Source organism: Pseudopipra pipra, chromosome Z, assembly GCF_036250125.1.
Source record: "Pseudopipra pipra isolate bDixPip1 chromosome Z, bDixPip1.hap1, whole genome shotgun sequence".
Taxonomy (NCBI): domain Eukaryota; kingdom Metazoa; phylum Chordata; class Aves; order Passeriformes; family Pipridae; genus Pseudopipra; species Pseudopipra pipra.
In genome coordinates, this window is record NC_087581.1 from 42,877,648 (window position 1) to 43,021,826 (window position 144,179).

The 144,179-nt window shown below is 40.9% G+C and overlaps 4 protein-coding genes, 2 long non-coding RNA genes and 1 pseudogene across 10 annotated transcripts; 3 read left to right on the forward strand and 4 right to left on the reverse strand.

Moving 5' to 3' along the window:
• Positions 1-3,104: 3,104 nt before the first annotated feature.
• Positions 3,105-6,307, reverse strand: LOC135407744 (uncharacterized). Its single transcript, XR_010427003.1, has 3 exons — positions 5,987-6,307; positions 3,966-4,177; positions 3,105-3,347 (listed from the first exon to the last, which is right to left on the reverse strand). It is a non-coding gene; the product is annotated as an uncharacterized LOC135407744 (long non-coding RNA).
• An 80-nt stretch (positions 6,308-6,387) lies between these two features.
• On the forward strand, positions 6,388-53,806 carry LOC135407742 (coiled-coil domain-containing protein 171-like). Of its 5 annotated transcripts, none has more exons than XM_064643065.1 (20): positions 6,388-6,481; positions 11,305-11,422; positions 12,948-13,122; positions 15,848-16,029; positions 18,317-18,463; positions 20,297-20,389; positions 28,684-28,814; positions 31,720-31,849; positions 34,869-35,036; positions 36,907-37,095; positions 38,427-38,919; positions 39,662-39,775; positions 40,455-40,681; positions 41,324-41,503; positions 43,219-43,395; positions 45,693-45,838; positions 46,522-46,576; positions 47,876-48,007; positions 49,326-49,461; positions 50,848-53,806. In XM_064643065.1, exons 2-20 carry the CDS (start codon positions 11,339-11,341, stop codon positions 53,706-53,708), a joined length of 5,820 nt encoding a protein of 1,939 aa, XP_064499135.1. In that variant the 5' UTR covers positions 6,388-6,481; positions 11,305-11,338; the 3' UTR covers positions 53,709-53,806. The 5 variants fall into 5 exon arrangements, with proteins under 5 accessions (XP_064499135.1, XP_064499139.1, XP_064499137.1 ...); XM_064643069.1 differs by having other exon boundaries at positions 34,872-35,036; XM_064643067.1 differs by having other exon boundaries at positions 6,390-6,481; positions 11,289-11,422.
• Positions 53,807-69,902: 16,096 nt separating this feature from the next.
• On the reverse strand, positions 69,903-78,993 carry LOC135407738 (heat shock factor protein 5-like). Its single transcript, XM_064643063.1, has 6 exons — positions 78,279-78,993; positions 77,294-77,596; positions 76,230-76,417; positions 73,926-74,046; positions 71,503-72,866; positions 69,903-70,841 (listed from the first exon to the last, which is right to left on the reverse strand). The coding sequence occupies exons 1-5, from the start codon at positions 78,769-78,771 to the stop codon at positions 72,796-72,798; spliced, it is 1,176 nt and encodes a 391-aa protein (XP_064499133.1). The 5' UTR covers positions 78,772-78,993; the 3' UTR covers positions 69,903-70,841; positions 71,503-72,795.
• Positions 78,994-82,465: 3,472 nt separating this feature from the next.
• Positions 82,466-83,826, forward strand: LOC135407739 (serine/arginine repetitive matrix protein 2-like). The gene has a single exon (XM_064643064.1). The coding sequence runs from the start codon at positions 82,676-82,678 to the stop codon at positions 83,768-83,770; it is 1,095 nt and encodes a 364-aa protein (XP_064499134.1). The 5' UTR covers positions 82,466-82,675; the 3' UTR covers positions 83,771-83,826.
• A 98-nt stretch (positions 83,827-83,924) lies between these two features.
• On the forward strand, positions 83,925-87,400 carry LOC135407737 (uncharacterized; annotated as a pseudogene).
• Positions 87,401-94,239: 6,839 nt separating this feature from the next.
• Positions 94,240-95,506, reverse strand: LOC135407831 (uncharacterized). The gene is made up of 2 exons (XR_010427036.1): positions 95,385-95,506; positions 94,240-95,206 (listed from the first exon to the last, which is right to left on the reverse strand). It is a non-coding gene; the product is annotated as an uncharacterized LOC135407831 (long non-coding RNA).
• A 1,497-nt stretch (positions 95,507-97,003) lies between these two features.
• LOC135407830 (heat shock factor protein 5-like) lies at positions 97,004-103,126 on the reverse strand. Its single transcript, XM_064643212.1, has 5 exons — positions 102,625-103,126; positions 101,645-101,947; positions 100,581-100,768; positions 98,274-98,394; positions 97,004-97,213 (listed from the first exon to the last, which is right to left on the reverse strand). The coding sequence occupies exons 1-5, from the start codon at positions 103,115-103,117 to the stop codon at positions 97,143-97,145; spliced, it is 1,176 nt and encodes a 391-aa protein (XP_064499282.1). The 5' UTR covers positions 103,118-103,126; the 3' UTR covers positions 97,004-97,142.
• Between the last annotated feature and the right edge of the window lie 41,053 nt (positions 103,127-144,179).

Consider the following 144,179-nt stretch of genomic DNA (forward strand, 5'->3'; position numbering starts at 1 on the left):
TAGAAAGAACAAGAGATTTTCATACTAGTGGTACTTTATCATTGATTATTTGAAGCTTTTATCAAGTAGTGATAATCAACCTTTATTTGCTTGATAAATTCTTAGACTGAAGTGTTGATTTTATCAAAATTACCTTCTCGGTAAAAGGTGTAAAATGAAGGATGGTCTTAATACTGGTAATTGTCAATTGTCAAATTATTTGGTGGCAGGACTTGTTCCATTTAACCTCTTCTTTAATGATGCAGAAGAAGAAACAAGCAGCATGTAATGAGATTTGATTCTTGGGAGGATTAGCACTGGTGAGAGCTGCAATTTAATGCAAAACAACAGACACCAGGATCAAGGGTAGAGAACAACAAAAGGCACAAAGCACATGGGCGGAAAACAAAAGAGAAAAAAAAGAGAAACCTGAAGAACTTGCAGCCAGAGGAAATATTTCTTCAGTAAGAGGAAATCTCAGTAACATGGGAAAAACTTTCAGCAGGTGAGCAGCCAAGTGGAATGTCTTGAGCTGGTGTCAGTTAGCTGCGCTGGCTTGCCAGAGGAAAAAATACAGCAGAGAGATGCTAAATACCAGCCTGAGGATTTACATCAGCCAGAATCAAGGATTAAAGAGTTCCCGTGAGGCATTCAGCCTGCTCACCTGCCTGTGGCACCTGCAGCATCGGTGTGGTGATGGAGGTGAACTCCCCCAGAAATGGCCGTGGATTACCAGCACCCACTGAACTCACAATGTTCGCTCAAATGGGCCTGAACAAATCCCTTCCTGTTCACCAGCCAGTGTAATGCACATCTTTCTCATTTTTCTGCCTATACTTGACAGCAGCATCTTGCATGCAGCAGGACATCAGGGTGAGGCGAGGCAGCACCCCTGTCCCCAGGCAAAAAAGATCAATCTCAGGATTTAAGAGTTAACATTTTATTGAACTTCAACTGATGGTGAACAGAGGGGCAACAATGGGTTCAATCACAAAATGGGGGTGTGTCACATACAGGTGCTTAACAGATTTTGCATGGAGACAATTGAGGAAGCTATGAAATACTCTCCAAGTAAGAAAGGGGGATTCACGGCCCTGTTTTAATGTTCCCAAGTGTCCTCCCTCGGTCAATTTCATATCCTTACCCAAAAGAAGCTGTTCATACCTCTCGCCCATCACGTAAAGAAATAAATGGTAGTAAACTCAGGGAAAGAACTAGACTTCAACTTACCATAAGTCTATGCAGGAATCAGCATTTGCATCTCTAGAAAGACTGGTTATGACATTATTATTTTAAAACAAACTAACAAAGGGGGAAAGTTTCCATTGCGACACTTTAACCCAATTTCTGTTTAAAACCTGTTGAAACACCATGCCTCAACACTTGTCTATGTGTGTTACACTGTGCCTCCAACACCTGTCTATGTGTTTTACAAAACATTTTCCAGAGTTCTGAGTACTACTTGGACCACTGACAATGTGAACCTAAGACTTTAAAGCAGTCCAGTGAGCTGCTTCAACTGACAGCTGAGAGCATACCTATGAATAAAAAAAAAGCAAATATTTGGACACAGCTTTTCTCTGTCAAACCCCAGAAAGACTGGAAACCTGTCCTCCTGACCTATGTTTTCTTTCAGACAACTGCAAAGGGCTATTGTCTCCCTTTCATCCATGTTTGTTTGTTTGAGCTTTTTTGTATAGCTTGTAGAGAGATTCATGGTTTCATTTTCATTCAGGACTCAGGTCAGGCTGACACAGGGGGATACAAAAGGCTTCTCTTCCTTTTGCTGTTGAAAATTGAAATTGAAAACCACTGCACTAACCCTGGGGACCCAAGGGCAACCTGGTTTCAAGGAAGTAACACCAATGTCCCTGTCATGCAACAAGAAGGCATGCACCTTGCCTGCCCTTCCATCTTCAGGAATGCAATGCCTTTGAGCCCACAAATTTAAGGCAAAACTCCCATTGATCCCCATTACCTGAATGCATGTTTTCTTGCTAGTAAACATTTTCTGGTTTACACAACAGGTTGTTTTGATGCTGGAAAGTACTAACAATATCACCAAAATTTTGGAAAAAACCTCCAAAATCAGATTTGTAAACATAATGCTTCCCTTTTCAATTGGCAGCACTTTGAAAAGCCAGACATGGTGAGACAAGCAGAGGTGGCTCAGTCTTGACCAAATAACGTGTTTTCACAGAATAAAGTAAACAATGCTTTACATTAAAAGAAACCAAAAAACTGCACAAAATGAAAATTTATGCTATTTAGTAATCACAGTAGTTTATAGTTAAATAGAACTGTTCTTTGTTATATTCCTGGCATCCAGGAAAAAAAATCTTTCATGTAGGCAATGGCTTTTTTGCAATCCCTTCAAAAAATATTTGTTAGCATTGTAAAAATAGGTACCTACATGTTTAATTTATGATCTTGTCCCAAGACTAGATATATTTCATTTCTACAAAGTATTACTTTCCCTAATATAATTAAAGCTGAAAAATCATGCAGTGGAAATGCTCTCATCTTTCTCAACTGAAGTAACAATTTTATAGGAAAAACTGACAGCAAAACTCATCAGTGGTTTTACCCTGAATGTTTGACTTACTGAGAGTAGCAGCTTTGTTTCGTTCCCCATCACTCCTGCTCACAGCCACACATCCTCTCACACCCACAGGACCAGCACACACTTCCACCCACTGCGAGGCCACACAGCATTTCTCCAGGGCTTCAGCTAGGTGGGAAGCAGTGTTGTGAATAATTTAATGGCAGTAAATGGACACCTTAAGACAACATGTGCAGTAGGGGCTGAAGTTGCACAGGTGAGTTTCTGCCTCTTTAATCCTCCAAATCCTGTTTGGTTTTGTGCAAATTTCTACAGCTTCTACCACTTAAGGCAAAGAGTTTTCATTAATGAGAAAGGTCAGACAACAGCCTTACGCTTACCCTGAAGTATTTCAATTTGCTACAGTATTTTTTTAAAATGTAAACAACTTCATAGTAGAGGTACTGGCTTTCCAACGTCTACTGAAAAAATTATTTCAATGGACAAACCTAAGTCTTGAAGAAAGAAAAGGACCAGAAAAAAGCAGCTCCAGTTATGATATAAGCACCACCAACAAAAGAAGTTAGCATTACTGAAGCTTCTTTAATGCAAAAGTGTAATACTAACATAAATAATCTCAGAGGAACTAATGTTCAGTTTTTAATAAACAAGCAACAGTTCACAGATGTGTCCTGACCGAAGCAGAAAGCTGGTGCCAGGATACCGCCTGCTGTTTATCAAATTCCTGTATTAATCTCCTAATGTGAGACAGCTTGTTGTGGAGCTACTGACATCTGTTCTTCACTTCAGAGCAGCTGGGGATACACTATAAGAAAAGATAAAAAGAAAATTAGGGCATGCAAGCATTTTTTCAGAGTTTAGGATTTGGAACCGTAGAATCATTAAGGTTGAAAAAGACCTCCAGGATCATTGAGTCCAGCCTTTGACTGATTACCACCTTGTCAACCAGACTAGAGCACAGAGTGCCATGTCCAGTTGTTTCTTGAAAATCTCCAGGGATGGTGACTCCACCACCTCCCTGAGCAACCTGTTCCAATGCTGAACCACCCTTTCAGGGAAAGAATTTTTCTGATATCCAAGGTGAACATCCCCCAGTGCAGCTTGAGGCCATTTCCTCTTGTCCTCTAACTAGTGGCCAGGAGAAGGGGACAACCCCCACATGTCTACAACCTCCTATTAGGGAGTTGTAGAGAGCAAGAAGGTCACCCCCAAGCCTCCTCTTCTCCAGATTAAGAGTCTAGAGGGAGGTCCTGTTAGGAGAGGCTGAAGGAGCTGGGGTTGTTTAGCCTTGAGACACCTTAAAGTAGGGACAAGCGCAAAGCACATAATATATAGCAGAATCTTCATTCTAATTTCTGATTTCACTGGTCCTTTTTCACCAGGGGTACCCACAAAGGAGTTAGGAAAAGCAGCACATAAATACATCACCAAAATCCAAATGAGGGGGAAGATTCTCCCTTCAGCAGCTCTGTCAAAGGCTTCCTCAAAATGAGATGGTCAAGTCAGTTTTATTTATGTCCCAATTTCCAATTTTCTTCATGGAATGTCTTCCCAAAGAGACCTTCTTGAGATTCAGATTGGCATTTACAAATTAATGAACCAGAAGATTAGGACTATAGTTCATACTCTCCCTGCCTATGAGGCAAACAATCAAGAGGCAAAAAAAAGTCAAAGCCCTGATTTATGTATTCCAAAGAACTGTGATTGCTGTTTTGGCAGCTAAGAGACTTAAAGCTTTAGCCCAGTCTTCTAGTTCCCTCTACTCAAAGACAAATGGCTTAAAAGGAAGCATTGAAATTAGTTTGTGCAGTTTGTGTAGGAGAATCCAAACACACGTGTAATCTTTCAGGTTCTGAAGAAGAAGAAATTGACTGCTTTTATGCACTCAGCTGGTTTCCTAGTTCATGCTGCAATAATCAGTTCTATCACTGAACTGTAGGATGTTGTTAACAAGCCAGATACAAAGTCCTGGCTTTCTGGACACTTACTTGTAGGTGCAGCCAGGAACTCCTTTTCAAAACTTATAGACAAGTTGAATGTAATAATGGAGACAGTTCAGCTAGACCACAGCAACTGCATTGCTTATTTGCAGAAAGACTCCTTGGTACAGAGCCTGGCTTGTAGACTTCGTAAATTAAGTGCCCGAGTCCTGGAAGCTCAGTTTTGTGACAGACTAACCAATACAAAAAAACATAACATCCTTGCAGAAGCCAATATTAAATTTAATATTGAATTTACACGAAGACTTCATACAGCAGGGGTGAAGTGCCACTCACTACACCTACAACTTGCAGAATTCAAATGAAATTTCAGTGAGAGGAAAAAATAGCTGACAAAGCCCAGAACCTGCAGGAGCAAATAAATGTGATTCATCAAAAATTAATCACCTGTGAGATGTTTGAAAGTGTACCTGAAGTATTAAATAATGCACTACATTGGGAGCATCAGATGCAATTGCTTTTGAATGAACAGGAGCAAGAGCTAAATAAGTTAAATAGTAAAAGGCAACAGTTAAATAACAAAACAGAATTGCACTCCAGTGAAGAAGCAGATAAAAGCCAAGCCTTAAGTGAATATGTAAAGGAAGACACATAAAGAACATCTGGTTGTGGATCGGAATTGAGAGCTTCTCTTCACAAAATGAAAGAGAAAACAACTGTGATAAAGCCTGCATTCTATTACTCCATCTGTATTTCAGATATCCAAACTTAAACTTCACCTTAAATTTCACTCTTCTATGATATGTTCATGGACTTATTTTGTTCTGTTGTCTTACTGTCTACTTTTTATCTTATTTGATTTAAAATCACAAACTTGTGCATTAAAATCTTCTCCTGGAAACAATTACTAAAAAAAACCAAAACAAACCCAACAACACAAAAACCACACACACAAAAACCCCAAACCGAAAACCCTGTTTCATTTGGTACATTTAAAATACCTGCATGATGCAGAAGTAGCAAAATCATAGCTAAAAGCCAGATTTAACAGATAAGGTCACAAACGAGAAGTGAAGTTTTGAGATTTGTCTCAGAGGGTATGGACCTTTTTGTCTCTTGCAACTAAAACTTCGACCAGTACTTAGAAAGATGTATTCCTGACAACCTGATAGATGTGTGGTGTAAGACAAGACCTCGAGAGGCTCAGAATACTGTGGCTGATGCCAACAAAGACTGAAATCATCTGCATGCTAACTGTGCCGACAGAGAGACTTTAAAAGAGGCTTTAAAAATCAACCGTAGAATGTGCAGCCGTGCTGGGAGAAGGAGAAAGTGCTTTTCTAGGATTCTGCAGGATGGATTTTATTCAGTCTGTTGTGCTGTTGTTGTTTGACATCATATATGCTCACACATGGGGTTTGAAATCTCTCGGTTTGAGATGTTTCACAAGAACCTCTCCCTTTGTGCAGCGAAGTAAAAAGAAGGAGAGTGGTAACTTTGCTACCTGTCTCCCTCATCGAGGGAGAGGAGCTCCTGAAGACAATCCTGTACTCCAGAGAACACCTCGCTGTGAATTTTGTCTCGCAGTCGTCCCAAATCTTTCAGCGGTGTCTCTCCATAACTCGGGTGAAGAGTGAGCTGCCCTTAGGTCATCCATAGCTCCGTATGGCTTTCCTGTCAACCGGTCATTTTAATCTGCGCGTTGGTAACTCGGCATCCCTCAGACGAGGCTGGGATGGCGCAGGGAGCGCTGGAAGGGCGGCGGTCCCCGGTGGCAACCGCTGCGTGCTGTGGAAATTCCGCCCGGGAGCGTCCCCGGCAACCGCGGAATTTCAGCGTGTTGAGCTCGTGTCCGTCCCGTCCCGGGCTCGGCGTTCGGTCCCGCGAGCGGCAGAATTCCAGAGGTCCGGGTAGCGGCGGCTTTCCGGGAGTTCCGGCTCGTAATGCGAGCGGAGGGGCATCGACCAGATCGCGCCCCGCCGCCGCAGCGGAGCATCTGGTGAGTTTCACTGCAGGTGTGTTAGTTACGCCAGGCTTTGCATGTTTTAAGTCAGTGCGTCCTAAGATCGCTGTTAGGTTTATCTGTAAGCGGCTTCTATCATAGAACGGTTTGGGTGAGACCTTCAACGATCACCTCTTTCCAACCGCCCTGCCACGGACAGGGACACCTTCCACTATCCCAGGTTGCTCCAAGCCCCGTCCAAAACGGCCTTGGACAGTGATGGGGCAGCCACAGCTGTTCTGGATAGCCTGTTCCAGTGCTTCACCACCTTCACAAGGAAGAATTTCTTCCTCATATCCAGTCTGAATTCAATGGCCTTGCTAGTTAGTTAAATGTATATCAGAAGTTTGGCAGGAGAATATGACGCAACTTTTTTGGGTAACACACACCAAACATCTTAAATCCTCAACCAAACATCTTAAATCCTCAACCAAACATTTATTCTACTGTTTTCTTTAATTATGGGACTCCTACAAGCCACTCTTATGGCACTAGGATATTTTTTCCTAAGTGAAAAACCATGCTAATAAGCTATTGATACATATTTTAACAGATGAATATTGCATATTCAAAATCATTAGCATTCACAGGAAGCACTCTTCTGATTTAGGTGTATGGTTTCTTTGTTTGTTTTTGTGTGGTTTTGGTTTTTTCTTTTGTCTATTTGTTTTGTTTTATTTTGTTTTCCCTCTGTGTGACTTCAGAGTAATTTAAAGAAGTTTTAAAACTTCAGAATGATGTGGATGTGACAGAGAATATTTTGATTATGTTAGGAGACTAATTTGTTTTTTTTTTCACTGCAGCTGTTACTTACTGGGTAGAGTAAGTGAATTGTATTCTGGAGATGAAAAAGCAGATTTTGATGAAGTCTTTCACTTATACCTTTTTTTTTCCCCTGCTATTCATTATTATTATTTTAGTAGCTGCCAAATAAACTGAAGTATGTCTCTGCTAGAGATTTTAGTATTTTTATGATATAGAAAGGGGTAATCTTTGATTCTTCTCAAGTAAAAATATGTATGGCTAATGATGATCTTCATTTTTCCTCAGTTTATAGACTTCAAAAACTGCTTATTGGTCATCACAAGTTCGTCCAACTTACCTTCCACAGATGCTAACTGCTGAGCTCTACTTCCATATTTTTAAGTCTAGCTATAGGGTTCCTCTTTTTATGTTTTATTTATTTTCCAAATCCCTGAAATTATATAGTTCAGATCAAAGAAGAACCAAGTATGGTGTGATACATGCAATATAGTCACTAGATAAAAAGAGTTACTTGCAGGTGTGCAGACTAGCCTTCTGGCTTCTGTTCTTATAACCTGATAAGAGCTTCATCTTTGGCACAATAAAAGTAAGCTTTAATTCATTCTGTTTATCTTAGCTGTGAGAGCTATTTGTCTCCATTTAGTCTGACTATACAAAACTGCCAGTTATATAAGAACAGTGAAATTCCACGAATAAGAACATTGCTTAAGAAATCAGACTACTGACTGCTCTTTCAGCAAACTTACACTGCTAGGTAATAAAGAAAATTTCTCTCTGTTACAAAATTCCTCCACATTTTTTGTCAGTTGTGGAAGAAAAGCTAGTGAAAGCTCTTTTTCTGCAATGGCCTATGTTGACTGTGACTAGCTAACCTGTGAAGTGAAATTGAATTTATTTTTTGAGATACAAATAGTCTTTTTGAGGTATAGAACTCAAAAGCTATTTCACCCGCTCATATGCTTTCCTGAATAATCTTAAAGTCTACTAAAATTGGTGACTTAGGTAAAGGTTGTAGTTGGTAAAATACATCTTTGGGTTCAAAACAAATGATTGATGATCTAGGAATATATAAAAATGGAAGGAGAAAGCCTTCCCTGAATTCCTGTTAGACCTCAAATCATGCTTTGAGACTTCCCAAGGTTTTCTGCGGTTTTGTCTCTGATTTAAGCTTCTGAGAGCTTTGTGCTTGTAGCATTTCCGCTTGCAATATGAATAAGGAAAGAAGAATCTCCTACAATAGGTAGTATGAAGCTTTCATTTATGTTCTGGCAATGTTGTGATGATTAAAGGAAATATCACAGAAATAAGAATTCTTGAGGCTATTTTCTGTTTTATTTGAAAATGTTTGAAAAGACAAACAAAACAATGAAGTGAATAACATAGTAATATTACACCGTCTTTCCTGTGGTTTTTTTTTATTTGTTTTGTTTTGTTTGGGTTTTTGTTGTTTGTTTGTTTGTTTTGTTTTTCTTTGTTTATTTTGTTTTGTTTTTGGTTTTTGGTTTGGTTTTGGTTTTGTTTGTTTTGTTGTTGTTGTTGTTGTTTTTTAAGTAGCTGTTTTGCTTCTATACTAAGAACAAAAGAAGAGTTTTCTGCTCTATATTTTTAAGTTTCCACTAATGGCATTGTGAGTTAAGAAGCTGTGCATGAAATGTTATTTCAAAAAGGTGTTTAATGACTTTTTTTCCTGGTACTTACTCTGTTATGCTGTTCGCTGTAATGCTCTAATACATATTTTGCATTTCTATAGCTTCCTTAATTTGCTATTTTTTGTGATGTCACCTAACTTCTGTGTGGTTTTTTGTTTGTGTTTTTTTTTGTTTGTTTGTTTGGTTGGTTGCTTTTTTTTTTTTTCCTAATTTAATGCTTTATTTTGGCTTCCCCCCCTCCCTGCTGGTCCAGTGAAATTTGCCACTGAGTAAGTTTTAGTATGTAGGTATTTTGATTGTGCTTTTTTTTTTTTTTTCCAAATAGGTAATCAGAGAGTGTAAAGGAACAGCTTTCTTTAAAGCTGATTGTCATACAAACTAATGTAGCTTACTTAAAGATTTAAAGGTGTTTTTTTTATTTACTTTACAAAATGGTTTTCTCCTTGCTTTCATTCCACATGCTCTCCATGCAAGAAATATTAAATATCATCAGGTTTAAAGAAGTCAAATAACCTCCCTGCTGCCCACAAATGAATTAAATAGTTGCCCTTTCCCAGATCGTACCCAGTTTTCATTTTGGGTTCTGTTTTTCCTCCCTAACCAGTGCTTTGCTAAGCTTTTGCTGCCTAGCTTTTAGCTGCCTTGACCTGATTCTTACACTTCTTGCGTCATCTCTGAATAAGATGACTTGCCTTTCTTTCATCACTCTTTTCCCCAGCCAGGGAAAAACAAAAGTCTCTCAAACCTATAATATAATGTCCACGAACAAGCTTTTATTCAGTTTACAGATGCTCTGGCTCTTCAGGTTCTTCTTATTTCCATATCTTCTTATTGCAGTAGCTAAGAGTAACATTAAATATTTTCATTTTATGTGCCTTGTTGCTGATCTTTTACCCTTTCAGTCATGTCAGTTGTTCTGGGTATGGCTGTTGCAATAAATACTGAAAGCTAATAATGTGCTTATGTTTTTCAAGCAGTACATGCAGTTTTTAACACTCCTTATCTCCTACATTTATTAAATATATAAAATACTTTAAGTACATGGCACGCTGTGGGATAATTACTGATGACATACAGTTATTCTAGTCTCATAGATGAAGTCAGTCCTCTTTTTAAATTTCTTATTTATTCAATTATAAACTATTTATAGGCTGCAGCTAAAAAAATGAAAATTCATCCTTTATCAGTAGCAATGTCTTTGAAAGCAAGATTTAATCTAAATTACTCTTCCCCTCATTGACAGCATTTGTGTCCTTTTGGCTACTCAACCTATGTGAGAAAATATATATCATCAGAAAAAGTTCTCAGTCATGAAAAATGTTAATGCTGCCTGTATGAAAATCCGGGGGCAAAGTGATATTTTTTTATTTAGAAAGAAACAATTAATTCACTACCAGCATACTGTCACTTTTTAAATTAATATTTAAGACTTCATGTAGACAAAGATATTTTAGTATTTACAGTTCTGTATTTTTAATTAAATTTAAACGTTTCTTTTTTTATATTTCACATTTACTGCCCCTGAACTCTTGCACTTTTGTGTGGAGCAACTAATTATTGCAGTCTTATGTACCTAAAGTAATGTGAAAACTGGCATATATCAGACAATGTGAACACCGATTTTTGACTCCTGAAATAACTTTAAGTTGTCCAGTTTGAAGTTATAATTAAACTAGTTATATAAATATGTATTTTTATAATACATAATAATTTTTCACTTTAGATATAGAAGCTTGTTTGATTCTTTTATTATTGCTTTTAGTGATCAAGGGCTGATTCTCCTAGCTGCAGAGTAGATTTTCTTTTAACTGAAATAGTAGTGGAAATCAGCATACTAGGTAGTTTATAGGACTAGACCTCTAATTTTTATTGTATTTGTGATCAGTTGCTTGTCTGTAGTTGAAATGTATATATTTGTATCTTCTAAGACAAAGTGTGTAAAAGTGAGATTTGTTCCACATTTGTGCATTTATTTCATGACAGATACAGTTTTGAGATGACAATCCACGTTAAAAAATGTGCCTTACTGCAGGGACAAACAAAAACTTGCTAGTCATTTTAATTTACATGGAATGATGTCTTTCAAGCATCCTGGAAGTTCATCAAATCAATAATAAAAATAGTGAAAAGTAATAAAGAACATGTCATGCTTAAAACAACTTTGTTTATCCAAAGTGCATATCTGTTTCAAGTTCCTCCTGCTACATCTCTCCTATCTTGCACAGTATGCAATTCTGTGTGACCCTTTTTTTCAAAGAGCAATAGTATGATGACAACTGCATGGCATAATTTTACTTAAGTGAATGTTTAGAACTTTGGGCCCACAACTGAGTAACTGAAGTAAAGGAGCATTAAAACTTAAAGGGACTACTCACTTTTTTTTTCAAAAGCATTAATATTTTTCAGCTTACATGAGGCATAGAATAGAAATCCATCAGACATGGACACTGTGGATGATTTGAAAAGGAAACTCCATCAGGCGGAAAAAGAAAATGTTGAATTACTTACTCAATGCAAGCAAGAAGTAAGGACTTTCTTTATTTGCTTTATTTTATCCTTGGAATAAATGTAATTGATTTCATTAAAATAATACTCTCAAGGGTTGAATCAAAAGCACAGCCACTGGTTGGAAAATAACTAGGAAATACCACTGTACAGACTTCTCATACCTGTTCACAGGAATTGTTAGCACCTGTACTGTCACTATTAATAGTTAAAGTTAATAGTTAAAGGTGTGTGTAAGTAACTTGAGCACTTCTCAACAGCAAAATGATGCAGAAGAATCTTGTGCAACCTCAGCTTTCAAATTCTCGATGTAAATAAGAGGTGTTTGGATTGTTTGTTGGAGTGTTTTAATCCAGATAATTCCAGGGACACAATTTACAGAATCACCCCACAGTTCACGGGACAACGGAAACAGGAAAGAACAAGTCATTGTAGGAGAAGCAGGAATTTCTTAATTTGGATACACACCCCAATAATAAATGGATATGGAACATTAAACTGGGTTTATTGGCTGGATTTAACAAAAAATGGATGAATGAGCACCCACATTATCTGCCCCCTAACAGACTGCTGAGAACAGAATAGTTACCTATAGTAGTAACATTACTTCAGCAGCACAGTTTAAAACAGGATATCAGCTGCCAGTTTGACATTAGCAGGTGTGCAAAGTGTGCCAAGTAGCAACAAACCTGAAGCTGATTGCAACTAGTGCTCTACTCAGTGCTCACCTTTTCTTCTATTTGCTAGTGTGAAAGCTGATATTCAAACCAAAGAAAATATTAGTGAAGCATTTTCTTACTGCTACTTCATTTCAATACTAGTTTGCTCTGACAGCAGCAGGGAAAACCTTTGTAACAGGAGTAAATTATTTCCCATGAAAGAAGTTCCTGTTAACAAGTATGTTGCTCCTTTGTAGATGTTCTGAAGAAATGTGTTTCACTTTCCATGTTCTTGTGTTGAAATAGTTTGAATTTCACTTTTCTGGATCCAGTTTTTGGCGACAGTGACTAGACTATCTTTCTTAGTCCTTTTTTGAAGCATTTTCCATCCTTCCTTTGTTTAATATCATCCTGTTTGACAACAGAATATTATTGGACTGCAGTTTATGTTTGTACATAGTGAGTTACTAGGTGTCTGATACCCCAGTATCCCAACATGACTATTTTTTAAGTGTTAAATAAAGTTACCAGAAAACTGCCTGTGGAATATAATGTTTCTGTTGCTGCATTTTCCCCTCCAAAATCCCAGCAGATGACAGTATTATAACTTTTATTTTCTTAAGATCATGTATTTTTGGAAAAACAGAGGAGTGTGTTAAAGGTAAATGAAATTAATCTAAGAATTTGATTAGTTTGCATAACCCCCTCTGAAAATATTTAAAATGTACATAAATGTGCAGTTGCAAGACTGTATTTCAAATTCAAATGGAATAAGATGGCAGCTGTGAATACAATCCAAAATATCTTTAAAAAATACTCTGTAGGTGTATTTCTGTAACATGTTGCACTTTGTTGCCAGTTTTCTGGAACAAATTTATTTTCTAGAAGTCCCAGTATGAAAAAGAGATAATTAAATTACGTTTGGAACTTGAGAGAGGGGAGGCTATTCGTCGAGGTCTGGAGTATGAATTGTCAGTGGCCAGAAAAGAGGCTCAGATGCAAATGTATGCTGCAGAAGAGGAGCTGTGTGTTGCAAAAAGTGAACTTATGGAACTGCAAGGTAAGTTCCAAAAAAGCAAAGATGAACCAGAGGCTGTCAGCCTCAAGCTGGTAAAACAAATTTTCTAGTTCCTGCTGTTTTTCTTGGATCTCCCATGTCTTTTCCATCTGCATTTGTAAACTCACAAGAGTTTACAAAACTCTTGCTATCTCGTGTGACAGCAACATGATCTGCTAAATCTGTCAGCTCTTTTTCTGTCTTGTCCCTTACCTTCTGTTATTTCTTCCTTCAGTCCTGTCTGTTTACAAACTTATAATCACAGTGTCCATCTCCTATGTGCACATCCTATGTCCAGCAATTTTTCCTTTTCCATTTCAGGGGGAAAAGTACTACTACTACTACTACTACTACTACTACTACTACTACTACTACTACTACTACTACTACTACTACTACTACTACTACTAATCCAGTCCTGTTCTTTTTTTTCAAACTATTTCCAATAACTTTTTTTTTCCAGGAGTTCTCATCATGATGCTTTTTTCTTTTATCTTTTCCAATGCTTCTAGCTTTTTTGTTCTCATGTCTGGTTTCCACTCATCATCTTTGTTATTTACTGTTGTGACAGTAGTATATGGAAAGGAAGGTTTTTACGTAAACATTTTTTCCCTACTAGTTTTGCGTTCAGAAACTGAGATTTTCTTAATCTTTCTTAAACAGAGAGATTTCTCATTCTTTCAAGGCAGTGAGGTGCATTTTTAGTTACCTAAGTAAATATAATGTCTGAAGAGTTTGAAGCACTCCTCTTTGAGATTTTAACCTTCCAAGGATGGAAAGAGTCTCTGAAACTTGCAAGTACTTATAGTGCCAGATATTGAGACAGTTAGAAAGCTGAACTTTCACTCTTTTGGACAACACAAAAAAAAAATCTTCTAAAAAATCTTATGGATTACAAACTGGAAGAAACCATTTTTCTGTCCATTTGGAAATTTCCCTGTGGTTGCAAGCTGAAGATGTGAACAATTTTCTCATACTTGAGAAAGTCAAGTTTACTTCTATGCATGCTCACTAGCTTGTTTGCTAATTTAGAAGGCAGTAGTAAGTGTGTATTTTAAAATACTTTAAATCTGATTTTGTGATTCACTTTGCATCAGGCACAGATGGTGAGTGTCTGTGGTGAGTGTGGGTCTGCAGGGCAACCTGTGCAGAAGGATGAAGGTCTGGGTCTGTGTGGGATTGGTCCTGGTCAGCTCCACAATATCAAAACTCACTCACCACTGTGCGCCAAACTGCCCACCAGAGCATGCACAGAGCCTGTACAAAGGGTGGCAAATGCCAACGGGAAGACAAAAAAAGAAACAACAGGAGAGACAGGCAGAGCAGATGCCTGAGCAATGACTGCCCATACAGGCACCAAGAGGCAGGACTCAAAAGGGTCTGATGCTGATGGAGGAACTACAGCACAGTGACCCCAGTGTGCTGGGTTGCTATAAGGTGTGGTGAAGGGACTGGAGAACAAAAAGGGGGTAGGAGAGGTTTTGCAGAGGCAAGGTAGTGTTTCTTGAATGCATGTGTTTCTCTCAATACTGGAGTCAGTAATTAGAAGTCTGCTAAGTGATAGTAGAGATTACAGTGGTTAAAATTTCTCAAACCTTTTTTTTATTATTACAAGTGCCAAGGAAGCCAAGTTATCATTTGTCGATTCTCAGTTCTTTTTTGGTATATAACTTATTGCTTCTTTCCCCCTGATCTCTTGGAGCCTTCCTCACCTTGTGTGATACTGTGATGTGATCCCAGCTTAGCTCCTTGGACAGAGAACTCATTTGGGCTTTGTCCTCTTTAGGATTTCCTCTGAATTGTTTTTCTGCCAATCTCACTGAGGCTTGACTTTCTGACATCTGACAGTTCTTTCCCATCGCTGTATCCACTGATTCTCTGTGTTATCTTAATATGTCACTTCTGTTTATTTTATCCTTCTCCAGCTAGAAAGAAATTTCAGAAAAATGGGATGAATTTGAAATAAAAATCTGTTAGAAAGTGGTGATCATCTAAGTGTTAATGTAGCTAGTTTTACCCAAATGAAGAAAAATGAAGAGATAATACAAAATATTTTCATCCAAAAGCCAGTTTGTGAAATTTAGGAAAGTTCCAGGTAAAACTGCTTATAGGTAAGGAAGTCTTCCTTGGCATTTAAGTTTTCACAGAAGGGTATATTCAATATTTCCCTATCTTGGGGCATTTGCTGGGCTGAAGATTTACATTTCCTGCACAGCAGTAAGGTTCCTTGGAAAACCTAAGCCTTTACTCACTAGCCCAACCTGCCCTAGGTTTTCCTACATCTTTTTCATGAGGCAGGTGTCTGTCTTTACTGTCACTTAAAAGGAGCTTAAAATTAATTGAGGCAGACTAATATCTATATCAAATAGACATTTGGAAATAAGCTGGCGAAATGTTGCAGAAGTCTGAAATTAAGTTCTCCAAGTTATAGAGGCCTCACCTGGAAGAGTTAACTCAAGTTTTTACACTTTTCCAGGAGGAGAAGGATTTCAATTTGTAAAAATCACCAAAACAGCCCTATGTCCTTGTGTGAAAGATGCTATTAGAAACACAAAATTTGATTGTTTCTTTATAGTGAAGGTCATGCTCTCCAGTGCTGGAAGTGTTTATGTTCCAGTATTCCACAGGATATCAAAATACACAAAAGAACTGATGAACTCATTATCCATTTTTTCTGAACATGCTTTGCAATGCTACTTGTCTTTTATTCTTTTTCTGTAAACAATAGTACTCAGTGGCAAAAATCAGCAGAAAGTGGCAGAGGCTGAGAAATCATTTTATAAGGCTCAGCAGAAATGGGAAGAAGAACACCAAAAATGTGCAAAGGAGAAGGACGATATTCGTAGAGTTTACCACCATGAAATTCTATTCCTTGTCAAAGAAAAAAGTGAAGCAGAAAGGACTACTCAGGTATGATGTGTTCATAGTTGGAAAGTTGCATGAGATAGTGGCTGGAACGTTTTTGGTGCAAAGCATGGGGTCGTTCTGGTTTAACAAAAAAAAAAAAAAAAAAAAATCCCCCAAATAGCTGAATACTGCAGAATAGTTCTGAAGAACACTAAGGTTACACTTAGTGTGCTATAGTATTTCATGCTTTGCTGAAATGTGTTGTGGCTCTTTGTCATGGTAAACACCTAAACAAAGTTATTAGTGCACAGTGGTAGTGTTAGTGAAAAACACAGGGTGCACTCCAAAGGAAAATATGATTCACTAAGTGTCAACCCCTAACCTGCTTTCCATAGTAAAACCATCCAATTTTCCACTTTGCTTTTACTCCCTTGCCCATCGCTCTACTTACAGTTATCTACAGTTACAAAATTCCAGGAAATGAAAAAGACATACAGAAATGTTAAACTGGACTTGACTGCATTAGTTGTTGTTTAAAAGCTTAATTCATTTAAACTTGGCAGAAAAATATCAGAAATATCTGGGTCTATAAATTACTACTTTGAATGTATTCCAGTCTTTTGTGTTGTGTATTTAAGGCTTGATTTAAATTTCCTTAAAAGCTGGAGAAAGTAGATTTAATTACGGTCTTGATATGTACGGAAAAACGGGATTCTAAGCATGTATGCAAATCCTGGTTGGAAAAGCTGCACTTCATAAGCTGTAATTAAAGTTACCCTATTGAAATGTATCCCTAAAACACATTTATCATACTAGGAAATATTCAATATTTCACATACTCAGAAAAGTAATACCCTCTGCTTTCAGACGGGTTCATAGTGGGCTCTATCGGGTGTGCTTAGCACATCATCAGGTATGGGATAAAAGGTGTTGGGAGTTCGATAGTAAGGGCAATAGCATCACCTTGTGGTTAGGCAGAATATAATATTCCTTCACAAAAGCACTCAATTTTTCCTTAAAATGCATGTGAAATTGTGTCCTTTACACACAGGGTTTTTTTTGGTTGTGGTTTTTTTGTTTGTTTCTTTGTTTGTTTTTTTGGGGGTTTGTTCCTTTTTTTGTTTTGTTTTGTTCATTTCGGGGTTTTTTGTGGGTTTTTTTGTTTGGTTTGGTTTGGGTTTTTTCTTTTTTTTTTTCCCCCCCCCAAAAAAGAGTCGTGTTTTTCATGAGCAGATGTGTGCAGGTGACTACTGAGAGAGCCTTACACAGTCGTACAACATCTGAAAAGTCCAGGCTTCAAGATTCTGAAATCCTACAACTCATGCTGACTTGTTTAACAAGCTTGATGTATTCATGACAATTTTGGTCTGCTAATGTTAATTACATTTCCAGCAGAAAATGTTTCTCAGCCTTGAGTATTTTAATTACTTTACAGCAAACTATGTATTATTTATTTCACTTTTCCCAGCTCACTCTTGTTAATTTCTAGAAGATAAACCTGAAGCAATAAATATTTCTTTATCTTTCCAGTAGGGATAGAGTGGAAGTAGTTGTATATTTCTGTAAAAATGATCAAGTATTTTTTGCATGGTGGGAAGAAACTTGTTCACTGGCTTGCCAGTGGTTTGCCTCACAGGCAAAGCCAGAGGATTATCTTAAACTTAGTCTGTATGGTTATGGACTATGGGCATTTTGTCACAGTGACTCCACAGAGCTTCTGAGTCCAATAATGTTAGTAGTTATCCCATACTCTAACTTGATTCAACTTCTGAGTGCAGAAATTGAAGTGAGGACAGCTTAGTTTTATTATTCTCCTGTGAATTTCATGGTTCATGTAGATAATTTTTTAAAGTAATTCCATTTCTAAACAGAAGAAAATTCTTTTCAGAATAGCAGAAATTAAAATTATTTAGTCTGTGGGAGTAACTGTTTCTGAAAAAATGTCTAATTTTATTTGAGGTTCTAGCAATTAAAATCAGAACAAAATAGAATTTCTGTCCCTACGCATCACTTCATCAAATGCACTTAACCGTTTACATCATTGCCATCAATCTGGGAAAGGGAAGAGATTGGGGGAGCTGTCTTGTACTTTTTTAGAGAAACATTTCTTGTGGGAAATGGCTCTAATTTTAATATTATCACAGAAGGTCATATTTATCATCATTATCTGATGGTGAAAAAAGAACATGTCTGATGTTGGGTAGACAGTTCTAATGACATGTGCTAATGTATTAGATTTTAACAAGCTGTTCTGATGCAGTCTGTACTCCTCTTTTGAACTCTCTACTACACTATATTTTTTAGAAAAACTCTCTTAATGCCTTATTATTAGCATTATTTTTTTTTTTAGGACCTGAATGATGCACTGCAAAATATGCGCAGGAAATTGAGGGATGTGGAGGCAGAACACAATGGCTGCAGTGACATGCTGAGGCGCCAGGCCTTCGAGCTGGAATTCAGAGCTGACCGGCACCAGCGACTCATGAGAGAGCTTGAAGTAAGGCTTTGTCACTACTGCTATTAGTCTCAGTAAGCACTAGCACCTTGAACAACTTCATTTCTTGAGGGGTGGAACCTTCTAGTCAGGCTGTGAATGCCGTGTGCCTGATTAACAAAAAGTCAAACATCTGTTTCACATAAAAGGGATTTCACAGGTGGATGCTATTTACACTATGAATTTGACTTGAAACTGGTGTTGGAACAGAAGGTGTGGAAAGTATTTTCACATATAAAGTGAAAATACTCTCAGCAATGTGGGAATAGTGTTATTGCAAGATTTGTGAATTTTTACTACTGAGAATATTAAGCAAATAAAACTTGTGGGATGAGGCAAAGTTTAAGCCTTCTGACAGACCTTGTTGTGGAGTAGGTTTGGTAATCTCTGTACTGTTTTTGATTTTCTCTTAAGTGGGATGTCTGTTTTCAAAGTCTTTTCTTTTGTGTGTATGTCTGAGATTATAAAAAATTTAAATGTATTGCCAAGAGTTTTTATTTTAATGTGTTAATGTTTCTCTCACTTAAGTGCTTCTAATCAATGCTGTCTCACACCCTTGCTAGTTTGTTTTACTTTTCCAAAATCAATGTCTTCACTTGTATTTATGTAACACTAAATGTGCTCTTGTTAAACAACTTTTAATATTAACTTCTTTTTCTTGATCTCTGTCATGTCACTTGAAACCAAGAGTCATTTTGGGGTGAATTTTTCTTTTCAGTTCAGTCATCAGTCAAAGCGAAAAGACTTTTTTGGGTAGAAAATAGTACAGTTAAAATTACATGTGAATTTCCATTATAGCAGTTCTGTAGTTACTGCTTTTGTTAAAAATATTTTTCCAAATGAAATTCTGTGTCCAGGCCTTTATCTGGATGTGGTGATTGCTTTTGTGTTCATTGTAACTTGAAAGAAATTTTTTCAGTTTGGAGAACCTTTTTTTAAAAAAAGTTTATTAATAATACAGACAAATTCTTGAACTGTTTGTAGGCAATCCAAATTTCCAAATACATTCTTAGCATAGTCATTTGCATTTTTGTACTTTTCTAAATGTTGTAAGAATGGATAAGAAAGATGTAACAGTTTAATTCAGAGAATCTCATTTTGCTTAAACTATGTACGCATGTACAGGTTTATGTACATCTGTACAATGAGATGAAGTGACTAACTAAAGTATTCAGAATATTTGTTAAAAAAGAACTTCCTGATAATTGCTAGTCAAAAACATAACTGAACAGTTATAGGTGAAGGAACCGAGCAGTAAAAAAAAAAACCAAACTTGATTATTGCTTTAAAATATTACAGAACTTACAGATGTTCGTGGTAGGGAAACTGTAACTAGGTTAGATCTGCAAAGCAATCTGTTCTGGGCACCTAAGCTGGATATTAGGTGCCACAGCCGACATATTTTTGAGATATTCTATATTTTCTTGTCACCATATTGTAGTTGCTCTATTGATACCCATTGTATTTTGGCACTCAGAGGGTGTAGATATGTTGCCTCAGTTGACAATCTTAGCAAAAAGCAAACAGTAGGGGAGTAGATATATTCTTGATCTGGCATGTCTGCTTTCTGACTCCAGCTGCAGTTTTGATTATAAAAAATGCATCAAGAACATAATGCTACATCAATTTCTTTGAATAACAAGAAAATATTATTTTAATATTCTGGATATATTTTTATATGTATTTCTTGGTATGAACTTTCACAGTTCCAAAGTGCAAGTAGTTCAACAGTAATACAACAGGTTGCTGTATGGAGTCATAATACACTGAATGAACAGTCATCTTTGTCACTTTACCATCTGTCTGGGTTGAAATACTTTCCAAATGTACTTTTAGGCAGCTACAGAAAGAACTAGAAAACTGGAAGGAGATACTGAAGCAGCGAGAGCAGCACATTTGGAATGCAAGTACACTACACGGATGATGCAGGTAAATTTTTATTAAATATTTTGTAGAAGTTTACAGGAAAACTGTTGTTGAAGTTGTAAAGGTATGATCTTCCGAACATGTTAAGACCACTTACTTGCTTCAGTGAAAACACTGAGTAGATTTTTTGCAACAAGTGTCAAAATTGTAATAACTAGCATGGAAAAGTAGAGAATAGAAAAATGTCTTATTTTCAGGGAACTTTAAAATTAGTAAAATAGGTAAAAAAAAAAGTCACATTAATTAGTTTGAGAATTCTCAGCAACATATATTTCAGTGAGGGGAAAGGAAATGTTTCCCAGTAGTTAACATTTTATTACTGTTTAAATATTCTGCCCTGTGTCTTTTAAATGGGCACTTAGAGCAATTTGGAGATACAACCAACTTCTCTAGGAGTGAGAGCTTAATACCTACTGAAACTGCAGTTCCAAATATAACTTTTCCAAGTACATTTCAGAATCAAAGCCATGATATAAGCAGTTACCAGTAAAGTTTGATTATATGAAAAAATATAGTATATATACCTGAATATTAAATTTTTGTATTATTAAACCATATCCCTCAGGTTTGACCTGCCGAGTTATTAATATAATAAATAAGAGCAGTCCGACTCCTAGCTGGGTTGCAGCCAAAGGGGCTTTATTTCAAACGGTAGTGCCTTTTTATCCCCTTGGGAACACGTGACCAAGTAACCAATGGGAATACAGACTCCCATGCATGTTCTGGACTTCTTCTCCCGGGATGCCTCGCTCACATTCCCTGGACATGCCTTCTACATCTCCCCCTACAATTATTTAAGAGGGTCATGAAAACAGTGCAAAAACAACAGTGCAAATAACAGAACAATACATTATAAACTACCATAACATTGCAGCAACCCAGCACACCGCTTGCTTTGGCTTCTTAATAACTTGTATCTCTATAGAAAACATTTCTTTAACCTTTTTAAACTTTCTTATATTACCTTAAACCTTTATTCTCCTAAGGAATATAATGCAACCTGGAAAAACAGCTTTATTAACTTAAGGGCCTTAGCTCAACCGTGTCTTACCTATAACTTATAACCTTTATTAGTCTCAGGGTTTATATAAACTTGGGAAATTCAACTCTTATTTCAAAAACAAGGTAAACATAGCAAACTAAATTCTCTTAATGTGACCATGTGGCTAAGGTAGTGTTATTCTTGTAAAGCATTTGATGTGTAAAGCATTTGGTGATTAAGGTGCTTTACACAGTCATACAGCTCTTTTGTCCATTCAATCACACTTTCACTGATGGCCGTCATTCCACTCATCACACACACACTCATGGGTTTTGTATAGACTCTGCATTTTGCCACACTGGTCATCTTCAAATGTAAACCTGAAATGTAAACATTATTACCAAATGGTAAACATAACTGTGTTTATAAACTCTGCATTACTCTGATTCTTGCTGCTGTGATTGTGTGCCTAGATAGGGTCTGACACATCTGGAAGGAATCTATTTTAGTTCTTTTCCTGTAGATACAGGCATAACCCCTCTCCCATGGCACAAGATCCACCAGTCCTGCCCACTGCCCTGAAATTAGATCCTTTATCATGACTGGTGGTCTAGGAGAGGAGAAAGCCTGAGGTCTGTGTTGTTTTTCATGCCTACTTTTTTCAGCACTATCACAATTTAAAAAATTTATAACATATGTGGCTTTCCACAAACACTCTTGTGAACTACAGACAGATTCCCCTTTTTTCTGTTTTGTTAACATGTCTTTTAGGGTCAATGTGCCCTTTCTACAATGGCTTGTCCAGTGGGGGAGTGTGGAATGCCTGTAGTGTGAGAAATTCCCCAATTTGATAGGAAAGTTCTTACCTTTTCTGATATGAAGGCAGGTCCATTGTTGGTCTTGATTTGTTTTGGGGTTCCCAGGCTTGCAAAACAACTAAGCCAGTGTCTCATTACATCCTTGGCTTTTTCCCCAGTGTGTGCTGTGACAGTTATGTATTGTGAGTGGGTGTGAACTGTGACATGTACATATTTCAATGAACCAAATTCGGTGATGTGTGTGATATCTGTTTGCCGTATTTCATTTGCCGTTAACCCTCTGGGGTTAACGCCTTCCTGAGATGGCATGGAGGTTATCTGTTGGCAGTCTGGACATGACATGATTATGTCTCGAGCTTGACTGAGTGTTATTTCAAATTGTCTCTTCAGTGAATGCGCATTCCGGTGGAAAAATGAGTGAGACAATTTTCCTTGCTCTAAGACTCTGGGCATGGTGTTAAACATTGCTGCTGCATCAGCCTCCCAGTTCCCTTCTGCTAGGGGCCATGGCATTTCTGTGTGTGATCTTGTGTGCATAATGTACAAGTCAAACCTCCTGTGATTAACAAGAAACCATACTGAACGCATTTCAAACAACAGGTGACGGTTAGCAACATCTCGAAGGAATGAACTTTCAAGACGGGACACTAACCCTGCTGCATAACAGGAATCTGTAACAATATTAACTGGTTGTTCTGAAAACTTTCCCAAGGCAATACATATGACAGCCAGTTCCAGAACCTGTACAGAGCCTTGGTTCATGGTGTGTACCTCTCGTTCCCATTGTCCTGCATCAGGGTTTACCCATGCCACTGCAGTTTTTCAGGTCCGCCCAGATGCATCTGTAAAGACCATGAGGCCTTTTACGGGTTCATGTTTGTATCTGGTTGTGGCTTTTAAGGGTAAACTATTGATTTCTGTCCACAGTCTGTGTTTAGGGAAATGAATGGAAATGTCACCATCATAGCCTGCCAAGGCAACCTGGAATCCTGCATCTTCGGCTAGCATCCAGTCGAGGTTGTCCTTTGTAGCTGGGATGTAGATGGTTGCAGGATCCTATCCATCCAGCTCCTGCAGCCGTCCTCTGCCTTTAATGACAAGCTTGGCAAACATTTCATTAGCAAAAAAAGGCAATGCAGAAAGAATTGTGTCTTGCAGAATATACCACCTAAAGAGTCTTTCTGCTGTGCCTTTTGCAATCAGTTATGTCTATCTCGTATTGGCCTCATAAGCCACCAGCGTGCCTGTAATAAACATGGATAGAGCCTTCCTTAATCTTCGTTCGCGAAGCCTAGCCATGACTGACTGACTGATTTTCCATCCAAGGTAGGTCCAGGGCTGTGATCACTGGATTTTCTCTGGAGCGATCTGCAAACCTGCATCTTGGACAGCATTGGTTAGAGCAGTAACAGCAGATTGTAACTCAGTTTCTGTGGCCGTGGTTATCAATGTGTCATCCATGAAATGCTATATGATGACTGAGGGAAAATGCCTCCTGATGGGGTGAATAGCTTTTGCCACTACCATCTGACATATCCTTGGGCTATTTCGCATCCCCTGAGGAAGGACAACCCAGTGATACCTCTGCGTGGCTGTGCATTGTTCAGGGCAGGGATAGAAAAAGCAAACCTTGGTGCATCCTCAGGGTGTAGAAAGATGGTAAAAAAGCAGTCTTTTAAGTCAATTACCATCAAAGGCCACCCTGCTGGAAGCATAGCAGGTGAGGGGAGTCCAGGCTGCAATGCTCCCATGGGCTCTATGACTGTGCTAACTGCTCGTAAGTCCTGCAACATTCTCCACCTTCCACTTTTTTTGGAAATACAGAATACAGGTGTATTCCAGGGACTGGTTGTTGGCACAATATGACCTGCTTCAAGTTGCTCCTTTGCAAGCTCTCTTAGATGTACAAGCCGTTCCTGTTTCATGGGCCATTGATCCACCCAAACTGACTGCTCGCTTTTCCAGAACAGTTTAATCGGTCCTTGGGATGGCTTCTCAATGGCCCCTATTGAAAAACCTGGTTGTTTGCAGGAGCAATTCGCATGACTGTGCCAAACTGTCCGAGAACATCCCGTTCCCACAATGTACATGGAATGGGAGCAATAAAAGGAGCGATTTTTGCTACTTGTCCGTCAGGGCCCATCACTGTGTGTATTTGAGCACTCTGTCTGGGTCTTTGTGTGCCTCCCACCCCCTGAATGGTTGCTGCTGGGCAAACAGTAGGCCAGTCAAGGGGCCATTCAGAGTCCTTTATTACGGTGACATCAGCTCCTGTGTTCACTAAGCCTGTAAATCGGTGCCCATCAATCTGGCACGTCATGCAAGGCTGTATGGCTGTGATGGCCGTTGCCCAGAAGATTTGTGGCTGGCCTGTGCTCCCGAAAGCCCCTGAACCCTGCTCCCCCTCCCCTGCAGGAGACGTGCTGTAGAAAGGGATTAGTTGGGCAATTTTTTGGCCCTTAGGGATGAAACAAGGGGGTGCAGGAGTCCAGGCCATAATTTGAATTAGAGTCTATTACTCCAGGTAGCATGAATAAACTCATTCCAGTGGTAGAAGATCTCCCAATTAGTAGTGCATGCACCCCTGGATTAAAGGGATCCCAACACCTCGTAGGGATTAGTACTATGTCAGTGGAAGTTATGATGACTGGTTCTCGGTTGGATAAATCCAACCCAGCGCTGGCTGAGGTGGTGGGGCACAGATGGCGAGCCTGTTCCTGTGATTCGTATTTATTTGTTGTGCTGGGGCGCGCGATACTGCCCCCCACCTCCAGTTTCCCCGTTGTGAGGAGTTTCTTGGCCCCCTTCTCCTGTTTGGGTACCTGTGGGATGCTGCTGCAGAGGGTCTCCTTGGGCAATCCCTTTGAAATTCAGTGATCTCAGGGGCCCCACATCTAAAGCAACCATTTCTGGGTCTGGTTCCTTCCTGCACTTCTAGCTGGGCGCTTAAGGCTGTGGCTAAAGAGACAGTTTGGTGTTCCACGAAGCCAACACCCTGGCAGGCTCGAACTAGCTCAGCAGTGCTACAGCCCTCTGTTTTCAGAAGGGCTTGCAAAGCTCTTTTACAATCTGGGTTTGCATTTTCGTATGCCAGTTGCCTAAAAAGCATTTCTCTAGCCTCATCATGATCAATCTGCCTGTTCAAAGCAGCTTGCAGCTGATCTAGGAAGTGAGAAAATGGTTCAGTAGAACCTTGTAACACTTTTGTAAATGACAGGTTGCTATCCCGGTCTGTAGTGGGTAATTTCCTCATGGCTCTCAGGGCTAGTTTTGCAATTAACTTGTACACCTTCCGGGGGTAGCCTGACTGGGCATCTAATGTGGTGAAATTCCCCTCCCCGATTAAGTGGTTAGTTGTTATGCCTGCTTGTGGGTCGTTAGCATACACAGCACAGTTGTCCTGATAGTTAACCAGACACTATACTGAGTGTTAGTTAACACCAATTTCAGTAGCGTCTTCCAGTCATGTGGGGTGAAGACATACGTTGAACTCAGCGTCTCCAGATATGCGAACGTATTGGTTGAGGACACACCAGTCTCTCTTACCAATTGCCTCAGTTCCTTTGTCACCTCATATGGCAGAGGCTGGAACTGGGGGCCTGACGTGGGCGAAAAACCACTGGGCATGCATGGATAACCTGCAAATCTCCCACTCTGACTGCCTCCTCCCGACACTGTTCCCACCAGTCAACTGACTTTCCTCTGCTTGCCCCCTCGCTCCCTCCCAGTGTAACCATCCCTGGTCCCTCCTCCTCGTCCTCCAATGCCTCCCCCCCGTGGCCCCAGTAAAACCAGTTCCCCAAGGCAGGGTGGTGGCGGATGATGGACGGGGCGGCGGGGAGGGGCCAGAAGAGACAGGTCAGTTTCTGGTCCGTTTAGCACGCAAGATGACTGCACCCGTGCTGGTACACGTGGTCGCCAGTCATCCGCAGCATGGGGTGGCAAATAGGCTGGGTTCCCCTCCTCATCACTGCAACGGGGCCCCATACACCAATCCCATGGGCTGGATTCCTGCGTTAAAGGCTCTGTTCCCTCCCTGCGACTCGTGCTCCCGTGGCTACCAGTGCCTGACCCATGGCCTGATTTCCTCCCTTCCTCAGCAAATCCCTTGGATCTATATATATTTGGGTTATCTCTGGTGAGTTCCCCCCAGTTTGTGTATGGGATTTGGGCGGCAGCTAGCAGCCTGGTTGGGGGTCTGTGTGTTAGAGTGGGGTCAATGTCCCATTCGCTTATGGGCTCTGTGTAAGGCAGACTTTATTATTGTCCAGGCTGGAATGGCATTATTAGCTTGATGGTCTCCCGCCCGGGCTTTTAGTCTCATGCGGTTTCCGATTTTGTCCCAGATCTCTATGTGTAAGGCTTCTACAAGCAGCAGCTCTGGCGCCACAGATCTAATCCATTGCACCAGGTCTGTTAATTCAGCCCTTGTTGTCAGTATGTGATAAAGTCTCAGTAGGAGAGCTAATGCTTCTATATCCTGAGATATTTCCATAGAAACTATGTTTCCCATAAGGGATATTACCTTACTCTGGCCACTTTTCGCTCCACGTGTGTGTGGTCCTGTTCGGCTGCGGTTTTGGTTCCAGCTTGGCTGATCTTTCATGGTTCCTTTTTCAATCCGGTGCTCCCTGCGGCAGCTGCTGCTCTCTGGGTCTCTGCTACTGCTTCTCCGGCTGCTTCAGGTGACTGGGTCGCTCCTGGCGCGGCACTGAGGTCCGACGGCAGCTCCGTCGGTGGTGAAGTCTCGGCGGCGCGGCGGCATGCGGCAATTCCCGGTGGCAGTGTTCAGGCGATGCGGGGCTGCATTCGGCGGCGGCAGCAGCGGCAGTCTGTGAGGGTTCTCCGCTTGGTGGATTAGCATGGTGGTCTGGGTGGTGGTGGGATCCCGTGGCAACTGCTATGTGTCTGGCAGTGGTGTGGGCGAGGGGGCTCATGTGGTGCGCGGGAAGCGGTCGCTGCGGCGGTCCACGGCAGTGGCGGTCCGCATGGTCACGGCGCTTGGTGCTTGGCGCTTTGGCGGCAGCGGCGGTGCGGGGCTCGTGGGGTCCCGCAGCGCGCGGGGCGGGCGGCAACGACGGCTGCAGCGGTGGCGGCTGCAGTGACAGGGTCCCAGCTGAGTGGCATGGCTCCCCCGCTCGGCTTTTTGAGCGGTGGTGCCTGCAGTCGCTGCTTAGGAGCGGCCCCTGCCACGGTGCTGGCTGCTTATGCTGCCGCTCCCGGTTCCTGCTGCTCTGACCCCCACTCACGGGGTTGCCGGCTCCTCTCCACTTTTCGCCGCAGCTGCTGTCCCGGTCTCTCAGCTTCTATTCTTCTTTTTCTTCTTCTCTGTTTCCATGCACTTTTCCCTATTTTTTTTCTGAGCTCGTTGCTAATCTGCATCTCTCAGTACCAGCTGAGAACTGACACTTCTAAGACATCTAAATTTGTTTTGGTAAAAGATTCCCATGTTCTGTAACGAACATGTTCCGAAATCTACTGATTCTCTTGCTACAAGGGTTTTTTAATTTGGGTCCTAATACAGGTTCTAGCCCCTGAGTCGGAAGCCACGTGTAGGGTTATTAATACAATAAATAAGAGCAGTCCGACTCCTAGCTGGGTTGCAGCCAGTAGGGCTTTATTTCAAACGGTAGTGCCTTTTTATCCCCTTGGGAACATGTGACCAAGTAACCAATGGGAATACAGACTCCCATGCATGTCCTGGACTTCTTCTCCCGGGATGCCTTGCTCACATCCTCTGGACTTGCCTCCTATATTGACCCAGTAAAGCAATTAGGGTTTATTTAAAAAAAATTGTGAAAAAGCTTAATGTCGATTGCTTGATAATTTCATACTAACTAACAAGCACTTCACACTGGATTTTTAAAAAACTAAGCAAGAAAAAAAAGGTAATTTCAGTGGTTTTTTTCCCCCTTATTTTCTGAGGAGCAAAAATAAGTATTGCCATTCTTCTGTCAGTTATTTTCTTATTCTTATGGCCTTCTCTATGTACAGGCACTTAAATTTTTGAAATTATGAATAAACAACTAGAAATAATTTCCTGTTCTTAATTTCCTCTCTACTTTTGCAACCTACAAAGGAACTGGGATGGTAACATTCTTTGTAGTTAGAGACTTATATTTTATGGGTAAATAATTGGTAAGATTTTCTTCCTTGTTTGTATACATTAACAAGCTCCATGTGTGCTTTGTTCTGAGTGGAAGTTTAGCCTTTATTGTTAATCCCACACTTTCATGTATCTATTTTAAAAATAGAATTCCCCCAGAAAATTCAGTAATATTAATAACTGAAAACAGGAAAATCCAGACAGAATTTTTGAACTATATGCATTAACACATCCATATTAATACATGCGTTTAATGCTTTCTGTGTATATACTTCCATATAGAATTTATAGAATATAGTTGCCTGTAAAGCAGAACAGAACAGAAAACAGTATTGAAGACCTTTTTAGTTTTTCCTGACTTGCTTTAAATTGCTTTCTTATCACTTGGTAGTTAAGAATTCAAGAACTCGAAGAAGCTTTGAATTCAGAAAAGGGCAGCTCAGCAGAAGCTCTTTCAGTGTTACAAAATATGAAGAGAGATTTCAGAAAGCCAGCAAATGCAGATGAGAGGGAACGAAACGTGTAAGTTTTCCTCTGAAGCCATTGTAAAATGGCAGTAGACAGCTTGAGTACCACTTATAGTTTACATTCCCTATAATTTCATTCAGTAGAAAACAACACAATCTAATGCAATTTGCCAAACCAAGACAAAGGTTTAGAACCTGGTAATCCATTAGTAACAGGTCCATACCAGTAATCTTACAGGTCACTTGTGAAAGCAAAAATGCTGAAAATAATTATGATGGGGTTCGCCCTCTAGTGGTGTTTCGGAGAAGTGTAGGAAAACATATCCGGCAGGTTTAAAGAGATGGGTTTTCTATACCCACTTGTATTATTACGAAAACATTGTTTTCCAGTTCAGTGAGCTATATGAATATCTAAGGATACTGTAAGAAGTTATGTATCATTTATAGTGGTTAATATTTGTTTTCATCATTTGAATAAGTGTAGAAATCTTTAATCGGTTTAAAAAAAAAAAAAAAAGAAAAGAAAAGGGGATCAAGTGTGAGAGAGCAGATGAAATTACTTGGGATGCCTTTCCTGCTCAGCACAATCTGCTGTGTCTGTGGTAACAGACGATTTTTGGAACTTCTGTAGATATAGAATGTGCAGTATTGAGTCTTCTTCATTGGCTGAATCAATTATATATTGGGGTGAGAAAGTAGCACAATGAAGAATGGTGTTGGAAGACAGAGAACTGAGTAGGTGAAATAGAGGATAGTAGTTTGTGAAATTTAGGGAAAGAGGAAGTTTAAGAGGATTAAAAATGAGTGGTGCACAGTGAGGATATGGGAAGAGACTCAAGGTAATAGAAAAAGTTAGAAAACACAGACTTGGCCTCACTTTCAGTCTAGGATTATATGGATTAGTATACATAGGTATTTATGTTGACTTTCTCATGCAAGGATTAGTGGAGAACAAAAGAAACTGGTTTTCCTACAAGGAAAGAAGTTTGTGGCCTGAATAATTCCAGATTCATGGTTATGTAGATGCTTTTAGTAGGATAGTTCAAACCTGAGCTATCTAAGCACCTTAGAGCTCTTTATTAAAATTAGGCCAGAAGAAATTTGTGTGTAGACTTGTGCATTTAGGTAAACCATTTAGAGTCACCTAAAAAAAATATAAAGCTTTTTTTTCCCCTCTGAAAGAAAAGGAAATAATTTTTATGATAAAAATTTGTGAAAATGTTTAAAATACACTATGGTAGTAATCTAAGGTGGTGCTTCAGGAAGACTGTGGTCTTCACAGCTGGGAAACTGAATTAGTGTATTTCAAGATTTCCTATGGTAATAAAATAAGATCAATTAGTTAAACTGTAATCTCACTCTGTCCAGTTGTTTTTGCAGCAACATAGGCAACTCTAAACTAATACCTAGTTATTTGGTTTTTCCTTGAACTGGAGAAGACCTGTCATTGATTTGACATTTTATTAGGTTTTTGTTGTTTTGTTTTTTAAAAAGCTCCTTTCTGTTCAAAACAGCCTTGTTTGGAGGAATGACAGTTGGATCATGGATTTTACATAACAATCTAATCTGCACTTTATGAACTTTTAAAAAATGTTAGTTGGATATGAGAATAATTTTTGTCTAATATCCAAACACTACTTATCACTTATTACAATCATCTGTTGCTTTAGGCAATTACTCCTGGGAGCTTCTACCAACTGAGTTTTTTCAAAGCAAATTACCTTCTCTGATTTCAGAGAATACAAACCCTACCATGAAAGTTAACACAGTTAAGTTTTGGTGGTTTTGTTAACAGAGCTTGAGGAAACAGAAGCAGCTTATCCTTACAGTTTTGTTAGTCTGGACACACAAATTTCCAGAGGACAACAAAGATAGGTGGTGAATATCAAGATTTTTCTGAGATGGACACCAATATACTCTGTTCCCTAGAGGGAATTATGTGGGGTACTGCCTCATCTGTTTCCTGTGCCCTTTTTGTTCTTTGAAACATTGAAGTATCAGTAACATTGGTGAATATCAGTGATTGTTTTCACTAGACACCTTCAGAAACAGTAAAAGAGCCTTTGATTTATTTACCTTTGAAGGCTGTGGCCCTTGTACTCCAGAGAGGGTCAGGATCTTGGCTTTTTTTCCTAAGCCATAGTTTGGCATCCTAATTTATTTTCCCTTTTTCTAGAAGAGTCACATGAGTTCGTCTTTAAGCCTTTGTCTAATGAACCTCCAAAACTTCTTTGTTCTGAAAGGACTTGTTCCTTGACATTCCCAGGACTGAAATGAATTGCTCTATAGTTCCCTGGTTTCTTCTTTTGCCCTTTTCCAAATACAGGTGTGACATTTGCCTTTCCCAATTTGCCAGGGACCTGCCCCAATTTTTGTGACCTTCCACAATTATAACGGGAAACCTTGCTGTGCCATTGGCCAGATTTGTCAGAACCTTTGAGTGTAGGTGAGCTGGCCTCTTCAGTTTCTATGGGTTGAGCCCTTAGAAGTTATCCCAGACTCAATCTTCACCTATTGCTAGCAATGTTTCTCCTTTGTGAGCCCTTTTTCCTGATCATAGATGCTTGAGAGACCTTGTCAGAGAAGATTGAGACAAAAAAGACATTGAGTTTGGTGATCATTCTGTCTGCTGTTGATAAATTAGCTGGTTTGTGTGGAAGCCAGTCCATTTCTGTTTATTATATGTAATTTTAGAAACTGTATCCAAATAATCAGTTGAATTCATGACTGGTAATCTAACACAAGGCCTGGTAACTGAGAAGAACACAACCACTTCTTGAAAAGTCTTTCTCAGAGGGAATATATGTTTCTTCATTTCATTAAAAAAGGCAAGCAACTTCAGAAGCCATATGATATGCTAACATGATATGTGCCATATCTATTGATTATTTTTTAAAAGTACACAGTACACTTGACAAAAGTAATTTTGATAAAAATGTTCTAATGTGGAAACTTTCTAGATTACAAAGGGAGCATTTCTCCTCAAGCAAGCAACTGAAAGAGATGACTGAGGAAAGGAAGGAAAACAGAGGTCTCTCTGGGAAACTAGACCTTACCAAAAGCAGCTCCAGCATGGAGGAAGGTAAAACGGTAAGACAAAAGGCCTGTGGCACTCACTGTTTAGGCTTTTTTATACTGTGAGAATAATCTGCATTTGCTGCCCTGTTTTATGTTACTTTCCTTTTTTTTTTTTTTGGTAAAACATGAATAAATATATCCAATAACTTGAAGAAGATAATTTGAGAATGTATTTTAAGTGATATGCTGTGTATTTAACTGAAGAGTTATTTGCAGAAAACAGTTATTTTAAAAGTATGGATATGAGTAAGTTGTGTTCGCATCTTTAATCAAGAAAGCATTTTGTAGATATGGATTATGATTTCTTGTGAAGAATGTTCTATCTTTCTACCCAAACTTTTTTGTCAAGTTTTATTAGCTACCATTGTAGACTTGCTTATTTCTATTTCATGTAACTTTTTTCCCCTTTCCCTTATTTTGGTGTGGATTTGGCACATTGGATATATTTTACTGGATTATTTTCTGATATCTTTCTCCTCTTATGTGACCAGTTAGGACCTTCCCACTGTCTCTACCCAACTCGACATTGACACCCAGTTTTTCTATCCCATTGCATAGCAGCAGGAACAAAGGAAAGGTCTTAGCATATCTAGAAAATCTTCTCTCCTTTCATTGTGTGATAGCATTTGCAGTATTTCTACACTTAGGAACGTAAACTTTGTTTGGGTACTGGCTTGCAAATTTCTCCTCCTTCTCTCTCTTGGACCTCTGGGTGTGGAAGGTATATGTGGTCTGTTCCCTGCTGCTGACAGGCATTGTGATAATCATTGAGAGACCTGCAGAAGGTCTTCAGATTTGTTGGTGTCTTCTGTGCAGCCGATGGAGTTATTCCATCCATTGTCTTACTGTTATCCACTGCTCAGGAAGATTGGCTCTGGATCCCTTTCCCCACACACAACGTGGGGGAGCCCAGTTCTGGTTCCATCTCCATCTGAAGAGCCATTCTGACGTCTTGAGGGATGGGGAAAGGGAACTCCAGGGGTTTCTTCAGGGGTTTCTGACCCTGAGCCTGGAGGGGAGAGGTGCCCTCCCCTCCTCCCAGCACCCATGTGGTCCCATGGCTGGCACAGAGACAGCACACCGGCGTGGAGAGGAGGCAAGAGAGAGTTTATTGCTGGGGATGTTACATTTATAGGGTTAGGGAGAATCACAGGTTAACCAATTAGAAGTCTCAAGGGCCTTACAGGAACACCCAATCACAGGAAGGGGTTAACAAGGTCCAATGAAACACCTCAGGACATCTTCCCAGGACATTCCTGCATGGGAGATAACCGTTGTTGTGGGGGGTGTTGGGAAGAAGAAACACGTGTTTGCAAAGAGACCACAAAGAGCCATTTTAAGACGTTTAAACAAGTTTCTCATCAGATTTAGTGCTACAATTGGCAATTAATAAACTGAGGAAAAATAAAAAAAAAATCCCCTTTTACCTCTGGAAGAATAACAGCTTCTTCCATGCAAATATTAATGTGTTAAAAGACATTTGCTCTCCTAGTTAACCTAAAAAAGTCATTTTATCAGACACAAAAGAAATACAAAAAGATAAAAGCAACTATCTGCCCTAACTACAGACAGCAATTGTTGTTATTCATGACTACAAAACATGATTCCAAGCTGAAAATTATCTGCTAGAAACCTTAAGCACTTGCTAGAAATTGCTGTGATACTGTTTTCCTTTTTCTTTTGTGTTCCTTAGTAAAATGTACGTTATACTTGACAAGAATGCAGGACAAAATTCTGTTCATGGTCAAGGTTTCTAGTAGTGGAAACAGGATTAAATGGTATACTCAAAATTAGCATGTTACTGGAAGGTAAAAAACTGCCATAAAAAAGCATCTCTGTTAAAAGAACTGTCATTCACAGAGGGGATTGTTTTAATTGTTTTACTGGAACAGGACTGTCTTGAACATGTAATAAAAATAATAATTTTCTGAGGAGTTGTATTAGTGGTCCCCTATGAGATTAGATATTTCTTACCTTGGGTGGCTCTGTATTTTTCCTGAAGACTTTTGTAATCTTTTGGGAAGCAGGAGTGCCTGTATGTAGTCTTGTTTACTCAGCTTGGACAGATTTTGTTTTTCTTCTCAAAATGAAAAAGCAGAAGACTGTAGCAGAACCTGAGTACAGATAACATTAAATATACTGTTACTGGCCTTCACTACTGTGTGAAAATGTCAGTGTGTTCTCTTTCCTTAATTTCCCCCTCCTGCTTTCTTGATCTATTCACTATTTTCTTATATTTTATACTATTGTTAGACATCCCAAATAAGTCTTTTCCACTCTAGTTTGATAATCTTATGTTGGTTTCTCACTGTACTATTATAAAACAATGGTTTACGGTCTTTGTTGTTGTCGTGTTTAAGATACAGCTTTCTATTTGTTAAGTTGTGTATATTTACTAAAGATATGAAGGCTGGAATTTCTGCTACATGCTATTGTTGATGAAGTTTATTCATAACTTACATCAATTTATTATACTATGGACTAAATTTAGTGTAAATGAATGAGACATGGCTTGTGGGATTTAACTAATGAAGTCGTAAGCCTATTTTGGCTAGTTATGTAGTCAAACATAATCAAAGCAAAAGCATTTTTTAAAAGACTTTAGAGTGACAGCGTGTTGTGCTGCCAGGACAATCAGACAATTTTCTGCTTGCGGGTGTTGGAAGTGGGTACAGTTTGAATGTACCTGAAAGTATTAACATGAATGAATGAATTGCATCTACTGATAGCATGGAGGTTTTTCTCTGTAGCAGGTCATGGCTGTGACCCCTGCAGGACTGGGCTTTGTTTAAATACTTTATTTATATACTTTTTTTACAAAATGCTGTCTAATTAGAGAGTTTTCTTACCCTGGCTTCAATATGCATGACTGCAAACATTAACAAGGAATTGAGGAATTCTGTAAAGGTTTGAGAATGAATTTTGTGGGCTTTGTTTTCAGCCGCATGCAGCTCCTATTATACACCTAATGGATTTCTTTTGATTCTAACATTCCTCAGATACAACAGTTAATTTTTTCTGTTTGTTTCAGGAGGAGGTGCATGTTCTCCGTAGCTTATACCAGCATCTGGTAGAAAGCTGTGTGCTTACAAAGCAACCAGAAGTTCCCATAGACAGTTTGTCTTGGTCAGAGCTTTGTGTCCTCGTGTATGAAAATATTGATACCCTGGTCTTAGACTTCAGGAGGGCTCAAGATAAGGTAAGTGTCCTTAGGCATCAGCTACCTCTGCTAAATTCAGTGACATTTGTCCACACCACAGTCTCATTAAAAAAGAGTTATATTCATCTTCTTTCAAAAAGAATTTGGACGTTAATAATTGAATACCATTAATTATGGCTTGTCTGTATCTCAGTTTGATGACTGAAGTCTGTATGAAGTCGCTAAGCTCCACTTTCTGTGCCAGGCATGCTGATAGCACTATCCAGTATTAGCCACAGGAACTTAATTAAAAAAAATTAAATTAATCTTACTGATGAAACAATTCAAGGAACATAGTAATTTACGATCTTAAAGCAAGTCTTTATTTTTCCATAATTCAGAAGAAAAACACACTTACTCCAGGATTACTATCTTTAAATTATGTGTTTATGTTTCAGAGGTACTATTTGGAAGAATGCCAGTGTGCGGTTTTTTTGCTTAATTGTAAATTTTTGGTTATTGTGTCTGTATTCAGAAACACAATAGGAAATATCTACTTTTGTAAAACATACCAGTATTTGTTTAAGGGAGAAGCTGTAGTTTTCTGAGTGATTTTAGTATGAATGAGCTTACATGGCCTTTCCCTCCAGAAATCCCTGCATTTTTAGGACTTTAAATCAACTGGCTCCAGCGAGTAACATATGCCACTCTTTTTTTGGATTTCAGTTTGTGTTCTAGGTCCATCGATCAGCCCAGTCCTACAGTCTAATAGCATAATTTCAGGATTTAGCGCCCAGATATTTAGTTCCATAAGCATAGGAAGGGAAAAGTTCTTTCAGATATTTCTCATCCTCTGGAATTGTGACCACTCCTCTGGCCCAAGCATAGGACAGAGCTCTGGTTGCACTGAATTGTTTTAAATCTGCCCATCATTTAATAAATAGCCCAGCAGTCAAAAATTACTAAAGAGGGGTGGAATAAAATCCGGGTTATGTAGATTTGATGCACATTTCTATTTCCCTTTTGAAGCAGAGGAGTAAAGGGAAGGGAGTAAATATTGGTTTTAGTGTTTGTAGGGCTTGTGTCTTATTGTTTCTTCTTTTTTAATTAAGTGTTGTTATTGAGAGTGATTATGAGGTCTTTGAAGCTCTTCACATGTACTTAGCAGCTTTTCTGGGATTTTTGGGCTGTGTTGTTACCTGTGTTGTACCTGCTTTCTTGAGAACAAAATCTTTCTCTTGCAGTTCTGTGTGATCGATATTTTCTAGTAACAAAGTGCAGGTGTGTGCATTTAGAGACCACTGTTAGCTTGATTTATTCCTACATTTAATTTGCATGGAAGTGGCAGTGCTAAACCACATAATTAATTCCTCCATGCTTGTTGAAACATCATAAATTAATGAGCTACTTGTGAAGAAAAACACTCTATGCTGGAATTTCCTGAAGTTGTTTTAGTACTTAATTATAATCTGGAATGTCTTTGCTTTACAAGAAAACAAAACAAAAATATTAAGGACTGTTTTTTAGTTATTATTTGCAATCATCACAAACCTCTAAAGGACTGGTATACTTGGACTAATAATTTAACAGCACAAAATTTCATGCACTTTAAAAAAAAAAAAAAAAGATGGGAAGCATCCAGTTCAGATTTCCGACAAAGAAGGCAACAAATGTCTGGAAGGTGATATAAGGATGGGAAAACTGAAAGTAAATGAAATTCTTTATTCCAAAGTATCTTTCAGTTTTGTTGTAAGTTTCAACTAATTAATCTGTTGTGAAAGGATTTTACTTACTTTTAATAAATATATTGAAGAAATTAGAATTTAGACTTTATGCTGGAATAGTCTGTGCTTAACTTAATAGGTACAGTTAAAGTAGAAAGGTGCTTAGAGATAAAATAATTCCTTCTTTTTAAATGCTTGTCACATAGATATCTCACCTGGAACATGTTTGCAAGGACAAAACTGATACTATGAGGGATCTTCAGCGGAGCCAAGAAGATGCTTTTCAAAATATAGCTGAACAGTTGAAAGCACAGGACCACTGTTGGCAGAAAGAAAAAAAGCATCTTGAACTGCAATATTCAAGTCTCCTTGCTGAAGCTCACGCAAGAGCAAAGGTATGGCACTGTAAACTTCTGATTTTTTTTTCCTTGTGAATACTTAATGGGTTATTTCAGTAGTTTAAGTCCCTTAGCAATTTAAGGTTGCTTAGGAATTTTAGTTTATCTTTAAAGTAAAAAAAAACCAAAAAACCTTGTGCTACTATTAACTTCAGTTCTAATAAGAAATAAATGACTTTTTAAAAGCATTCTGAAAGGAATTTGGTCTACAGCCCTGATTCAGAAGCCTAATTTTGTCGATAGTTGCTAGTGATATTTTTTTTGAGAATATTGAAGCTATGAGGTTGAATTTGCTTATTTTAAGACTTGCATAGGGCAGCAGTTACTTTTTCAGTGTCTGCTTTGCAAAGATTGTAGAGTAACAGTAATGTGGTGTCTGGGGGTAAATGTAGGTATGTACATTCTGACCCCAAGAGCCAATTAGCAGCTACAGTGGTAGATTTCAACAGTGTCAAAGGACTCTGTTTTACAGATACTACAATAAGCAGTGGTTCAAAAGTGTACAGCTGTCATCACTGATTGTTAGACAAGTTATTTGCATTCTAAAATGTTTCCTGTTATTCTACAACCACTATTCACTGTCTTTACAGTCACATTCTTTACACCTGTTTAAATTAAAAATGTTGCGAAATAGAGGAAATAGTTATGCCTTGTTATTTGTGACTTACTACAACTTTACTTCATCAAAAAATGCTGTATTTGATACAGATTTGGGGGCTGGAAGTCTTTGCACACTGAAAAATGTATATATATATATATATATATATATATATATATATTTAATCTGTCTAATTTTATGTTCCAGAGTCTTCCTTATTCTTCTCTTGCTTACACTACCTTTGTTTCTGCTTTGTAGAGCAATGTTCTTTCTGAAATTGGAGCATGTAATTTCCTATTGTTAAGTTAACTCATAAAACTGTATTGTGGACAACCATATGCTGTTGGACCTTCTCTAAGCTATCACAGTACTAGTTGACTGTTGTCAGAAATCAGGAGTCCATTTGTTGTTGAAGACTGGAAATTTTCCTCACACTATTGATCTGGTTTCATACATCTGATTCTGTAACTGTTTACTAGAAGAAATACTTTTATTATCATTACTAATAATTTTTCTTACTTTAACGTGTCATTTGAATGTGAAAATATTATTTTCTTTTAGCTTTTTTCTAGGTGAAAATGATCAGGTTAACATTTTTTCTGTTTTTTTTTTTTTTTTTTTTTTTTTTTGTTTTTTTTTTTTTGTTTTTTTTTTTTTTTTTTGTTTTTTGTTTTTTTTTGTTTTTTTTTTGTTTTTTTGTTTTGGGTTTTTTTCTTCCCTGTTATCCCAGGAATACCAAGAAGCAGCACAGCAAAACAGGGAAAGAATGTATGCCCTTGAAAAAAACCAGGAGAAACTGACCCATGAAAATATTTCTGTGAGAAATACATTAACAAATGTTCAGAGGGAGCGTTCATCTCTCCTGGCAGCCTGTGCACTGTTATCTGGTACCCTGTGTCCCCTCTACAGCCGACTATGTGCTATGACTTCCCAAAAAGACCTTCTCCAGGATCAGGTCAACTTTTATGAACTTCTGAACCAGAGGATTGAGACTATAGTTCATAGTTTCCCTGCTGAAGAGGAAAACAATCAAGATGAAGCCAGACGAAGACAAAGGAGAGCCAAAGACCTGGTTTATGTATTCCGAAGAGCTGTGATTGTAGTTTTGGCAGCCAATAGACTCAGAGCTGCAGCCCGGTCTTCTACTTCCCTCTTCACCTGGACAAATGGCTTAGAAGGAGGCAATGGGATTCAAGTTTGTGTGGGAGAATCTGAAGGCAGACGTAATGTGTCACATAAGCTAATTATTTTCTTCTTTTGATAAATGTTCTGTTAAATTACATGGCTAGCAAATAAGAAAGAGCAATATTATTATTACTAGAGTGTAAAGACATATTTAATGATCCTTTGACAAATATAATTTCTGGATTTATGATTTTTAGATTTCTTGAGCAATCCAATTTCGCCTAGAAGTAAATACCTAGTCTGTTGAGCGTTGCAAATAAAGTTGCAACTACACACATGAACTCACACTTTTTGATATCCTTGATATTTGTGTTATGGATTTCAAAATTAGGTGCTACTGCATCTTTGCTGTGGTAAAGCATTAACACCAACATGTTTGGTGGAAGATTATTTCCTCTTCTTTTAATAATAATTTCTAAATATTTATTTCCTACTAAAAAATATACAAAAAGTTGATTTCTGATTCGTGTAGAATATTAGTATGGGATTTCTAAATTTTCTTTGGAGATCATGTAGTCTGCTTGTCTATTTCTTTTACCAGACCAGTTTATGCTTCCCCCCCACAAAGGGTAAGTGGTATCAAAAATGACTGGCAAATTAGAGATTCATCTACTTTTCTGTTTCAGTAGTTTTGAAAGCATGTTTAATACAGTCTAAATAGTCCTGGCTAGTTTGTGGCTTATATGCTTAGTTTTGGTCAATTTCTGAAAGAGCTGGAGATAGTAGTGTGCCATATCTAAGTGATCCTGTTATATTGATAGTTGCAATTCTGTTTCACAGGTTACAGAGATGGAGCTGACTGCCTTGAAGCACTTGGCTGGTTAACTAGCTCTAACCTCCATTCTGCAATAATCAGTTCCCTCTCTGAATTGCAGGATGTCCTTAGCAAACCAGGTACTTTTAAAAGTATATTCTTGTGATAGAAATATGAAAAAACCCCAAAACCAAAACCAAAAAACCCCAGGGTGATCGCATAATTTCCAGTTTCAGGATTTTAGGTAAACTATTCTGGATTATATCTCTGAAGAGCTGTATTGCTAGAATAGATTAACTTTATTTCATTGGTGATATTTTATTAAGTATACAGAGTCATGAAGGCAGAAGGCTGGAGAGTGATTCTGGAGTTTATTTGCAGTGAGAACTGATATAAGCTCCCTTAGTTCATCTGTAGTGTTGCCATCCCTGGTTCTTTGTTAACTTGTATTTTAAAGGCCTAGCATTTCTGTCACAGAGTAAAGGACATTGAAGGAGGGATACTTTATGTGAATAAAGGGAAGTAGCAGGACAGATAAGGTGACACATTTCCCAGAGGGCTAAAGAGTAAACTGGTACCAGAAGACTGCCACCTTATTTTGATTCAGTTGCAGATGCTTTCTTCTTTGATCATGTTGCTTTCAGTAACTTGAATTTATGTCCTCACAAAGCAAAGTTTGAACTGTGTTTCAGATTCAACATTCTGTGTTTCAGAATATTTACAGGGTTCATACTGTATAATTGAAAAAGAATCATGTATTACACCGATAGACACTAAAAAACCTACTTGATGTTTCTTTTTTGTTGTTGTTTCTTAAAGATCCAAACTCCTGGCTTTCTGGAAACTCACTTATAAATGCAGCCAGGAGCTCCTTTTCAAAACTTATGGACAAGCTGTGCTTAATGCTGAGGACGGTTCCACTAAATTATCCCAGGTGCATCACTTACCTGGAGAAGGACTCCTTGATACAGAGGCTGGCGTGTGGACTTCTCAGAATAAATAACCAGGCCCTGGAAGCTGGATTGCATGAGAGACTGCCCAGTGTGGTAAGCATATTTATAGTGCTACTTCATGGAAGCAGAAGGGTCACAGAGTAAGTGTTACAGTGAGTCTCTCTTTATAGTATCATTAATTGTGTTTCAGATTGTTTGAATCCATTGCAATGAAGTCAACAATAAGGACAATCAGAAGTTGATTTGTAACACCCAAAAGTGTTGGGGCATGAATAGACCTTTTTTCTTTTACTGTGAAAGGATTTTTAGAAGAGGCTTAGTGTATGCAAGTAAAAGATTTTTTGACGTTCCATCAGAACTGTATTTGCTTATAGGAACAAACTTGCTTTTGGTTTTAACTGTCAAGATTCTTTTTCTTTAAAGTATTTCCTATTTTCTTATGTCTACCATGAGAAGGTAACCTTGTTCCCTTTAATTATAATGGAAGGATAAACTCTTTCTCTCATATTCTGTCTTTTATTGTGGGCCTTACGTGAAAACAGTACTTCCTTCTAAACAGAATTTTCAGTAACCCTCAATAGGTGAAACAGGTTCATATTTTTGCACTTGTGAGTGTCTTTTAGAGGCAGAGGACAAAAAGGCTTTGTCTTAATTTTCTTGGGTGTTAGCTGTGATTTATTTTATCACTAAACCAGCACGTTTTATAGCACATTACTTTGTTTCTATTGCCAACAGAGAAATGTAACATCCTTGCAGCAGCTGGTGTTTGAATACACACGAAGACTTCATATGGCAGAGACAAAGTGCCGCTCGCTGGGCCTGCAACTTGAAGAATTCAAATGGAGTTTCAATGAGATGAAAAAGGATGCTGAAAAAGCCAGGAGCCTGCAAGAGCAATTAAATACATTACAGCATGTAAGCATATTTGATTTCAAGATTGTCTTGCTCATCAGAGAACTTCCCTTTTACACATTTTTTGCTTTGTGTTCCTTTGAAAAACAAATATAAAATCTAGTCCTGATAGAATTTTCCAGAAAACTTGCCTTGTAAATGTCACTAAACTAGAAGTCAGATGTATTTAGAAATATCTCCTTTCCATTGAAGTTTCTTTTTGATTTGTAGAAGGAGGTATTCTGTGCAAATTACATGTTTGGTCTCCAGCAACCCAGGTTTTCTTCCATTTGTTGAAAATGTTGATGTGACTTATATAACCTGAAAGAATTTATAGATTTCACTTCAGCAGAGTAAAGTCAGTTGGAATGAGGGTACTCAGTAAATGTGTTTATGAGAAGTTCATAAAGTCTAAATACAGCCATTTAAACTCTGCATGGATATTGCTGACTGTTATGATAGACATTTTACTGTGTCTTTGACTGTGAGTTATATCCTGAGATAGTTAACACAAATTTTAGTGGAGCTGTTTCCTTGAGTGAGTAAGTTTATGGCAGGGGAAAAAATACCTCTTCTACCTTCTCAGTGCACATATGCACCAAATTCCCCTGAGTCTTAACTGTCATTGGTTGCTTTACTTAAACACCATGGGTTCATTAACCTGTAAAGACCACTGTCTGATGGGAACGAGAAGAGACAACAAAAAAGTTGTTAACTAGTTGAAGCCCTCAGATAGTGAGAAACAGATGAGGTGCTTGCAGAACTGATGCCATTTGATGAACTGTCACTTTGATCCCTGTCATACTTATGGAACTGTGCCTTCAGTCCTTCTTGGAAGGGAGGAAACCTGTCTTGCTTTAGCATGCTAGAGGTTCCCTAAGCACCTTTCCTCCCATGCTTATTTTCTACGGGCTGAATTCAGAACTGAGCTCACATTTGAGCTTCCTGAGAAAGTGAATGGGTAAGGTTCCTTAGTCACGCTCTACAGGGGCACAGTGTAACTGAAACAGTTGTGTCCCAAAATAAGCAGTGTTTTCCATGGTTGTGTTGATCCTGAAGCCTAGTTGGTAAACTTTCCAGTGTGCCCCAACCTAAACACTTCCAAGCAGAGAATATTTACTAGATGATGTTACACCTGTTCTCCTTCCTGTTCCTAGCTGGGAAAATGATTTTTTTTTTTTTCTCGAATGAAGAAGGCTATATGTGATCATCGTCAGTTTTGTTCTTAATGAGTTTTATTACTGTACAATTCTGGATAGTTAGGTGAAATTGTCTCATTTTAGATTGTCAATTCAGATTTAGATTGTCATTCAAATGCAGATGATTTTACTTGAAGAACTGTTCCTTCTTTCTGGAACAGTTTTGGGAGGGGAGAAAAAGTCCAAGAAAGTGTTCACAAGGGTTAACAAGATATGCACTAAAATGTTGGACATTGTTCTGTATATATTTCCTTCTAAAAATTGATATTTTGCAAGCTAGAGTGCTAATTTGGATAGAATAATGAATGCCTAGTCTTAACAGTACTCTGCATGCTCTTTAGAAAAAACACTGTTAATAAGCTAGTCTGAGGTTTTATTGTTCAGTAACCTGTCTTCATGTTAAAAAACCTAACTATTAATCTTTAGCATGCATTTGTTTTAGAATTTGATAGGTTTGCAAGTGGAACTTAGAAATTCAGGCAGGTAAACTAGTGAATATAGTTATCAATACAATCAAATACAATTTATTTCTCTTTTCAGAGAATGATCACCCAAGACAATATACATGAAGAATTAAATAATGCATTACAGCGTGAGCATGAGGCAAGACTGCTTTTAATTAAACAGGAGCAACAGCTAAATGAGTTAAACAATAGACTACAAATACTCTCCAGTGAAACAGCAGATAAAGGCCAAGACCTAAATCTATCCGTAAGGGTAAGATTATTCTTCTGGAATAGTTACCAGAAATTTACCTCTCGTTAATATTGCATGTCTTGTGCAAATAAAATTACAGGAGAAAATGCGCATTTACTGCTGAGTCAGAATTTTTGGGTACTCAGAAAAGATTTTAAACTACTTTTTTTTCCCCCCCCTTTGAGCTCTAGGTGTTGTTTTTAAACTTGGAGGAAAAGACTTTAATGAACTTTTTTTTCTCTCTCGTAGCTTACCAAAACTCAGCTTTATTCATGCCTTTGTTAATGACAGGTAGAAAGGGTCTCTGCCTGTGCCCTGGCATGCCAACTGACAGACCCTTTTCTCTTAGATAATTGGGTTTTGTGGCTCAGAATGCTGGTTTAGTTTGTTTGTTTGGGGGTGGGGTGTCTTTTTTTGCTTGTTTAAGGGGGGTTTTTTTGGTTTTGTAGCTCTTATTTTGCAGTACAGTGGAACAATCTAATCTTTGATAATCAATCTTGATCTTGTAAAACAGTGTTCTTACAAATTCTTGCTTTGAATTCTTTATTCAGTTTTTAAACGCGTAAGAGGGGGAAAAATATAATATTAGCTACTTTTGGTTTTGATAGCTTATTTTTAAACTTATTCATGCTTAGCAGCTATCAATAAGGAGGTATTTTGGTATTCATGTACTTTCATAAAGTAGGCTTGTTAAAGCAGTAATACTTAATTTCTTCACTTTATCAGTTCAAATTTTAATCTTGCATATTTTTATCTGTTTAATGGCTTATACCATAGAAACATCCAAGGTAGCTCATCACTGTCAAGGTCAACTGGGACTAAGTAACTCTTTTATGCTACTGTTTTTTATTAGATGTGGTAAATCAGTAGCTCTGATTGCTCTGTGTTCGAAAAGATACTTTTACACAAACGCTAAATGGTTATCTATGCCAGACAGAAATTTTACTCCTGTTACAAGCTAGTCTTAATGCAGTAATTTTTTTTTCTCCCTAATGATGGTCATTGTGTGTATAGTTACTTTCTTTTAGAGATATTAGTATCTGTAATAAAACCAATCTATTTTTAAATTTGTGAAGTAAGTCATATAAATTGTTAATGAATTGCATTTCAAGTGCAATATATGTTAAATCATGTAGCTGCCACTGATATACCCCAAAATAGTCTTCAATACATGTTTTAGAAGAAGATACCCTCCGTTTTGGGCTTGTTTACTGTGCTAATTTTAGTGAAGCTGCCACTGATTTACAACATAATAAGTCAGAAAAGAATCTCATCCAAATGCTTTGATAACACTCATGGAAAAATGTTTTCTGATATGAAGGTTTGGCATGTTTATTTTCACTAGCTATTTCATTAAAATCATTATATGCACATTCTGTGTTCCGAAAACGTAGTGTCCTTTGCTAAAGACACACATCTAAATTCATTAAATTCAGGTGGAGTTTGGGATTTCTAGGCTTGTTAGAAATGAATGTTTTCCCTGAGCAGCCTCCCTATTCATGGGTGGATTTCAGGTGAAGGTGATAGACAATTTTGTGCCTTCTGTTCCTTTTCCTCTTCTTGCATTGATAGCCGCATAATGTCCCTGAAAAATAATTTCCATTATTTATACGTTTTCTTTTATTAATATTATTGCACACACTTTAAAAGTTTTGTTTAGTTTTACTTTGAAGCTGAGTGACATGTGAACATAGGATGTCTGTTCTGGAAGAGGTATTATTACGCTGAATTATTCAAGAACAGCTAGTATGTTTAAATTACTAAGCTCTTTAACTCGAAAGTACATACAACTCAATGGCTTCATAAAGCATTTTTAATCATACCTTGCTAAACATTTTGACCTAATGCAAATGAAAAATGCATTCTTTTCTTGTTGATTAGAATAGATATTCTCATGAGAACAAATGCTTGCTTTGTAGCAAAGTGATGTTAAACTTGGTTTAAATCTTTGAGGCACTGCAATTCAGCCTAAACCACTAGAGGTGAAATGCCTGTGGCACCTAAACTTACTTGGATATCTGAGATCTATGTTTTAGACTATTATCTAGAAATTACAGACGTTGTGACAGCAAGTGGCATTATGTAAGTGACTACAATCACTTCGTTTGCTAAAGCATATTTGTACATAGGCAATATAATAAAAACGGAGGGTTCTGAGTCAGTAATGGTTTTATGAATTCTCAAGCAAAAACTTAGTACGCAGTGGTCCAAATCTACCTCACAGCCAGTTAGTTTTCCACTTTGGTTAACTAGCAATGGCATAAACTGAAGTTAATTATTTGAGCTGACAAGTAATTCTGCTTTCTATCTGCTTTCAGAGTCTCCCAGAGACAGCCATGGATATGAGAAGAAAAGACCGAGTTCTGAACCACCAAAAGAGGCTTCTTACCCAAATGGAGCAGGACAGGCGTCAACTGCAAGAGAGTGTCCAAAATGCAGAGCGTGCCCTGCTTACAGCAGAGAAGTGAGTTCTGGGACCTTGGAGACATCCCTTAAACCAGACAAAACATCAGTTCCTACTTTCATGTGCAGGGTTTTAGCCTTGGCTAATGTGATGCTAGAAGACAAAAGTACATCTGCCTCTCTTTGAAATTCAGAGATTGTCTTCTAAAAAGAAAACTATTAGCTCAAAATACTAGATGATATGTTTTCTGTAGTTATCCCATAATAGTCTCCAGATTCTGAGTGCTGAAGTAGTATGGGCATTTGTTTACAGTTATCCTAAGGATTTGAAAACATCTCTTTGGCAAATCCTTAGCAGTCTGTTCATTTAAGAAATCATTATTCTTTCTATTTCCACATAGTCTTTTTATGGAGAGATGCAGTTTATTTATAATAAGTACAGAAGCATCAGCTGGGTTACAGGTTTTAGCTGCCAAAGGGGCTGAAACCCATTTTGGACCTAGTCTTATCCCCAGTAGAAGCATTTTTCATATGGAAATTTGCCAAATAGTGGTACACGAACTATTTTTAGGGTTTGCATGGGAGATATAAAAAGGAGAGATAAAATTGTAAGAGTTTGAGTTATCAAGAATTATTTTACAAGACATGACAGTTATAAAGTAGCAGAAAATTTATTTCTACATCAGTAGAACTTTAGTTTTATAAACTACTCACTTGTTTTTGCTTTTCTTTTTCTTGTAATAGTGACAGAGAATTGATCATTACTCATATGAAAGCTGTGGAAGCCACGCTTCAGATGGTAAGAATTTGAAGGGTTCCCTCTGATTTGTGTTTCTAAAGACATCAGAGTTTTACAACCACTTATCCTCAGGGAAGGAGGGGAGTAGAAATTGTTTTAGAACAAATTCCTTTCCTTAGGGGTGAAGTTACCCTCTTCAACTTCTTTAATCTTAAAAAATTGCAGTGAAATAAAATGTAATTTTGTAGCACACAAGCTTCTTATTTTGAATATAAAAGTTACTACAAAATTCTCTTTCCCTCAATCACTGACTACTGTTTCTGGTTGCCAAGGGTTGACTATGGAACATCCAAAAAACTGGCAACTGCTGTTGAGTTAACTCTCTACTGGGTGAGGTGGAGGTCATTTGCTGAGGTCACATACATGGTGGCCATAAAATATTTGGCTTTGTGTGTACTACTTAAACCTTTGATACATGATAAACAGAATAAGGAGAAGACAGTAAGTAATAACCTGTGGTCAGAAACTTAATTGATATTTTTAAAACCCTTTTTAAATTGAGTAATAATATTAAGTTGTCTCTTTGACTTGTACTATTTTTCCCAGGTATAGGATTATTTGAAGGTCCAGCAAAGCTGTATACATTAATTATTTGGGAGAAAGGTGGCTTTTTGGTTTGTTTTGGTTTTGGGTTTTTGTTCTTTGTTTGTTTGTTTGTTTGGTTGTTTTTTAACAGTAGCTCTAATGACTGATTGCGTTATAACTATTTTTAATCCAGAGCAGCATAGAGGGGGGGAAAAAAGTGTTTTTTTAATTACCTTAGAGTGTTAATTTCCACTACATTTTTAATTCCTAGCAACGTGGGTATCTATTCCTTATTTTAGATTCTGTGTTCACCAAAACTGTTGTTAATTTAATTTTCAGATATCTTTTTCAAGTCTCTCTTTCTTTTAACTTTCACAGAAAGTGACAGAACCTAAAATGTGTGTTTTAGCTGTAGCAAAATATGCTGACAGATAATTTGCTTCGTGCCACCATCATCTTCATACAACTTCTCTTAAGCTTCTGAGGTGGATGTCATGCAGAAACTTCTGGTTTTTTACAGTAACATGTACAGGCTGTGTCCTTGGCCTTCTCATTTGAGACTGGAGAAAGATCCTTTTCTTTGTAGTGTTTTTTCCCAGCACTCTGAATTAGAGATTTATTTCCAATGAAAAATCAAATAGTCCTAAATTTATTCTTGGATTGGAGGTTCAGTCATCCATGCAAGTCCACTCAAAGGGCTCAAGTGGACCAGTTCATTCCCGTTAATTTTCTGAAGGAGAATCAACATTGATACTGAGATTTTTTTCTTTTTAGGTCAGAGAGCAGACTTTGGTGCCAAGTGGTGCAGCAGCCACAACTGAGTTCTGCCTGGAGCTACCCAGACTGCAAATAGAAGCCCTTCCAGATGAAGAACTCTGGGGCAGGCCAGAGGCTATAGCATTCCAGGTTAGAGTTTAAAACAATCCTGTTTCTTTCTTTATTTTTATTTTCATTTTCTTTTTTTTGCATCTGAGATAGAACAAGCAGCTAGACTGCTCTGAATATGTGGAGAGCAAAAAGCTTCAAAACTATTGCAGTCAGCAGTTGAAAGACAAATAATTTCCATATATACTCTTGCACATGCTATTTCAGAGCTAATAGGAAGTACTAATTTTGCGGGTGTTAAATAACTGATAGGAATATGACCATGGAGAAATGCACGTATACCTGAAAATTAATATCCCTCTATTCCCCTCCCTTTCTTCCTCTTCGTATGAGCAAGACAAATTTAAAAAAAACACTTGTGGTTACTGAGGAGGTTGGCAAACAGCATCAATGGTTCACAGTCCTGTCACTGTGAAGTCCCTTCTCTCCCTGTCCCTTTTCTCCCTCTCCTCATCTCTGGTTACATTGTGCCTGTTTGGTAACTTTCTCAGAACATTATGGAGATTTTATTGTAAAATTTGCCTTTTATAACTAGGAGTCAGCTAATTGATTTTAATTTCACTGTATGCAAAACTATATCCTGTGATGTTGAATGAGGTAAGAAGTTAATAATCACTTTAGGGACACTTCTTATTAAAAGGAGTGGAATTGTTTGTGGACATGTCCTCTAGAATTGCTATAATCAATCTGTGACAGGCACATATGATCTGCAAGAATCCTCTTTTAGGACTAGCACCATAGCACTGAAACATTTTGGATGCTTTTTCTGATGAGAAAAGATATATGATGGTGTTAATTTGCTACTGCTGTTTCCTTCACTTCACAATGACAAAACCTGATTGATTTCAGCTATGTTAACTTTTATTCTGAAAAGCAGTAGTGTGTTTGAGAAAGAGAAACAGCAAAAAAGGTTTCTAAATGCCTCTTTGAGGTACTAAATTTATTTTTGTCTATACCACAGATTTACATTCAAAAGGACAATTTCATATTATCTGAAGAGAAAACTATAACTTATAAAATGTGATCAGCTACTTTTAAGGAAGACTACTTATGGTAGATATAAAGTTTTCAGTACTGCCTGATCATTGGTACTCTGTCATGCTGCTGATTTTATTATCAATCTAATCAATATTACAACTGGGACATACTTCCAGTATATACATAAAAACAATTATATTTTCCAAGCTGTATTGTAATCAGATTATTTTGTCTGGCTTATAAACCTTGTTCAATTTCTCCAATTAACAAAAAATTCTCTTCCCTAATGAATTTGGAAGTATGCTATTTGGCATTTAGATATAGCTTGCTTGTCACTGATGATTTATTTTACTTTTCAAAGGACGTGATTCGAAGTTTTATGGACGTCTACCAACTTGCAGCTAGTAGAATTGAAACATTACTGAGAGAATCTTCTCAGCTTCACACTGCAGCCCAAAGATCCAGACAACAAACATTCACCTTTCGTGAAAGTTATGGTAAATCCCTTCTCAAGCAATTTTTGTCATTTCGATGTAGTTTCCTAGCCAGCATCTCCCTTCAAGCTGCATAGTTTCTGTAGGCAAATACATTAATACTTAATTATAAACATAATGGAGCAGTAAAACTAGTGTCAATAGAAACCGCCTGAGACTTTTTTCAAAAGAGAAAGACACTCAGTCCATTGGTGTCATGTTAAGTGCCAGAGAGTGTCTTTCATGGGCCAAAGCCATAACGTATTTCATGTGTTAGGACATGACTGGGGGAATGCTTCCCAGATATTGCAAGAGCAGATTTGGATGCAGGCTGGATGAAACCTCTGCTTGGCTTTCTCACTACCTCATCTAACCTTTTCTATACAAAATTTTTTTGGATACTGAGTATCTAGGTACGTATACTTTTAGCTTGTTAGGCTATTGTAACACATTTGGAAATTATAGTAATTTGATTTAAATGTTGCCTACAAGGCAAAAGGTTCTGCTAATAGGATGCAAGTGTAATTAAAGTGCAGAACCAAATGTAACCAGCTCTCAGTGACTGGAGCCTCCATATCTATAGTTTCACAGTGACCCCTGGGTTTGAAAGTTTATGTTAAAGTTGCTAATAATAGCTGCTCTCGAGAAAAAGAGCAGGACAGTTGAGCTGTTGAAACAGAGATGGCAACATCCTGAGGTGAAAAGTCACATAAGAAGAGTTGGTAGTCTGAATTTTAGGGCAGTCTTCCACTGGCAGGTGGTAGAAGCACAAGACTTCTGGGGTGTGGTAGTCAGAGAATTGCATTCTGCAGCAGTACAGCTGCATAAACATCCCCAAAGGAAGGATCTTGCTGTGAGCAAGTAACGATGTGGTTTTTCAATAATGCTGTTCCTTAATTTCTGTGAATTCCTGTTGGAATAATCTGGAAGTCATAGGCACACCATCTTCTAACAGATTGACATTTGAAGAGTATTAAGTGTTTGATTTCAATTGATGGTAAAATAAATCAAAAAGTAAATGAGTACCTTCTATGGTTAGCATGGCAAATGTTTCCTAGTGACAGTGATAGGGAGACTGTAAAATAAGTTTGTTTACTTGATTAAAATGACCCATGCCCTAGAAATTATAATGATAAGGGTTAAAAGTTCTCTCTAAGTATTTGTAGCTCTTCAAATAAAGTACGCTATTGTTTTCTAACACTTCCTGGTGCAGAATACTTGATAAAAGGTCCTTGTTTCTATCTATTAGAGATTAATGTATGTGGTCAGGTGCCACGTATTTTAAATAAGTGCTTCAAACAAGAAGGATACACTTTCAAGTGCTTCACATACATACCTTTTGTGAAAGGTATTTAACAGTAAATATAGATTCCCTTTTGATTTTTTTTTTTATTCTTTATTCTATTGCAGAAAGCAGGAAAGAGTCTAAACATCCAAGTAGCTTCAAGCTAGATAGTCAGGCTGACCAGACTTACGTCCCAGAGTTTTGGCCATTGCCAGCAAAAGCTGAAATGTCCTCCAGCATGACACTACAAAAAGCCAGTACTCAGTCTCCAATGCATGTGTCCTCAGGTGTGATATCAGACAGACCCAGTACCGGGTCTTCAATGTCCGCTGGTGGGATACTGGACAGAACCAGAACTCATTCTCCAATCCACATGTCCTCCAGTGGGATACTGGACAGAGCCAGTACTGGGCCTTCAATCCATGTGTCTCCTGGTGAGATACCAGACAGAGCTGGAACCGGGTCTTCAATCCACATGTCTGCTGATGTAATACCAGACAGAAGCAGTATTCGGTCTCCAATCCACATGTCCTCCAGTGGGATACCGGACAGAGCCAGTACTGGACCTTCAATCCATATGTCTGATGATGCAATACCAGAAAGAACCAGAACTCGGTCTCCAACCCACATGTCCCCTGGTCTGATATCAGACCGACCTGGTACTGAGCTTTCAATCCATGTGTCCCCTGGTGCAATACCAGACAGAAGCAGTACTCAGCCTTCGATCCACCTGTCCTCCAGTGGGATACCAGACAGAAGCAGTACTCGGTCTCCCATCCACATGTCTGCTGATGTAATACTAGACAGAAGCAGCAGTCTATTTCCAATCCACCTGTCCTCCAGTGGGACAGCAGACAGAAGTAGTACTCAGCCTCCAATCCACCTGTCCTCCAGAGCGATACCAGACAGAAGCAGTACTCAGTCTCCCATCCACATGTCTCCTGATGTGATACTAGACAGAAGCAGTAGTCTATTTCCAACCCAAATGTCCTCCAGTGGGGTACCAGACAGAAGCAGTACTCGGTCTCCAATCCACCTGTCCTCCAGTGGGATACCAGACAGAAGCAGTACTCGGTCTCCCATCCACATGTCTCCTGATGTGATACTAGACAGAAGCAGTAGTCTATTTCCAACCCTAATGTCCTCCAGTGGGACAGCAGACAGAAGGAGTACTCGATCTCCAATCTACCTGTCCTCCAGTGGGTTACCAGACAGAAGCAGTACTCGGTCTCCCATCCACCTGTCCTCCAGTGGGACAGCAGACAGAAGCAGTACTCAGCCTCCGATCCACCTGTCCTCCAGTGGGATACCAGACAGAAGCAGTACTCGGTCTCCCATCCACATGTCTCCTGATGTGATACTAGACAGAAGCAGTAGTCTATTTCCAACCCTAATGTCCTCCAGTGGGACAGCAGACAGAAGGAGTACTCGGTCTCCAATCCACCTGTCCTCCAGTGGGTTACCAGACAGAAGCAGTACTCGGTCTCCCATCCACCTGTCCTCCAGTGGGACAGCAGACAGAAGCAGTACTCAGCCTCCGATCCACCTGTCCTCCAGTGGGATACCAGACAGAAGCAGTACTCGGTCTCCCATCCACATGTCTCCTGATGTGATACTAGACAGAAGCAGTAGTCTATTTCCAACCCTAATGTCCTCCAGTGGGACAGCAGACAGAAGCAGTACTCGGTCTCCAATCCACCTGTCCTCCAGTGGGTTACCAGACAGAAGCAGTACTCGGTCTCCCATCCACCTGTCCTCCAGTGGGACAGCAGACAGAAGCAGTACTCAGCCTCCAATCCACCTGTCCTCCAGTGAGATACCAGACAGAAGCAGTACTCGGTCTCCAATCCACCTGTCCTCCAGTGGGATACCAGATAGAAGCAGTACTCGGTCTCCAATCCACCTGTCCTCCAGTGGGATACCAGACAGAAGCAGTACTCGGTCTCCAATCCACCTGTCCTCCAGTGAGATACCAGACAGAAGCAGTACTCGGTCTCCAATGCACCTGTCCTCCAGTGACATACCAGACAGAAGCAGTACTCAGCCTCCAATCCACCTGTCCTCCAGTGGGATACCAGACAAAAGCAGTACTCAGCCTCCAATGCACCTGTCCTCCAGTGACATACCAGACAGAAGCAGTACTCAGCCTCCAATCCACCTGTCCTCCAGTGGGATACCAGACAGAAGCAGTACTCAGCCTCCAATCCACATGTCCTCCAGTGACATACCAGACAGAAGCAGTACTCAGCCTCCAATCCACCTGTCCTCCAGTGGGACAGCAGACAGAAGCAGCACTCAGCCTTCAATCCACATGTCCTCCAGTGGGATACCAGGCAGACCCAGTACTGGGTCTTCAATCCAAGTGTTATCCAGTGTGATAACGGACAGACCTGGTTCTGCGTTTACAATCCACGTGTCCCCTGGTGAGATATTGGACAGAACAAGAACTCTGTCTCCAATTCGCATGTTCTCCACTGTGACGCCAGACAGAAGTCATACTCCGCCTTTAATCTCTATGTCCCCTCGTGCAAAGCCAAACAGAACCTATAGTGTGCCTTCAATCCATATGTCCTCTGGTGTGATACTGGACAGAGATGGTACTGGCTCTTCACTGGACATATCCTCCCATGTGCTACCGGAAAGAGCCGGTACTGGCTCTTCACTGGACATATCCTCTGGTGTGAGGCAGAGCAGAACCTTTATTGTGTCTGCAAGAAACTTATCCTCCAATGTGATACCACACAGAACTGGTACTGGTACTGGGTCTTCAGGCATATCCTCTGGTGTGTTGATGGACAGAATCAGTTCTGGGCCTTCAGTGGACGCATTCTTCTTTGTGAGACCACACCAGTTTGGTGGTGGGTCTTCAATGGACACAATGGACACACCAAACAGATCTAGTTCACTGCCTTCAATCAGGACTTTCAGCCAGGATCTCTTATCCAGTACTAGAAAAACAGAAGGAAATCAATTTCCAGAGTCTTAGCTATGTCAGTTTCCCTTAGCTATATGTCAGCTTCCCCTTTAGAAGGAAAAAAATGTGTTAGTGTAAAATGATGTAATTAAAATATAATCTAACAACTACCTTGGAGTTGTAGTTTGGTGTCTGTGTGGTTTTTGTCTGTAATTTTATATTTTTATGAAAATACGCATTCATATCTTCACATTTCTCTGTTTCTCATTCTCTTTACCCTGAAACAGTTATTTTTTTTAAGTTTTATTTATTGCAGTTAATTTTTATGTAGTATATTTTTTAATGTTACAAAACAACACATTTTGGGTAATTTTCTTAATTCTTAAAAAAATCCATTAGCTATTTTAGTCTATTTCTGTCAAAGTTGTCTCATACCTGTCTATTTTAAACCAGGACTGCAATAATTCATTAAGATTGAGAGAACTCTGTAAAGCATATGCAAATGACTTCTGTCATTTCATGGCAGCCCTGCCATGGTTCCCTGAGCCTCTTCTTTTCCCTTGTCAGCTCAACTAAAGATATACATTTAGTTGCATACTTGAAGCAGATTGAACAAAATAGAAAAGGTGTGATGGCTCTTTTGGTCCACACTCACTGATCTTTCTGCTTTTTCAGCTGCGTAAGAGTCTCATCCAGGCAAAGAGATTGCAGTAAGTGATACAAATCCCCTCGGCAGGAACCCAAATGCTCTATAGTTCCAGCTGAAAGCTTGCATCTGCACAAGATCTTCTGGCTGCCCCACTCTTCATTTGGTTTTGGCTGGAAATGCAATTGCACTTTCTTCCTCATCTAGAAGTACCAAAGCTGGAAAAAAACAGTCAGTGGGTGATATTCCAAAGGCAGTGTGGTCTGGAGTTGGTGAATGAAGGAGACCCTTCCCCAATTCCAAATGATATAAAATAAAAAACCAACCAAAACATAAAAAGGACTTTCCATTCTTAAGGAACAACTGACAATTCAGAAGTGAAGGCAGAACTTATTTGCAGGGTGAAAAGGAAGGGAATCTACCAATGTGGTTGAGGTTTTATAATGGTTTTATTCTGAGTCTCACTCACAGCTAACACTGGACAAAACCTTCTGGAAGGGCTGATTTCTCCTGACTGTCATAAATTGTTTCGCTGCAATGATCAGAGGCATCAGGCTGGAGGTAGGCTTGGCTGATGTTACAAATAGATGCTGCCCAAAGGAAAAAAAAAAAAAGAGATGAACTTTTACTTCCCAAACTCAGTTCCTCACAGGCTGAAGCAGGATTTCTCCGGTTCCCAGAAATACACAGAAATAGGACTGAGAGGACCATCTGCACCTACATGATCATGCCCAGGACCTTGCAATCTCAGGCAGATGTGGCCCATAATCCCCTGAATCCATTATCAAGGTGTCTTCAGATAACTGGGATTTTCACCCTACTAGTTCTGTGGGAATGCTTCTTCCTGTCCAAGAGATTTGTTCCTTTCAGGAAACTCAAAATGCTTGCTCAGGTTCCTCTTTTCTGCAGACATGGGCTATTTTAGTTGTCAAAAAAGATGAGGAGCATAAACCATTTCTCAGGAAACTCCAATCCCTCCAAAAAATGTTGATCCTAGTAGGATTTAGGCCTCGTGTTGTTGTGAAGACCACTGAGGTACAGGTTTTCAGCACCAAGACAAGAGCAGGGACACAAGTGGCAGAGAGCTGATGTCCTCTGCTCCGGGTTGCAGGGAGAGCAGTGTCTACATTTCCATCCCCTGCCCCTTCTGTGCTGCCTGGCATGTTCCTTCCCAGCAGGGACAGCCCATTGTCATGTTCTGCAGCTCCCGATCTGCCATAAAACCTGGTGGTAACCCTGTAGCAGTTCTCATCTGCTTGACCATGCCAGGCAGCAACTGGGGCTGGGACAAGTCGTGCTCAGCTGTCCCTGTTTGGGTGGCAGAAACCCCTAAGAGTAGGTCTACTTTTACAAACAGAAGTTGTATTTGTTTAAATTAAAATTCTATTAAATTGTATTTAATGATACTAAATTTTAATATAATTATTATAATTAATTTAAATGGTATTAATAAAATTTAAATTTAAGTTGTATTAAATTTAAAATTATAAGCAACACAACTAGGCCTGTATTTTCTGGTCTGAGAATATTCTGCATCAAAACTCTATAAAATCCTACTGGTTTTTCCAAGCAGCACTGAACACAGAGATTCCTTCATGTTCTGCTAGGAAGAATGAGGAGAGACTGAAGGAGCTGGGGTTGCTTAGCCTGGAGAAGAGGAGGCTCAGGGGAGACCTCATCACTCTCTATAACTCCCTGAAAGGAGGTTGTAGCCAGGTGGGGGTTGGTCTCTTCTCTCAGGCAATCAGCAGTAGGACAAGAGGGTATGGTCTTAAGCTCTGCCAGGGGAGATTTAGGTTGGATATTAGGAAGAAATTCTTTACAGAGAGGTAATCAGGCATTGGAATGGGCTGCCCAGGGAAGTGGTGGATTCTCCATCCCTGGAGGTTTTTAAGATGAGACTGGATGTGGCACTTAGTGCCATGGTCTAGTAAGCATGGTGGTAGTGAATCAAGGGTTGGACTTGATGATCTCAGAGGTCCTTTCTAACCCAGCTGATTCTATGATTCTATGATTCTATGAATTTAACCTCACATGGCCTTCTGTCCAGGTTGATGCCTTAACTACAGATATTCCCCTATTTCCATAGAGGAGAAGTGGCATCCAGCATGTTATGGCTGTGGCAACTAGAAGTGCAAGGTACACAACGCTAGGAAAAGTGTTTAAAAAAAGAGGCCAGGTATTGCCCTGCGGTTAAGAAGGTGAAGCCCTTCACTCAGCTTAGTGCCCTCAGTGCCCTTGTCATCATTCAGTGGTAATTGTTTTCTGATCAATGCACAAACACTCCATGGAATAGAAGAGCTGCACCTGCCATCTCCAGTGCAACTGCAATTTTAAAACAAAAATATAGATAGAAAGGAAAAATCCAGCCCTAAGGTTTAATGAAAAATCCAGCACCTCAAAGGCATTGAGCCACTTAATTCCCATTATCTGTTTAGCACAGACAGGTGTCTCAATCCTACATATTTTTAGCTGGTAGAGACCATCTTCCCTGAACATCAGAAAAGAATTTTTAAAACTAAGAAAGAACTGGCGAAAGCTTCAATAGTCCTTTGTTTTTTCTTAACCAAATAAGTAAAAAAAATCTCTTTGAGAAAATCCGAGCTCCTTAAATATGTAAGAAAGGGAAATGAAGAATTATTGCCCTTTGGAGATGCCATTATTTTGCCATGGAGTTGGTTTTAACTGCTGCCTTACGATTGGGAGCCAAAAATTACTCACCAGGCAATTATTAGTAGAGATAAGATAATAGAGCAGTTTTAATAGAGGGTCTTCCCCCACAGGGGTATAGAAACATGTGCACACGTGTCCAGGGGGTTCCACAATTTAAGGTATTATTCCATCCAATCTTAGATTTATCCACCCCCCAGGTCCTCCCCCCCAGCACACCCTTCTGGAAATTGAGGCAAGGGGTTTGGGGACCCCCTCTTCCTCATCTTCCTCTTCATCACAGCACGTCCAGTCCTTGGAGCTCCTCCAAAGTTCTGGGTTTTGAGGGATGCTTTGACTATGATGTATCTTGTTGTTCAAGCCAGAGTGCAAATGTTCTTAAACAGAAAGAAGACCTATCTTGAGGGAAGTCTAAGCAAGTGAAAGGAATTTAGAAAGTTGAATATGAAATGGGGTAATAGGGTTGGGTAAATGTGTAAACTACTGTGCTAAAGGGTGAGCTAACTATAGCTAGTCCTAAAATCTACAAGAAGCTAAAAATCAAAAAAATCCATAGGCATCAATCAGATGAAGTTTTATGACACACAGTGGCAATCACCCATCTTTGATGGGTGGACCTGCACTAAAGAAGAAAGTCAGTCTCCACAGACCGTTGAGTCACAACATGCATTTTGGAAAATCACAAGGCTCTTAAACAAATATTCTTCATTTGAGGAAGGCTTCCTTGCCATGCTGCAAATAGTCACAAGTAAATATGAGTTCACATAAAGTTAATTTTTCCAGGGAAAAAAAAAAGACATAAATAACACAGATGTGGAAGCTGAGTGTGCTTCTATGAGCAGATTTCCTGAATCCCCCATTTTGAGGAGTCTCAGCATTGCACAACCCAGAGCGACCAGCTTACTCTGTGGGTGTTTGTGTTCCCAGCGTCAGGGTCTGTTTGGGAGCTGCAAAACATGAAAATCTTTTCAGAAGCCCATTAAAAAAAAAAAAAGTTTAAATCAACTTTTAGTTCAAGTGACTTGAAGGAACCACCCTACATTAAACACCATCTCTTTCACACCACACAGCACACAATTTTCCATAGTCCTTGTTCCCAAAGCATGGGGCCGGCCGGTCGCATCCGCACTGTTCCCACATGCCTGATGCCATCCTTCCCACAGACCCATAGTACCTGAGACTGGGGAATCCACTCGCCAGGCACTGCTGCAGGAATGGGAATTGCTGCAATCCGTTGGCAGATCCTGGGAGAGCATCGCTATGTGGAACTGCCGCTTCAGGTGAGCAACCTGAAGCAACATGGATCATCCTGCTCCAGGTGAGCATTCTGCTCCGGGTGAGCATCCAGGAGCATCCCTCCTGCACAGTGGGACTGCGGCCCCTGGGATAATGCTGCGGTTCCCGGGATAACGCTGTGGCCCCATTGGATACCCCCTCCCTCCTCTGCACAGCCTCTGCCAGTGGCGGCCCCTTTGCCTTGCCAGGGTTATGTCCCATCCTTCCAAGTGCTAGGAGGGACTTGAACCCCCTTTTACGAGCTAAAAAAAAAAAATCAACAAAAAACCCCCCTCACTTCCCCCTCGACCCTGCTTCTGAGATGCCCTGAAGGAATTTCACCAGGGACTCGAATCCACCCTTGAAACTGATGCTGAATCTCCTCAGGGGATTTTAACTCTCAGCCATTGGCTTCTCCCTCCCCCTGCAACTTTCTAAGTAAAGCAACCACGACATTCCTCACCCAAATATACTGCCTTCAGTTCTGCCACATGATCAAAAAAGCCATGAGAAAAATATGAGGCCAGTTACAAAATCTTGTGAAATCAGATCTGGGAACATTTGGTTATAAAATAACAAATATCAACAGAAGCTGAGAAAAACCAACAATGTCAGAAAACATGCCTCAAGTACTTGGACTAGAAAAGCTCAGGCAATAAATTTAATTGTAATGAACACTCTCTTTCTGACATGTGAGCCATGCAATTGAATCTCCATGGACAGTGAAATAGGGACCCCTGGGAACAGAGGCTCCACACAGAGCAATGTTACACAGAACAGGACAGTAGCAATCAGCTGCCAAATTTGTAACTTCCACATTGCAGTTAAAGATTTGATTTAATTATATGGTGCTACTATTAATAAGGTGTAAGATGTAAGAGTCATAAAAAATAAAAATAAAATAAATTAAAAACCCAAACAAACACCAAAACCCACCACACAGCCCCACCTCAAAAAGACAGAACTCGTTTTTCTTTATTGTCATGAAAACAACAAACATCAAACCACATTGCAAGTTCAGAGGTACAACTGAAATTTGAAATGGGTTTCTACACCAAACCACAGTGGTATTTATCTGCTGGCCATCCAGAATGGGAAAAAACAAACAAATCCATATTTCCCCAGGTATTTTACAACTCATCCTGCATTTTCAACACCAAAGACTTACTATATTTTTACTGTGAAGAAAGATGCTTTGAGTTATTTAAAGTTTAAGGTCTATGTAAAATGAATTTTATTTAAGTCAGACACTCCCTGGGCATGAAGTTAAGACATAAATAAACCAGAACATTCTTTATTATGACATACCACTTCATTTTGTTACACACTTTGCAGAAAAAAAACACTTCGCAATGCACTTCCGCACTCCTCTAAACCTAATTCTGGTCAACATCAGCCTGAGGCAAAATGAGAGCTGTGACCAATTCTGGGTTTGTTTTTGGAGTTAATGACCACCAAAACCTGTTTAACTTCAGGCAGAATTGTGTTCAGCAGGTCTGAAAATTAGGCCCTAAATGAATTTTTTCACCTGAGTCTCATCCCATTCAGTATAACCCACCAATTCTCCAGTGACAGTTCTTCCCACAGGAAAATCATTTTTCATATAATTTTAAGATAAAAGCCCAGTGTCGGCTTCTGACAACCTGCACACGACTGCCAGGAGGGGAAGGAAGAGTTTGTTTGGAAACTTCTAATTGACCTCAGTGGAATTGGGTCCCTATCCTTTAAAACATTTATGAAAAACAGTTATGGCGCATGAACAGTCCCCAGTCTGAACCATTAATACCTTGGGAATATTAAAAGTAATTAATTTGACAATTCCAGGGAGGGGAGGAGCAGGAACCTGGCTGCACTGAGGGCTAAATCCTTCCGATTATCAGATGGTCTTTTTTCTCACTGCTTTTAGATAGTTACAGAGACACAAGTTCTTGTTTTTACTTGGTTTTCTATTTCCTCAGCACTGGCAGGTAGTCTGTGATAGTCAAGTGATTCTAGATGATATGAAGAACTCCAGTGTGTGGAATTGGTTTCACTGAATAATCTCCAAAAGGAAGCCAATCCCAATCCATAAATTACCAGAACAGCAGGGAAGTGTTGGGAGGGGAAAGCTCACCCTTTTGGACTCCCACATTTCAATGGTGCTTAGGCAGAGGAACAAAAACAAAGGCAGTGTAGATTAACTACTTTTCCTTATTTAAAAAAAATATCCTACAGACTTAATCTGTTTAATGCCAGATGTGTTTCATCGTGTTTTCTTAAGTGTTGCAGCTGAAAACAGAAGAGAATTCAGCCTTAGGTATCCTTTTTTTTCTATCTTGCTTCTGCCATGTTTTTGCTTGTAAGTCACCACCTGGGCAGTCCAAATTAAAAATATTAAAATGGACTTAAATGGTTTGTTTCCAGGTGTGAAGTAGATCTGCAGTTTGAGGGATGGCTTTTGTACAAAATAGGCTACTGATGGTTCAGTCTGAAAGTCATATTTTATTTTTTATTTGCTCTGTAGCAAAAAGGGAAAGGCAAAACCAGATGTGGTGAGTGATTTCAGGGGTCCAGTTCAGCCTGGTACTGCAGACTTGTAAATTCAGGTGTGTAACCCTGACCTGTAGGTTGTCAGGCTGACATTTACAAAACCGCTCAACAAAACACAAATCTGAAGCACAACTCTGAATTGCGAGACTGCTAAATGAATATGTCTCAGAAACCTGAGTTTAAGTGCAGAAGACAGAGATGTGTGCACATAGATATATTCTGGTCTTGTAGTAATATTTTAAACCTTCCCTGATCTATTGATTCTGATATAATTTAGTAACAAAATAACAGAATTTGAACCAAGTCTTTCTGTTTGATATTTTTATCAGAGTGTCAGGATTGACAGCAAGCTTGTCAGCAGCCTAGCATTCATCGACGAAGCAGTGGACATAAACCGGATTACAGTATACCCCTGAAAGGAGGAGAACACAGCATGCAGAGGAATGTGGGTAACTTTCAAAAAGGAAGAAGATGGAAAACAGAAATGGACTTTCCTGTACTTTCTGCAAGTCAGGATGACTCGACAAAAACTGTGTTTACTATTTTGCAACCAATCCTGGTGTGTGTATACATGAAAGTGCCAGTAGCAGGTTGACATGTGGATGACCTGATGGCCTGATGTACGTATACCAATAGAAAGCGACATGTGTGTGGCCTGATCTATGAAGGCACCAATAGAAAGTTAACATGTTTGATGTGTGAAAAGTATAAATGTTTGCAACCTGTTACAATAAAGTGATTGCAGCCTTCTTGTAATCCTGTCCCTACTTTGGAAGAAGATTCTATGTCACATTGGCTGTCCCCGACTTTAACAGCGACAAGTAAGAAATTTATAGTTGTTTACTATCTCTTCTTATCCTATGGTCAGGATGAAAGGGAAGAATATGCATAATACTTGCATTTGAAAAGATGCAAGAAATCTGCAAAGAATTGTAGTTGTTCTGTATCAGAGAAGATAGGATAAGGATCATCATCAAGCCCATACAGAGCATAACTATATTCATTAAAATAAATATAAATAGAATTCATTAAAATAAATATAATAAAAGCTGATTTTTCAAAACAGTTATGAATACTTGTTCAGTGTTCTTGGGTTCTTTTTTTAAAGTAAGCAGGTTGTTGAAAGATCTGGGGTGAGTATTTAAACATAGAATGATTAGAACTACACAAGTTTCCAAGAAATCCACTGGTGAAAGTGATAACTTTACATTAATGCTGATTAGCAGCTGAATTTTGCAGAAAGGCGTATCTAGGAAATTCTTTAGGATGAAATTAATTAACATGGAAATTGCAGACACAGTTAGATTACAAAAGAGGAAAAACTAGAAACTCAACTGGTACAAATCACTACACCATCATTGAAATCCAAACCTAGCTCAGTGGTTGCTGGAGGACATCCAGATCCTGATCCCAAAGTGCCTTAATAGAATTTGTGCTGTGCCTTTTTAATGGTGCCAGGGAAAATTACAGTGTTCTTGTAATCAAATTATTAATGATAATACAACATAATTAATGGACTATGTGCAAACCATGGAGTTGGTTTCTTTTTTCTCTTTTCATTACAATTTTTGTGTTGTCGGGGGAAGGGGGGGGCTGCGAGGTGGGGGGATGTCCCTGTCCTCATACCCTTTTATGGAACTCCCCGCTCTGAGCATCCTCGTACCCTTTTATGGAATTCCCCGCTCTGAGGGAAGGACTGACCATTCCTGCCTGAACTGGAGAATATATAAACCTGGAGTTTCGGAACCTTTTCACCACTCGTGGGATCCAGAGGAAGACTGCAGCTCACTGCTCTCAACCAGACTGCAGCTCACCACCCTCCACTGGCCTGCAATCACCACTTTTGACCAGACTGCAACAGCTCTCCCACCAGCAGGTTTTTCCCCCCTCTCCCTTTATTCTGGACTCGGGGGGGGGGCCAAGGAACACCACTTTGTTCATGCCCCAGGGTGTTGGGTTACACATTTGGGTTTTGTGGGTTAAGACCAATTGTTTGTCTGTATAATTGTACTTATTGTACTATTTTAATAAATTGTTATTCTGACTTATAATCTCTCTTTTGAGTTGAGTTCATTTCCCCTGCTGGTTAACTTTTAAACCAGCACAAAAAGGTACATTTTTATTGCTGAGTTTATAACAACTTTTGAATAGTCATGTCATGGCTGGGCTTCACAAACGAAGATTTGGGAAGGCTCTATCCACATTTGTTGCAGGCACACTGGTGGCTTATGAGGCCAATATGTGACAGACACATCTGATTGCAACTTTTGAATAGTATGAGCCTTTTGAATAGTATGAGCCTATTTCATAATAGCATGAACAAATATCCATTTCAGAAACAATGACATGGGATCTCGTGACCAACACAGTGAAAGCTGAAATGACATTTTCAAGTGGTGAGACCAAGCTGAGGACATGTAAATGTGTGAAATGTTTAGGCCCTTCTCTTTCTCTTTGAGTAAAAATGGATCCTTCTATTGCCCAAACAATGTTGGCTCCTCAAATTACAACTGAGCAAGTTTGAGCTGGCTCCCTGCCAAAATCTCCAATGCTCAGCAAAAGCCTGCTTCCCAGAGAGGGAAGAAAAAAAACCAAACAGCCAAAGCTATAGCAAAATATATATATATTACATATAAACAGATATATACAGTGAGAATATTATATACATATAACCCTAGAAAACCCAAATAGCTTCCTAAAAGGGAAAAGGGGAAGGGAGAAGGGGAAAAGGACTAAAAAAGGATGCAAAGGGATAGAAACAAAACAGGTATAAACAACCTAAAATCCCAGTAACCAGCAAAATAAAGAACTGGCAAAATCTCACCACTTCCCTTGAGAGAAGCAGGATGGCTGGACATGGCCCAGCACTCTCCCTTCACATATGGCAGACAACAGCAGTCACTGCAGGCCTCAGCTCCAGAAAAGCAAGCTCCAGACCGAGACAGGGACCACCATCCTCGAACCTCGATGGAAAGGAAGAGAGCGAGCTCTCTTATCTACACCTTATTTATAGCATGGAATAGCATGGAATACTTCCTTGGTCCCTTTCCTAGTTCCTTTCTGGTTACAAGTTGGTCTCCAGGAAGGCCTAGGGTCAAAACTATCACAACAACATATCAGTATTTTAATTTCACTTCTCAAAAATCTATGAAGACAAATGTAAATATTCTTTACTTTCCAAATAGGGGAGACATCTACATTTTGTGTAGAGAGAAAAGACAATCTTTTGTGTGTGTTTGTTTTTATTTTAAAGGGTAAAATCCCTGCCATTTTGCTAAGAAAACAATTAAGTTGAGATTGTAGAAGACATATAGTTTAAACTGGTTTTCTCTTTAAATATTTTCTATAAGACTTACATAAATTATGTTCAGATCTAAGCATAGATTATAAAAGGTCATTAGTTTGTAAGCAATTGTCCAAACTTTGCAGCAGAATCACATTCTTACACTGTGATACAACTAAAGAGAGTGATGGAAGTCTTCTAGCCTTATGCAGTTTTTAGAACACGTCCCTTCTCCAGTCAGTCAGTTCAGTCAGGAAGAGGCTTATTCTGCTTTATCCAAGGGAAACTGATAACCACATTTTGTGTCAATCAGCCCCTTTTGAAAAGAAGCACAACTGGATGATTTACAAACAAGTCACTGCATCTGAATGGAGCCTGAACAGTGAAGAACAGTTACCACAACAGATAAAGTTCTCACTGCAGAAATAATTGCTCCTATTTCTGTGCTGGCAGCTGTACTGGTATCTAACTGTCAGAAACTTTTGGTAGACTTCTAAAAAGTATCATTAGGGACCATTTTCTTCCTCTCTCTCTTTTTTTTTTTCTTTTTATTTTCTTTTTTTTTTTTCATTTCGGTTTCCTTTTCCTTTTTTTGATTATTTCTCCATTTCCATTTTTGCTTCTTCCAAATATCTCTTGAACCATATGTTCCTGCGCTATGAGGAAGAGTGAAGCAGTCATGTCTTTCCTCCCTGGAGAACCCAAGGCTTGAGAGGGACCTTATCACATTACTCTGCTACATATAAGGGAGCTACAAAGAGGGTGGAGGATCTCTACTCACAAAGAGACACATGGAGACAACAAGGAGGAACACAAACAAGTAACCCTGGAGGGGTTTCATGTCAACACAAGAAAGAAATTTTTTACAGTAAGAACAAGTATTTGCTAGAACAACTTCCCCAGGGGTGTGGTAGAGTCCCCATTGCTGGAGGTTTTCAAGATGCATTGGACAGGGTTCTGGATAATCTAAAAAGGCTCCCTGCCTTTCCACCAAAAAATTGGACCACATGATCTTCTGAGGTCCCTTCCACCCTGGGCTGTTCTAAGGCTATATTTTTAAAGTAGAGGGTCACATTCATCACTCAGTTTTTCCAGGCTGTTTTCCAGTTCCATCAGTCCCTTGCCCTGCTCAGCATAGAGCTGTATTAACACTGTGTAGATGCAACAGAGTGGAGAGATGGGAACAACTACCTGTACCTGAATGTAGAAAAAGCCTCTAGAACCTCCTCTTTTGTTAAACCTGGGGATGCAACCACCACCTCAGCAGTGCTCATCTTTCAGCATTGACTTGTCCTTCAACCTACAGCGAGTCATGTGCTGCTTTATGACTCAGATGCTCTTCCACAGGTTTTTGGTGTCTGTTGGTCAAGCTGCACTGAATTCAGTGTGAATTGACACAGCTATGGTCAGATTTACTGTCAATTCCCCATATATGAGCACTGGGGAATTCCTGAACTATTTAATAGTTCAGAAGAAGTTTTGATGATATTTGTTGTTGGACATTGGCATATGTGGTTCTATTTTTGTCTCCATATTCCTGCAGAAGGTCATGTCACTGCCTAAAGCCTCTGGATTTCAGAGCAGAAAAAATCTGGGTTGTTCATATCCTCCTCGTGATGACCAAACACAACTTCTCAGCATTTCTGCAGCTGCTGACACAGAGATTCAAGACAAAACCCTCTGTTGTCATTGGAATACAAAAGAAGAAGCTTCTCCCTATTGGAAAGTCTCCTCTATTTACCCTGAAGGGCTCTTCCTCTTCCTTTCTCAGCAGCAACAGCAGGAGGCACAGAAGGATAAAGGGATTTGGTTGGCTGCTTTGTCCGGCATTTTAATAACAGTTGTAAACAAGAGCTCTGCATGTTAATAATGTCTTTGCAATGGCAAGTCCTTGCTGAGGATGAAGAGCTGTGTCACTTGTGTTTACTTTACATCAAATTAATGGTATGGTGGGTTTTCATCTGCAGATGTGACCTCTGTGATTGTTCACCTCTCAGGGAGGTTTGTACTCACAAGGACAGTATCATTCTTGTCAGCAGACCACAGTTTGTTCACACGTGAAAAAAAATCCAAGCAAAATTACTTCTTAAATTAACATTTTCCTTTTGGTCTCAGACCAAAGATTTAACTGTAATGGCCAGTAAGAACAAATTTGCTGCCCCTTTACCTGGCAAGACAGGTGTAAAACACTACCACATCCAGAGAGCAAGGCACTAAATCCACTTCCACTGAGGAAATGTCTTTCAGCTTTGGAAATGAAGAAGGATTTGCAGAAGCAGGTAAAGGAATTTCTGTGTAAGTTCTGTCAGTCTAAATCAGTGTGATGCTTGGAAGATTTTACAGGTTTGCACCTATGTTGGTGTTAGAAAAGTATGTAAGGTTCAGTGTAGAATTGTTTGCACAGCAGACCTGAGACTGACAGTTAAGGGAGCATAAATGAAACAACCCTTCCAATCCAAAAGGCTGATGAGAAATGTTGGTATTTCTCCTCTCCTCCATTGTTCACAGTATATTTTATGCGATTTCGGAATTGCAGCTCAAAATTATGGCCAAATTAAGCCATGCCAAGGGTGATTGTACATATGTAATAGTGGAGGTTAATGTCAGTGTAGCTGCTTCTGATAATACAAAGAACTCTTTTATGGTACTTTTTAAGAGAACTGTTTTTTCCTTTTCATTCTTAACTGCAAAGCCTCCTCCAGAATATACAGCAAACAGGTCATTTACACATTTACATTGTCTTTTCACAATAACAGAAAACTCCCCTTTTAATCAGCCTGAATTGCAAAATTCTCATCTGTATTTGGGAATTTCATTTAGTCTCTCCTGTGAACAAGGGATTTCTATGGAACAGGGTTGATAAAAGACAAACTGCAACTGGAAAGAGTGGAATTTATTAAGCGTTACCATTATTCATCTCCCACTTTCAGCAACCCACACTATCAAGCCTGAAGCTAATATGGCTCCTTATTAAATATTTCTGATGATTACATATCCTTGTGCAAAGAGGGAATTAAGACTTAATGCTAGTATTTATGCATATAGCATTGTGTATGAACATTGCATATTCAAAAGGTAAACCATATATAACCCATACCTGTACAGTGTATGGAAGACACTGCAATAACACAAATAGACTTCTCTCATCAGGCTCACAGGCAGGTTAAACAATACTGTGCTCGCAAATAGTCTGTTCTGACGTCTCTTGTGTTACTGAACCAGGAAAAGTTATCTATAGACACAGTAGGACCCTGAAAGTCTTTCCAAATACAAAACTGTCTCCAGGTGACACAAGTGACTACAGCAACCTCCAGTAATGTAGTGGGGCATCTATGGCTGTTGTGTTTGATTTGTCATCAGGTGTATGGTTTTGTAATTAATAGAATCACAGAATGGTTTGGGTTGAAAGGGACCTTAAAGATCATCCTGTTCCAAGACCTCTACCATGGGGACATCTTCTGTAGACTAGGTGGATCAGAGCACCATCTGGCCTTTGGCAGATACTAAAGGACAACTTTTTCTCTGTTTTTTATGAGTCAGATTTCCACACTCATATTCATGCGTGGGTCCAGTCTCACACACAAGATTGCTGGGTTTATCACTCTTATCCTCACAACACAGCAGAGGTCCTATTTTGGATTGCTCTCATTGCTCTCAAGACCCCAGTGACTGTCTACTGCCTTTCCTCCCTCAGCCTCCTCTTCTCTGGAGGCTGCAGAACTGATCTGTGCATGACCCTGACATGGGCAGGAGCCTGGATGGCAGGAAATGTGTTCATCTGCTGAGTGGAACAGAGTGCAGAACCTGACCAGCCCTGAGGGGTTAGATCGGAAAAAGGGATCAGTGACAACAACAAGCCCTAAATCTCAAAAGTTTCTCAACAAAAATGACAAGAGGCATGTCTTTGCCAAAGAGTTGGCTTACATACAAATCATGGATAGTTCTATTGTTTTTGCTGACACACCAGCTTAACACAAGCCGGCATCGAGCCTGTACAAACTTAATCACTTGCAGTACATATGTACTTGCCTGTAAACGCAGCTGTAGCACATATATTCAGATGGGAGCACGTGTTCTTCTGAACTTCTTTCCAGAGTGACTTTTTTCTGCTCCTAGTATGGACAAAGCATGTACTTTCTTGAGACCTTAAAAAAAAGGGCAGCATTGTCAGCAAATAAGTCCTGGTATCCCTGAAGGTAAAAGTATTCCACATCGTGGATAAAGACATTAGTGCCCTCTCTATTTATTGTTGAAATTGTTGGTGTGTTAAGGATTTTCTTTGTCTTTTATAGGACTTCTTTTTCTTATTGCCAGAAATATTTTGATCTGCATATGAAATATTCAGTCCCTCAAATTCTTTCAACAGGTCACAGTTTCGCACTGATCTGTGACATAGATTAATAAATTACAGCTTTAAAAGCTTTTCTGTACTAGAAATTCTAATTATAATTCTAATATTTTAAGGGGATAAAGGTCTTCCTTTTTTGAAAAAAAAATGACAAAACCTATGGCGGGAAGAGATCCCAAGAAGTCACCTTCACTTTTAAAAGAAATTCAACTGTAGAATAAAGTATTCCTGATATTTATCTCACTGATAGCTATCAGAACAACATATGTGACCAGTCCTTGTGCCCATATAAGGACACATGATCTCCTGTGATGCTCATCATGTCTGGATGGCTGCTTTTTTTGAGTCACAGGATAGTGTTCCCAAGGAAGTCCATAACAAGCTATTGGAAATAGTCTAGCCAGAAGCTTAGGGCGGATCTGAGCTAATTTTTTTCTAAAAAACTTTCAATAACATCTATTTCACAGCCTCCTTGGCAGCCGATCAATGTGGTCCCAAACCCGGGCTCTTTCAGCTGCTGTGCAAGCAGTGGATCCACACACAGAGTTATCTGGTTTTATTTCAAACTGTGCAGAGATGGTGCAAGGAGGTGAATCCGCAGAGCCAGCACACCTCCAGTATGCCAGGGGCTCATTTGTACATCCTTCCAACTATAGAAAAACAGCATTTCCTGTTCCATAAGCTAAGTCCTCAGTCATCAGCTTTGCCTTCTCTTGTCTCCATTTGAAGATACCACGCACACTTGTTTTATTGTGCAGTTGTGAGGAAGGGGCTTATGTGAGTAGGGGGTGATCATAGCCTGTGTCCTGAAAATATATCCACTAAACCAAGAAGATACTGATGTCTTCTGATACTACTTATCATAGCATCACCATCCATGCGAGTTCCTTTGTGGAACTTCTCAAAAAAGGGCTTCTATCATTTTAGTGGTTACAAGAACTTGTTAATTCCCAGTTATCCACCACCCTTCTGGATTTTGGAACGTTTCAACATTTCTATCAATTGATTTTCATTCATCCACATGTTGCAGCAGTTACACTGGTATTGTTACTCCACCACTGTTCCAGTTGGTTTGCCAACACACTGCCAAACAGAGCGGAGCTAGCTCAGAGTCCCTGTTTGTTTCTGTCAGGGATTAAGTTCAGTTGGAACTCCCTGAGCCGTCTGTGAGGGACTTCCAGTCTGACAGGGTATGGATTTACCCTTGCTGGGTTTGCTCCTGGTTTGTTCTACATTGAGTGGAGTCAATTCTCTTAGTGGGTCCTTGCAGTGGGTTATCACTGAACATATGACTCCACTGTCTATCCAAAATCTATGGTTTCATTTCCCAGCTTTACTGGAACAGGGGGATCTGCTGTGCATGTCTTGATATTTTCCTCCAGTCCGCTGCCAAAATCTTCAAAATTCTGCTAATTGCTTCAAAAAACACAAATCAACATTTATTTCAGTTTAAAAATTAAATTTATTGCACATTTCTACACCCACATTACCGATACATAAACATACAAAAGTAAATTTAAGTTTAAAAAATAAAATTTATTACAAATTGCTACACCTGTGCTGATTTATAAAAACACAAATATCGATTTAAGTTTAAAAAAATTTATTAGATTGCTACAACTATGCTATGTAAAAATATACAAATATTACCTGCAGTTAAAAAAAATAATTTACTGCGGAGTACGACAACTGTACAGCCTATAAACTAATACAAAAATATCAATATACCTATCCAAATAACACCGTACTTATAAGTAAATAAATATAATTATAAAACTATACAACTCTGTAGCTACAGAAACATAACTACATACACATAACCATAACAATATAGATATAAATATAATTACATATTAAATATATTATATAAATACATATATAAATAAACACATAGTGAACCTATATATAAATATACAAATATCAATATATCCATAGGCCTATAACTACATCAATATAACTAGACAGCTATGCAACTCTATACATATTTAAATATAATGAAAATATAACAATATACCTAAATATAGCAATATACATACATATTACTAGATACATATATTAATATATGCATCTAAAAATCCATATACCTATAACTAGAATAATATAACTATATAGCTATACAACTGCACACATATGTAATTATAACTAAATACAGATAGAAATATAACATACATATATAAATACAACTAGATACATACATAAATACAACTAGGTACATACATAAATACAACTAGGTACATATATAACTAGATAAATATATAAATATGCCTATACAAATATTCAATCTACATATGTAAATATCTATATACCTATAACTACCTAGGTATAACTATAACTACACACATCTCTAAATATAAGTATATACAGAGGGATCCCAGCTGCCCCATCTTCACAGGCTCTTCCTTGGTCTCTCCCTCCCATGCAGAGCAGCCCTCCTGGAGAGGTACAGATGGACATCTGGGAAGCAAAGGGGATATTGAGTCAACATTGGTCCTCCTGTACATTTCCCTTGGCAGCAATTGCACTTCTATCAGGGATTACAAAATCTTAGATCCTACCGGGGAGGGTTAGAAAGAAAAAATCCCGTGTTCTGAGGATTTTCAACAACAAATAACTTGTCTATTTAGCTCCCACCTACTCATTCAATCCTCGTGCAATACCGTCTAGCTTTGGCAGGAGACTTTCTGCCAGGTCTTCCTCCCCTCTGCAAAAACTCACAGGATACTCCTGCCAGCTGTCCCTGCACAGGACACCATGTCCCATGGACTTCCAGAGAGCTCCTTAAGCCTCCCCAGAGCTGGGCAGGGAGCAGGGACATCCCTGGGCAGGGCTGGGCCAGCTCGTCAGCGAAGAGCGAAGGTGTTCCCAGCGCAGCCCAGCCGAGACTGTCCTGCTGCAGCCCACGGGCAGAGCGGGACACACGGGAACAGCTCCCGGGCTGTGCCAGCAGATCTGCCTTCCCCAAGGACAACCCTGTCTGGCCCCGGGTGAGCTGAGCTGAGCTGAGCTGAGCCACCGCCAGCAAGGGCAGGGAGCCCTCCTGGCTCGGGGCAGTGCCCATTTCCAACCCCAAACTACCCTCACATCCATTCCGTCTCACCAGCCCCAGTGGCCTCACCAAGGGTCTCAGGCAGCAGCAACAGGTCCCTGGTCAAGATGTGGCTGGTGGTCGTCAGCTTCTCTCTCTTGGCCCTCATCAGTCTCTTGCTGCTCAAAAAGAATTCAGGGCAGTCCTGGCAAAAGTGGAGAGTCTGGAACATGTGCTGTGGCCCAGCAAGCTTGGACAGGCTTGGACCCCACTGTGCTCCCCGTTGGTCCCCCACTATCCCCTCGGCCCCACCATGCCCTTGGCAAACCCAGAGCCCCCGAGTCCCCTCAGCTCCCCCAGTCCCTTCAGACCCCTCCACTCGCCTCAGACCCTATCATCATCTCAATGTCACAGGCCCCTTAGCCCCATCAACTGCCTCAGCCTTTGCCACTCCCTTATCCCCTCAGCTCTCACCATCCCCCCCAGCTCCCCCAGCCCCCTCAGCCCCACTGTCCCCTCAGTGCCACCATCACCTCAGCATCACTGTCCCTTCAGCATCGCCATCCCCTCGGCCCCCCCAGCCCCCTCAGCCTCACCATCCTCCAGCAGCTCCTTGGGGAGTGGTGCCTGGTGCCACCAGAAGCTCCCCCCAGTCCCATGGGGGTGCGGGGGGCCGGGACCTGGGGCTGGAGCTGCTGCTCCCCCAGCCCGGCCACCAGCCCAGAGGCGGCACAGGGAGCGGGGACAGAGGCGGCACAGCGGGAAGAGTGAGGGATGGAAAAGGCAGCAGAGGTGAGAAAGCAGCCTATACCTATACAAACATCAATATACGTACCTAAACATCCATATACATCTAACTATGTAACTATATACACCTATAAATATAACTAGATATAAAATTATATGTAGTGTGCATATATATAAATAAATATAATATATAAAAATATAACTATATAAAGATGTAACGATACATATATAAATATAAATATGTACATCTATAAATAAATATAAATAAATAATATATATAATATTTTTAAAGAAATTAAAAATATTAAATTGTAAACAATATTAAATAATTCTAATAATATAAGATATTGTAATAATATAGTACTAACTATAAAACATATTAATAACAACGATATAGAATTATATTATTATATGATAATATAATAAAATTACATAATTATATAATTATTAATATTTTGATATTAGTAATAATTACAATACTAATAATATTAAATGTTATGTTAAAATAATAATAGATATTAATATATTATTTCATCTCTATACATCTATAAATATAAATATGCAACTATATCTAGAAATGTAACTCTACCCATCTTTAAATATAACTATAAACAGAGGGATTCCAGCTGCCCTGTTTCACAGGCTCTCCCTCAGTCGCTTCCTCCCACGCAGAGCAGCTCTCCTGGCAAGGTACAGCTCATGGACCTCTGGGAAACAAAGGGAACAGAGTCACTGTGGGTCCTTGTGTACATTCTCCTCAGCAGCACATCGAGCAGTTGTACTCCTGTCAGGGACTGCAAAAGATGGCCTCAAAGGCAGGCTCTCACTTGGGAATTTGAGGCCTGCTGTTTAAAGAATAGGAATTCTTCCAAGTTTTCAATACTTTAAAGTTTTGAAGCACCCAATAAAGTCCCAGCACTCACCCTGCAAATGGCACAAGAGCTTTAAACAGAGACAGTCACATCTCACAAAGACAGCTCCAGCCTTGTTCTTTCTCTGTGCCGACAAAGGCCTCAGTCCTTACTTAAATGGCTGAAACTCATGGGCAATGTGAGCTGAGTTATTAACCAGCATCGTTATCTGGGATCTAGAAACTGCCCTCTGAAGTGAGCAACAGTTCCTTCAACTCTACCGTCAGCTCTTGGAGGAACAGCTGGGAGGGAAAAGGCCTCCCTACAAGGCCAGCAGCCTGCACCACCTTTGCCCTAGAATAGATCTAAAGTGCTCTCTCTCTCCTCTTGGGTCTTGCTGATTTGGGGACATTCAGGTTTTCCTTTAGTTACTGGATTTGTGAATTGCTTGGCCTCGGATGTTCTGCCTCTTGTTTTTCTCACGCGTCTCAGCATAGGTATCAGCAGATTGGTATTAAATGTAGGTAGTGATTTGAGACAAAAAGCCTGGACTTCTACACTGACATCACCAGTTTGCTGGGTTTTCTCCCTGTTGCTTTAATAGTCACCTCATTACTCAGCACTGCCTCTGTAGCACATCTGGGTTGGTGGCGCAACTCCCAGAACGTCAGGTTTTGTTCACTGATCTAATTCACACCCTTTTGCACAGAAGAACACCTGGTCTGAGCACATCTAGAGAAGTGTGTTGGTGAGTACTCTGTGAGGTTGTACAAGCACAATATTTTCACTGAAGGCACAAGGAAGCACTAACACTGCAGACAATAACTCAGCTGCTCTGATCTTCCCTTCCTGTAACACTCAGCCTTAGAGCAGCTGTCTCGGTCATCTCTAAAAGAACGTAGACTCTCTTCTTACCAGGCTCATTTGGCTCCAGGGAACTGTTCCCGCTGCTCGCACTGCCAGGCAAAGCCTTCTCTGATGCAGCCTTGTTCCCAGGCTCCCCTCCTGAAGACTCAGAGGGAACACTAATATTCCCCTTAAAAGAAAAACAAATAGAAATAAACCCAAGGATCACTCGATATTTTCTTGGAATCACTTTAGGGACACAGTAAAAACTGTTCTACGCTCCAGAAGGATGTGTAACACAAAGTGAACACTGCTCAGATGGTTTACAGGACAAGTGCTTTAAACTCAGAATTAAGGTTGCCAAAGTGAAAGCTCTTGTCCTATTAAGCAAAACATGAAATCAGAAAACCAGAATACACTAAGTGAGGCTGTGTGTCCTCACAGTCAGAACTTTGCCCTCACTTATCACAGGAGCTGCAAGAAACCAGTCAACAGAAATCCAGGTGCCCTGCTTGCTACCCCACACGTGTGTCAGGTTGCTCACTGCACAGGGCTGTGTGGTGCAAAACTACACATGAGCCACACATTTCTGGCTGGGAATCCCCCCCCGCCTATCCTCCTTCTAAGACAATAAATAAATTACAAGGTGTTGCTTGCTTTTTGGAGCCTTCTGCTGCTGCCCAACACGCACTTTGCAGCCAGCCATTTACTGAACTGGTGTATTTCCATGATCATGTGACAATAATCTGTAGGGTAAAAAGCTCCCCAAAACCAGACAACCAAGTTATGTTTCTGCTCTGCTGAGGAAGTAAAGACCCAAGGTTAAGCACCTGGAAATTACCTTTAGGCACAAAGATATTCTCACTATGATCAGTTCTAGGATATTCATCTCTTCTGCCATAGCCTATCCATCAGAATCCTGGAGATGAATGACTGCTCAGAGCCTGCAACATTTCCTTCTATTAAGCAATCAAACGCTTTTGAAAACTGGTATGTGTGATGTTACAGTAGACAAAAGGGCATCACACTTGGGAAGAAGATACTAGTTATGCCAAAAAATCACACTCCCCACCTTGACTCTGCCCTTACTCAATGTTAAATACACAAAAGGCAACAGGTCCGTACATCAATAGAAACAGAGACATTCTTTGGCAAAGTTGTGTAACAATAAGCAAAAAGGCCTGTGCCAGTACAGGAACTGAACATTCCAGAGAAGTCTGGGAAGAGCAAGAGTTAGAGAAAGGGGATTCCTAATCAGAAGAGGCAACTTGTCCAACAAAAAGTCTAATAGTCCATGAATCACTCTTCAACACAGAATAAACCTTTGACCACTTCAGTAAGTCCTTGACCATTTCACATCCAGGACCAGCACTGTCCTTCACACCAATTACACAAGTCATGGGGCCTCGAAACCCAAACGCCTGCCCCCCAACAACTCCATGGCTCACACACTTAATCCCTCCTTGCTAACAAGGAAGTCTGGGCCCCAAAGGCCTTAAAAATGGAGATTTTACTTCTCAAACACAGTTCAAAAGCTGTCAAAGCTGACAATGTTTAACGTGCAGGTGACACCCAATACACTGAGAGGGCTCTAAGGAAAGAGTCCTGCCAACTCCGTGTGTGCTGGTGCGAGGACGTGTTCTTCCCTGCACTGCACTGAGCAGAACAGTCCCATCGAGGCTGGAGCTTTGCAGGGACTTTAGATTAGAATACATATCCCTTTCTAGAAAGAGGGATACCCAAGAGGAAGACGACTAAGCTATGGGACATGGAGAGCAGTAGTGGCAAGTTTGCTCCGGCTGAGGATTTCCAAGCCAGAAACTTTACTGGAGACCTCAAAACACAAAGAGGACAATAAACTGCTGCAGCTCCAGCACATGCACACCACAGCACTTTGAGCCACGGGCAGCAGCACCAGGTACAGTCCAGCTCTTGGCTTTCTTTGGGGTTCAAAAGAAAAAGAGCTAGAGCCCACATCTGGTGCTGCAACAGAGGGACCTCTCACATGCCCCTCACTGCGTGTGAGACTTTGCCTTCAGTGGCAATGCTCAAAATACTCTTCTCTTATTTAGGATCCAAGACATCATGTTATAACCTACACAGCTTCCACTTCATCACTGTGAATGCAACTGCAGGAGGTATTTTTCCCAAGAAAATGAGTCCCCTAATTTAGCCAACACAAGCTAACCCACCTCACGCTCATGAATGTGGGATACTTTTTCAGTCCCTCTTCTTCTTTAAACCTTAACTTTACCAACCAAACTCTTTGCTGTCCACTAGAAGCTGAATTAAAGAAGCCTTTACTTCTCAGGCGGGCAACTACATTAAAAACAGGTCAGTCCAGCCCCCAGCATTGCTATTGAATGGAGTTACCTCAAGAAAGGGAAACATTTCAGGCAGGTTTGATGCAAGCACCTCCTCGAGCATCTGAAACACAACTTCCGGATCTACTCCTGCCCATTCGTCTGCAGCAGAGGGATTACAGGCCCAGCTGGAGATCCTTGATGCTGCAGAACCAGCACTGCCAGTCAGAGAATCGGGGGCTGAACTCCCCAGTGTGGCTGCAAGAATCCAAACACGGTCATCAGGCTTCCAGAATTTGGGTTTGGTTTGCAGAGCTCTATTGCTTCCTTTGATCAAACATTTCAGGAATCACATAGTAAACTCAATTCCAGAAATGTATTTGTGCTCTTCAGGTCATCTGAAGACCAATTACCGATTTATTAATCTTAAAGAAAAGTATTCTAGTTGATGTGTAAATTGAAATTATACATAAATTATATATATTATATAAAATATTAAAATATGGATTGTAAAGTCTGTACACACACATAAAAGCTTCATAATTGCAGACTTCTGTATCTTCCCATCAGCTTTTTGATTTGGCTGTTTTGGTTTCTCATCACAACATACCACTGAAAGTGGATTCACCTAAGACGAGATTACATCTTCAGACGCACACACCAAAACTGAACTGCGATTTTATTCTAAAAAGCAGCGCTGTGGAACAGTGTTCTCCAGGTAGGACTGTTTGGGTAACACACAGACGTCATCTAAAAGTAATGTCATTCTTTGCAGGACAGATAACCTTAAAAATCTGCACTATCCTATCATTGTCCTAGTTTTGCTTAATTAAAAGAAAGATAAAAGTCAACCTAACACCGACTAGTTGTGGCCAAATGCTTTTCTCCTTGCCCTTTCACCTCAACAGAGAGGCTGTGTGCAAAACCCCCAGGGGATGCTCTAAATCTGGAGGAAGGATAGGAAAACCAGAGAGTGAATCTTTTTGCTTTCAAGATCTCTCTTCCTTTTAGATCTTGCGCTTTCTATCTGATTCTCACTTGAGATAAACAGGTGACAGAGCACTGAAGAAAGATACTTAAACCTATCACTTCTTAGTATGTTTTGAAAAGCAAGTGCAGAAGCTGTTTCCATACCTGCAGGATTGTAGCCTGGTGAGTTCTGCTCTGAAGCCGTGCAGCTGCTGTGCTCTGGAAGGGCCATGGCAGCGGTTTGAGGCCCTTGGTGAAGCAGTGGAAGGAAGAACACAGGCTGCACTGTGGATGTGGATGTGACCGGGACCTCCCTTGAAAACCTGAGAAGTCCTGGAGTGACAACCACTTTACTGCGAGGTGCTGGAGAAGCCTTACAGCTTTGAACACCTTGACTTGTCCTGGAAGGGACTGGAGGCACATCTAAACCTCTGGCTGGTAAAGTAAAGAGGTTCTGGCCCAAGCTCACTGTGTAGGAGTAGTGGAAGAAGAAAGGAAGAATAGAGAGAAAAGATAGAGAGTCAGTATTGGTCCTTCTGTACACCTCCCTTGGCAGCAATTGTACTTCTATCAGGGAATATAAAATCTCAGATACTCCCAAGCAGGGTTAGAAAGAAAAAATCTCATGTTCTGGGGATTTGCAACAACAAATAACTTGTCTATTTAGCTCTCACCTACTCATTCAATCCTCGTGCAATACCGTCTAGCTTTGGCAGGAGACTTCCTACCAGTCTTCCTCCCCTCTGCACAAACTCACAGGATACTCCCGCCAGCTGTCCCTGCACAGGACCGACCCATCGTGTCCCACGGACTCCCAGAGAGCTCCTTAAGCCTCCCCAGAGCTGGGCAGGGAGCAGGGACATCCCTGGGCAGGGCTGGGCCAGCTCGCCAGCGAGGAGCGAGGGTGTTCCCAGCGCAGCCCAGCCGAGACTGTCCTGCTGCAGCCCACGGGCAGAGCGGGACACACGGGAACAGCTCCCGGGCTGTGCCAGCAGATCTGCCTTCCCCAAGGACAACCCTGTCTGGCCCCGGGTGAGCTGAGCTGAGCTGAGCTGAGCAGCCCCAGCAAGGGCAGGGAGCCCTCCTGGCTCGGGGCAGTGCCCATTCCCATTTCCAACCCCCCGCTCCCCGCGTGTCCCACCCGTCTCACCGGCCCTGGGCGGCAGCAGCCGGTCCCTGTGGAGGTGCTGGAAGCGGCTGGGCTGCCGGCTGCGCACCTCCAGCCCGGCCGCCAGCCGCTCCCTGTTGGCCCTGGTCAGGCGCTTGATGTGCACCAGGAGCTCGGGGCGGTCGCGCCGAAAGTAGGGGCTGCAGAAGCGGAGCAGGGACCCGGCAGAGGCCGGCAGGGCCGCGGCACCGCCCCCCGCCAGCACCGACGTCTTGTGGAAGCCGTACAGGTTGAGCTGGCGCACGAAGCTGCCGAAGTTGGTGGCTTTGAAGGCGCCCGGGGCCGCCGCCGCCGCATCGCCGCCCGCGCCGCCCGCGCTCAGCAGCTCCCGCTCGAAGAGCGCCCGGTCGACGAGCAGCCCCTGGGCGCGGGGGTCCCAGCGCACGGAGCGGACGCGTGGGCTGTTCACCAGCTGCCACAGCTTGGCGGGGAAGGTGCTGGGGCTGACGCCGGCGGGCAGCGGCAGCTCCTCCATGGCGCCGGTCGCCGACGGACGGACTGTCGCGACCCGCGGCGCCGCGAGGACACAACGCCCGGAGCGCAACGGCCGCGGCTGCGGCGGCGCCGCGCGGCCCGAGGGGGGCGCTGGAGAGCCCGCGGGGCAGAGCCCGGAGCGCGCCCGGAGGGGCCGTGAGGGGAGCGGGGACGCGAATGGGGGGGAGCGGGGTCCGGAGTGACGGGCAGAGCTCGGCGGCAGCTCATGAAGCTGCAATCACGGCGAGTCGATAGAAACTAAATGTAGAATGGAGCTGGTTGGTTCCACCATGAGCAGAAAGAGCTCTTGTACTCACTGGTCTCCTGACACAGGTCGGGTCTTCAAGGCTAAATGCAAACCCCTGTGGAAATGCCAGAGAGCAGCTGTCCAAGGGCTGAGCAAGCCTGGCATAGCCATCAGGAATCCGTGTCTTCTTTTGCAATGGAGTGTGGGGTGCGAGCTTTTCGCTAACCTTTCCTAAACAGCAGAGGCCCTTGGTCCTTTCAGTTTTGATTTGACCTGTCAATCACCGTTTGCCTGGCAAACAAAGTGGGGCTTAAACATAATTGTGCACACTGTAAAACACCAGCCGGCACAGGGGGTTTGTTAATTGAGGACCTTTAGTTGGGGCCTGTCCCCAAAGCTGACATCATATTCGGATGAGCTTGCAGGCCATCAAACAGACTGGAGGATCTGGAGAACCTGAGAGATGTTTATGCCGTGCTGTATCCAAGGGATGGGCATTTACCACGTTGCTTCTTACAGCGACAAAGGGGTTGCAAGGAGCTGGGCAAAGTGTTTGAAGAGCCTACTTTCACTCCATCTCAGGATTCTGTGGGCTGAATTTATAGCTGGCTTGACTTAATTATGTTTTAGAGAGTTCAGCAATTTTGTGGGTGATATTATCAAATTTTTTGCTCTTACTGACTGCTTCAAGCTTCTCTTGGTCAGAATTGAACTCATAAAATGACTGGATTGTAAAATAACAGGTTCCCTAGCAGAGAAGTACATATTAAACCATGGGTGTGTCAAAATAAGAATAAAACTCAATTAATTAAATCCCATTTAGAAAACTGTAGAAATGTGTCACATAAAATATTTCCATATAGTAACTCGTCACTTTGCTGGCAGCTCAGTTTCAAGTTTTTTTCAAATATTGTGACTGATGGAGAATGAAAAATACTCTTCAAGACCAATGCTTTCCAAGTAGGTTCAATTTCTCATTTTCCTTTTAAATTTTTGTGTTTTCATGTAAGGAATAGGAAATAAGAGGTATGTCTAGCCATTAAGTAATGCAACTCCTGGACTGAAAACATTTTGTCATCTACTGTTTTGCTTTGAACTCACTTAACAAACTTCCTTAACAAGCACAGAGATGTTGCTGAGCATTGGCTTTCAGAGCGGGAATCTTAAAGGTAAACCAGGATATTTTGTCTCAGCAGAACATATTTTTGTCAAAAGTAAACCAAAGAAGAGAAAAAAACTTGTCTTGTAGCGATATTGTTGAGCAGACTACTGTCTGTAAAATGCATGGGACAGTCTGTAAATCCAGAAGCTCAAAGGAAACCTCTATTGTAATTAAAGAGAAAACAAAATTAATTTTGTTGTTTCCACTTTGATTTACCCTGTTCCCAAATGTTCTGCCCCTCTTGGTGTTTCCCAAACTTCTTGCCCCTACTTTCCTATTTTTATTAGATGGGAAGGCATTGTTGGGAAAGGCTCCCAGATTTCTGGAGATATGAATCTGCATTCAGGACTAAAGCTTAAGTTGCTGCCAAATATGTGACTGAAAATCATCGTGTGCTTTAAGACTCTCCACAGTAAAAAAGTGAGCAAAATTACTGACGATTTAAATATAAGAAAAACAAACAAACCTTAAGAAACAGGAGCTGCCAAATCTTCCATTGCAGAAAACCACTGATTTTTTTTCTTTCTGTAAATGTTTTTTGTAGATGTTTTCATCCTTCCATGGCTAAGCAAGGATCTGCTCCTGAAATGAGGAGAAAAAGGAAATGGAGACCCAGTGGGAGCAGGGACAGGTGGCCTGGCACCTAAGGCTTCCGTCTACTTGCTATTACCACTGGTTATACGGAAGAGAGAGAACACAAAGCTAAAATAATTAAATCCGATACCTGATTGACTGAAGTAAAATGTATTAATCTGGAGCTATGTATTAATAAATGTATTAAGCTGGGAGCTTTAAGCAACAGATCCTGCACCAGCACATAGTCCACCACAGCAGCTTCTGCTGGAGGCTACATGCCAGGCTAGTGGCCTTCCCTCATGCCTGATTTGGACAACAATGTGGAGCAAGATGTTACTAGCAATATTCGGAGTGTGTCTGGAGGAACACAGACAGACTGATCTGGGAGAAGTCTGAAAAGACAGTGTCTGCTCCTTTGGCTTCTTCCCCTTGCTCTCAAGGATGCAGTATTTCATGTACTTCTGGAAACAACTTCTCGGTTATAAAGCATTAAAGCCTAGTTTATCTGAACCGTCTTAGAAACAGGTACTTCCAGCTTTCAAGCTCAGTGAAGAAATTGAGGCTTGATATGTGAGAAGATGAGAAGAAAAGAGCAGCTTGTTCTCATAAAACACACCTTCCCCTTGTCCACAGAAGAAAGGCTGCATGAAGGCAAAAGGCTGAAGACTTGGGTGCAGGAGCCAAACGTTCAATCCTACACCTCTGCCACCTGCACAAGGCAGTCTCGTCCATTTCTCTGAGCTATGAGTTATTGTAACATATGTGGGCCTGACCTTCACGGCTTCCTTGGAGCTAAAGATGTAGCAGGGATGGTGAGACAGCCCAGTCCAGGTGGTGATGGATCCTGGGCTCTCCAGAGTCACGAGCAGGGTGCCACCAGCCCTTCTACCCTAGTCTGAAGGGACAGCAACTCCAGATCCTTCTTGCAGGTGTGGGGCCAGGCTCCATCGCTCGTGCTTTTGAGGAGCATCAGTGCACTGTCAGAAGCATGGAGACTTGGCAAGCGGAGAGGGACATGGCACTGTGAGTGAGTGCCAGTGGCACTGGATGAGACTGGAGCAAAATGCCCCTTTCTGCTTCTCCCTGAGGCAGGGACATGACCCAGAGGAGTGGGAGACTCACACACAGAGCTGGGCACTAACTAGCCAAGTCCTCCAAATCCTGGCATAGCCCAAGGAAAGGCAGTGAGAGGAGAAGGTGTCATCCAGCTGCAGGCAGTCCCTGCTGACTGTTCCCACCACTCTGCCCCTCACAGGAAATCTTGGCAAGGGGTCAGGAGCAGGGATAAGACGCAAGGCCATGGATGCATGATAGAGGTGGCCGAGGGAGAGAGCAACACAGAAATGTAGAAGTTGAAAACAGGAAACAGTCTTTCCCTTTTTCTCCTGACACTGAGTGCTGGCAGGGAAAGACATCCCATTGTGACATCACCTGCTGGTGGAAGGTGATATCACTGAGCAGCAGATTGTGACATCACTGGAGGATGCATTGTGACATATCAGCCCTCACTGCTTATATTTTTCTGTAGGCAGAGCCTGGCCAGTCTGGCTCCAGCCTGAAGTCCATCCAGGCAGGACTGTGAGGTCTGGAGGACTGAGCCAGGCTTCTCTGGTGCTGAGTGGATTTCAGTGCAGACTCGGTGCAATCCCTCCTGTTTCCCTGGCCCTGGCTAGTTTGGCAGCTGGGCACTGTGGGTGCTTGCAGCAGTGAAGGCTGGGACAACATCCCCTAGGGTGGTCAGGGGTGAGTGACGGGGCTCAGGGAGCTGGGAGTGTGTTGTTCTTAAGGGAGCTGGACATTTCTTCTTCCCATTCCCGGGATACCAGTGACCACGGTGTCTCCCTCCTGTGGTGTGTGACACCAGAGAGGGCAAGCAGCTCCTGATCCTCAGCTCTCACCAGTGTGCTGTAGGGCACAAAAATGGCTTCGGAGACAGATGGCAACTGCTCCATCTGCCAAGACACTCAGAAGGACGTGGCTTCTGCTCTGCCCTGTCACCATCGTTTTTGCCGGGGCTGCATCCTGCGGTGGACACACATAAATCCCGTGTGCCCACTCTGCAGAAGAATGATAGAGACTGTGAGGTTTTCTGACGACTCCATGGAGATTGTCATCACAGCCCCTGATGAGCTGCCAGATGCCATCAGCCAGGCAGGGACAGCTCCTGATGGCCCTCAAGGAAACAGCCCCCATTCCCCTGTGGCATCCCATCCATCTTCTTCACAGTGGACACCACCCCAAGCTGTCGGTGGTGTCCTGCCTGACCTCTGGGCAGAACTTTTCCGTCGACAACAGCAACTCCTGGACCCGCTGCGGCCCTGGCTGCGCCGGAGGCTGGAGACCATCTATGGAGACCAGTGGTGGCTGGCAAGGAATGCACAGAGCAGCATCCTGCATGCCCTCTGTGTCTTTGGTCCAGATGAGGAGATCATGGTCCAGAGGCTGCAGGACATCCTGGAGGAACACACAGTGCCACTGGTCCAGGACACCATCAACATCATTGTGGGCCAGTGCAGTGAAGAGGCCAGGAGGCTGCTGCGCTCCCACGCTGCTGGGGATGAGGACAACAGCCCAGCAGCCAGCACCAGCTCCAGCAACTCCAGCTCCAGCTCCTCCATCATTAGCTCCAGCAACTCCAGCTTCAGTTCTTCCAGCACCAGCTCCAGCAACTCCAGCTCCAGCTGCAGCAACTCACGAGAGGGGACTCCCACCAGCAGCCCTGCAGTCTCTGTGCAGGAGGAGGAAGCTGGCACAATGGAGGCCTTCCCACCCAGGCATCACAATCTGCCACACCCTGTGCCCGTCCCTGCAGAGCAGGACCAACGCCAGGAGGAGCTGGGGCAGGCAATGACAGTGGCAGGTCCCTCTGCCCAGGGCAGCAGCTGCAGCCCCTCCTCTCCCAGCCAGGGCACGGACCACTCACCTCGGGGTCCCCAGTACCCCCCAAAGAGGAGGGCCCTCAGCTCCCAAGACATTCCCCAGCCCAGCAAGAGGTCGCCCCGCCGGCAGCAATAACAGGGTTCTCGGAACTCTTTATTCAAGGAAAAACAAAGAATTTTTTATTTCCTTCATGCAATCTCTAGGTGCTGTTTTCTGCCCCTTTCTAGTACCCTTCCCTTTCCCCTTATGCCCCAGTATGGGTGCCACCCACATGTGGTAGCACGGGCAGAATTTACCACCGAGACCTTTAGAAAGCCCTGGGTCTATGTGACCAGTCTGCTGCAAACATCCCTCATGACTGTTGTTTATCCATCGATCCAGAGGCAATTACTTTTGGCAGTTTGAGTTGGAGTTCATCAGTTCTGCTGCACTGCCAGACTGTGGGACAAGGCTGTGTGAAGAGAGAACTTTACACTTTGCAAATTTAGCAGATGCTAAACTGACTAATACTGCAGAGATATAGAACATGAACCTAAAACCCTGCTAAAATTGCTGATATGGACTCTGTTGATGGCCATCTTAAACTTGAATCTTCTCACAGCATTAGGGAAAGATCACAGAATGGATGTGGGTGCAGAGAACCTTGGAAGGTCTCTGGTCCAAGCTTCTGCCTAAGTTGGGTTGGTGCTGGGGTTAGATCAGGTGCTCAGGGCTTTGTCCAGATGGGGCTTGAAACCACCAAGCAGAGAGATGGCAAAAACCTCACTGGGAAACCTGGCCCCTGCCAGTCTATCCTCATAAGGGAAGAGGGACCCTGGTCTCCAGCCTGAATTGCCCAGTTTTAGCTGATGCCATGTGCCTGCAGCATGGGAAGGCCTGCTGTGACAACACTGGGGGGTGGAGGCTGATGTCACCAAGCTGTGAACTGTGACATCACCAGGTAATGGATTGTGACCTCACTTCCCTTATGACTTATCTTGGGAACCTGGGGGACAGAATGCCTTCTGTGCTGTCACTGGGCATGGAGGCTGATGTCACTGAGGAGTAGATTGTGACATCACAGTGTATTGTGACATCACAGTGTATTGTGACATCTTGTCCCTGTCTCCTTCTGTGTGTGCAGAGCCTGGGACTGTCTGGTCGCAGCCTGAACTTCATGTGAGCAGGACAGTGAAGTCTGGAGAATCAAACCAGGCTTGTCCAGTGCTGGCTGGTGCCTATCATTGGCAGATCTCAGTGCTAGTCCCAGGGCCATCACTCCTGGCCCTGCCTGGTTCAGGCAGCTGGGAGTACTGGCAGCAGTGAAGGTTCGCTGTGTGGGACAATGTCTCCCTGGGGTGGCTGAAGGGGTGCAGGGAGCTTGGAGGGCATCCTTCTCAAGGGACCTGGACATTTCTTCCTCCCCTTCCTGCCATAGCCAGTGACCATGGCCTCTCCTTCCTGCAGTGTGTGACACCAGCGAAGGTAAGCAGCTCCTGCTCCTCAGCTCTCCCCTGTGCACTGCAGAGCAAAAAATGGCCATGGAGACAGATGGCAACTGCCCCATTTGCCAGGACACTCAGAAGGACGTGGCTTCTGCTCTGCCCTGTAACCACTGTTTCTGCCTGGGCTGTATCCTGCGGTGGGCTCAGAGAAATCCATCATGCCCACTCTGCAGAAGAACAATAGAGACTATCAGGTTTTCTGACAGTGAAGACGACTATCTGGAGACAGCCATCACAGCCCCTGAGGAGCTGCCAAATGGCAGCAGCCTGGCAGGGACAGTTCCTGATGTCCTGGATGAGAAAGCCCCTATTTCCCAGTGGCATCCCATCCATCTTCTCCACAGGGTAAACTATCCCCACCTGAGCAGAGGGCCTCAGGGCTGGAGTTTGGAGGTGGTCTTCTTCCTGAGGTCTGGGCAGGACTTTTCCGTGGACGACAACAGCTCCTGGACCCTGTGCGGCCCTGGCTGCGCCAGAGGCTGGAGGGAATATACCGGAGCTGGTGGTGGCTGGTTGAGGCCGCACCATCCTGCACGACCTCTGTGTCAAGGGGCTGAATGTACAGGCCTTGATTGAGGGGCTGGAGCCTCTCCTTGAGCAACACACAGCACTGCTGGTCCATGGTGCCATCAACATAATTGTGAGCCAGTGCAGCGAGGAGGCCCAGAGGCTGCTGCAATCCGGTGCAGTCAGAGATGAGAACAACAGCCCTGTGGCCAGAGCCAGCTCCAGCAATTCCAGGAACTCCAGCTCCAGCAACTCCAGCTCCAGCTCCAATAGCTCCAGGACCAGCAGTTCCTGGGAGAGGAGTCCCACCAGTGGTCCCAAAGGCTGTAACTTGGAGGAGGAAGTCAGCACACTGGAGGCTGCTTCTCCCAGGGGTCCCAGGCATCCCCCACCTGTGCCTGTCTCTGCAGAGCAGGACCAGCCCCAGGAGAAGCTGGGGCAGGAAATGACAGTGGCAGGTTCCTCTGCCCAGGGCAGCAGCTGCAGCCTCTCTATGCCCCAGCCAGGGCAGGGAGTGATTGCCCGGAGGATCCTGGCACCCTCCAAACAGGAAGGCCCCCAGCTCCCAGGACTCTCCTCAGCCCAGCAAGAGGCTGCCCCACTGGCAGCATTAGCAGAGCTCTTGCAGCTCTTTATTCAGAGAAAGGGAAATAAATTGTTATTTCCCTCACACAGTCTCTCTTGCTGCTTTCTCTCTCTTCTACTTCCTTTCCTCTTCCCCTTGTGCCCCACTGATGGTGTTTTACACACCAGATCAGTAATTGTTGGGTCAGAAACACCTTGAAGCGGGTTCAGGGAGGTGTATGCAGAGGGGGAAGGGATGGGTCAAACCTCATGGAGCTGAGGTGGTGTTGTATCCCTCATGTCAGGGCCTGGAGCCCACATGGGGAAGCCCTGGAGCAGCTGTCAGTCACAAACAGTCCTGGAAAACTTCAACACCCCACAGCTCCTGGAGCCCCTAACCCAGCCTCAGATTAGCAGGGACAGTGAGGATACTGCCCTTCACCCTGGCCTGGAGCCCCAGAGTGTCCAGTGGGTCAGAGGCCCCACCTGGTGGGGGTTGACAATAAGGACCAGAGCAGGTAAAACCAAAGGCATAGGTTTGCCATGCAATCGTGGCCCTGCCATCCAGATGTGAGAGCTGGTAGCTATATAATCTGTCTCCTCCTTTTGCCAAGCTCCTTTATTTTCTTCCCTAAAAAAAAAGTGCCTCTTGGGAACAAGTGTGTGGCTTATTCTCCTGACACTGTCTCAAGGTATTGAAGAACCCTCTACATATATATTTTAAAGTAAAACTCTAGGATAAGCCCATGAGCTTGTGGCTCCAGGGCTGGAGTGTTATAGGGTGGCACCCATGTGGTGAGGTACACAGCCATGGGCCCCTGGAGCCCCAGGGCCATTTTGGACATACTTCTTCCCATAAGAATTCCTGCTGCAGCCACACACTCACAGTGCAGCAGATGCCTAAGGCAGAGTAGGCAGCAGGGGCAGCTGGGCTTATCACAGGACGATGCCCTCAGCCTGCCTCTAGTCCCCCTCTCTGCCCAGCCACCCACACTTCTGCTCTGGTTTCTCTCCACTGTCTGATGACAAACAGGGCAGCGTGCAGAGAGTACATGTTCTGGCAGACAGGCAAGTTCTAGTGCAAAATTCATCCTGAGTCATAATTTTATCTATGTCCCAAACAAATAAAATTGTTTCAGCACAGATTTATGTTATTGACAATATTATTGAAGGAGACAGTAATAGTTTTGATTCCAGCCCGTATTAAATCTTGGAAAAACACTTTTTAAGATAATACCTTTCATTTCCTATTAATACAAAGACTGGAGTTGCCCAGTTTAAGGAAATTTACTGAAATAATATGTTAAGTAGATACACTGTCTCAGGAGAGTAGAATAAAAATTACTTATTGCAAAAAGAAATTAATACAATAGTGCATAATGAGAATCATATATCTGGCAGAGGTACACATGACTGAGGTTAATGGGGACCCAGGACTTAAACAGCAGAGGGGTTGTTTTGTTGTTCAGTTTCTAAACGAGCAAATTTTAGAGGCCACATTGCCTTGCAATAAGAGATAAAAAATTACTCTTTCAGGAAAGAGAAAAGATTTATTTTAAAAATATTATTCTTTTAAGTTATTTTAATATAAAAGGCAAAGAAGAACAGGTATTTTGATTTTTAAAGAAAAATATTTTTAAAAAAGGCAAAGAGAAGCAACTATTTTAATTTGGTAAAGAAATCCACCACTAGAATGGATAACAGACAACTTCATTGTCAAATATTGCAAGTCATTTTTATTGCAAAAAAATTAAAGGGAAACAGCGTTATTTCTCAGTCACTATTTTTTAGAATCAATGCTGCTCTGTTTCTCAAAGGTCTAGAAGTGCGTACTCTCTGCACTTGAAGTACAAAAGAGACTGACATTTCACCTGAAACATTGTTCTGATATTTTTTAAACAAGAGCCTAAGCAAGTCTATCAGCTTTTTTATTTCCTTTATTTTCAGTATTTGCTTTTGCTGGTTTGAAAGCAGAGCCATTTCAAAGCCAAACTCAGCTCATCTCCAGATAGAAGGCACTGGGTTAAGTCTTTTTTAGAACCAAAATCCAATGCTTGTGCTGACAGTGGATGTATTCAGGGTACAGAATAAGAAAGACTTCCAGGAATAACACGGGGAGAAGTTCTCATGTGTGGGAATTCAGGATAGCGATGCCATGAGGGGAAGATTTGACATCACTGAAGGATGGGGGAAATGGACAAGGAAACTTAGATGATATTTAGACCTATTTGTGCTCTAACTGTGGAGTCAGACTGAACGATCAGGGAGACATCAGTGCTAGTTCTAGGCCAGCTGCTGGAGCTTGTGCTATCCTTGTTATGTTTGCTAGAGCCATCACAGGGCTCTCAGGGAGCAAGTGATCATAGGCTGTGTGCTGGTGGAAGCATTTGAATGTGGGCTAATGCTCAGTTATTTCTGGCAAAAGACAGTAGCAGTGAAGAGGCAAGGCCATGCAAGTCATGTGTTAGTGCCGCGACCCGCTGGGATATAGGATAGGGTCGAGCACTGCAATAAAGGGTTCTCACACGGTGGAAGGTGAACGAAGCAATGCCGACGTTTATTAAGTGGGTAACAACTTATATAGGGTTAGGTAAGGGGTGGAACTTGGGTTAGGGAGGAGCATGGGATTGACAACCAGGGAAATAAGGTGATTGGGCAGCTGGGTCAGGAGAGGAGGGGTTCGGATATCACTGGGGGAAAGGACCAATGGAAGCTACCTCTGCACTGCACCAAAACCTAGCCAATGGCAGGCAGAGGAGCGGGAAAGCAGGGAAAAGGCGGGAAAACTGAGGGAAGAAAAAGGGGACTACATGGAGGATAAATTTTCAAAACAACAACAGGGGTACATCAAACAGTATAACATTACAACTATAACTCGGGGAACTGTTGGGGTATAACAGACATATCCAGTGAGTGTCATTATTGGTATCAAAGGTCAAGTCCAGTATTTTAAAGTCCATTTAGGGATTATATATCTTCCTCCATGCTTCATAACGCTCCCACTCCTCCTTGTCTCCTCCAACATGTTAACTTTTTTGCCTTTTGCCTAAGGGTTTGGGGATCCTTGGCTTACCTGGCTCCATCCTGCATTTCTAAATGATGGTCAGAATTGCTGCTGTTCAGTTCATCCCTAATAGTCCAGATGGTCCAAGGCCCTGAGTGACACTCTGGCGCAAACTTTCTGAAAGTATGTACAAAGCACGTTTTAGCTTTTCCATGTCGAAGCAATTACCCAGGGTAACTATTTCTGCCTCTGAAGCACCAGCTGTTCACAACTGTCTTTCCTGTGTATCAGCAGATCAATGCTGCAGCAAGAACCATCACTTAAAAAGGCCAGATTATTCACCTGCAATGTCAAATGACACATTTAAAGTTCTTCTAGTCACAGTAGGAGCTGCCTGGAGGAATTTCTTAGGAGAGTTGGAGCTTCCCACCCAGAGAGCTCCCACATCTCTGAGTTGTGAAAGTGGACAGAAGTCACTCAGCCACCCAGTATTGAGCCAGTCCATTTTTGATCCAATTCATCAATCCAATTCATTATCTGAGCTATGAAAATAACTAGAAATTAAGTTTCTGGACCACTTAAAGGACTAATGTCTGAAGTTCATCAGTTGTGCACACAGGTATATCTCTGGTACTTGGTAATACCACTATTGTAATGAAATTACTGTTTACAACTCCCTCACACCTTAATCTCTCTTGCCATACTGGAGGATAAATAAAGAGGCTTATCTTTTGCTGTGAGAAGCAGGTCATTAGTCTCAGATGCTTGCAGCGACTCTGCTCACTCCTCAACAGATGGAAATGGCAGCAAAAAAGCAGCTCTTGATTTGTAAAAATTGTTCAGGCCCAACAGACTGAATTTTCATGATGAAACTGACCTTTAGACATGCTCCAGCAGCAATACTACATGATGGAAGGAAACCAGAGACAGCAGATTGCACACCAAAAGCTGTTTGCTTCCCTTATTGGCACAAATTAGCTGAACAAAACAAGGTTTATCTGTTTCTTTGTCTGCCTACATCCTGCTGCAGGTTTAGGTCTCAGGCATAGTTCTGGCACCTGGAAGGATGTCAAATGTCAGTGAAGGAAACTCAGAGGATGTGGCTGTTTTCTACCAGGTCAGGTGTTTCAGAAATTATTCTTTAGATGGAAAATGCTACTGTACAGAGTGATTGAAAACCTGTAGTTCTACCAAAGCAAGCCTATTTAACTGCTAGCAGTCAGGGGAAGGCCTGGCTGAGAAATGAATTGTTTTCAGATCTTTTTCCAGTTCTGAAATCTTTAATTCCTTTCTTTGCACCTTTTTGAGTTCTATCAAGAAATAAAAAAACCCCAAACAACCAAACAAACCAAAAACAAAGCCAAACCATCAAAACCCAATAAAAACAGCAAACAAACCCCCCTTGAAAACTACATTTGCTAAAGATAATCCCCTTCTCCTATCTGATTTAGCTAATCAACAAGAATTTTATTATAGCAGCGGTGCTGTTTTCCAAGAATCAGAGAATGGTTTGGGTTGAAAGTGACCTCAAAGACCATCTTGTTCCAACCCCCCTGCCATGGGCAGGGTCACCTTCCACTAGACGAGGTTGCTCTAAGCCCCATCCAACCTGGCCTTGAACACTTCCAGGGGTTGGGCATCCACAGCTTCTCTGGACAACGTGTGGCAGGGCCTCACCACCCTCACAGTAAAGACTTTCTCTCTAACATCTAATCTAAACCTGTCCTCTTTCAGTTTAAAACTATTGCACCTTATCCTGTCACTGTCAGCTTGTAGAAAACCTCCCTCCCTAAGTCTGGATTTAAACCACCCTCTGCTGTTGCTGTTGGATGAAAGGGTGGTAAATGTGTTTGTGTACTCGATAGTAATGTGTTTTGTGTCTCTCATGCTAATGAGGGCTCTGGTTTAAATGCTCAACACAGTCTTTGATATTTTTCTCAGCACCACAGTGTCTCATCTGGAAACAGACAGCTGTGATACACTAACGAGCACTTTTCAGCCATAGTTGGGCGGCATAGAAAAGTGTCATATGAGAATATAGAAGGAAGAGATATAGCAACCATTTGACCTGAAGTGTCTGTCAGTTGGCGTGTTTTATCCCAGCTGTGGTAGCCTGTTCCTTGCTGGAGGTAAGCAGCTGCTCTTAGGAAAATACCATACCGGCAAAACAGGTTGATGCAAGGTAACAGAACTCTGCTCACCAGGTGTTGAGAAGATTTCCTGCTATATCCTGACCCCCCCAGAAGCATTGTCTTAGAGCCTGTAGACCCTTTAATCAATTGTACCTGCCCCAGTAAAAACAAGGTTTTTTAAAGTATTTTTTCAATGATTAGTTTTAGCCTTTTCCCAGATTTCACTGAAGCTTTGGGGATAGTTTCTATTAATGAGGGACAATACTTCTCCTGAAACAAGCAGCATTTTTTCTAGAAAGTTACTCCACAGGCTTTGCACTGTGAAAATGTTCACATGGAGAAGTAATTTGTGAACTGAGAACTAGGTAAGAAGTTCATAAACTGGCAGAAAACAGTGTGCCCACAAAGAAATTTTCCACTATAGCCTTGGGTGAGTAATGGCTCAGACCTGACAGCTATATATTTTTGCATCAGATATTCACAGAAATATTCATACAGTTGTGATAAATTGAGAAAATAATTCGAGTTGACTAAGAGGAAACAGTGAAGGGTCAATATGACCTGGAGAGAAAAGAAAAACAAGTCGTAAAACTTAATTGGGCCCCTATAAAGAGATAAAACAAGTTACCTCCCTTTTACCTTGTGTAGGATTTATAGTGAGACAATTTTGTTTAGTTAGATAGATAATAGGACCTTTCTTGAAATTTATAACTTTGTAGCAAGCAAACATCTGCAGAGTGTCTGATTTGACAATATATTATGGATGCTAGATAATAGGACCTTTCTTGAAAGTTATAACTTTGTAGCAAAAACATCTGTTGAATGTCTGACTCAACAATGTGTAATGTTTATGCTTATGTATAATGAATATTCATGAAGTAGCTGGAAATAAATGTAGGACAACTATCTTCTTTGGGTGTGACAGGCGTTGGGAGTTGTTGGACCCCATCCCTGATCACCCAGCGCTGAAATTGCTTTTATCATATAATAAAATTCTGATTGGAAATTGCCCGATTGGGTTTCTATTTCTCACACAGTTAAGAAATGTAGTTCATTGCCTTGCTATAAATATTTTGTTCCACAGATATGTTGCCTCTCATAGGTAAAGTTATCAGTCATATATTTTGGTGATAATTGTAATTCCACTGGGATGGTAAGTTCCTACATTTGTTGTTTTATCACATAAACTTTTCTTCTCCTCTTCTGTAGACCAAAAGCATCTCTGTGAACTTCATTCAGCCTGTTACAACTATGAGATTCTTTTGGTGCTCATCATCTAGTCATCCTCTGATTATTTAATTCCTTTACGCACCAGTGTGCCGCGGTCCGAAGAGGGGATGGGACCGTGGCACTACACGAGGGTGGGATGCAGGTAGAATGGTTTATTCAGGCATGCACCAGATTCTTACCGGTTCAGGTAGGGAAAGGGCCAGAACATGGGGTGGGGTATCAGACAGACAAACGGGGGAGCAAATCAGGATAGGGGCACAGGCAAAAGAGGGAGGAACGTGGGAGGAACCAGGGAGAGAAGGGGCGAATGGAGGTTGTTTCCTCCCCGCAGCTCCTCCAGCCAATCAGCAGAGAAACAGGGGAGCAGGGAGGTGGACAGGCCGGGATATGCCCGGAAGATACAAACTCGGGGGGGGGGGGGGGGGGGGGAACATACAATGTGTGTATACATAATAACTATAAAGCCTGCATAGTGGTTAGAGTGCAGGACTCGCACCGCTGCGACCCGGGTTCAATTCCCGGCCCCCCGGGCAGCTGGAGCTCGTCAGCCTTGTATGGCAATCCAGCTACGTCCTGGGGACCTCACTGCCACTGTCCAAGCTTTGCTCGGCCCCGGCAGATGAACCTCAGGATTAAAGGGTGGGCTCAGTTCAGCGCACGCTGTGTCTCACCTAAAAAAATCCACTGCGCAGGCTCGAAGGGTTTATGACCTTTCCCAAATCTTCGCTTGCGAAGACTGGCCATTATTATTATTATTATTATTAAAGCCTGCATCATAAAGTCCGTTCAATTGCTCTACATATTTTTCCATTTCTGAGATTTTCCCCATTCTGATTCCTTGTCCTTCACACCAGTGTTCTGCAAATAGATTCATAAATCTTCTACCCTCCAAGATTAATTCTTTTAGCACCATTTTCAAGTTTGTCCCAGGTCATTTCCATTGGGCATGCTGCTTGAAGATGTGATATTTGCGCAGAAAAGAGCCAGGTGAGTCAGCGTAATTTCTGTTGCCCATTGTTTTCTATTGATTTCCTGGCTGATTTTTGGTTCTCATGTTTTTTTTTGGAGGGGATACAGCCATAGCACATGCACTATACAATTGTTTTAAGATTTAGTAAGGACATCGACTGTGGTCAAAGTTGAGAAAAAGTTTGCACTTTTTCAGGCCACCCGATATCATCCAGACCTTACTGATGCATACGGAGTTTACTTTCCCTCCTGGGATAAAGTTCCTCCTCTTTTGAATAAAAATGACAAAACCTGTGGCAGGGAAAGGCCCCAAGGAGTCACCTTCACTTTAAAAGATTTATCCTTACCAGGTTTGCTCCTGGTTTGAGTTCTACATTGAGTGGAGTCATGTTATCTTAGTAGGCCTTTGCACTGAGTTTTTGCCAAGCTTGTGGCTCCATTGTATATCCAAAATCTGCAGTTTCATTCCCCAGCTTTACTGGAACTGGGGGATCTGCTGGGCATGCCTGGATATTTTCCCCCAGTCCCCTTCTCTCATTGCAAAAATCTGCTAATTGCTTCAAAAACCACTTATTTCAGTTTAAAAATTTATTGCAGATTTCTACACCTGCGCTGCCAATAAATAAAAATACAAAAATCAATTTAAGTTAAAAAATTAAATTTATTACAAAATTATACACCCATGCTGCTGATATATAAAACCACAAAATTAACTTAGTTAAAAAATGAAATTTATTACAAATAGCTACACCCCTGTGACTGAGACATAAATACACAAAAGTCACTTTAAGTTTAAAAATTACATTACAAAATGATACACCCGTGATGCTGATACATAAATACACAAAAATCAACTTAGTTAAAAAATTAAATTTATTAAATAGCTACAACTGTGCTACTGATATAAAACTATACAAATATCAATTTAAGTTTAAAGAATTAATTTATTACAGATTTTTACAACTGTACAGCCTATATATATAAATTCACAAATATAAATATACCTATCTAAATAACCCTATAACTATACGTACATAAATAAAATTATATAACTATAAAACTCCATACATATTTAAATATAACTACATAAACAGATAAAAAAATAGAGACAAAAATATAATTAAGTATTAAATGTGTATTATATTTATATTTTTATAAATATATCTTATATATGGTATACTATATATAACACATAAATATATACACAGGAAATCCATATATAAATATACAGAAATTGATATGCCAGTCTAAATATCCATACCTATAGCTACATCAATAAACCTATACAGCTATACAACTGTATACATACATAAATATAATTAAATACAGATATAAATATAATATACATATATCAAAAAATATATCAATATATCTATACAAATATCAATACACCTATCTAAATATCCATATACCTATAACTACATCACTATAACTATACATCTATACAACTGCATACACTTATAAAAATAACCAGATAAATATATAAATATACCTATACAAATATTCAATCTACATATGTAAATATCTATATACCTATAACTACCCAGGTATAACTATAACTATACACATCTCTAAATATAAGTATATACAGAGGGATCCCAGCCGCTCCATCTTCACAGGCTCTTCCTCGGTCTCTCCCTCCCATGCAGAGCAGCCCTCCTGGAGAGGTACAGATGGACATCTGGGAAGCAAAGGGGATATTGAGTCAACAATGGTCCTCCTGTACATTTTCCTTGGCAGCAATTGCACTTCTATCAGGGACTATAAAACCTTAGATCCTACCAGGGAGGGTTAGAAAGAAAAAAATCCCGTGTTCTGAGGATTTTCAACAACAAATAACTTGTCTATTTAGCTCTCACCTACTCATTCAATCCTCGTGCAATACTGTCTAGCTTTGGCAGGAGACCTCCTGCCAGGTCTTCCTCCCCTCTGCACAAAACTCACAGGATACTCCCGCCAGCTGTCCCTGCACAGGACACCATGTCCCACGGACTCTCAGAGAGCTCCTTAAGCCTCCCCAGAGCTGGGCAGGGAGCAGGGACATCCCTGGGCAGGGCTGGGCCAGCTCGCCAGTGAAGAGCAAAGGTGTTCCTAGCGCAGCCCAGCCGAGACTGTCCTGCTGCAGCCCACGGGCAGAGCGGGACACACGGGAACAGATCTGCCTTCCCCAAGGACAACCCTGTCTGGCCCTGGGTGAGCTGAACTGAGCTGAGCTGAACCACCCCCAGCAAGGGCAGGGAGCCCTCCTGGCTCGGGGCAGTGCCCATTTCCAACCCCAAACTACCCTCACATCCATTCCGTCTCACCAGCCCCAGTGGCCTCCCCAAGGGTCTCAGGCAGCAGCAACAGGTCCCTGGTCAAGATGTGGCTGGTGGTCGTCAGCTTCTCTCTCTTGGCCCTCATCAGTCTCTTGCTGCTCAAAAAGAATTCAGGGCAGTCCTGGCAAAAGTGGAGAGTCTGGAACATGTGCTGTGGCCCAGCAGGCTTGGACAGGCTTGGACCCCACTGTGCTCCCTGTTGGTCCCCCACTATCCCCTCGGCCCCACCATGCCCTTGGCAAACCCAGAGCCCCCGAGTCCCCTCAGCTCCCCCAGTCCCTTCAGACCCCTCCACTCGCCTCAGACCCTATCATCATCTCAATGTCACAGGCCCCTTAGCCCCATCAACTGCCTCAGCCTTTGCCACTCCCTTATCCCCTCAGCTCTCACCATCCCCCCCAGCTCCCCCAGCCCCCTCAGCCCCACTGTCCCCTCAGTGCCACCATCACCTCAGCATCACCGTCCCTTCAGCATCGCCATCCCCTCGGCCCCCCCAGCCCCCTCAGCCTCACCATCCTCCAGCAGCTCCTTGGGGAGTGGTGCCTGGTGCCACCAGAAGCTCCCCCCAGTCCCATGGGGGTGCGGGGGGCCGGGACCTGGGGCTGGAGCTGCTGCTCCCCCGGCCCGGCCACCAGCCCAGAGGCGGCACAGGGAGCGGGGACAGAGGCGGCACAGCGGGAAGAGTGAGGGATGGAAAAGGCAGCAGAGGTGAGAAAGCAGCCTATACCTATACAAACATCAATATATGTACCTAAACATCCATATACATCTAACTATGTAACTATGTACACCTATAAATATAACTAGATATAAAATTATATGTAGTGTGTATATATATAAATAAATATAATATATAAAAATATAACTATATAAAGATGTAACGATACATATATAAATATAAATATGTACATCTATAAATAAATATAAATAAATAATATATATAATATTTTTAAAGAAATTAAAAATATTAAATTGTAAACAATATTAAATAATTCTAATAATATAAGATATTGTAATAATATAGTACTAACTATAAAACATATTAATAACAACGATATAGAATTATATTATTATATGATAATATAATAAAATTACATAATTATATAATTATTAATATATTGATATTAGTAATAATTACAATACTAATAATATTAAATGTTATGTTAAAATAACAATAGCTATTAATATATTATTTCATCTCTATACATCTATAAATATAAATATGCAACTATATCTAGAAATGTAACTCTACCCATCTTTAAATATAACTATAAACAGAGGGATTCCAGCTGCCCTGTTTCACAGGCTCTCCCTCAGTCGCTTCCTCCCACGCAGAGCAGCTCTCCTGGCAAGGTACAGCTCATGGACCTCTGGGAAACAAAGGGAACAGAGTCACTGTGGGTCCTTGTGTACATTCTCCTCAGCAGCACATCGAGCAGTTGTACTCCTGTCAGGGACTGCAAAAGATGGCCTCAAAGGCAGGCTCTCACTTGGGAATTTGAGGCCTGCTGTTTAAAGAATAGGAATTCTTCCAAGTTTTCAATACTTTAAAGTTTTGAAGCACCCAATAAAGTCCCAGCACTCACCCTGCAAATGGCACAAGAGCTTTAAACAGAGACAGTCACATCTCACAAAGACAGCTCCAGCCTTGTTCTTTCTCTGTGCCGCCAAAGGCCTCAGTCCTTACTTAAATGGCTGAAACTCATGGGCAATGTGAGCTGAGTTATTAACCAGCATCGTTATCTGGGATCTAGAAACTGCCCTCTGAAGTGAGCAACAGTTCCTCCAACTCTACCATCAGCTCTTGGAGGAACAGCTGGGAGGGAAAAGGCCTCCCTACAAGGCCAGCAGCCTGCACCACCTTTGCCCTAGAATAGATCTAAAGTGCTCTCTCTCTCCTCTTGGGTCTTGCTGATTTGGGGACATTCAGGTTTTCCCTTTAGTTACTGGATTTGTGAATTGCTTGGCCTCGGATGTTCTGCCTCTTGTTTTTCTCACGTGTCTCAGCATAGGTATCAGCAGATTGGTATTAAATGTAGGTAGTGATTTGAGACAAAAAGCCTGGACTTCTACACTGACATCACCAGTTTGCTGGGTTTTCTCCCTGTTGCTTTAATAGTCACCTCATTACTCAGCACTGCCTCTGTAGCCCATCTGGGTTGGTGGCGCAACTCCCAGAACGTCAGGTTTTGTTCACTGATCTAATTCACACCCTTTTGCACAGAAGAACACCTGGTCTGAGCACATCTAGAGAAGTGTGTTGGTGAGTACTCTGTGAGGTTGTACAAGCACAATATTTTCACTGAAGGCACAAGGAAGCACTAACACTGCAGACAATAACTCAGCTGCTCTGATCTCCCCTTCCTGTAACACTCAGCCTTAGAGCAGCTGTCTCGGTCATCTCTAAAAGAACATAGACTCTCTTCTTACCAGGCTCATTTGGCTCCAGGGAACTGTTCCCGCTGCTCGCACTGCCAGGCAAAGCTTTCTCTGCTGCAGCCTTGTTCCCAGGCCCCCCTCCTGAAGACTCAGAGGGAACACTAATATTCCCCTTAAAAGAAAAACAAATAGAAATAAACCCAAGGATCACTCGATATTTTCTTGGAATCACTTTAGGGACACAGTAAAAACTGTTCTACGCTCCAGAAGGATGTGTAACACAAAGTGAACACTGCTCAGATGGTTTACAGGACAAGTGCTTTAAACTCAGAATTAAGGTTGCCAAAGTGAAAGCTCTTGTCCTATTAAGCAAAACATGAAATCAGAAAACCAGAATACACTAAGTGAGGCTGTGTGTCCTCACAGTCAGAACTTTGCCCTCACTTATCACAGGAGCTGCAAGAAACCAGTCAACAGAAATCCAGGTGCCCTCCTTGCTACCCACACATGTGTCAGGTTGCTCACTGCACAGGGCTGTGTGGTGCAAAACTACACATGAGCCACACATTTCTGGCTGGGAATCCCCCCCCACCCCCCCTGCCCATCCTCCTTCTAAGACAATAAATTACAAGGTGTTGCTTCCTTTTTGGAGCCTTCTGCTGCTGCCCAACACGCACTTTGCAGCCAGCCATTTACTGAACTGGTGTATTTCCATGATCATGTGACAAAAATCTGTAGGGTAAAAAGCTCCCCAAAACCAGACAACCAAGTTATGTTTCTGCTCTGCTGAGGAAGTAAAGACCCAAGGTTAAGCACCTGGAAACTACCTTTAGGCACAAAGATATTCTCACTATGACCAGTTCTAGGATATTCATCTCTTCTGCCATAGCCTATCCATCAGAATCCTAGAGATGAATGACTGCTCAGAGCCTGCAACATTTCCTTCTATTAAGCAATCAAACGCTTTTGAAAACTGGTATGTGTGATGTTACAGTAGACAAAAGGGCATCACACTTGGGAAGAAGATACTGGTAATGCCAAAAAATCACACTCCCCACCTTGACTCTGCCCTTACTCAATGTTAAATATACAAAAGGCAACAGGTCCGTACATCAATAGAAACAGAGACATTCTTTGGCAAAGTTGTGTAACAATAAGCAAAAAGGCCTGTGCCAGTACAGGAACTGAACATTCCAGAGAAGTCTGGGAAGAGCAAGAGTTAGAGAAAGGGGATTCCTAATCAGAAGAGGCAACTTGTCCAACAAAAAGTCTAATAGTCCATGAATCGCTCTTCAACACAGAATAAGCCTTTGACCACTTCAATAAGTCCTTGACCATTTCACATCCAGGACCAGCACTGTCCTTCACACCAATTACACAAGTCATGGGGCCTCGAAACCCAAACGCCTGCCCCCCAACAACTCCATGGCTCACACACTTAATCCCTCCTTGCTAACAAGGAAGTCTGGGCCCAAAAGGCCTTAAAAATGGAGATTTACTTCTCAAACACAGTTCAAAAGCTGTCAAAGCTGACAATGTTTAACATGCAGGTGACACCCAATACACTGAGAGGGCTCTAAGGAAAGAGTCCTGCCAACTCCGTGTGTGCTGGTGCAAGGACATGTTCTTCCCTGCACTGCACTGAGCAGAACAGTCCCATCGAGGCTGGAGCTTTGCAGAGACTTTAGATTAGAAAACATATCCCTTTCTAGAAAGAGGGATACCCAAGAGGAAGACGACTAAGCTATGGGACATGGAGAGCAGTAGTGGCAAGTTTGCTCCGGCTGAGGATTTCCAAGCCAGAAACTTTACTGGAGACCTCAAAACACAAAGAGGACAATAAACTGCTGCAGCTCCAGCACATGCACACCACAGCACTTTGAGCCACGGGCAGCAGCACCAGGTACAGTCCAGCTCTTGGCTTTCTTTGGGGTTCAAAAGAAAAAGAGCTAGAGCCCACATCTGGTGCTGCAACAGAGGGACCTCTCACATGCCCCTCACTGTGTGTGAGACTTTGCCTTCAGTGGCAGTGCTCAAAATACTCTTCTCTTATTTAGGATCCAAGACATCATGTTATAACCTACAAAGCTTCCACTTCATCACTGTGAATGCAACTGCAGGAGGTATTTTTCCCAAGAAAATGAGTCCCCTAATTTGGCCAACACAAGCTAACCCACCTCACGCTCATGAATGTGGGATACTTTTTCAGTCCCTCTTCTTCTTTAAACCTTAACTTTACCAACCAAACTCTTTGCTGTCCACTAGAAGCTGAATTAAAGAAGCCTTTACTTCTCAGGCGGGCAACTACATTAAAAACAGGTCAGTCCAGCCCCCAGCATTGCTATTGAATGGAGTTACCTCAAGAAAGGGAAACATTTCAGGCAGGTTTGATGCAAGCACCTCCTCGAGCATCTGAAACACAACTTCCGGATCTACTCCTGCCCACTCGTCTGCAGCAGAGGGATTACAGGCCCAGCTGGAGATCCATGATGCTGCAGAACCAGCACTGCCAGTCAGAGAATCGGGGGCTGAACTCCCCAGTGTGGCTGCAAGAATCCAAACACGGTCATCAGGCTTCCAGAATTTGGGTTTGGTTTGCAGAGCTCTATTGCTTCCTTTGATCAAACATTTCAGGAATCACACAGTAAACTCAATTCCAGAAATGTATTTGTGCTCTTCAGGTCATCTGAAGACCAATTACCGATTTATTAATCTTAAAGAAAAGTATTCTAGTTGATGTGTATATTGAAATTATACATAAATTATATATATTATATAAAATATTAAAATATGGATTGTAAAGTCTGTACACACACATAAAAGCTTCATAATTGCAGACTTCTGTATCTTCCCATCAGCTTTTTGATTTGGCTGTTTTGGTTTCTCATCACAACATACCACTGAAAGTGGATTCACCTAAGACGAGATTACATCTTCAGACGCACACACCAAAACTGAACTGCGATTTTATTCTAAAAAGCAGCGCTGTGGAACAGTGTTCTCCAGGTAGGACTGTTTGGGTAACACACAGACGTCATCTAAAAGTAATGTCATTCTTTGCAGGACAGATAACCTTAAAAATCTGCACTATCCTATCATTGTCCTAGTTTTGCTTAATTAAAAGAAAGATAAAAGTCAACCTAACACCGACTAGTTGTGGCCAAATGCTTTTCTCCTTGTCCTTTCACCTCAACAGAGAGGCTGTGTGCAAAACCCCCAGGGGATGCTCTAAATCTGGAGGAAGGACAGGAAAACCAGAGAGTGAATCTTTTTGCTTTCAAGATCTCTCTTCCTTTTAGACCTTGCGCTTTCTATCTGATTCTCGCTTGAGATAAACAGGTGACAGAGCACTGAAGAAAGATACTTAAACCTATCACTTTTTAGTATGTTTTGAAAAGCAAGTGCAGAAGCTGTTTCCATACCTGCAGGATTGTAGCCTGGTGAGTTCTGCTCTGAAGCCGTGCAGCTGCTGTGCTCTGGAAGGGCCATGGCAGCGGTTTGAGGCCCTTGGTGAAGCAGTGGAAGGAAGAACACAGGCTGCACTGTGGATGTGGACGTGACCGGGACCTCCCTTGAAAACCTGAGATGTCCTGGAGTGACAATCACTTTACTGCGAGGTGCTGGAGAAGCCTTACAGCTTTGAACACCTTGACTTGTCCTGGAAGGGACTGGAGGCACATCTAAACCTCTGGCTGGTAAAGTAAAGAGGTTCTGGCCCAAGCTCACTGTGTAGGAGTAGTGGAAGAAGAAAGGAAGAAAGGAGATAGAGAGTCAGTATTGGTCCTTCTGTACACCTCCCTTGGCAGCAATTGTACTTCTATCAGGGAATATAAAATCTCAGATACTCCCAAGCAGGGTTAGAAAGAAAAAATCCTATGTTCTGGGGATTTGCAACAACAAATAACTTGTCTATTTAGCTCCCACCTACTCATTCAATCCTCGTGCAATACCATCTAGCTTTGGCAGGAGACTTCCTGCCAGGTCTTCCTCCCCTCTGCACAAAACTCACAGGATACTCCCGCCAGCTGTCCCTGCACAGGACCGACCCATCGTGTCCCACGGACTCCCAGAGAGCTCCTTAAGCCTCCCCAGAGCTGGGCAGGGAGCAGGGACATCCCTGGGCAGGGCTGGGCCAGCTCGCCAGCGAGGAGCGAGGGTGTTCCCAGCGCAGCCCAGCCGAGACTGTCCTGCTGCCGCCCACGGGCAGAGCGGGACACACGGGAACAGCTCCCGGGCTGTGCCAGCAGATCTGCCTTCCCCAAGGACAACCCTGTCTGGCCCCGGGTGAGCTGAGCTGAGCTGAGCTGAGCCGCCCCAGCAAGGGCAGGGAGCCCTCCTGGCTCGGGGCAGTGCCCATTCCCATTTCCAACCCCCCGCCCCCCGCGTGTCCCACCCGTCTCACCGGCCCTGGGCGGCAGCAGCCGGTCCCTGTGGAGGTGCTGGAAGCGGCTGGGCTGCCGGCTGCGCACCTCCAGCCCGGCCGCCAGCCGCTCCCTGTTGGCCCTGGTCAGGCGCTTGATGTGCACCAGGAGCTCGGGGCGGTCGCGCCGAAAGTAGGGGCTGCAGAAGCGGAGCAGGGACCCGGCAGAGGCCGGCAGGGCCGCGGCACCGCCCCCCGCCAGCACCGACGTCTTGTGGAAGCCGTACAGGTTGAGCTGGCGCACGAAGCTGCCGAAGTTGGTGGCTTTGAAGGCGCCCGGGGCCGCCGCCGCCGCATCGCCGCCCGCGCCGCCCGCGCTCAGCAGCTCCCGCTCGAAGAGCGCCCGGTCGACGAGCAGCCCCTGGGCGCGGGGGTCCCAGCGCACGGAGCGGACGCGTGGGCTGTTCACCAGCTGCCACAGCTTGGCGGGGAAGGTGCTGGGGCTGACGCCGGCGGGCAGCGGCAGCTCCTCCATGGCTCCGGTCGCCGACGGACGGACTGTCGCGACCCGCGGCGCCGCGAGGACACAACGCCCGGAGCGCAACGGCCGCGGCTGCGGCGGCGCCGCGCGGCCCGAGGGGGGCGCTGGAGAGCCCGCGGGGCAGAGCCCGGAGCGCGCCCGGAGGGGCCGTGAGGGGAGCGGGGACGCGAATGGGGGGGAGCGGGGTCCGGAGTGACGGGCAGAGCTCGGCGGCAGCTCATGAAACTGCAATCACGGCGAGTCGATAGAAACCAAATGTAGAATGGAGCTGGTTGGTTCCACCATGAGCAGAAAGAGCTCTTGTACTCACTGGTCTCCTGACACAGGTCGGGTCTTCAAGGCTAAATGCAAACCCCTGTGGAAATGCCAGAGAGCAGCTGTCCAAGGGCTGAGCAAGCCTGGCATAGCCATCAGGAATCCGTGTCTTCTTTTGCAATGGAGTGTGGGATGCGAGCTTTTCGCTAACCTTTCCTAAACAGCAGAGGCCCTTGGTCCTTTCAGTTTTGATTTGACCTGTCAATCACCGTTTGCCTGGCAAACAAAGTGGGGCTTAAACATAATTGTGCACACTGTAAAACACCAGCCGGCACAGGGGGTTTGTTAATTGAGGACCTTTAGCTGGGCCTGTCCCCAAAGCTGACACCATATTCGGATGAGCTTGCAGGCCATCAAACAGACTGGAGGATCTGGAGAACCTGAGAGATGTTTATGCCGTGCTGTATCCAAGGGATGGGCATTTACCACGTTGCTTCTTACAGCGACAAAGGGGTTGCAAGGAGCTGGGTAAGGTGTTTGAAGAGCCTACTTTCACTCCATTTCAGGATTCTGTGGGCTGAATTTATAGCTGGCTTGAATTAATTATGTTTTAGAGAGTTCAGCAATTTTGTGGGTGATATTATCAAATTTTTTGCTCTTACTGACTGCTTCAAGCTTCTCTTGGTCAGAATTGAACTCATAAAATGACTGGATTGTAAAATAACAGGTTCCCTAGTAGAGAAGTACATATTAAACCATGGGTGTGTGAAAATAAGAATAAAACTCAATTAATTAAATCCCATTTAGAAAACTGTAGAAATGTGTCACATAAAATATTTCCATATAGTAACTCGTCACTTTGCTGGCAGCTCAGTTTCAAGTTTTTTTCAAATATTGTGACTGATGGAGAATGAAAAATACTCTTCAAGACCAATGCTTTCCAAGTAGGTTCAATTTCTCATTTTCCTTTTAAATTTTTGTGTTTTCATGTAAGGAATAGGAAATAAGAGGTATGTCTAGCCATTAAGTAATGCAACTCCTGGACTGAAAACATTTTGTCATCTACTGTTTTGCTTTGAACTCACTTAACAAACTTCCTTAACAAGCACAGAGATGTTGCTGAGCATTGGCTTTCAGAGCGGGAATCTTAAAGGTAAACCAGGATATTTTGTCTCAGCAGAACATATTTTTGTCAAAAGTAAACCAAAGAAGAGAAAAAAACTTGTCTTGTAGCGATATTGTTGAGCAGACTACTGTCTGTAAAATGCATGGGACAGTCTGTAAATCCAGAAGCTCAAAGGAAACCTCTATTGTAATTAAAGAGAAAACAAAATTAATTTTGTTGTTTCCACTTTGATTTACCCTGTTCCCAAATGTTCTGCCCCTCTTGGTGTTTTCCAAACTTCTTGCCCCTACTTTCCTATTTTTATTAGATGGGAAGGCATTGTTGGGAAAGGCTCCCAGATTTCTGGAGATATGAATCTGCATTCAGGACTAAAGCTTTGCAAGGTACAGCGGGACATCATGTGCCAAAAATAAAACCAAACTGGGATTCTAATATCGCAGAAAATTATGTTTTGTTAACCTGTTATCGACGATGGATTCTTGAATGTTTTAGGCATGTGCTCAAGCAAAATACAAAATACTTAGAAATTAAAGATAGAGGAGAGTAGCTGTCAACTTGAGATTTGCATGTTCTCAGGGTGCATGCTTGCACACCCTGTGCTATCCTCTGTGGACCCTGTTCACCTTCAGGGCTGAGTGTCCCCTCAGACAGCTGCAGATGGCTCTGAGCAAGTGGGGGTGGAGGCTCCTGGGCCCAAGGGCTGTGCTGCTGCCCAGCAGAGGGACTGGAGGGGCTTGAGAAAGGGGCGACAGGAACCTCCTGCGGGTCAGCCAGGAGAAGAGCCAAGTCCTGCACCCTTGGAAGGCAGAGTATTAATAGAGTGGCAGCAGCTCCCGCAGCAGTCCACTCAGCATTCCCTCCCCCCATACCACCCTAGGCATCACCTTAAATGCCCTCGCCATAGTAGCCCCTGAAATGCCCATTGGCCACTTCACCAGTATCCAAGCAAAGTTTGCCTGGTGGGCCCTGAGTGTCCACTGGCTGGTTCCCCAGCATCCCATCAAGATCTGCCTGGCATACCTTATTTGGGAGAGTTAAGTCCTTGCTGTGTTATTGATTGTAACACTTTTTAGCTTTTTTGCTCCTCTATGGCTTGCTAGGTGCTTCCTGGAGCTTTTTCAAACAGTTCAGCTCCTGCAGCAGTGTAGCTGTTGCATCAAGACTTTTTAGCTCCATGCTTGAGGCAATGGCTAAGCAGACTTCATCTTTTAATCAGTCCTTTACAGGTGGTTTCAAGCTATTATACTGTGTAGCCCTTTCATAGTTAGACATTCACCTGGTGCTTAAGGTTGTTAGTGTATTTACACGTGTATGTGTGTATATATGTATTTGCAAATTTTGTTAAGGATCCTTCAAATATCTGTTGTAGATATTCTCACCTAAATTCCAGCTTCTGAAATTCGGATCTACTGGATAGGAAATAAAATAAACTTCTAAACTAAAAAAATAAAAAAGGAAGAAATATACTTTCTGTCACGGCCAAGAATGTATCCTAATACCTTTAATCTTTGGGCCAGAATAGAAATTATCCATGATTCAGAATTTTAAAATGACTCTTTCTGGACCTGCAATATCTGTTAGGTCAGTCTCATAAGACCCTGCTCAGACCTTTGTCTGTTGTCTGTCACCTTCTTGACTTGCAGAATAGATATGGGATGGCTCCCCAGGCAATGGGGGTGAAGATTAATAGAAAGCCATATAGGTTTGCTGCAGATGATATGTTTTTATCACTTAGATTCTTCTTCATTCGTATGACAAGAACAACAGGAACTTGACAAAACTACAACTCAGTTTTCCCGAAAAATATAGAAGGCAATTAAACCACCTGTGCATTTTATTTTTTTTTCAGTCTGTGTGGAATGGCTGACGATTTCCCATAAGAAAATTCCTGTGGCACCAAAAATATAAGCGCCTTAATTTTTATCCTGAATAATATTTTTCCATATCAATAAAAGAAAACATGATTTCTGATATCAATTTATTTACTTACATAATCAATATCTCCTAGAAGTTGATTTAGTAAGCTCAAGTTTTTGGTAGTAATTCAATGTCAGTAGACTTGCAGTTCCTGTCCATTAATGCAGGAATTTCTTCCATTATTTTCTAGATATTCAAGTGAATTAATTTGTCAATGTGTTTATAACTAATTATTCTGGGTTAGTTGCTTTTGGATTTTTTTTAACAGTAAAGCTAGATATCTAAAGTATTTGTTTACCTCTGCTCATTTCCAAATTAATGAGTTTTTGTTGCATTTCTGAATTAACATCTGAGTAATATCAAGTCTGTACTTCCAGTGCATTTATAGAGTTAAAATGTGTAGCAGAATTTTGTTCGTACTTAGGAATACATTCCTGCATCAGTCCAATTTAGGACCTGGAAATGAGAATGATTTTTTATTAGGCTATGTCCTACATGACATAGTTGCTATGAAGATAGCTGAGGAATGTATATATATCATAGACATGAGTAAACAATTTTGGAGATGCAGTAATGATGTCAACAAAAATAGTAGGATTGTGTAATAAAATATTATGTATATAGCAAAAGTACCAAGTAAAAACTTCTAAAAATTCCCAGTATTGATGTTTTATTGGTACCAGTTCTAAATATGGAGAAAAAAATGCCTCTGGATGGATAAACTAAAGTTCTAAAGAACTCAGTACGAACAAAAGTCTCAAGAGTACAAGACATTACTACGTGAGTGGGAAGCCATGTTTTGTGCCTGTTCCTCCTGATTGATCATTTCTGGGCATCTATCCAAAAAAGTCCACATGTCAGTGAAGAAAAGCTCACAAAAATGAGTGTAGCTAAGACCTTAAGACAAATTACAAATCATCTTGTGGTCCTTTTGATCACAAAAGGATGATTGTCTTCAAATTGAGGGAGAGGAAAGACACACTTCTCAATTGTATTCCTTGCTCATTGCAGGGGAGTTGGACTAGAGCACCTTTAAAAGGTCCCTTCCAACTCAAACTATTCTATGATTCTATGACAGATATATTTTTTAAAAGTCCTGAGCATTTTGATTTAGTGGCTTACTCTCAGTGAATTGTCTCACCATTGTCTGACATGTGGTACAAGCAGGAACAGAGAGACCCATTGGGGAATGCACAACCTTTTTTCTCTTTCACCGAACAAAATTCTTTTGGAAGATAGATAGATTTCTATCCATGATTTGTGTAGCAAAAGCTATATTTAGCCATTAAAAATATATTACAACATCGATACTGACACTTAGTCACTTGATGAAGAAAGGAAGATGTAGATGGGAAAGAATTTAGAAGTGTTAAAACTGACGCTCGGCCTTGTACTTGCATAATGCAAACTGGCATTTCACCTCTTGGTGTCACTGCAGCATTTGATGTTTGCAAGTACTAGTCCACGTTACAGTTGTATTTGGGTTTGTGGTTTATTGTTTGTTTTATTTGTTGGGTTTTTTTGTTTGTTTTTTTTGTGTTTGCTTGTTTTTGGTGGGTTTTTTTTGTTTGTTTGTGGATTTTTTTGTGGGGGGGTGTTGTTGTTTTTGGGGTATTTTTTTCTTTTTTTTTTTGGTTTAATGTAATTTTTGGTTTCAGGACTTTTTTAAACTGTAGTCACTGCAGCTGTTTTTAAACAAGTCAGAATAAAAGGTAGTGATTAAACTGAGAGCAGCTAATAGCTTTCAGGTCTGCCAGTGACTTTTGCCGAGCACTAAACCAACAGTGTGAAGCCTCAGGCACCATATTGGTTTGGAATGAATTGATTCAGAGGTAGATAGGACTTACAGAATTCAGAGTTTAGAAATCTGTCAAATCTATTACAGTAATTTGTGAACTTGCTCAAGTTCATAGTATTCTTCTTCTTGTGTCTATACCTGTTCCAATTCTTCTTAAAAATAAGTATCTTCTGACGCTTCTATATACATCTTCTCTCTGGGAGGTGTACAGCATTTCACATACAAACTGTTTTCTTTAAAATACTATTCAGACTCTGAATTTATTTCAGGCAGTGATTTTGTCTGTGCTGTGTACCATGCATGGCACGTCAGATAGGGCTCCTGTCTTGCCCAATGCCTCTAGGCATGAGAGCTAAATTTTCTATGAATTGAAGAAAGAAATAAAGGAAAAATAAATAATTCTACACTGAACCAAGAGGATCCTAAAACAGAGGCTGGTAGATGAACATGTGCAATGAGAGGCAATGAGAGCAGCAAGTGGAACTGAAATGGAAATGGTCAGCAATTTCTTGTCAATTACTTGTTTGGGATTAAGTGACTGAATCACCATGTTTGCATTGAAGATGGTAGACAAGGGTTTTGTCTTCCCAGAAAGGCAATGAGCCATGGGTCAGTGTGAGTGGAGGAAGGTAACTCTGTGGTACAGTTTGTATTAAATAGTACAGAGATTACATTTGCCCTCACTTCAGCAAAATTTAATTATTTATCTAAATATGTCAGATGATTATACTAATGATTATTTAACAAAAAGGGCTTTTGTTAAACTCGTGTATGAGGTCTTCATAAGTGCTACAGCACTCCAGTGTCATGCATTGCTAAATGTCATGCAATACTCAGAAAACCGGGATACCTGCAGTAAATGATACAAGCAATAAAATTGCAACTTTGTCACTTACACCTTAAGAAATACATTTTTAGGGAATAAAATGGAACCATAAGTTGATGTTTGGATTTAACAAAATTTTAGTCCACGTTACAGAAACTTTTTGTCCAAGAACATAGAGCTTAATATTATCTCCATATCAAAGCAAGGAGAAAAAATGGGAGTCCTTCTGATCTTGAACAGCTTTAGACAAAATTAACTGGAATCAGTCTGGATGATTTTAAATCCATCACCCAGTCAGGAAATGCATAAATACAGAAATAAATATAGCCATTGTCCAACTCCGCTGCAAAGATAAATGAATGAAAGATGAATCTCATCTGAATGTTTTATTATGACTGATAAAAACCAATCAAAAGCCTTGGAACACCTTTAAAATGGGTAGAAATGCGTCAGTAGGAAAACCAAAAACTGAAAAGCTACAAAATCTGCATAACGATCTTGGTTTGTAGTGGTCTTAATTACTCTAATTTAGAAATAACCTTGTCACACCATATTTTTAAAATATTGGACTAAAATTCTCTCCTGAAATAATTTTAACACTGGAGACTATTATGAAAGTTATAATTGCTCTGTTCACTTGTTGGAACTCCTGGAAAGTGTAATTTAAAAGACCAGTTGCACTTTTGCTCATTCTATTTATACTAAACTTCCCATGATGGTGTTATTGCTGCACCACAAAAATGAAATAAATTGTTTGGGTAAATATTTTTGTCTCTCTTTTTTTTTTTTTTTGGTAAGAAGAAATAGTATGGCTCCCAATGAAAAAAATAAGTCAATAAGCACTGTGCAATGCAACATTGCATCTCAAAAAATGTAACAATTATTAAAAGACAGCAAATAATTTTTTCTTCTATGGGTTAGGTAATTGCTTTCCCATGTTTCCTGCTGTTCATGATACACATGCAAAAATATTTTTCTTTTTTTTTTTCTTTTTCCCCTATAAATTTATATTTGTAGTTGTACATTTGGTATAGTTCCAGGCTGTGCCAAAGTTTCCAGGTAGGAAAGAGAAGAAGAGCAGGTTTTATTCTCTTAACTCTTCTGAGTGACAGTTTTTTCCCCAAGCTATTAATTTATTCATTGGTGTCACCCATATGCACACAAATTCTCCCCCCTCCCTCTGAAAGTGTTCTGCAATATCTGATCCAGCAGAAACTTTCTTGTAGGAATTAATATGGCTAAGTTTATATATTATATGATATATTACATATATAATTATATATCTTAAATAGGAATATATATAATATCCATATATTAATGCACAGATGAACAATTTGTCTAGGTAGCAAAACAAATAAGGTGAGTGTTTTTTTAGTCCCAATGAAAATTCAGTTCTACCACTAACATATCCAGCAGCATAAATGTCATCTTCATTTCCTAAATTAGTCATGCATCTGGAGTGCTCACATTAACAAGGCCAGCATGCCTCTTAAATTAAGTATTAATTTAACTTTAATTAAGTATTTATTTAAATCAACAAGGAACTATAGTACAGAAAAGCAAGCTTTTCTGCTGAAAGCAGTGGATTACAAGTTAGAGATAGATGTAAACAGAAACAATTGACTGGAGTTAGCAACAGCCTTTGAGCCTTTCCACTGAAAAGGGCTTTGTAAAGGATAGTCCAGATTCACTTGGGATGCCTCCTTGCCTTTAGCTGATTATCTAACAAGTTAGTGATATAGAAATATATAATATCATAAAGCACTGTAGCTGTGGTAGGCTGTAATTAGTGATTAAAGCATCATGCTGGTAACTCAGTTAAAGATCCAGGCCAAAGCACACAGAGCTTTAACTGTGGGTGTTCTTATATGAGTGAAGACCCTACAGCTGGAAGTGCATTTAGGACATAGCTGGGGTATCACCTCACCCAAACATCCAAGTGTATCTCTCTATCTAAAGGAGTGGGAATGGGTCCATTTACTTTCAGAGTTCAGGGAGGTAAAGCCGATGCTTTCACCTTGTAGCTGTCTCAAAATCTCATTAGAAGGTTTGGGAAAAGGCATCAGAAAAACCTTTCCCTGTAGCAAAGGATGACACTGTCAAATGTGTAAGGTTTTGAGGATCAGGGGAAATATTTACACAGTCTAAGGCAGAGGTGTAAGTTGGGAGGGTGGGTTGCCTCATACCTTATCTCCCAGCAGTCAGCAGTGTGCAGACTGACAATTTAGGGCAAGGCACGTCTTCCAAGACTGTATTGCAGCCAGATGGACTTTCTGAGTTACGCAGGAAATGGAAATAAATCCCAACCCCTCATTTCTGTGGAAGTGCCCTTTAGAAGAACTGTAAAACCCTCGAATATTTGGGCTCATGAAAGCCACTCTTTTACTTTGTAGGCGATGATTTAAGATTCTGAAAGCGGAGGAATAACCCTTTTCCAACTGAAGCAAAATATATGGGATGTGGCACTTAAGAGACTTGTGGGAGAAAAATGAAGTTTTCAAACTCAGATTTAATAAATATGTATTTTTTGCTGTGTCAGTGTGTGTATATAACAGCTCTGAGACAAGAGAAAGTGAGACTGTACATTGAAGAGGAGAAACTGTGTTTTTGACATTAATCCTAGAGAAACAGACATAAGGAAGAAATACTTTTGGAACAGACTGTACTAAATCCTCCATTTCAGCTCACAGCCCAGGTGAAGACAGCATTTTAAGTAATAAAACAAACAAAAGGCTCAGGTCTGTGTTCAGAAAAGCTCTAGAAGTGCTCTAGAGCAGGAAAGCTCTTTCTCCTCTCATAGCTCAGTGCTACAGCTGATGCCAAGGGATGTGCAGCTTGCTCAGAGCTGCCCAAGCACTGGCAATAAAGGCACCATCCAGGGCATTCATATGGAGGCCGATGCACTTTAAGGGCTGCTGGCAGAGCTTTTGTTGGGACATAATTCAGAGACTTGCCGTTTCAGCAAAAGAGTTCTGTTTCAGTAAGATTTTTTGTGTCCCCTCTTTTGGAGAAGAACCATAATTTCATATATTTTGCTTTACCTCAACAATCACAGTTGCAGTCAGCAGGTCTCTTGAAAGGAAGGGAAAAAAGTAAGAGGAGTAAGAAGAAGAGAGAGAAGGAAAGAAAGGAGATAAAAATTATGTTTGAACATTTACTGAACCTTAGGTACTGTTTCTATTCAACAGCTTTTCCCCATGTGCTCCCTTGGCTCTTGTAAACCATGTTCCCAATAGTTTTGTCTTTTCTGAATGTGGCTGCTGTCCTGTTCCATAAAAAAAAAAAAGGAAAAAAAAATCCCATGCATTTCTCAGTAAAGACCATCCAAGCTTTGTCAAGTTTAATGAGACCACTGAGTGAAACACATGACGTCCTCAGATCTGAGTGGAAATTTAGGAGAGCCGATGATACTAAATTAGATATGGGAGGTTCAGACAGCTACTGGGAAATGAAGAGTTGATTGCTTTTTTTTTACCTTGAACCAGATGAAATACTTTTGTTTATCTGTCTGTGGAATCTTAAATTATTTTCCAGCCAATATGATCAGAATTTGTGTTTGGGCTATGTAAGAGGCAGTCAGGATTATTCATTTTGCCTAGACCTCGTCAGGACTCCTGATGTGTGATACATCCAATTCAGATTCAGGTTTTCAAGTACTTTTTTCTGGTCTCTCAGAGACTTGCAACAAATGCAGAAATTCCATCTTGTTTAGGAAAATTCTGAGTACACTCCTCCATCCTAAATGCACCTAGGTAAAAATCTCCAGAAGACACCAATGTAAACATAGTAGTGTGCAGTGTGTCTTTTGGACAGGGAGTTAAAGCTCTCCTGCCTCGCCTCATGAAGCAATAACAACAAAAGTTTTTCACCCTCCAAAGCAGGAAATGACTGGGTTACACTCTAATCCACTGTTTCCAAAAGGTCATGTATCAGTATCACTTGTGCAATAAAAATCTACAGTTTAAAAATATTTGAAATCCTAAATATAAATGAATCAACTTTTCTCAGCCTAATAACCTGAATCAAAAAAGTTCTGTGGACTAACAGTATGGTTTTCAAAGCTTGATAAGTCATGGGATATTTTTAATTTTTTTCTGGTGCCATTTGTCTTTCAATGAAGGTAACCCATTTTCTAACATGCACTGCACTGAATGAGCAAGGAGAGAATTTGTAGCTGATACGAATGCTCCTAGTTTCACTGGAGTCATCCACTGACTGACTGCAATTACCTGTATTAGCCCGGGCCTTCAGTGCAGCTTCATGTTGATGGCAATCATGCATTATAATTTCTAGTGGACTACATTTAAAGTGAAAATAATTTGAATTATTAAGAGGGTGAGCTGACATTGGTTTTAATTTAAAAATTATTTTTGAAATATTCTCCAGAGTACTTCACTTAACAGTTCCGTAGACTGAACTGTTGACTATTTCATGATTTAAACTCAGGTCATTGCAAACACTTTGCTAATCATTAAATGTGAAAATACCCAGAAGTAGCAAATCAATCAGGCAGAACAAAAAAAACCAACATGTACATCACAGTGATTAGTAAAGATCATGAAGTATGAGTTATTGTTAGCACATTCAGTCCTTTCCTTTTATGAAAGAAAAAGGAAACTTTTGAATGGGAGGACTGTTAGCTGGAAAAAGAAGTCCGGGATGAGAAAGAGCAACGTGTAAAACTGGAGTACCACTAATAATATGATCATATAAAATGACAAAATTCGGAAGAGGTTCCTAAACTTGTATCATAAACAATACCTGTATAAGCTCACTTTGACTGTTTGAGCTTATTTAAAGATGCTTTTTATGCTGAGTTGGGTGTTCTTCCTTTTCCCTTATACAAAATGAAAACAAACAAACAAAACCCCCAAAACCCAACAGCTTTAATGGTTCTTCTCATAATTAGACCGTAATTCAGTTGTGTTTACACAATTTGCTGAGGTCAGTCAACCACCATAGGAGATCTGGTGCAGTATACAGGGTAGATAATAAAGATAAAAAAAAGTCTTAAATTACATGAAGACTTAAAGACCTTTCATTTCATGGCTCTGAGAAAGTCACTAACAGTTAGCAAAATAGTGAAAAATATTAATTCATGCAAATTTAGGCATAGAGGCAACTCAGTTCCAGTTTTAAAAATTATTAACTGTCAAGAGCCAGAAACCAACTTTGTATTTAGCTGTCATGATACAGTTTCTATGCAAGGATTAAGGTACAAAAACTAGTCATCAGCCTATTCTGGAGGTATTTTTTTATTTGACACATGAAATGATTGACAGGAAACCTTCCTGATCCCAGCAGGTTTGTATGGGTACATTTTCAATTATGGTTAAATCTCTCTTTTCATCTTTACAACATTTTATTTTATTGCACCACATAAACTGAACAATCCCATTACACACTGCATTCATTTTTACATGCTCATTTTTTCATAATTAATATGGATCCCTTATGTCATGACCTTGTGTGGTGGTTTGAAACTCCCAAGAATCTAATTTTTAAGTTCAAGCCCCCCCCCCCCCCCGGGTTGCCCCTGTGAGAGGGTTTAGTGATGGTATGGACTTGATATCTTTTTCACCTCATGTGGAGAGTTTTCAGACAGAACACAACCATTCATTATTAGGGGAAGGGGAAAATATTTACAAAGGTTTATTTACACCCACATATATATTTGCATTAAATTAAATTTCTCCTTTTCTTCAATGAAAGTCCAAGAAGAAAAGAGAAAAGTCTTTCTATCACTTCTCAGGCCACAGTTCCTTCATTTCAGTTTTTTGTGGAATTGGTTAGTGTCCTTCATTTTTCCCAAGGCAGCAGATTTACGTATGACAGTCAGGATTTTGGTTCTTACTTTGTGGAAATTTCAACCCTGAGCCCGAGCCTTCGGGGGATTTCCTTGTAGATCTTCACTCCTCTTGGGTTAGAACATTGAAGGCAGCTTTCAGTTCAGTCTTACCAGACTTGTGCTCTGTCTCAGCTCAGTAGCATGATAGAAGCAGCAGCAGCAGCAGCAGAGGGCCTGGGCACCTCCTCCGCATTCCGTTCTGGCTCAGCTCTCAGGGTGACTGGTTTGGTTTTTTTTTCAGCTCCTTTCTCTCCCTCTCTCTAGCTGCTGCTGCATTTTGGGACTCCCTAAGGGTTTGGAAGTCCACCCCTCCTCTTCAGAGAGTCTCTGTTTTTTTGGAAAATAATACAGTCTTACCCCAAACCAGCTCTTTTGAGTTTTCCTCTGTTTTGTTGCCAGCTCTCCCTCCTGCAGGAACATCTCTGTGTCTTTCAGCCGGCTTCACGTTATCTCACTGCTACTGGCTATCTTCTGGCTTTTAGCCATCGCTGTCTCTGCTCAGGACTGCTCTGCTGCTGCTTTCAATGTCTTCTGCTGCTGCTGACAGTAAGGAAACTCTTCCAGCTCTTGATTACGGGACCCGGTCCAGCTTTGACACTATACCCGGTCTCCCGTAGCCTCAGCTGAGGGCTGGGGGCCCTTGGCCCCCAGAGGGGCTCACTAGCCCCCTGCCTCCTCCTGGCTCAGATCATGGCTACCTCTCTTCTAAAACTATCTTCACCACCTTCTCTTCCGTTTCTGTGGGCATGTAATTTCCGTAGGGCACATGGACTATTGATTGGTCCAGTATTATCAGTGGGGCAAACCATTACTACATCAGAGAAAAGGTTTTTCAAACCACCACACCTTGCTCTTTATCTAAGCAAAAATGCTGGAAAGAGATTGTTGCCAGAGACAACCCAGCTCCTAACTGAGAAGAATCCAGATTTTACAGTCCGATGGATTTCTTTAATTAAGAGGAGTGAAAGCAGTATACATTATTCTCTAATGCAGCTGATTTAGAATGGTTTAACAGACTGCCATTTAACTCTGAAATCCTTTATCTATTGATTAATACATACTAATCCTCTTTATTCCCTTCAGCTGGCCTAGAGCATTTGTGGTTAATCACTTCAAGTGTCATGACTCATAATCCAGTGACTTTTCTAGCACACGAAGTCACTGACCTAGAGATACAATATTATTTGCTTACCAAACTGCATAATCTCTGCAGCCAATCATAACTGAGCATGAAGAGTCAAGGTTGATTTCTGCCCAGGAAAGCAGAGACCTGGGAAGACCAAGTGCAGACTCTGGGGACTTTCAAGTTCTGAGCCCTCAAGGGAAAGGAGAAGGGAAATGAAGGAAAGAGGGATGTCTGTTTGCAAATTGTTGAACTGGGCTGTAAAAGTGAAGGATGCAGATATTTCTTTTATCTGTGATAAATCTCAGTCTGTTTAAAAGCATCTGAATTTCTGGGCTGGAAGGCTACTTCCACAGGAACTTCTACTTGTAAATTTATATTAGACTGTCAAGTAAAGGACTGATGGAGAGAACCTCTTTAAGAAGACCAATCTATTTTATGAACAATGTCCACTTTCTATAAACAATTGCTGTATGCTTTTGTTTCCTGTTCTTACATAGTGGGTTAATGAAAAAAAAGAAGTAGGCATACTCTTGGTGAGCCTTACTTCATTATATCTTATTTACTTCTGCAATGAATACTAAACTTGGAAAGTTTAGATGAGAAGCCTAACATGCTTTTGGAAACCTCATCACTGATTTTTAAGAATGGGTCCTGAATTGCAACCTACTATCACAGGACATAACAGTAACCATTGCCCTCAACTCTATTTACAGTGCTTTTTAAGTAGGAGGGTAAATGATATTATTTTATTGAATTACCCTGAATGTAGTTTTTAAAGGTTCTTTGGTAGTGTTAGACTTGTAAGGACACAGACAAAGACAAGTGATATGACAACTGATTTATGTAGTAATAGCCCAACATAATTATATTCATAAAAAGCTCCTAGTTAGATTTCTTAGCCCAATACAGAGCATAGAGAGGAACTGGGGAACTTTGGACAGAGCTATAACCTGTTGTTCACATGTGACCACAAGTCCAGCCTTCCCTCAGTGATGTAATGACAGATTTATTCATTCAAACAGACTATTAATGCAGAGTATGGTAAAATATAAAGAGGGAAAGATAATAGCTTTGTCCTCTGTAACACCCTCTGTGTTTGGACACAGCTTGGGTCTACAAAAGAAGTGTCAGGTCTGTCTCCAGAAGCCTGCTCCCATTGCAACTGTGAGCTCTGCTAAATCAGAGTTACACTTCTGGAAGTAGTAGTTTAAGAAGTTATGGGAAAGTGGAAAAAATATGAAAGTGAAAAATGAATGTGACCGAAATTGCCCATCCACACTGCTGTCCAAAGGAAGCTCACACAACACTTAGGTACCACTGTTATGCCTCCATTCAACAACTGCAGCCACAGAGATATGACCTGACAGCCTCAGCTACAGCAGTGCAATGCAGGATTTCACTCTTTCTGGTTGTTTAGAAGTCCATCCTGCCATGATTATGCCTACAATGGTGATTGTTTGGCAATGATAAAGGAAGGAAAATAAAAGATACATTTTCTAGCAAGCAAATCAAAGTGTTTACCAGATCTTTGATGAGTGACTCTACATATTACCTTTTCCTCTCCTGAAATCAGTACTCTTATCTCACCATGAGTGTAATCCCAGCACATCAGGTGCTCTGAGCAGGAAATTCAGCTGTTGAATTCCTCCTGCTGTTTTAAAAAAGGCCTGCTGTCTGTTCTTTAGTGTTGCTTCCCACGCTTTCTGTTCTCCTTGGGCTGGTGTTACCACTAAGAGTCAGAGTTTCTTGCACATATGAGTTATGGAGTAGTGCCATTAATGCCAGCAGTCTGTTGTGGCTGCTTCGCTCTCAAGGGTTATGGGAGATGTTTGTAACACTGTGTATCATAGCTTTAAATGTAGTTAATACTGAAGACATAAAATTAGGAGATGCAGAAATAGAGCTGGCAAACTGAAAATACCTAAGTGTGAAGTACAATGTTGGTTGTTTCTTACATTTTTATATTCTGCTACCTTTGAGTATTTCTATGTTGTTGTAAAATAGTCTTTATCTAAGAGATTACAAAAACTATTAGTAAAAGTAAACAGAAACCTATATTTATTTATATATTTTATACATTTATATAATTATATATTTTGTGTATATATGGGTAAAAAAATATTACAGAGGATTGGGGTGTGTGGGGGGGTTGTTGTTGTTGGTTTTTTTTTTTTTGTTTGGTTGGTTTTTTTGTTTGTTTTTTTCATTAACAAAAAGCTAAGAGATGTACATAGTGTATAAAAGAGCTGTATACCCCATGAGAGAAATTTCAGGCAGAGTACCTGTCAGCAAAACAAGTATAGACCAGGTTAGGAGCATGCATCACCTCAGGGCAAAGTGCTAAACTATGTATTTTGTGACTGCCTGTAATAGAAACATTAAAAGATGGGGATGATAAGATAGCACTCTTTAATGCCTTCATAGAATCTCATCTGAATGGAACAAAGAACAAGACAGTTTTTTTTTCTTATACAGCCATTTAATTAACATTAAAAGTAGCATAGCATCCAAGTTCTCCACCCATTACAAAGCACTTTCAGGACAGCTAATTTTTTTGACTACCCATGACTTGAAGACAAAAAGTTGCACATGACGCTGTAAGAATCTATAATCTCCAAAATCAGACAATTTTAAACTCAGGAGGAACAAATATCTGAAATTTCCCCAAATAAGAGGAAGGAATATTCTTAGCTGTAATAACTAAAATACTTTTCATTTATCTCAATGGAATTCCACTCCTCTGAATCAGCTGGTATTCTCGAACCATGGCAACCTTGTGATTATCCCTAAGAGAGAAAAAGGGGGAAAACCCCAATTATAAAGTCCCAAATCATAGCAAGAGATGTGTGAGAGAAAGCAGAGCTACAGTGTGGTGTCCTTTAGCTTATGCAACTGAGGAAGGTTGTCTGAGCAAAAAGAAATTTGCATTATCTGCCAACAGTGGCCAACAAGACAAAACCAGAACTGCATGGTAGAAAATTTTCCCATAAAGTGTGAATACCATTATTATTTACTGTCACTCTCCTGCTTCTATTTTGCTGGCTGGGTATTCCTGGCTATTCAAACACCCACTGATCCTGAAAACACATTGTGCTGGAGAGCTGGTGGGTGCATCACTAAAACCTTGCTCAGACTTGCCTGTCTGCAATGCCATGACCTATCTCCCAATTGCTTTCTCTTCTTGGTTGTGAGCATCTAGGCTTGTGGAAATCCCAGTATCCCTATTTTTGACAAGTAAGACTTCGTGTTGAATTTGGCAAGCGTACATCTTGAGCTAGGCTCAACATTTCTACATGTCCCACCTTGGCTCACATACCTCTATTAGTCTGATTCACTAATTTAAAGCACAGAGTATCTGTAACCATAACAGAGTTAAAGGTCTACACTGCACTGTTTCTCTCACATTCACCTCCCTTGTCCCCAGAAATTTTCTGTTTATTGTCTGTTCCTGCTTAGTTTCTATTATAGGCATCTGTGTTGCATGATTATCACACACACAAGAAATTGTCCTACTACAGTAGTAATTTATAGTCAATAATCTCAGGTCTACCTTGGGGAGCTTCAGGATCAAAGAAAAAAAAGGTGAAATTCAACTCTTTTTATTGTGCAGCTGTGGAGCAGTAGTGTGGAAGGCACTTACCTTCTAAGTTTTATGAATGTTTTACTCAGGAGTAGAAAATAGGCAACTCTCCTCCAGTGTAGATTGGGGTTAGACTAATTGCATTTGCATTACCATTAGTGGCTTGTTATGAAGTATTGAATGAATAGGCCTGGGTAATTTTTTTTTTCTCTGTTGTTTTGAAATCAGCTCTATGGTAACAACATGGACAGACTGAGACAAAGTATTAGGGAATACGACAAATAAAGGAAAAACAAATTTCAATAAACCGTTCTCGTCTCCAGCTCTCTCTTTCCCTTAGATTCCTAGAGTAAATGTGTAGCTGCTCACAATAGAGAAATGTCTCCCTGGTAAAAAACAAAGAATTACAGAAAAAGAAAATTGTTTAAGAGACCTCTGGAAATGATCTCATCCACCCTCCTCCTTGAAGCTGACACGATTGCAATATCAGATCAAGCTGTGCAGGGCGCTGCCCAACAGTGTTTCGGAACTTTGCTGTGATAGAAGTTACACAATGATCCTGGAAAATTACAGAATCTAGAAAATTACCAAATATAAATCTTTAGTAGATAGACCTATCATGAATGCTAATGAATAGCATGCTCCCAAGTTGTCTTTTTTACATAAAATTGTCCTTATTTTCCTAGCAGCTTTGAGAGAAAGACATTCAGCCTAAAGGTGTGTATTTATGTATCCCTCTTACACACCACATCCATGCAGCTGTGCCGTTTATGTCTGGTCCCCAGCTACTTTGTATATGAATCCTCTAGGTTGCGAAATAAGGTTTTCCATGCTCTAATCTGCCACTAGTTAACTTCAGCAGTCCTGAGATCAAAGGACCTTACTCTGCATCATTTTTTCAAGAAAATCAGAAGATTTAGGGAAAAAAAATTACAAATTTTCATGTTTCAATTATCCCAGTGTTAACATATATTGAACCCCAAAACAGTCAAACATACAAAATTATTAGAGGGGTTTCATGCATCCCCCACAATAAGCTTTTCAAAGGCCTTTTACAAAAGAGCAGCTCAGAGCTGAAGTTTCTGTCTTCCTGATTTTGACTTCAAACAGGGCTGATCAGAAAATAACAAAACCTCAGAGGAAAGCTATTGTTCATATTTTATACCCAATTTCCAACCTGTAGAACTCTGAATGGTTCAAAGTTGTATATGTTTCATTACCTTGGCCACGAGTATCATAGAAGAAAATATTTTTACAAGGAAATCTGAAGATGGGAAACACATAGATTGCACTGTGAAAAAGAGGAATAGGGGACAGCATATTTTTTGGAAATGAGGATTTAAGGACTTTGACAGCAAAATTGCACGAATTTAATTTCTATAAGATTAGAAACAGTTTGTTTTCTTTGAATGTGTGAGTTGAACTCTCAATATCAGACACTGGAGTTTATGATCAGTGCAGGATACAGACTCATCAAAACATACCATCATTATACTGGCTTTGGCAAATTGTTTGTACTTTTGGTTCTCAGCTAAATAAAACTCCGTAATAGTTCCTTTAGTACCTTAAACTGTTTACAATGTTGCAATTTTTGGCTTCCTTTGGAGATAGTCTTTAAAAGGCATGTGTGTATGTATTAGATGAAATAGGATAAAAATAAGAAATTATGCAATTTATTTTGGGAGGGGAAGTGTAAGGTTTTTCATATAATAATGACAAAATGGAGAGGAAAATATTGCCACATTGAACTGTGGAGACAAATGCAAATACATAATTTGATAAATGTGTATGAAAGATCTCATCTTTGTCAAAAGGACTGGTAAAAAAATACTACTATTCCAGACAGATAAGGACTTTAATTTACTTAAACAGAATTTTATACAGTATTAGTAAATTAGGGTCAGAACAGTAATTCATTGTTTGTGCAATATTATTCTAAAAGCATTAATTTATATCTCCAAAGAAACATAATTTAACCATCTGAAATGTGGATTTAGAAATGCACTCATTTCACTTTCTCACTCACAAGCAGCGCTCTCTTAATGTGCAGCTATGTGCAGTCTAGCAATGTCAATTTTTTTTTTTTAATAGCTGAATTAAAAGGACCTTTTTTTTTGTATTGTAGTTAGAAAATTGCCTATTTTTCAGTGGTCCCAATGTCAGCATAGGCTGATATTTTCAAAACTACCTAAAAGATACGTAGGTCCAATTCCCAGAGAAATAAATTGGATTTAGAATTTGAAATACCTCAATTTGAATATCTTTCTGTTGAAAACTTTTGAATTAGGGTCAAACTGCTTAAAGTACTTTAGTAAGAAACTAATATGAGATTTCATTAATGATATGTTTTCCAAAAGCTCAATAGACTAGCAGACAGGTTGTAATTCTTAGTTATTACTGCTTTGAACTCCTTTTGCAGATGATAGGGAAATCAACCCTAATAGTTATTAATATCCCAACCACATTTATAATATGTATTAATCTTTCATTAGCACTTCTCATTCAGCATTACAAAGTGACAATGTCTTTGTTTTATCTGTCTCATCCTTTACATTCACCGGTGGACTTCAGACTGCAATATAAGTGTAAGCCTTTCTTATTAAAGTAAGGTGTGCAGGTCCTTATGTCCCTTTTTGTTCTCTAAAATCTGAGACAATGTTGCTTTGCTCCTACAGACAGGGAGGGAGGCCCTCTTTTTAACAGAAATTAAACATTGAAGAGTTTTTGTTAAGGAAGTGCAAATACCACATTTTTTTTTGTCGCTGGAATCTTTTCCACTAGTCCCACTGCTGGTTCAGCCTGTACTGTTTTTACATTGCTGCCACTGTAGAGAAAAGTTATGTTCAATAAAACATCTTTTCTAGGATCATATTTCTTAGCAAAGTACCCTCTAGTCGTACAATGGTAGAAGACTTGATACCAGCAGCAGATGTTCTTTAAAGGCTGTGGAAAGGAAGGACAAATGTTTCAGAGAAGATGTTGCTGGTCTTTAAGTTGCTTCTATGCAAAGCAGCAGAAATTGATATAGTACTAATAGGAATTCATTACTAATGCAGAAACCAATTTTGATGGAAGGGCTGCTTATCCACAGTTCACCTTGCTTTTGCATCTGTCAAGCTGAGGGCAGTTTGATACTGAGTATCATTGTACTCAGGAATGCATGATGTGAATATAAAAAGTTGTTCAAGTTGGTGTGGCTACACTGAGATAGTAAGAATGCTTTTGTTCGCTGGCTAAACAATGCTATAGCATGTAGGTTCCACAGAAGAGGATTTCAAATAAGTGGTTTACGTTTTTGCTAGGTGCTTAGAAGATTTTTTTTCTGAGATAGGCCTCCAGAAGTTTGCAACTTCCCTTCTGCCCCCATCTCCCTGTCATTCTTTTCCCTACAACATTCCAGTAGGTCTACCAACACAAACACAGTAGATCTAGCTATTCTCTAGAGGAAAATTAAAAAAAAGAAAGGTGGAGGCAGTTCTTCAGATAAAGTCCTGGTTTTGCACTATTTGAGAATGAGATATTGGGGAAAGCCAATACTGCAACTGCAGCCAGTCATGGAGCTTCCCAAAACCACAGCAGTGTGAAAACATCTGTCTGCCCTCAAACCCAGGCACAGCCTGAAGTCTGAGCCTTTTACCCATGCTGTTAAATTTCAGTGAAGCTGTGTCGGTACAGTGAGCAGCACAGGTATCCTTGGAGGTGAGTGTTACATTTCTTAAACAAGGGCTCAGGTCGCTTTTTCAGAGGAAGGCTTTAGCCTGCTTAGGGGACACATTTCCTGGGGCTAGTGGGAACCTTATGTAGAGCCAGATGCAGAGGTTGAAACTAGAGTCTGGAGGGAACTGAAGGGGGTTGGCCACAATTTACAAAATCACTCAATTTTCTATCCATGGGAGGGAACTGAGTTGCAGGAACACGATGCTGAGAGGAAGATTATGTCCAAACTTGTTTACATTCTGCTTTCTTCATCTGGTTTTCATTCTTTCTTTAAAACAACAGCATTCCAGCCTCTCGGTGCTCTTTTGCAAACTTTTTTGAGAAGCTGGTTATGTGTGAAGGTCCAGCAAGGCCACCTCAGAGATCTGGCTCACTGCTTCTTTAAACAAGAAGCAGACATGGGAGTAGAAGTGATTACTTCAGAAAAACACCACGTTCATGGAGACCAAGTTCTATTTTGCTGATATAGCCCCTGGGCATTAGGAATGCAGCAGTGGTAACAGTTTCTCCAAAGGCACTGGAGAATATGCCCTGATCTGGTGTCCCTTCACTGTGGACCTCCTCTCTTCTTGCTTCTTGTAGCTTATTTTAGACCTTTCTTATCTCTCACTGAAGATCACTGTGATAAAAGGGAAGAGAAGGAGTGTAGGGATGGAAATAAAGGACTAGGGGTACAAGTCCTCTCTTAGGAGAGGAGTCTTGTGTGACAAAGGACAAACATTGAAAGGTAAGAGCTAAACAAATAAGCTGCTTAAATCCTTGGGATCCATGGCCTGCAGGTAGAAAAGTACTTCATAAAGGTATTCTTTAATGATGAAAAATTAGTTCCCTACAGATTTATTTTCTCAATTTAGGTCTGAGAGTCACTACGAAATAACAAATCCTCCCTTATAGCGGTTCATGTTTCAGAAAGAATCTAGCAAAGGATTTTGGGACTTGTAGTTTTCTGGACTCTTACACATCCTCAATGAAATACTATAATGTCATTGGTTGAAAGATCATGTGGCACGATTTAAAACTGTATTTAAACTGATGTCCTTTGTAATAAAGTAATTCTGCTGTCGCACTCCGTGGTATGAGTAGTGGGATTGGTGCAACAATAAGCACCTCACTCCCTTGCACAAATGAGGCCTTTTAGCAGCTTAAACCAGTTTAAGCAGGCAAATGATCTAGCCTGAGGATCTCTGCTTACTTTTTTTTCCACAAGGAGAGATGCAGTAAATCTCTCTACATTGGTTCCCTTCTAGGTTGGTAGGTCATTGCTCCTGAAGGGTTCAGTTGGATGTCCCTGTCTGCCCTGTGTTTTTAATCAGATGCTGAGTTTTCTGGCTGCTGTAATTTGCTGACTTTTCAAATAACAACATTATTCACTCTATTAGGAGTAGGAACTGGTAATCAATGCCAAAGTTCAATATTCTCAGTGGCAACTGCATCATGTCTTCATTTGCAGATATCTCAGATGCTACTGGGAAAAATTATTTTTGGAAATGCACTGTAATTAGCTATACCAGCCTGGACAGTGGCCACAGCTGATGCTTTCTTTTCTAGCTTGGAGTTTGTTCACCTTCGATTGGACAAATTGGGAATTTATTCCCTCTTCTTCAGGGCTACAGCCTCAGCATTGAACTGGTGACACAAGCTGGTAAGACCGACCACAAGTAGGATGAGTTTAAATGGAATGGTAAAATGCAAAGCCTTGTGAAAAGGAAGATCTGAATGAAAAAGTGTGTGTGTAAATAAGAATAAAGCAGAAAATATTTTTGGTTCCTATTGTACAATCATATATTGAGTACTGTGTCCAGTTCTAGTCTTCCCTCTCAGAAAAGGTAAAAGAAAAATAGCAAATTTATGAAAAACAGTGGTAAAGAGTGTCAGGGGATGATTTCTGTTCAAGGAAACAGTAGATTAATCTCTGCAGCCTGGACAATGATCAGCTGAGATGGGATGTCAGAGGAGCAATCACTGAGGTGGTGAATGGGAATGATTGTTCTCTATAACAAAAAAACAGGAGATGTCAGGTAAAATGAACACACAGTAGGCTCAAAACAAACAAAGGGACATATTTCATGTCTGTGTAGGTAGCTAGTCAGTAAATGTGATTGGAGTCAAGGAAGCTTCTTGTTAGCAATAACATCCATTTTCTCTTTGATACAAACCCAAGTCTTTTACACCTCTGCTTGTGTTCCCTGCTTTTGCACCTCAAATTAACAATAGGTTTTCTTCTGATACCAAAAGATTACAGTGTTTTATTCCTTAGACCCAATTTCCAGGAATTATCTCAGTTCTGTTGGTGCTAGCAGAGCCATACTGATGAGCAGCAGATGACAGATGGTCCCTTTGTTTTTTTGCTATCAGTTCTTCTCTAATACTTTGGGTGTTCCTTGCTATTATGTCTGCTTGGATTCTGACATTTTTCAATAAAGGTAAAAAGTGAGGCTCAAACTCACAAATATTCACATATATAAAACAATTTAGTTTCAATTAAGATGTCTCAAAATTGGATTTATCTGACACACATCAAAAGTGACAGTTAAATAACAAGCTCGTTCTTTCTTTTTGTTTAGAGTTTACTAGGGACTTATTTTTCATGATAAAATGAGTTTTTCTGCATACTTCTAGAATGAAAGATCAGGTAGCTCAATGAATTAGCCAATGATCCAGAGTATTTCTTTCTGAGTGCAGTTTAAAAAGAATAATCATTTTAAGCAATCAACCCAGGAGTCTGTCATTGACAGAACTTGACTGGAAGTGGTTCAGGACAGAAACTGTGCCTCCGTTACCAGGGCAGAAATCTGCTCTCAGCATAAAGGATTAGATGTGGAAAAGAAATATGTGGTAGTATAAAATTATAGTGCCCCAGAAAACCTCTGTAGCTGTGCTCTCAGTCTCCATCTCATAGCAACATTATAGTTTTGGTTTCATGGGGGCACTAATTTATATTCTTGGGGGAAGGATGAAACCAGAAACTCTAGCTAAATACATTTAATACAAGGCATACATAGCACTATGAAAATTACCATTTCCTCCAGACATAGAGACATTGTGATTCATGTCCTCCAGCTCACTGGTTTTTATGCAAGGCTGTTCTTTGTACTCTGTTTCTTTCTAGGATTATTGGCTTTGTTACTTCCTTATCTGGAAACACAACCTGTTAACCCCTTAAGTGCTACTTATATCCATCCACATCAACACTGATACTTCTTTTCGAAGTCTGCTAGGTAGAGTAATGAGCTAACCCTTGCTAACGAAGCTATTTAAACCCAGGGAAAGTGCCCTTGTAGTTGAAGAGACTCAGGAACTAACACACAGAACCAATTTTTTCAAAGACCTTAACTGCTCCTTTTACACTTTTATTGTTGTCAGCTTTACTGTGTCATGAACATGGAAAATGATGCATAGCATGTGTCTAAATAATGTCACATTTTTCTTTTTTTTTTTCCGCTCAAAGGAAAGCCTATATTTTTCACCAGAGAAGATGAAAGTAGAACAGGAATTGTGACTGGCAGATATTAGTCATATCACTTAGTGCCTAATTTGATTTCCTATGAAAAAGGCAGGTGGATCTGAGCTGGGTACATACATTCTCCTTACAGGCACTGGAGAGCCAGCTGTCAGCATCAGCCGAGGATTGGGTGCAACTTATTTTATCCTGAAGTAGAATATCATCAGAAAAATGCCTTTCAAAGTTTCTTGTCTGAATCTCTGCTGAGTCTGACTAGCTTGGATATAGGTGTTTTGGGGGTGGATGGCTCCCACCTTCAAATTCCATGGGAAGGAAGGGGTGTTGGAACCTGCCTGGATGGCAGTAGCCAAAGAGAGAGAGGTATCTCTGGACTGAACAAGGAGTTGTTTTTTCCAGAACATGACTCCAAGCAGGACTCTCATTGTCCTCATTGCCTGGGATTGTCGAGCGAAGAGGCATATCTATTGATTATACGGGGAGTCAGAGAAGGTGGGCCAAGATCAGTGGGCTATTCAGCTAAATAGACCTTAAACTGTGTGCTGATATTTCCCTCAATGATTTTTCACTCTCTTCAGAGAACTAGTGCCATCACTTCTGTTTCAGGGCAAAACTCTTTTTTAGAAGGTCCCAGCATAACTCCTTATATGCTGCTTCTGCAATACCTTATAGTGTTGTCACAGTGCCATGTTGTTCCCCAGCACACAAAGATTAATCATTTCTGTCTCCATACAGTATGTGAGAGTAGTTCAGTGGCCCTTGGGATGGGCATCTGCAGCATATGTTTCTAATATAAATAGAACAGTTTTAAAAAAAATAGATATTTGAAATAATTCAGTGCCAAGTTTAGTTGTAAGCATATGTCTTCTGCTTTGCCTAAAAAATAATTTTTCTTATTTTTTCTTTTCCTGGAACTATAGTATAGAAACACATTGAAGAGGAGATAGACACATACAGAGCCTTTAGATCTAAAGGAAAATTCTTAGCTGAAAATGCCAGGCAGATTTTCAAGCTAAACTTGAAGAAAATAGCCTGCATTCAACATTCCAATTAGAGCTACCATCAACCACGCACTGAAAGAAAACTTTTTCCTGAAGGAGAGGGAGACAGGAAGATTCAGACATGAAATAACTTGGTTTTCTTGTTATTCTTGTTATTTTCTATCTTCTCTCTCAGATACCAAGATAAAGGAAAAAGACAAATAACTAATGAGAGTCTTATTAATATTCTAGTCATCATCATGGCTAGGCTTCGTGAACAAAGATTTGGGAAGGCTCTATCCGCATTTGCTACAGGCACGCTGGTGGCTTATGAGGCCAATACGAGACAGACATATCCGATTGCAAAAGGCACAGCAGAAAGGCTCCTTAGATGGTGTATTCTGCAATACACGGTTCTTTCTGCATTGCCTTTTCTCCTCGAGAGTGATCCTGCATGTGTTCTCAAAGGAGACAGCAGCGTTATAGATAGTGTGTCTCCAGGCTTCCCGATTTGAGGCCAGAGTAGACCAGTTATGGTGATCAATATGGCCAAGGCTGAGATGTTGTTTCAGGGAGTCCTTGTATCTTTTCTTCGGGGCTCCTCTCATGCGGCAGCCAGTGGCAAGTTCACCGTAAAGCAGGATCTTAGGGAGGCGGTGGTCCTTCATCCTGGAGGCGTGCCCTGCCCATCGCAGCTGTGTTCTCAGCAACATGGCCTCAATACTTGTGACAGCTGCTTGTTCTAGAACAGATGTATTGGTCACATAATCTGACCAGTGGATGTTTAGGATTGTGCGGAGGCAGCGTTGATGGGAGCGTTCTAAGAGACGCAGGTGGTGGCAGTAGATGACCCATGATTCGGAGCCATATAAGAGAGTCGACAACACTATGGCTTTGTAAACACTGATCTTGGTGCTTTTCTTCAAGTATTTATTACGCCATACTCTTTTGTGGAGTTTTCCAAAAGCACTATATGCCTTTGCTAATCTGTTGTCTATCTCTCTGTCGATCTTACCATCTGAGGAGATGAGGCTACCGAGGTAATTAAACTGTTGGACTGATTTGATGGACTGATTTGATGGAATTCCACCTGAAATCTGGAAACATGGGGGCCTTGCACTCCACACCAAATTTCACGAGTTTGTGGTGCGCTGTTGGGAACTCGGCGAACTACCATCTGACCTTCGTGATGCAGTCATCATCACTTTGTATAAGAAGAAAGGAATTAAATCTGACTGCTCAAACTACCGTGGTATTACTCTGCTCTCCATTGCTGGCAAAATCCTGGCGAGAATACTCTTGAACAGACTAATACCCACTATAGCAGAAGGTATCCTTCCTGAAAGTCAGTGTGGTTTCAGAGCCAACAGGAGTACCACAGACATGGTGTTTGTTCTCAGACAACTGCAAGAGAAGTGTAGGGAACAGAACAAAGGTCTCTATGTAACCTTTGTCGACCTCACCAAGGCTTTTGACACTGTGAGCAGAAAAGGTCTGTGGCAGATTTTGGAACGTTTAGGTTGTCCCCCCAAGTTCCTTAAAATGATCATCTCACTCCATGAGGATCAGCACGGCCAAATCAGATATGGCAACACACTTTCTGAGCCCTTTTTAATTAAGATTGGTGTAAAACAAGGCTGCGTTCTCGCTCCTACCCTATTCGCAGTCTTTTTCAGCATGATGCTCCAAAGGGCCATGGCAGACCTCGCTGATCAGGACGGGATCTACATTCGATACCATACTGATGGAAGCCTATTCAATCTAAGGTGACTGAAGGCCCACACCAAGACCTTAAACCATCTTGTCTGGGAGCTGCTTTATGCTGATGACGCCGCCCTTGTTGCCCACACAGAAGCAGCCCTGCAGCGTTTAACATCCTGCTTTGCTGATGCTGCTGAGCTCTTTGGGCTGGAAGTCAGCTTAAAGAAGACAGAGGTCCTCCATCAACCTGCACCTCAGGAAGTCCCCCATCATCCCCATATCACCATTGGCCAATCGGAGCTCAAATATTCTAGTAGGATTGTAAATATAAAATTACATACTTTGTGTGGCAAAAACTCATGACATCAAAGTTATTGACAGTACTAAGTGGTTTGGAGCATGATGTACGCTGAGTACTGGCCTGCTGGATTAGTCTTGCAAGATAGCTGGTGATATTTTGTGCTTCATAACAAAATTCCAGATCTCTGACCCTCTTCTATGTTACTTTCAGTATCAACATGAGACATAGAGGCCAGTGTCCATTTGAGGGTCATTCCTGTGTGTGGGCCAGACTTAGGTTTTAAATGGCTTCAACAAGGGCAAGTCCTGCCTAATTAACCTGGTGGCCTTCTATGATGGAGTGACTGCATCAGTGGACAAGGGAAGGGCTAATGATGTCATCTTTCTGGAGGTATGTAAAGATTTTCTGAAGTTTCTGTAAATGCTGTTATGGTCGGGAAATGGTGGGACAGGTTGCCCAGAGAGCTGGTAAATACCCTGGCCCTGAAAACATTCAAGGTCAGATGGGGCTCTGAGGAACCTGGTCCAGTAGAATATGTCCCTGCTCCTTGCAGGGATTTTGGACTAGATGAGCTTTGAAGATCTTCTCCAACCCAAACCATTCTATGATTCTATAAGTGCCCTGTCTGATTTGACATGGTGATCTGGGATCACTCCTGCCAAGCAGCTGGTACCAATCCCTTCTCTTTCTGGAGAGCATGAGTCTGTACAAAAGAATGTAATTAAAGCTAAAGTATGAAGGATTACTACAGATTGTTTTTAAAGCTTTGGAACACTGTTACACTTCACAAAAAAACACTGAACAAAATGTAATTCAACAGGCTTATCACTTCTGGGATATTTTGCTCTGAGCTTTCAGATGTAATTCAGGATTTTGGTTAGTTTCTGGGAGGTTTCGGTCAGAACTCTCTTTGACTACTCCATGTCATGAAGCAAACCTTTGCCTGCACAATTTATTCTCCCATCTTCCGTGTTCTTTCAGATTAACTAACCTTGACAGTTCTGTGATTCTGTGACCCTGTGACTGTGATAGATGTTCTCTCATGACAGAAAAACCAACACAGAAAACTGTGTATAGGTATTGGGATTGTATGACCCATCTACAAGTGGCTAAAATACCCTTTAGAATCCACTAAACATGAGATTTGAGTTTTAATGGTTGTTCCAGCTGAAGAGCAAAGCGATAATGAGCTGCATTCAACTAGTAGATTTTGGCACTGGTTCAAAATAATTTCATCCAATTATACTTAGACTAAGTTTTCTTTTTGTAATACAGTGTTTAATCTAAACCAAAATTAGATTTCCTATTTCAAACTGATCATTTGTCTTTTAAATAGCTATTAGGAGCAACACAGTTCAGTTGGCTGGTTTTTCGAATAGGTTTTTATGGGAACAGTATTAGTTCCTCACCGTTATGAAATTTTCATTGAGATATGTCTTTCAGCATCGTTATGGCAGTTTCTGAATAAACTAGTTAATGTTTATAGAGGAATGGCATCTAAATAAGTAACACAAACCAGTATTTTTCAACTCTGTCCTCATCTGAATGTTCTGCTAGTTTGTCTTAGAAAGATTGTGATAATGAGATCCTGTAGCTGGAGACAAGCTGTATGAAATTTAGATGCAGATCTCTTAGGAATATTTTTTTTAGAACAATTTCAGGCTGGCCTGGATTTCAGGTTCCAGCTGGGATCCATTCCACAAAAGAAATATTGAACACACTATGTTACCAATGGATCTTTGAAACAGAGGTATGCTTTGAAATAGAGGTATGCTACATCATAAAGGAAGGACACCTTCTGTTGCACAAAATGCAACTAATAGACTGCATTGCAGTAAAATAACACTTTTGATGGCCATGATTAAGTGACAGGAGAGATTGATGAAAAATATTTTAAGGGTATTGAAGGGTAAGAATTATTGATGCTTGTTTTCCAGGGGACACAAGTGACTTGGTAGATTTTTGGACATCGCTTTCCAAAATATTATTTTTACTGAAGCTGGCATATAGGAGCAGTGAGTCTCTGTGGGAACTTCTGCCTCCTGTAGCACGTATCAATTATTGGGCATCTGGGTAATATTGACATGTAATTCAGAAAATTAATTTTGTAAAGGACTGCTAATTAATTTATTAAAAAAATACTCTGGGGCTAATGTTATGTAATAAGATTTGAGAACATTAGCCCCACTGAGAACTTGGTTGAGTACTACTGTCTGAAGTCAGATGTGCATGGCGTAAGAATAATTCTCTTAGGCCCTGGTTGAGTGGTTTACCCTGTTGAGTAGTGATTTAACCAGCTGGAGAGCTCCAGATCCATATCCAAATCTGATGAACATAAGCAACCACTTGGAAGCTGAGCATGTGCTTAAGTGCTTTTCTCAGCAGGGGCTCTGGCTAAGTTTTGAATGTCATGGTTATATGTCTTTCCAATATAAGAAAAATATGTTTTCTGCATCTCCTTATTACAGAATCTGTTAATTCTTTTGACATTCTGATGCTCCCTTTTCCCACAAGAAATTAAGCTGTCTTTTCTACAACACTCTTTTCTACTACAACCAGTAACTCCATCTTCAAAATGAGGATCAGGGATGAAGAGCAGAAGAAGATGAACAGATGAGCTGTTTAAAAAGTGTTATCATTTGTATGTCCTTAGTAATAAAGTACAAGGGGAAAGAAATTCAAAGCATGTGTAATGTATAAGTAGAATTATTTCTAAATAGAATTGTTTCCACATTTTCTATGAGCTATCAATAGCTCTTTAATGGTTCATCCCCAAATCCAGAGAGATGGTTAAATACATATTGATGCCCATCTGGAGTTCTGATGGGCTCCCATGATAGAGAGAAACATTTTTATTATAATTTAGTTTTTCCAGGAGCATCTTCTTTTTCTTTCGATGTAAACCCCTGCTTGCAAAAAAACCAAAAAAACAACAAAAAAACCCCCAAACCCCAAAACAAGCAAAAAAATCAAACAAAAAACCAAACCAACACACAAAAAAAGGAAAGTATCTTAATAACTTTCATTTTCATTTTCTTTTTAATCAAATTCCTGGTGAACTTATTCATAAAAGTGGGGTGGACCTGCGCAGTTCAGATGCCAGATCTTACAAAAGCAAAGAAAAATCCCTTTTAAATTTGCGTGTATAAGCTTTAGTCTGTTGGAGTCCCACTGTGATCCTCGCCATCTCTTCCTCCACCACAGAAATTTATTTTTTCAAAGAGCAAGAATATAGGAAAGAAAAGTTCCAGAGATTTTTGCACTTATTTTTTGTTTATGGAAGTGAACCAGCAGCCTGACTATCAGACATGCAAGCAGAGTTTGCTGTGGGAATTCACAAGACTTTGCAAAGGCAGCCATCACTTTTCTGCAGAGTTCATAACTGCAAAACTGATATTTCACAGTGAAAAATCTCTTGGCTTGTTCTTTTGAATTGTGAAGCACAGGTGTCTTTGCAGTAAATTAATGTAATGGGTTTTTGTGACATGATTACGTCTATATTCCACCTTTGTAAAAGGACTTCAGTTTTCAGCTCTCTAAGAGTATTAGTAGAAAGTCCAGGCATAACCAGGCAACAGGTTATATTGGGAACTGAATTAATTTTTAATCTGAGTTGCAGAAGTGTTCCTCAGTATGCTGATATGTTTAATATTTACTGCTTCAAGTAGGCAGGTCTCAGGTGGGAGAGAGGAGTAATTCCTTTCTGCAGCCCATGTCTGCTGGAGTTATTTCTAACTCTAAAGTGGTGAGTTTCTTGCAGCTGCTTTTCAAAGGGAAAAGTCTGTGACGTGTGAGTCAATTTGAATTGGGCCCAGGTGGTCACAAAAGTGTATTTGTGCATAAAAGCTTGGTTTTCACTTACTACAGTGTCACAGAAATATCTCTCTTTTTTTTTAATTTACTCACTTGGAGACAGAGTAGAACCAAACACAGTTTTTTTGGCTCCAGATCATGCTAGAACCACTTTTGAAACCAGCAGCATCAAAAGAAATGTATTTGCCTCTGTGGTCCTGTGTATTGCCATGGCTGGTTTAGGGGAATATATGATTCAAGAGGCTAAAAGAAAAAGGCTGTGATTCTGCATCTTCTCTACCTTTATTCATCTTCCTCATTGCAATACTTAATTTCCCTCTACTGTAGAAATCTTGTGGGCTTCCTTATCCAGAAGGCTGAAGTTTCACGTTTGTTACTTATGCAGTGTAAACAAAGTTGATGTGGTTGTTTCCTTTCATTTTGGTGTCAATGATTTGTCCTTTCAAGCTATTGCAGGTCGTCTTTTCCCTTTGCTTTTACACAACAGAGTAGAGCCTGTTTACCCTCTTTCCTCCACCATTGCAACCTCTTTGTATTTCTTCTTTATTAAAGTTTGCATGCTGTAGGATTTTTATCATGCAATCTCATATCCCTCCCAGATACACCAGCTGCCAGAAGTATACAAAACAACTTAGCTGAAAAAAGGGAAACTTCTGCTGTTAGTTCATGATGTTGACTTATAAGCTGTAAGATTTTATATCATCCAATCAGCCTTATTTATCCCTGGACTTCGACTGCTTGATATCGGAATGTGGAAAGCAAAATGCTAAAATACAGCAGTTGTATGAGATGGATCTGTATGTCTGTGGTGCTCTGCCACTATCCTTAATGGGCTCTGACCTTCATTTCTAAATTAGAAGGTCCTTGAAGCAAGTGAAAGATAAGAGAGTGAGCAAATGGATTTTCCCCTCTGTAGAAGGGGATATGTCCAAAGATCAGCAACAGTCAGAAAATTACTTTCATATCTTACTTTAATAAATAATCTGCTCAGCTATTTGCAGACCTCCTTCAAGGTCACCATCCATGGGATGTGTCAGCTGTACTGATCTAGCCACCAGCAGACAGAGTTCATGAAGCCTCCGTGTGGAAAAAATTGTGGACAAAATTGCTGCTGTCATGGTTGCAGCTGATGTCCTCAGACCGTGTGCTCAGACTAACCCTTCAACCCCAGGAGTTGAGCCTGTGTTTTAGCAAAAGGACCTCCTTCCTCAACGCTGACTTTTTGCCAGCCTTCAGTAACTGGCAACTTGTGCTTCATCCAATGGAATAAATCCTGCCCTGCTGAGTCCATATGTTACCAGAACTAAGAGCAAAACAAAAATAGCTCTAGCATCTCCAGATTCTAAAGCTCCTACATTTGGAAAGTGTGTGCCAGGGGTGAGTGAGACCCCAATTCCTTCCTCTGCATCATGTCCTGAGTATGTAGTTTATTAAATACAGATTAAAAACATCTGGAGTTTTTGCCTTCTTCCTCTCCTTTCCCCTTTTCTCTCCTCATTCATCTGGTTAAATCAATCTCTTTATTAGGAAGATATATTCCTGCCCACAGAACACTACCATAGTGAGGCTTTTTGTCTCTCTTTGCCTGTAAAACTACTCCTGGATTTTAAATCTTATTAGAAACATAACCTCCCTGTCTCTGTTTGCTTTTATGTGCTCAGGATGCTTTTTTCTATTCTTAAACTTTTTGGATATTAGTTGAAGCCATAATTTTTATGAAGGTGTCTATAGGAATGAAAATGCTACAGGGGAAATACATCCTTATTTTAACAGTATCAGGTGAGGGAAACAGAATAAGGTTGTAAATCACATAAGGGATTTCTGACTCCACAGTTTGAGGGAACAATGTGCACTCTGCAAGCAGCTGTGACCTCTGAAAGTAACTCCTGAATCCTGCAGAGCTCCTGCTGGGATGAGGTTTCTCTGTAAGGAAACACAAGCTGGTTAAGGTCCTTTTGGATTTCTAATATTTGCTTAGAAATAATTCAGAATAGTGTCTGAAATGATGTTTTGAGCCTGGGAATATCTTTCTTTTCTGATCTGCTTTCAAGACAGATTTTTAAGGGAAAAAATGCATCACTGAAAATAATGAGCAGATTTGGGGTTTTCCGGATGAAAGATGATGCCCTTTCATTAGCTGCTGTGTGATAAATGCATGTTTGTTGTGTATGTGCACTATACCTCACACACCAGAGTGGAGGCTTGTGCTTGTCTATCTCTAGATCAAGGTTTTGGGTGTGATTTCTCACTGCCTGATCTCTTTGTATGTCCTTCTGAGCTGGAAAAGATAGCTGGTATGATCTCTTGTGGGTTCAGACTCTGAGCTCCAAATGCAAAAATTACTTACTTTTTTTCATCTTTTGTGAAGAATTTGGCTTGCTTGGGTATTTTGGGTGCTGGTGTATCATAAATCAGAATAACTGGAGAACAAGGTGGAAGTTTTTTAAGATGAAGGTTAATATGCTCATTGCAGGGTATGAGGCCTCATGCATATTGGAGACCTTTTTGGAGTGTTGGAGTGTTTTTTTGGGAGCAGCTGACTTGTATGCAGGAATGCTTTTCATAAAATGAGCTGTGCCTTAGACTGGATCTGCTGTGGATTGTGAGGGAATGCACAAGGGACTGCTTGGCTCTCCTGCAGTGCAGATTGGCCACTGGGTTTTCAACAGCAACAGAGACTGTTTTGGGATAGATGGGGAAATCCATAGCCACTGCCTGACTGGAAGTCTCCTGTGCCATATTCAGGTCACATTCATTTACTTCTCACATGCTCCCTTGAGGCTGAGACATCAGCAAAAAAAATAAAAGGTGTAAATGATATCTCCTGTATTAGTAAAAAACCTATGTAGAGTAACTGCTACAGAAGCGATCAAACTGCTATATTAATAATATAAGTGAATTATTTTATTGATGAACAAGACTTTAGTTTATAAATTTTTTTCTAAAAACATCCCTTCCTATGAAGGGTATGAGGTAGGGGGGAGGTCTATTTTCCCAGCCAATGGGTGTGTTTACAAAACAAGCACTAGTTTTGGATTTCTGACAACATTTTTTTTATATTTTCTTTTTTTGTGTGTGTGTGTGTGTTGTAGTTAAGCTTGAGGCCAGATATTCTGACCTAATGCAGAGGAAATGTAGATGTGATTGTTGCTCTGCTCTAAAATGTTGTTGTGATGGGGAAGTAGTATGAAGAAAAGTGCGTTCAGATGTGAATTTCTTAGAGGAGAATAATAAATTAGGACCCTGGGATTAGTGTGAAAACTGGAAACACACAAAAAGCTGCTATAATACGTAATTATGTTCTATTGACAAAACAGTATATTTTTATTACATTGTTTATGAATAGAAGATACAAAGTAATCTAGCTAAAAGGATCAATGTTAAAGCTATACTATGTTTTGTACTGAATTCCAGTTCATACATCTCCCTACACACACACACACAAAACCACAAAACTTGCCATCAAGATAAAAAAAATCAGAATTTCTAAATCATAGAATCATAGAATTGGCTGGGTTGGAAAGGACTTCTGAGATCATCAAGTCCAACCCTTGATCCACTACCGCCGTGGTTACTAGACCATGGCACTAAGTGCCACATCCAGCCTCATCTTAAAAACCTCCAGGGATGGAGAATCCACCACTTCCCTGGGCTGCCCATTCCAATCCCTGATTACCCTCTCTGTAAAGAATTTCTTCCTAATATCCAACCTAAGCCTCCCCTGGCACAGCTTAAGACCATGCTCTCTTGCCTTACTGATAGCTGCCTGGGAGAAGAGACCAACCCCCACCTGGCTACAACCTCCTTTCAGGGAGTTGTAGAGAGTGAGGAGGTCTCCCCTGAGCCTCCTCTTCTCCAGGCTGAACAGCCCCAGCTTCCTCAGCCTCTCCTCAAAGGACTTGTGCTCCAATCCCTTCACCAGCCTTGTTGCTCTTCTCTGGACCTGCTCCAGCACCTCAATATCCTTCCTGAACTGAGGGGCCCAGAGCTGGACACAGTACTCCAGGTGTGGCCTCACCAGCACTGAGTACAGCGGAAGAATCACTTCCCTGGTCCTGCTGGCCACACTGTTCCTGATCCAGACCAGGATCCTGGCCACCTGGGCACACTGCTGGCTCATGTTCAGCTTCCTGTCGATCCAAACTCCCAGGTCCTTTTCTGCCTGGCTGCTCTCCAGCCACTCTGTGCCCAGCCTGCAGTGCTGCAGGTGGTTGTTGTGGCCAAAGTGGAGGACCCAGCACTTGGCCTTGTGAACCTTATCCCATTGGAATCAGACCATCTCTCCAGCTTGTCCAGGTCCCTCTGCAGAGCCCTCCTGCCTTCCAGCTGATCAACACTCCCCCCCAGCTTGGTGTCATCTGCAAATTTGCTGATGATGGACTCAATCCCCTCATCTAAATCATCAATAAAGATATTAAACAGGACTGGGCCCAACACTGATACCTGGGGGACACCACTAGTGACCGGCTGCCAACTGGATGCAGCACTGTTCACCACCACTCTCATCCACCAAGCCGGTCATCTGATCATAAAAGGAGATCAGGTTGGTCAGACAGAACCTGCCCCTCCTAAACTCGTGCTGACTGGGTCTGATCCCTTGTCCATCCTGCAGGTGCTGTGTGATTGCACTTAGGATGATCTGCTCCATAACCTTGCACTGAGGTCAGGCTGACAGTCCTGTAGTTTTTTGGGTCCTTCTTTTAGCCCTTTTTGTGGATCAGTGTGACATTCAGCAACTTTCAATCATCTGGGACCTCCCCAGTGAGCCAGGACTGTTGAGCGGCTTGGCAAGCTCTTCCGCCAGCTCCTTCATCATCCTAGGATGGATCCCATCTGATCCCATAGACTTGTGGGGATCCAAGTGACTCAGCAGGTCACTGTTTCCTCCTGGATTACACAGAAACTGATAAGTCTCAACTTGATATGCAGAAATCTTACAGGATATATAATTTGTACTCTGCTTTAATATAGAGGGTGGCTCTGTAAAATGTGTGTTGAAACTACTGGGTTAAACTCTACTCTCAGACCAACCAGTTACTCAGCTGTGAGGAATAGAAGGTTTCTCCTGTGCCAGAAAATCATGGAACTTGATATAGCTTGTCTCATGGAAGATGGCATTAGCTTCACAAGCTAAAGGAGTAGGTTTCACACTTGCAAAGTTTTATCTTTGTGTAACTAATAACCATAGATTTGCAATCATTTCCTTGGTGTATACTCTTCATGTGGCTTAAAACACAATAATCTCTTTGCTATACACATTTCTACAAGATGAGGTCTGAATTAAAATTTTGGTGCTTCGGATGGAGCTTGGGGATTTGCCATGTGAATTACATAAATATCCTTTTAAAATACATCCAGATTTGACCCATGTATTTAATTTTTATTTTGTCAGTGCCAAAATGTATATTCCCCCAACGCTCTCTTGCTCAGTGTCCAAACAAAAACCTATAAAAACTTTCTTGCAGCTCTATATGTTAATATATGTTTCACTCTTTATTAATATGCATAGCAAACATCTGGCTAAGTAACACAAAATGTCTGTTTTATGTCTTTTTCATAGAACGAATCACAGAATGGTTTGGGTTGGAAGGGACCTCAAATATCATCTCATTCCAACCCCCTGCATGGGCAGGGAGACTTTCCACTGGATGAGGTTGCTCAGAGCCCCATCCAGCCTGGTCTTCATAGGTGACTGAATGTCTTTCTTACTGGATATCTGGGTGGCTTTCACACTTGTGATATGTTGATATACTGCAAATTACTTAATGTCTGAAAGGCAAATTGTTCATCTGAAAAATATGCTCAAATGCTCTCAAGCTTTGCAACTCTATCTGCTACAGACACTTGCTAATGCCATTTCTTCCAGGACCAGAAAAGTGATAACATTTCACAGTATAATTCCAAGGGGGTTCTGTGTGAATGTTATATGAAATAATATAACCACTCATTGTATTACATATTTCCACCCTGGTGTTTTGCTATGTTCATCATGAGTTTTTTTCAAGTCCCAGGTACTTCTTGTTTTGTACACGAGTTTGTGGCTTGCTGCCTTGCTTTATACTTTTTTTCATTCTTCCCAAGAAGAGGGCTTGAGTTTTTTGAGGATTGGAGTTGTTTGAGTTTGGTTGTGGTGGTTTTTTTGTTTTGTTTTGTTTTAGTTTGGTTGGTTTATTTTGGGGTTTTGGAGGTGTGGGATGGGGAGGATGGAATGTGGATTTTTTTGTTTGCTTATTTGATTGTTTGGTAAGGAACTAGTCATGTATTTTTAAAGATAAAACCAAAATCAGAATAACCTTCCTTCACTGACGGCAAGATCCCACCATGGGCATGGACTTATCTATCAAATTATTACAGCACTGTGGGACATCACATTTAATTAACAAAAAGGTGCTTTTGTGCCACTTCCATGCAATGTGAGGAGGTTCTTGAGTTGCCTGCTGGTTACCCTTGGTGTCCTGCTATGAATTAGGGTTTCAGGGTTACAGCTTCAGCAACCATTCTCACATAGATTCTGCATCCTAAAAGGTACTTTTTGTGCTAAATATTACATTTCAGTAGATGTTTAGATGTGCAGACATTGAGAGCAGTCTACTAGTTTATCATCAGAATATTGTTTCAGCTGCCTACTTTTCCAAAACTTTTATAAGCATACATATAAATGAACTAAACTGTCTCTCTGTGCTGAATCCTTTGAAATTAGTTCTTGAACTGTAGCATTAGTGCATCTCAGTTAAAATATGGAGTATTTTGGCTTTAAAGTTGCATAGTGTTTGCTAGTGTTACTACAAAAAAATGTAAAAAGTGTAAGAGCACTGCAGAAGCAAGGGCAGTAGTGCATCAAATGCAAAAGTTTTATGCTGCAGAAAATAAAGCTTTCTCCTGCACTTTTACTTAAAGCATAAGGCAGCAGCTGTAAAAAATTAATATGTTTTCTGGCCTGCCATTCTGTACAATAAATCATGGTTAATGGAGCCTTACAGGGGAAAGCACTTGAGGTTTTAGACTTGGGACAGCCTGGTGAAAGGAGGAGGCAGAAGCAGTCGAAACCGTGAAAAAGAGCAGAAGAAAATGGATTCAAGTCTTACATCCCAAATGATTGTTAGTCCAAAATTGTGAGGGGACATGTTTGTAGTTGTTTGTTATAAGCAAAAAAAATGCACTTAGCCTGGACTTTTAATGTGTTGCCAGGATGGAGGTGAGGCAGTGGGCTCCAACCTCAACTATTTTTATCCTCTGCATGATTTATATAATCCAGCATATCAAGCTGGGCACAAGCACAGGTACAGGTCTAATTCTGATGGATCTCTTTACTCTGATGTTGCCATTGGTGGGATAAGACTCTGAAGGATGCTTTCACCTTGAAGGAAGTATTTGAAGGCCCAGCAATTAGTGCCCCACATAATTGCATGGAAGATCACTCCAGAAAACATATGAGAAGAAGAGAAAATGGTGTAGCTGAAGAGAAAGTGGTGCTATTCTTCAGGCCCAAATGACTGCTTTGTATCACAATGATTGATGGCTTCAGCAACATTTTTACAGCCTTATCACACAAACTATGCTTTCTTCCCATTTTGTTTCCTTGGGCAGGTGTAATAATTTTTCATGGAGAGGCCAAAGGAAAAATAGACAGAGTATTTGTCAAACTCATCAGAACACTTCCTTCAGAATGAGCCTGTTCACAGGCTTTGCATTTCCTCTACGTGATCTACTTACAGAAGCCCTGGGAAGTAAAAGGGGGCTTTGAATTCATTATATCTCAGCAAAAGCCTAAGCTTGTTAACTGAGTCATGTACCTTTGCCCAACAACAAAGACCACTTTTGGGAATGTAATCAACATTGGTTTTCTTTTTTGTTTGTGTGTTTGTTTGTTTGTTTTGTTTTTTGTTTTGCTTATGGGAGCCTGCAGGAAATTGAACAAATTTAAGAAACGTAGGGAGTAAGTTTGATCAGTTACTGCAGAAAAAAGCTATGGTACAATAATTATCTGATTAATTATTTTAAGAAACACTTATTGGCCTGCAAAAACAAATGCTTCCCAACCAGAAATGGGGAATAATTCACACATTTCCCAACATGGTTACTAATAACTTACCAAAATGAAAGCAGACAGAAGGAAATTACACTTTTCATTAGTTGTAATGTTTAAATGAGACTCTATAAAACAAGTCTTCTTCAGATTTCCTGCATAATTCATCCATCACTGTAACAGTTAGCTATTTTTAACAGTCTTCTCTCAAAATTAGGAAATGGAGACAGGAAGAAATTCTGGCAATGTGAGAACTTTAAAAGGAGAAGCAGTCATTTGATCAGCAAGATACTGGGGGACTTTGTTAAGACTTCATTTCCACTGAAATTAGTATTAAATGTATGCCTTGTTCCGGCGTAATCTCAGTGAAACTTTTTTTTCCCTTCTCCCTCTACCTTAAAAGGGCAATTTGGTTTAGTATGGGTTGTATTTTGCTATGGGGGCATGACTGCTAATGTTGAGAATGTTGACTGATGTTGAGAATGTTTCAGGTGACCCCCTGCAGGAGTGTCCACTGTGCCAATGGCTCCACCCTACTGTAACCATGGAGATCCAAATCTGCTTCTTCCAAAACCAGCAAAAAGAAGGGTTTAGTGATAATGATCATTTGTCCCGAGCAAGATTGGGTGACCACAGACCATATTGCTGCTTATAGAGATACTTGCACATGTATAAGACGCCTCTCTAACACTCATCTTGAAGAATCATCTTATTAATGTGAGTGATGGGGAATAACAACAGGGCTCCAATTCATTTGGCAGGTTCTAGGACACCATCTATCACCCTGAGCTCAGATCAAGTAGCATAGGAATGGCAGGCTGATTCAGCAACACATTCACTTTAAGGCCATAAAAAATTATTTATAATGGATGAGTAAATTTAGGCATAATGGAAACCACAAAGATAATTCACAATCCAAGCAAATAGGAGTCTTGAATGCGAAGTCTTCTTCTGTGAAGTCCTGCCTTTAACGAAAGTGTATATGAGTATATGCTCTGAATTGGTATCACTAAAAAAATCCTTCTTATTTTTCTCCCATTAATCAACATTGGTGTGCAAAGAGCTGTATAGCTTAGAATCCTAAAATAGTTTGTGTTGGAAGGGACATTAAAGACCATCTCACTCCAACTGCCTGCCATGGGCAGCAACACCTTCGACTAGACTGGCCTTGAATGCTTCCAGGGATGGGGCAGCCACAGCATCACTGGGCAACCTGTCCCAGGTCCTTACCACCCTCAGAGGGAAGAATTTCTTCCTAATATCTAATCTAAATCAACTCTCTTTTAGTTTATAACCCTTATCCCTTGTCCTATTGCAACATCATTTTGACATTGTATGTTATCATACATGTGATCAGGGACCACACTGCAGCTGGGGTGCAAGGGCATTCAAATTAGTGTTTGTAATAATATATCTCATAGGAGCCTGCTATTGATTAAGATTAATTTGACTGCTGAGGAAAAAAGCACACAGCTACTCCAGGAAAACAGAGCACAAGGAAGAGCAGGACATTTCAAAAAGAAAACAGAAGTCAGCACAGAAGTGCAAATAGACTCTTCCTGTACAAGGAAAATTTGACTTGGGGAAGTTTTTCACATTATCTTCTTGTTCTGTGCTGAGTGAGTGATTGTTGTCTCATAAATAGACACTATTGCTTCTTAAAGAAGCATTTCATTCTTGGTTTTAGTATGAAATTCTAATCTGCTTACTCTATGTCTTTATTCTTAACTATTTTTGTGGCTCTGTCAGTTGCATGTCAACAGAGCACACTACTGCTCACGCCTACCATTTGCTATTTGTCTGTACCAAAAAAAAAATAAAATAGAGGACTGTTTGGATGTTGGTTACCCAGAGAAAGTTTATAAAAATCACAGAATGTAAATATGTCATAATTGGAAACAGTCTGGTTCAAACTACTTGCCTCCCAAGTGTGTTTGTTAGCAGTGCAGGCTACTGAGGGGCAGCATGCTTTGCTTTTTTCCTGATTTTTTTTCCTTTAAGACATGGTAGTTTATCCTTTGGACCTGAAATTCATCATATTTTAAGTTCCAGCTCTAAATTCTCACTGTTCACCATTGAAAGAACTGCTAAAGCATGCCTTGAGTTTGTTCGGGTTTTAGCTGGGACAGAGTTCATTTTCTTCCCAGTGTCTGGTGCACTGCTGCATTTTGGATTCAGTATGAGAGTAATTCTGATACCACACTGACGTTTTAGTTATTGCTAAGTTCTGTTCACCTTATGTCAAGCTCAGTTTCTCAGGTTCTCAAGTTCAGTTTTGCCAGTGAGCAGGTGCCCAAGAAGTTGGGAGGGAGCATGGCCAGGAGGGCTTACCTGAACTGGCCACAGGGATATTCCACACCATAGAACATTCTGACCAGTTTATAAACTAGGGTAGTTGGCCAGGAGGGGCCAACCACTGCTGAGGGTGGGATGGGTACTGGTGTGCAGGTGACGAGCAATTGTGTTGTGCACCACTTGTGGTTTTGGGGATTTATTTATATATATTTTTTTGTTAACTCCCTTTTCATTACTATTATTATATTGTTGTTGTTGTTTTATTTTCTTTCAGTTATTTAACTGTT

What these genes read in the sequence shown, in the direction of transcription:
- LOC135407742 (XM_064643065.1), top strand. Translation starts at nt 11,339, where the DNA reads ATGGACACTGTGGATGATTTGAAAAGGAAACTCCATCAGGCGGAAAAA. An exon ending in GGATGTCCTTAGCAAACCAG is followed by an intron (nt 39,776 to 40,454) that starts GTACTTTTAAAA and finishes TGTTTCTTAAAG; the next exon opens with ATCCAAACTCCTGGCTTTCT. An exon ending in CAGAGGCTATAGCATTCCAG is followed by an intron (nt 48,008 to 49,325) that starts GTTAGAGTTTAA and finishes TACTTTTCAAAG; the next exon opens with GACGTGATTCGAAGTTTTAT.
- LOC135407738 (XM_064643063.1), bottom strand. Translation starts at nt 78,771, where the DNA reads ATGGAGGAGCTGCCGCTGCCCGCCGGCGTCAGCCCCAGCACCTTCCCC. An exon ending in ACCAGGCTACAATCCTGCAG is followed by an intron (nt 76,418 to 77,293) that starts GTATGGAAACAG and finishes GGATTCTTGCAG; the next exon opens with CCACACTGGGGAGTTCAGCC. An exon ending in AAATGTTTCCCTTTCTTGAG is followed by an intron (nt 74,047 to 76,229) that starts GTAACTCCATTC and finishes TTTTCTTTTAAG; the next exon opens with GGGAATATTAGTGTTCCCTC.
- LOC135407739 (XM_064643064.1), top strand. Translation starts at nt 82,676, where the DNA reads ATGGCTTCGGAGACAGATGGCAACTGCTCCATCTGCCAAGACACTCAG.
- LOC135407830 (XM_064643212.1), bottom strand. Translation starts at nt 103,117, where the DNA reads ATGGAGGAGCTGCCGCTGCCCGCCGGCGTCAGCCCCAGCACCTTCCCC. An exon ending in AAATGTTTCCCTTTCTTGAG is followed by an intron (nt 98,395 to 100,580) that starts GTAACTCCATTC and finishes TTTTCTTTTAAG; the next exon opens with GGGAATATTAGTGTTCCCTC. An exon ending in CCTGGAGCCAAATGAGCCTG is followed by an intron (nt 97,214 to 98,273) that starts GTAAGAAGAGAG and finishes TTTGTTTCCCAG; the next exon opens with AGGTCCATGAGCTGTACCTT.